A 144,179-nucleotide genomic window follows, 5' to 3' on the forward strand; every position below is an offset into this window, starting at 1 on the left:
CAGTGCTCGTTGTGGACACAGTGCATCCTCATCAGCACGTGGCCGTGGGACACGCTTGGCCTTTTTTTCGGCAGCTGGCCGCATTGAGCCGCAACATGCGGAAGACTTGGTCGAGTGGATGACCAAGCCGTCCTCATCCTCCTCATCCTCTCTCACCCAGGCTCAGGGTACTTTGTCTGGCAAAGCAGCTGCCAACGCAGCCTCTTCCCTCGGCTCAATGGCATCAGTCACTCCTTCCCTAGCCCCACCATGTCCTTCTGAGCAGTCCCGCGAACTGTTTGACCACAGTGTTGGGTACATGCTCCAGGAGGATGCCCAGCGTTTTGAAGGCTCCGATGATGGTACTCAGCTAGAGGAAGGCAATAACGTGAGCCCAGACAGAGGGGGTGCCCAAGAAGGACAGCAATCTGGCAGTCATGTTCCCCCTGCTGCAGCATACTGCCAGGTTTGCTCCAGTGATGAGGAGGGAGGGGATGATGAGGTCACTGACTCCACGTGGGCGCCTGATAGGAGAGAGGAGGAGGGGAGGAGGAGGAGGAGGCATATCACCAACGAGGCAGGATGCCCTCCAGGGGCCAGCTTAAGGGCAGCACACTGACTGCATCAAACCGCAGAGCTCTGCATGTGCAGGGCGCTGCTGTCTCTGTGCGTTATTCCAAAGGTTCTTTGGTGTGGGCCTTTTTTGAGATGAGTGCATCAGATAGCACCGCTGCTATTTGCAACATATGTCTCAAGTGTATCTCGCGTGGCCAAAACATCTCCTGCTTGGGCACCACATGCTTGACCAGACATATGTTGACCTGCCATGCAGTTCGTTGGCAAGCGTACCTAAAAGACCCACACCAAAGAACAAAGAGGACCTCTCCTTGCTCCTCATCAGCTGGGATCTCCAACCCCACTATACCTTCAGTCCTCTCTGAGACCTGCACTGAGAGGAATGAAGGTGTAGAATTAGGTGTGTCACAGCCAAGTACTTGCAGGCAATCTGCTATCGGTACACCAACATCATATTGTACCAGGCAAATTTTCCTGCCGCAGCTGCTGCACCGCAGAAAGAAGTTCGCTCCCAGCCATCCACATGCCCAGCTGTTGAATGCTAGCTTGGCAAAAGTGCTAGCACTTCAACTGCTACCTTTTCAGTTGGTAGACTCTACCCCCTTCCGTGAGTTTTTGAAATGTGCGGTTCCTCAGTGGCAGGTTCCCAAACGCCACTTTTTCTCACGGAAGGCAATTTCGGCTCTCTACCGGCATGTGGAAGGCAATGACTTGGCCTCGCTGGACAGGGCGGTCAGTGGTAAGGTGCATATTACCGCTGACTCATGGTCCAGCGGGCATGGACAGGGACGTTACCTAAGTTTCACGGCACATTGTGTGCCTCTGCTGGCAGCTGGGAACGATGCAGGACAAGGTGCAGTAGTGTTGGAGATTGTTCCGCCACCACGCCTCCAAAACGCCACTACTAATGATTCTGACACACCTCTCTCCTCCACCCCCTCCTCTTCTTCTTCCTCCATGGCCTCTTCCTGTGCTTTGTCCTCTGAACCAGCGGTGCTCCGTAGGCGTTCAAGGGGCTACGCAAGTACGCATGCCAAAAGATGCAATGCGGTGCTTGAGCTGGTGTGGTGCGGAGCTTGAGCTCAATGTTGGCCATGCTGCAGCGGCTGCACACGCAACAGAGGGCCATCAATGAGTACCTGTGCGACTATGGCACCAGGACAGGGTCAGGGGAGCTTGGTTTTTTTCCCCACGCCAGTGGGCCATGATCAGGGATGCATGCACTGTCCTATCATCATTTGAAGAGGCCACGAGGATGGTGAGCAGTGACAGTGCATGCCTCAGTGACACTGTCCCCCTTGTCCACCTGTTGGAGCACACACTGCATGGAATAATGGACAGGGCACTTGAGGCAGAACAGAGGCAGGAAGAGGAGGACTTCCTTAGCTCTCAAGGCCCCCTTTATCCAGACAGTGTTCCTGCGTGCCCGCCTATCACACAGGAAGAGGAGGAGGAGAAGGAGGAGGATTGTGTCAGCATGGAGGTGCAGCCTGGCACTCAGCATCAGCAGCAGTCTTTAAGGGATCATTTACAGTCCCAAGAAACCCATGGACTTGTACGTGGCTGGGAGGAGGTGGCTGCGGATCATGGTGTCCTTAATGACCCAGAGGACTCCGGACCAAATGCCTCAGCAAACCTACGCTGCATGGCCTCCCTGATCCTGCAAAGCCTGCAGAAGGATCCTCGTATTCATGGTATCAAGGAGAGGGATCGTTACTGGCTGGTAACCCTCCTTGATCCACGTTACAAGGGTAAGGTTGCGGACCTTATCTTGCCGTCGCAGAGTGAGCAGAGGATAAAACATCTCCGGGAGGCCTTGCATAAAGGTCTGTGCAACGCGTTCCCGGAGACTGGGAGGTTACAAACTCCTGTTCCTGGACAACGTGTTGCTGAGGCTTCGGTCAAAGAAGGAGCAGTGGAGAAGGTGGCTGTCTGACCGATGCGTTCAGACAATTTTTTAGTCCGCAGCCCCAAGGTATGATCGGTTCCAGCATCCATCGCCAGCGTCTGATTCACATGGTGCAGGAATACCTAGGGGCAAGATCTGACCTGGACTCCTTTCCCACTGAAAATCCTCTGGGTTACTGGGTCTTGAGGATGGATCACTGGCCAGAGCTTGCACAGTATGCAATTGAGCTACTGGCCTGTCCTGCATCCAGCGTTCTTTCGGAACATACATTCAGTGCTGCTGGAGGCTTTGTAACCGATCACAGGGTGCGCCTGTCCACCGACTCAGTCGATCGACTGACCTTCATAAAAATGAATCATTCTTGGATCACCACCAGATACCAAGCACCTGATGCTGATGTAACCGAATTATGTTTTTTGAAATGTCAGATTCCTTTAAGACTCCCTATGCTGATGCTGAGTGACTATCCTGTTATGCTGAGTGACTATCCTCTTCCTCCTCAATGATCATGCTGATAGCTTGTAAGAATATTTTTGGTTCTGGGCGCCGTCACCAGTGGCTAAGGCCCAATTTTTCAGCCCCTGTTTAACAATTTTTGATGCAATACTTTGCAGCAGGGCTCATTCCTGCACTTCAACTAGAGTATCTGTGAGTGGTTGCAGTGTTCTGGCACCAGCACCAGTGCCTAAGGCCCAATTTTTCAACCCCTGTTTAACTGGGGCGTGTAATTACAATTTTTGATGCAATACTTTGCAGCAGGGCTCATTCCTGCGCTCCAACTAGAGTATCTGTGAGGGGTTGCAGTGTTGTGGCACCAGCACCAGTGCCTAAGGCCCAATTTTTCAGCACCTGTTCAACAGGTACATGTAATTACAATTATTGATCTAATATTTCACAGCAGGACCCGTTCCAGCGCCCACCAAGAGTAACTGTGAGGACCTACAGTGTTGTGACACCAGCACCACCATCACCAAAGGCCCAATTTTTCTGACCCTGTTCAACAGGGGCGTGTAATTACAATTCTTGATCTAATATTTCACAGCAGGGCCCTGTGAGGACTTACAGTGTTGTGGCAACACCAACACTTAAGGCCCCAATTTCTGCAGAGTATATAGGGCAGGCCCCTACTTTCAAACATCCAACTTACAAACGACTCCTACTTGCAAATGGAAGGAAACAACAGGAAATCTACCCCTAGGAAGGGAAATTCTCTCCTGTAAGAGTTAATATGGGAAAAACGTTTCTCCTTTCCACTGATGCTATCACCATCACTAAAAACCCCAAATTTTCAAAAAACATTTGTCATTGGGACAGAAAGTGAGGTGAAATCTTCTGAAGAGGAGCACAGACAGCAAAACAAATGTCACAGGGGTGATAACCCTTCCCTATGTTTTCCAAAAAGCTTAAAAAAGATTTTTTGGCTGGAGCTAAACACTTTAAAAATGTACAAGTTCAAAATTACAAAAAGATTCTACTTAACAACAAACCTACAGTCCCTGTCTTGTTTGAACCCCCTGTATACTGCTGTTCAGAGGGCCTGGGGCCCCACGCCCTCCCTTTTTTAATTGGGTGGGGGGGTTCCCCTTAATATCCATACAAGACCCAAAGGGCCTGGTAATGGACTGGGGGGGGGTACCCATGCCGTTTGTCTCACTGATTTTAATCCATATTACCGGGACCTGGCATTATATTAAAGCCGTAAGCAGTTTTAAATGACTTTTATTCCTTTAACCACTTCACTACCCGCCTATAGTCATATGACGTCCTGGGATGGGATCTCCCATTCTGGGTGGACGTCATATGACGTCCTGGGATTCCCGGCCGTCTAGGGGGCGCGCGCGTGCCCGCCGCGCTGCTCGGGACCCGGTGCGTGTGCACGGCGGCCGCGATGTCCGCCGGGCACCCGCGATTGCCCGTTAACCGGGCCGGACCGTGGATCTGTGTGTGTAAACACACAGATCCACAGCCTGTCAGCTCTGAGGAGAGCGATCTGTGTTCCCAGAACGGAGGAACACTGATCGGTATCCTCCCCTTGAGCGTCCCCTCCCCCTTCAGTTAGAATCATTCCCTAGGAAACATATTAACCCCTCCCCGCCCCCTAGTGGTTAACCCCTTCACTGCCTGTCACATTTACACAGTAATCAATGCAATTTTATAGCATTGATCGCTGTATAAATGTGAATGGTCCCAAAAATGTGTCAAAAGTGTCCGATGTGTCCGCCATAATGTCGCAGTCATGAAAAAAAATCGCAGGTTCTGGTGGGTGTTCGGCTCATCCCTACTAATAACCAGTGAATTGAAGACATTTCATACAATTGGGAATACTATGCGATTGGCAACATTGCTCTTTTAGAGGACTTTTTGTTGATATGAATTTTTCAAAGGACACTTTTGACATCTTTTGTGTGGCCAAATTTTAATGCATTTATGTTCAAACATCGTGATGTACATGGTTATATTATAGATCCATGAAATTTAGTGTTTTATATTATTAGATTGGGAGTAATTATATCCCCCATTTGATATGGACATTTAATATATGTGGATATATGCTACCACATTATTATAGTCTCATGCTGTGCAGCTTTTGCACGGTCTGTGCGGCTGCAGCACGGTCGGCTAGTTCTGGGTGGACGTCCATGGAGGTCATCCCAGAATCCTGCTCTCGCGCGCCCCCTGGGGCGCGCACCCGAGAACTTCCGTGACCGGATCACGGTAAACGGCCGCTGATCGCGGCCGTTTACCATGTGATCGCTTCGTCAAGTGACGGAGCGATCACATGTAAACAAACCGGCGTCATGTCATGTTCCTCCCTCCCCTCTGTGTACCGATCGGTACAGTGCGAGGGGAGGGGGGAGGGATCGGATGGCAGCACCGCTGTGGGCTGCATGTGTAGTGCCCACAGCGGTGCTCAGTGACAATTACAGTCACATCCATCCATCCCTCCATGCTCAGCCATCCCTGCAATACTCTGCATTATACCCAGCAATACTCTGCATTATACCCAGTAATACTCTGCATTATACCCTGCAATACTCTGCATTATACCCAGCAATACTCTGCATTATACCCAGCAATACTCTGCATTATACCCAGCAATACTCTGCATTATACCCAGCAATACTCTGCATTATACCCTGCAATACTCTGCATTATACCCTGCAATACTCTGCAATATACCCTGCAAAACTCTGCAATATACCCTGCAATACTCTGCAATATACCCGGCACTACTCTGCAATATACCCGGCACTACTCTGCAATATACCCAGCAATACACTGCAATACTCTGCAATATACTCGGCAATACTCTGCAATATACCCGGCAATACTCTGCAATATACCCGGCAATACTCTGCAATATACCCGGCAATACTCTGCAATATACCCGGCAATACTTTGCAATATACCCGGCAATACTTTGCAATATACCCGGCAATACTCTGCAATATACCCAGCAATACTCTGCAATATACCCTGCAATATACCCAGCAATACTCTGCAATATACCCTGCAATACTCTGCAATATACCCAGCAATACTCTGCAATATACCCAGCAATACTCTGCAATATACCCAGCAATACTCCGCAATACTCTGCAATACCCCGCAATACTCTGCAATACTCCGCAATTTTTAACCAGTTCCCGCCCACCGTCATATGACGTCCTTGACTTTGAGCGGGGATATCTGAATGATGCCTGCAGCTACAGGTATCATTCAGATATCAGTTTTTTCAGCCGGCGATTCCCTACACCATAAGAATGATCATAGCGGCTGTTCCACTGCTTGATCATGCTTATGGGAGGCGAGAGGGGATGCCCTCCCTTCCCGCCACCCTCCGGTGCTTCTACCGACTCACCGCTACGATTGAAGCCAGGATCGTTTCTTTTTTTTTTTTTTTATTTCAGGCTTCCCAGCCTAGAGGTGAGATGTGGGGTCTTATTGACCCCCATATCTCACTGTAAAGAGGACCTATCATGCCATATTCCTATTACAAGGATGTTTACATTCCTTGTAATAGAAATAAAAGTGATCAAAAATTTTTTGGGGGGGGGGGAAAGTGTCAAACTAAAATAAATAAAGTAAAATGAACAATAAAAAAAAAAAAAAAAATTTTTTTAAGCGCCCCTGTCCGTGTGCTCACATGCAGAAGCGAACACATACGTAAGTCCCGCCCACATATGAAAACGGTGTTCAAACCACACATGTGAGGTATCACTGCGAATGTTGGAGCGAGAGCAATAATTTTGGCCCTAGACCTCCTCTGTAACTCAAAACATGTAACCAGTAAAAAATTTTAAAGCGTCACCTATGGAGACTTTTAAGTAGCGAAGTTTGGCACCATTCCACGAGCGTGTGCAATTCTGAAGGGTGACATGTTAGGTATCTATTTACTCGGCGTAACTTTATCTTTCACATTATGCAAAAACATTGGGCTAACTTTACTGTTTTGTTTTTTTTTAAAGCACAAAACTGTTTTTTTTCCCAAAAAAACGCGTTCGAAAAATTGCTGCGCAAATACCGTGCAAGATAAAAAGTTGCAACAACCACCATTGTATTCTCTAGGGTCTTTGCTAAAAAATATATATATATATATATATATATATATATATATATATATATAATGTTTTGGGGTTCTATGTAATTTTCTAGCAAATAAATTATTATTTTTACATGTAGGAGAGAAATATAAGAATTGGCCTGGGTGCTCCAGAACTCCTGGAGGTGCTCCCTGCATGTTGGGCCTCTGTATGTGGCCACGCTGTGTAAAAGTCTCACACATGTGGTATCGCCATACTCTGGAGTAATAGCAGAATGTGTTTTGGGGTGTAATTTGTTGTATGTATTTGCTGTGTGTGAGAAATAACCTTCTAATATGACAATTTTGTGGGAAAAAAAAAAAAAAATCTTGATTTTGCAAGGAATTGTGGGAAAAGATGACAATTTCAAAAAAACTCACCATGCATCTTTTCAAATACCTTGGAATGTCTTCTTTTCAAAAAGGGGTCATTTGGGGGGTATTTGTACTTTTCCGGCATGTTAGGGTCTCAAGAAATTAGATAGGCCGTCAGTACTTCAGGTGTGATCAATTTTCAGATATTGGCACCATAGCTTTTGGGCTCTCTAACATTCACAAAGACCAAATAATATACACCAAGTTGTACTTATTTTTACCAAAGATATGTAGCAGTATAAATTTTGGCCAAAATTTACGAAGAAAAATTACTAATTTGCTAAATTTTATAACAGAAACAAAGAAAAATTCATTTTTTTACAAAATTTTCAGTCTTTTTTCTTTTATAGCGCAAAAAATAAAAAACCCAACGGTGATTAAATACCACCAAAAGAAAGCTCTATTTGTGTGAAAAAAAAAAGGACAAAAATTTCATATGTGTACAGTGTTGTATGACTGAGTAATTGTCATTCAAAGTGTGAGAGCACCGAAAGCTGAAAATTGGTTTGGTTAGGAAGGGGGTTTAAGTGCCCAGTGGTCAAGTGGTTAAACAAAGCTTTAAAATTTGCACCACCAAAGAAATTAAATCAATTTCAAACATACATGGACATTCATAAGTACGTTTGCAAGATTAATATCAAAAGACATTTTGCGAGCGTTCCAGCTAAACCAGGAGGATCAGTCCAACAAGAATATCAGCATTCTGGATTGGCAAATGCCTCTACATTTAATCCCCCCCGGGGTTCTGGCACCCTCGTTGAAGGTGTTTAGAGATGTAGTCCTTAGGGACTTGGAATCTATCAAAATCACTAATCATAAGATGGAGAAAAATCTGGAAGAGGGACTTGATTCACTTTGTAACAATAAAGGAATATTTATCTACCCAGCGGACAAGGGTGGGGAAATTGTTGTCCTGGATAGGAAGGATTATTTGCAAGAAATGTATAAAATCGTAGGAGATCGGGACACATACATTCCCCTACCTGGTAACCCTGTCATCAAATATAAAGAATCCTTAGAAACATTAGTACAGAAAGGATTATAGTCAGGTATACTCAATGAGAAAGAAAAAAATATTTCTGGTCCCTAAGGCCCCAAGGGTCTCAGTGATGTACTGTCTACCAAAAATTCATAAGAGTCTCACTTGCCCCCCGGGATGTCCAATAGTGAGTGGCATTGACTCTGTCATGTCCCGGGTATGCAAGTATATAGACCATTTTCTTCAGCCTCTTGTGCAGCAAATGCCTTCATATTTGAAGGATACGAGATATGTGATTAATTTGCTGTCCCAATTAAAACCTAATGATCACACGTGGTTGGTGACAGCTGATGTCACATCACTGTACACCAATATTCCACATAACTTGGGGCTGTCAGCTGTCAAGTATTACCTGGACGTTTTTTCAAAAATACCCCAACAACAACAGGAATATATTATGGATTTGCTTGAATTTGTTGCAAACCATAATTATTTCTGGTTTGACCACAATTACTATCGGCAACAACGTGGTATAGCAATGGGACCTAAGTATGCCCCAAGCTTGGCCAACCTTTTTATGGCCAAGTGGGAGGAGGACGTCATCTGTAGTGACCGTAACCCACATCTTATGTTTTGGGCAAGGTACATTGATGACGTCCTCCTCCTATGGGACAGAACTATCTCCCAGCATGACAAATTTTTCTCCTCCATCAATGAGAATGATAGAGGGATCAGGTTTGTTTATGAAGCAAGCCAAGAAAGAATCAACTTCTTGGACCTCACTATAATAAAAGGTGAGGGTTGCTTTAAGACAATTTGGTATTTCAAACAAACTGATCGTAACACCTTCATACCTTTTGGACAGCTGCCAAAATGACTCTTGGCTGAAGTCGATACCAAGGAGCCAATTCGTCAGGATGAGACAGAACTGCTCTGAAATGGAGGACTATAAATTTCAAGCTGACATCTTGAAAAACAGACTACATGAAAAAGGTTATGATTTGGACCCCCTAGAGGCCACCATAGAGGAAGTTGCAAAACTTGATAGATCAACTCTGTTGGATGTAGGCCCTAAGAAAAAGAAAGAGGGACCTATCATATTCGACTCAACATTATTTGATTAAGAAAATCATTCGTAAGCACTGGCATTTGTTGGGTAATGACAGGATTATTAATACTTTCCTACCAGCTAACCCACAGGTAATCTTTAAAGGAGTTCCCTCCCTTAGGGACAGGATTGCCCCTAACGTTGTGGATCCACCTACAAAAAGGTTGTTTTTCCAGAATCTTTCTGGGTATCATCAGTGTCGCAGGTGTCAAGTTTGCACGCTGAATAAAAGTAAGATAAGAAGAACTGAATCTTTCATTTCAACAAGTACCTCTAAGGAATATAAAATTGAACCATTTGTTACTTGTAGCTCTACAGGGGTTGTTTATTTACTCCACTGCCCATGTGGGCTCCAATACATTGGCAGGACCAAACGATTGATGCAGGTCCGCTTAGGAGAGCACATTGCTAACATTAAAATCTGTTTCAAATGTCATTCGGTCTCCAAACATTATGACATGTTCCATAACCGTAACCCAGCCAATACACTCTTCCTGGCGATTGATAAATATAATGCCCATTGGAGGCGAGGCTCCCTGGTAAGAGAAATGTCAAGGTTAGAGATGGCTTGGATCCACAGGGTACGATGTTACACTCCATATGGCCTTAACATAGACACGGATGTCAACGCTTTTATAGATAATGGATAAGCATTTAATAATGTGAACCGGGCCTAAGCTCCCAGATGACCCCTGGTTTTAGGGTGAAAACACCCCTTTACTAAATTTAGAGGTAACAGCAGATATTAGGAATATACTGTAGGGACACACGGGAACTTATAATCTAAAAAGAGGAAAGGACCATCCAGCTAGACCATAAAAGTTGCCACATCCCTGAAATAAGGAAATAAGAATACCCCCGAAGATCAGTGGGACTTTGTGGCAACTTTAAAATGTAACAAATTTATTGATATAAACAAAAATATACAAAAAAGCAACAATATATATAGAAGACAGAAACAACTGTGCAAAATGTTACAACATTAAAAGCAAGGATGTGAAGTAGAAATGATGCTTGTACAGTCTTCAGCACAGCTGAAGTTGTTTCTGTCTTCTATATATATATTGTTGCTTTTTTTGTATATTTTTGTTTATATCAATAAATTTGTTAAATTTTAACGTTGCTGTTAAAGTCCCACTGATCTTCGGGGGTATTCTTATTTCCACTGGAACTTATAGGCCTCCACTATAGGTTTAATAATTTTGGGAGATAGATTATCAATTCACTTTTTTAGTTGGAGAGGCTCCCTCATCTTTTTATCTCAAATAAAAATTCATCAAATAAATATACTTTTTTTTTTTTTTTATTCTTTTTATTAATTTTAAAGACAAACATACAGTCAGACATACTTCGATTGGCAACATACCAATCAAACCAACCTCGCAGGGCCGATAAGAACCAACTAACCAGACTTAAACTCTCCCCCCTCCCCCTACCCCTCCCCCCACCCACTTCCACCCGTACAACAGCCATATAGTAGCAGATAAAAAACTGTGCATCATGAATTTCAGTTTATTCAAAACATCCTCTCTTATCTCCCCATGTATATTATTATTATGCATTATAAAACAGAACACACTAGATAGTTTTTATATATACTAACGACCAACAATCAGCATGGAACGTTATTTAGATCACTTCTTACCTCCTAAACAATGCATACCCCTCTAACTCACTGTAGCAGTAGAATCCAGCCACGCCTGCCATACCTTCGAGAATTTCTTAGGACAACCTCTGGCGTGGTAGGTTGCCCTGTATAAAGGGATAACTGAATTTATCAATTTTTTCCAAAATAATAAAGTAGGGGCATTGGTTTTTTCCAGTTCAGTAATATAGCTTTTCTACCATAAAATAACCCAATATTAAGTAAGGTGCGATGCGCACGGGAAGGGACCACCTCCTCTACCAGTCCTATCAAACATACTCTAGGTGTTAATGGAATCGGTATACTCAATACCTCTGCCAGACACTCTATTATTTCTGACCAGTATCTTTGAATGTGTGCACAGCTCCAGAAGACATGTTCTGCATCTGCTGGGGCATATGGGCATCGCCAGCATTGACTACTCACTGTTGGATAAATACGGGACAACTTAGCCGGGGTGAGGTATATCCTGTGCAGGAACTTGAAGTGAATTAAGCGATCCCTGGCTGAAACTAGGTGTTTGAATGGATGGTCCCACATGTCATCCCAGTCTTCCCCCTGAATATCTGCAATCTCTCCTTCCCATCTCTCCCTACATTTAGTAATTCCCGGGGGAGTTTTTTTAAAAAGGGATTTGTACACTGAGGATAACGGTTTGGCCAGGTCCTCCTCTGTTAACATGGATTCCAGTGTTGAAGGTAGATATTCTACCCTTTGTTCTCTAGTTTGCTCCCTAAAAGCATGCCTCAGTTGTAAATAACGAAAAAAGAAGGAGTTCGGAAGATCATGCCTGGCCTTTAACTGATCGAAAGTGCAAAGTTCCCCCTCACTGGTAATGTCCTTCAAAATCTTAATGCCTTTGCATGCCCAAATCATAGGGTCAGGAAGGGAGAAAAAGTGTGGAAGCCTCGGGTTCATCCATAGGGGAGCTGAGGCTGTAATTCCTGTGTAACTGGGAGACATTAAAGTAGTGGCTACTTCCCAGGCCTTAATTGTCATTTTCATAGATTCTGTCAGGGGAAGACAGGATTTCGGGCCTCTATATAAAGCCAGCTTTAAACTTTCATACGACCCCAGATGTGCAGCTTCCACTACTGTAGCAGAATCACCAGAGTCCGCCGTCAACCATCTCCTAGCAAAAACCATCTGTCCGGCAAGAAAATATTTTTGCCAATCAGGCAGAGCCAGCCCCCCCTGACCCCATGGTTCCTGTAATACTTTGATATTTATATGTGGAGAGTTTGGGGACCATATAAATGATCCAATGATACTATTTAATGTTTTAAAATATCCCTTGGGAATCCACACCGGGGAGTGCCGTAGAAAATATAGGATCACTGACAGAAATTTCATTTTTATTAGGCTGACCCGCCCAATCAAGGAAAGAGGAAGGGTCTTCCATGCCGCCGTTTTTTGTTTAAGTCTATTAATCAAGGGTAGGAGATTCAGAGACAGATAATCGTGGACATTGGCTGTGACTTTAACCCCTAAGTACGTGATTGAGGAGACCCACTGTAACGGCAGTGAATCGTCAGCCAATTTTTTCGCCTCTTTTCCCAATGGTAATATAGATGACTTACTCCAATTTACACGTAACCCCGAGAAATTGGTGAATCTATCCAAAATCTGCAACGCGGCTCTGAGAGACGGACCTGGGTCTCTAAGAAACAGAAGCAGATCATCGGCATATAATGCAATACATTCGCTTATGGATCCCACCTGAATTGCCTGCACCCCCTCCGAACGCCGGAGGGCCCTAGCCAAGGGCTCCATCATTAGGGCGAAAAGGAATGGGGAGAGCGGGCAACCCTGCCTAGTGCCCCTACCTATATAAAAGAAGTCAGAAACCATGGAACCCAGCCTCACCGCCGTCCTCGGCGTACTGTAAAGTAAACCGACCCAGAGACGAAAGCCAGGACCAAACCCCATGCCCTCCAAAACCTAGTGCATGTATTGCCAGTCCACAGAATCGAAGGATTTTTCGATATCTATGGAGACGACCACTTTTGCCGGGTACTCAGCATTATCTATTTGAGTATGTGTAAATAGCCTTCTTAAGTTTGTATCTGTAGACATACCAGGTATAAAACCTGTTTGATCAATGTCAACCAGGGTCGAAATGACCGTGGCCAGCCTTGTGGCTAAAATCTTAGCAAGAATTTTTAAATCCGAGTTAAGTAAAGCTATTGGGCGATAAGACGAGCACAACTGCGGGTCCTTGCCTGGCTTCAGGAGGAGTATCATATAGGCCTCCATCATTGAAGCCGGCAAGGAACCATTTTCCCAACAGTACTTGAACAGTAAAGTTAATCTTGAGGCCAATTGTGACATGTGTACCCTGTAAAAGTCTGCGGGAAAGCCATCTGGGCCCGGGGCTTTATTTGGGGGGAAAGAAAGTATGGCTGCCTCAACTTCCAGTACAGAGATATCTGCCTCTAACTGAGTGGCATCAGTATCAGTTAATTTAGGCATGGAAAGGCTCTGAATAAGATCTTCCAGCTCTGCCACATCATATGACTGTATTGGGGAGTATAGGGCCTTGTAGAATCTCACAAATTCCTCCAAAATTTCCCCCGGGTCCGACAACAAAGTCCCTGCACTATTTTTTATTACCGGTATGCTAACAGGAATCTTTTGGTCCGCCACCAGATTAGCCAGCAACTTGCCATTTTTGTCCCCCTCAGCAAAAATATTTTCGGCCCTTCTTTTTGCCTCCGTATGAGCCAGTTCTGTGAAATGAACTTCTATTGCTCTTCTACTATGCAGCAAGGAGGCATAATTAGCCGCCGAAGGGGAGTTCGTCTGAAGCTGTGCACAATCCCTCTCCCTAGCCATAAGTGTTTCCTTTTCCTGATTATGTTCAATCCTTGCTGCTTTAATTGCTGATATAAATTCACCCCTTGAGACCGCTTTCAAAGCATCCCATACAATAGGCGGGTCAGCCGTATCCACATTTGTCACCCAAAAGGTTTCCATGGCAGCCTGAACAGGCGTAGTTACTTGCTCCTCCTGCAACCAATCCAGTGCCAATCTCCAACCCCCCTTATGACCTCTGGTGGGATAAGTCAATGTGACCAACAGGGGATTATGGTCCGAGGTCCCTCCAGCTAAGTAATCAGATGCACATATACCATTCAAAAGTTGGGCATTCCCAAATGCTAAGTCTATTCAAGCTGATGATTTGTGAGTGGTAGACAAATGTGAATATGACATGATCCCCGGGTTTTTCCACCTCCAGACCTCCGTCAAACCCGCTACCGAGGCCCACGTGCAGAGATCTGCTGAGGCTGTCCTAGCAACATTAGAGGTATCTAGTGTAGAATCCATTATACTATTAAAGTCACCCATAAATAACATAGGTAGATGTAGATACGGAGCTAGCATAGTTAACAAATCATATAACAACTGTACTTTAAATGGAGGAGGTATGTAAACATTCACAAGTAGTATTTTTTGATATGCCAGATCTAACACCAATGCCACATATCGCCCTCCCGGATCAGTAAACACCTGATGGATGTTGCGTGCAAACGCTTTACTGATCAAAATGGATGTGCCTCTAGCGTATGTTGAGTATGAGGAGTGAAAGGACCTCTGTATCCAGGGTCTGCGCAGTGCAAGCGATTTATTTCCATCCAGATGTGTCTCCTGGAGGAGAACGACATGCGGCTTCACTTGTTTAAGATATTGAAACACAGCCGCTCTTTTAAATTTGTTGTTCAGACCCCTAACATTCCATGAGATGATTTTTATCCTACTCTCCATCATTATTAAAAAACGTATCCAAAGTACCACAGTTCCCCCATGATAACACAGTGAAAGCTAAGCAAAATACGTCTGGGAGTGTAATTAAGTAAGGAACCACTGATGCAATCGTTATACTACTTATATGACTGTTGTTTAACCTTCCCCCCCTGCTGTTATACCAGAAACTAGTAACCTTAGAACAAAACAAAAACTAAAAAAAACAAAAAAAGTCCGGTATGCAGCTTTTTCCCTGTAACAAACAGCTCCAAAAGAGCTCAACCAAAAGTGTCGATAGTTCAGCATAAAAAAGAATAAAAAAAACCTTTTTGTCTGCTTCTGGAGACTCCTTGTTAGTGCCATGTAGAAGTACAGCCGATTAAATCTGACTTCTCTGTAGATGGTGCGAAACTGATGAAAATCATTGTGGTGTTACACAAACATCTCCAGGTAGGCCACTCAGCTCCAACTAGTGAATACCGTGTAGCGAATGAGACCTCACGGAATGAAAGTATTACAACAGGTGGATGACCCCCCGAAGCATCTGCAAGCCTGTGTTACCATTCTCTCCTCTCCACCCTCCAGGGGACCTCCTTCCTCAAAAGACCAGGGCAAGCAGATGGAAAGTCCTGCTGTATAACAGACGGCAACGAAGGGAAAAAAGAAAAGAAAAATGGAGCAGGCCAGAGCATAGAACCAGGAATTATATGCTGAAGGAAAACAAAATTAACAAAAAGAAAGACTTCAGTGTAAAACATTCCAGCAAATGACTGTGTCATCACAAATTTTGATCCAACCAATCGTTAGCATCTTGCGGGGTTTCAAAAAATTTCACAGTACCTTTATGTTGTACCCGGAGACGACTGGGGTAAAGCATGCTGTATTTTAACTCTCTCCCCCTTAATCGCCTCTTGACATCCGTAAATGAGCGACGTCTTTTCTGGGTTTCTGCCGAGAAGTCTGGGAATAGCATAATACGGGCATTCTCAAATTTTAGCTCTTTGTGCTTCCTGGCCTCCGCCAGCAGCATGTCGCGGTCCCTATAATTAAGGAACCGTACCAGAAATGGCCTGGGTGGAGCACCTGAAGGTCTGGCTCCCGTGGGGACTCTGTGAGCCCTTTCAGCCACATAAGTGGGGGGGAGATCACCCAGAGACAGCAACATTTTAAAGAATCGCTCAGCGAACGCTGTCGTGTCTGTGCCCTCAGCTCCTTCCGGTAGGCCCACCACCCGTACATTATTTCGTCGCTGACGGTCCTCAGAATCATCTGCATGGCGTTGTAGGGCCCCCACCATCTCCTTTAGTTCCCGCAATTGCGACCCATGACTGTGAGAGGTATCCTCCACTTCAGAAATACGGTCCTCCGCGGTGGTTAGTCTGCCCCTAATCTTATCTAAATCATGGCGGATAAGATTACATTCCGAGGCCAGTAGATCAATGCGCCCCATTAGCTCAGATTTAGAGGCCGCTATAGCCTTTATGATCGGACCAGTTATGGCTGCCGCGTCCAGCTCAATCTCTGCCGATGCGAGAGGATTATCCTCAGATTGCGGTGCAGAGGACACATCTCGCTGCGCCATCTTTACCTTGTCGTGGCGCGCTGTGTTGATTTCACAGGAGCTGCATCGGAGGAGGAGTGGGCGGGGCTAGTCGCCATGCTGCCCTGAGAGCGGAGATTTTGCTGTGCTTTCGGCGGCTGAGAACGGGACGTTCTCTGATGTTTTGATGCCGAGGACGGCATAATAAGTCACCCAGAGGTCTCCGCTCACCTTGGGGCACCATCAGCAGGGTTACAGTCCACAAAATCGGCTGCAATCAGGATAAAATACCAGAGATATGCAGGAGCTCAGAGCACACACGTCCTGCCTCGATCACATCCCGGCCACGCCCCCCAAATAAATATACTTTTTAATTATCACATTCATAAATTTTTTTCTTTTCCTTTTTTCTCTTTCTGTACTGACAATGGAATTTAATTTCTTCCATTGTTCGCAATTTTTTCTTTTTTAGATTTAGTTATATTATTTTATATTTTTTAGTGACAACCAATCATTGTATTATGGCCTAAAATTGTTAAGTTATGTGTTGATGGACCACTAATTAGGAACGATCTCAGTATAGTACAATGATTGCTAGAACTTCCTTAGTTGTATGGTATATCTCAGGATATATGGAATGTGATACTATCCCCACATTGTTCGGTTTTTTAGCATAACTTCTCATGAGGATTTTAAATAACCAATCTTTTCAGTTTCCCCTGAGGTAAGGGCAGTAGCCCTATTCCAAGATGGTGGTTTGTATGACGGGGACGCTCGGAGCTCGGGTCTGAGCGTCTCCCTTCTGATGTAGAGTTCAAAAGGTGGTGAGTCAGCACGCCACCCGTGCCCTTGGACGACGTCATCTGTGACAAAATGGAGTAGGGAGGAGCGGCGTGCTGACGTCACCAAAACAACGAAAAGTCCCGGAAGCAACGGCGACTATCAAGAGCAGGCCGGCTCTAATTAATTTTAAAACGCTTTTTACTCTGGAAAATCTTGTAAGTGCAATCTTGTTTTTTATGATTACTAAATGTTTATAGAATTACACTATGGAAGCTCTTCTTTTTAACATGGGGAGCTGCTGATCATAAGTCACTTAGAGGCAATTCTAGCAGAAAGAGACATGACATCTGGTCGACAATTATAGATACCCTGGCTGGCATATAAGCCATAAGCGATGGGGTATAAGCCAAAAAGAGATCAACGCAGCTGGTAAGCGGCAGTTATTTCCCAGGTGGAGGAATCTTTCTATCCCAAATCACTACTTCTGCTGTGTTTTCTGTTCTAAGTCACTACTAACCAATGAATTAAAGACATTTCATACAATTGGGAATATTATGCGATTGGCAACATTGCTCTTTTAGAGGACTTTCTGTTGATATGAATTTTTCAAAGGACACTTTTGACATCTATTGTGTGGCCAAATTGTAATGCATTTATGTTCAAACATCGTGATGCAGATGGTTATATTATAGATCCATGAAATTTAGTGTTTTATATTATTAGATTGGGAGTAATTATATCCCCCATTTGATATGGACATTAAATATATGTGGATATATGCTACCACATTTTTATAGTCTCATGCTGCTCAGCTTTTCCTTTTGAAATGTCAACAGAGAAGGTTATACAGCAATACTGCTGCTAGGTGACCAGCTGGGGCCTCAGCTCTCTACAACCAATAGTGCCAGCTTTTCCCTGCATGTACCCATAATGTCACCAGCACTAGGTCCTAATAGACTGCAGCCGCTGCCAAGGAGACAGATGCCAGACCAGTGCTGTCAATAGCAGGGGCAGGACAGCAAGAGGAGGTTGGGGAACCCCACAGTGGCAGAACACCAGGGCCCAGTCACAAGTGCAACCTTTGCAACCCTGGTAGTTCTTCCACTTTTTTGGACCCTTATATTTCCCTGGTGTGCTGGTGACATACCTCTTGTTTTCTGCCACCCTGGAAGGCCCCAATACAGTAGGAAGTGGGCTCACTGCACTCCTGTTGCGGGATCGTAATAAAGAGCCTCGCAACAGAAGTAAAGGGCCCCAGGATATACTGTATATTTATAATTGCACTTTATAGTTAGCCCCCCTACTTTTGTCCCTGTTCCCCCATGTGCCTCCCCTAAATATGAAAGCTGGAGATGACACTGCTCCCAATGACACCAAAATGGGGCACTATTTTTCCCAATGACACAAACGATGGGGCACTATTCCTCCCAAAGAAATCAATGATGGGGCACTATTCCTCCCAATGGTAACCAACAATGGGGCACTATTCCTCCCAATGGAATCACAATGGGGCACTATTCCTCTCAATAACACCAATGATGGGGAACTATTCCTTCCAAAGACACCAACAATTGGGCACTATTCCTCCCAATGACACCAATGATGGGGCACTAGTCTTCCCAATGACACCAAAGATAAGGCATTATTACTCCAATACCAATAACAGAGCACTATTCCCACCCCTACTGACTTCAGGTGCTATGTCTTTTTTATTTACTCCCACTGAATACCAAGTCAGAGACATTGTTTATTCCCACTGAAGCTGGGGCATTTTCTACTTCTAGGGGACCACAGTTTATCCCCCCTAATGTCTGAAGGACAATAAACTGGCCCTTTGTTTAGAAAGTTTGGAGACCCCTGTTTTAGGCTATGAAAAAAGTAATATTTGCCCCATCCAGATAATTTCTGAGAAAGATATATTAAATTTGTCTTATTTGCCATGTTGGAGAGGCTTATCCCACATAAGGAGGTCTATGAGGACTAGGAGTGATATGAAAGTTGGGCCTGTTGGCAGTTGTCTTGCTTGCATGGGCTATACCAATATTTCTTCTATTAAGCTGGCCATAAAATAGTCAAAATGTATCTGGTTCAGCAGGAACCATCCAAATTTTGATCCATCTATGGGTAGGCTAGTTGTACTGAAGTTGATCTATCAATCAACTTTAGTACAACCAGCCTGTCAAGTTTTTTTTGTTTGATCACTGGCGGTTAAAGGAAAGAAAATTGCATAATGAATAGCCTGCCTAGTTTTTTTAAAAGGGGGCAAGGGGGGTATAGTTTCAAAAATGTTTGAGACAGAAGAGGTTAACCTGACCTCCATACAGTAAAGCTCTGTGCACACGGGCCAAATGTCAGGAAATGCCAAATAAAAAATGGCCGACATTCGGCCTGTGTGTTTGCCATCCTGTCTGACAAAAGCCAGCCGATGGGTTGAATGAAAAAAAAACTCATAGTGTGTACCAGGCTTAAAGCGGAGTTCCACCCAAAAAAGGAACTTCCGCTTTAAGTGCAGGTGACCCCCTGACATGCCACATTTGGCATGTCATTTTTTGAGGGGGGGAGCGGATACCCTCTTTTTAGAGGCATCCCCAGCTCCCACTTCCTCCCGGGGCTCTACGGCACCAGAAGGAAGATCACCTCTCCCCCCTCCCTCCCTGCAATCTTCTGGGACACGTTACAGGTCCCAGAAGATTGCCCGGCCATTCACAGCGCACAGTGAGGCTCGCGCATGCGGAGAGGAGGGGGAGGAGCAGGGCTTCGTACACCCTCATCGCTGGACCATGGGACAGGTGAGTGTCTGATTATTAAAAGTCAGCAGCTACACTTTTTGCAGCTGCTGAATTTTTTTTTTTTCGGCGGACACTGCTTTAAGTCCTAAACAAGTGTGTTTTGAATGGCCCTTTTCAAAGTTTGGCTAAACTTTGTTTGTGATAATGTTCTATAAGGGCATACGTATTATGTTATTCCTTTAGATTGTAGAATCAAATTATTATTTTAAATACAAATACAAGCTCATTTCTATTTTTATTCTGATATACCTTTCTATCTGTCGACATCCGTTATATATAATTTTGAACTCTACTTCTGTAGCTGGGTATACATATATTTTACAATGTACTAAAATGCCCCGTACACACGGTCGGACATTGATCAGACATTCCGACGGATGTTGGCTCAAACTTGTTTTGCGTACACACGTTCGCACAAAGTTGTCGGAATTTCTGATCCAAGAACGCGGTCACGTACACCACGTATGACGAGACTATAAAAGGCCATTTCAGAACCAAGCGCGGCACCCTTTGGGCTCCTTTTGCTAATCTCGTGTTAGTAAAAGTTTGGTGAAAGACGATTCGCGCTTTTTCAGACTTGTGGTTTTCAGATCGTTTTCTGCTGTTTAGTTTGTGCTTGTGGGTTTGTATCTGCTCTTCAGTGCGTGCAGTGAGTTCGTATTTGATTATTCATTGCGTTCTTGTCCGCTCGTTGCTGTTTTTCAGGTCATTCTTCACAGGCCTTGCTGTTCTTCAGTGCATTCTGTTACTTCGTTCTGATCAGCCGACCATCTTCTAGCCATGTTGCGTATACGTACTCCTCGTAGAGTTCGTACTGTGCGGGGGCTTGGTGTTGGGGTCCTGACCTTGACACAAGTCCAGTCCATGAACAGGGTGGGGAGGAGTTCATGGACCAAGAATTGGTTGCTTCAGCGTGACCAGTTCTGTCATATGCCTTTGCTCCGTGAGATCCGTGAGAATAATCCTGATGATTTCAGGAACTTTCTCCGGATGACGGATTCCGTATTTCACCGTTTGTTGGCTTTGCTGACCCCCTATATCAGCAGGCAGGATACCTGCATGAGGCAAGCCATCACTCCGGAGCAGAGGCTCGTCGCCACCCTGAGGTACTTGGCGACGGGGAGAAGTCTGCAGGACTTGAAGTTCTCGACAGGCATCTCCCCCCAGGCTCTGGGGATCATTATCCCAGAGACCTGTTCTGCCATCATCCAGGTCCTGCAGAAGGAGTATATGAAGGTAAGATTTTTATCCTTTTAATATCACATTTTAGTGTATTTAATGTTTGCTAAAGTATTGTATTTCTTTCCTCATTCTCTAATTACCATGATTGTAGTATGCTGTGAATGTGCCCTTTGTCCTCATGCATGCTGGATTTTTATGTAATTATTTTTTTTGTCCTTCATACATATTTGCCTTCACTTACCTCCCCAGCATGCTCTCCTGCCCCTATATTCACCTCATGTATTCACTTAACAATGTATTTTATCAGCTCCATAGTAGTGCTTTAAACACCCCCTAAAATGTTTAGAAATGTGATTTGTGCTTTAAATTCAGGCAGAGTGCCAGAGGCTTTTTTTGGGTGTCCCCAAATCATTTGGAACCCTCCCTCCCCCCAACTGCTAAGTCAGCTGATACCAATTCTCTATCTATCCTCAATCGTCTATTTGCTGACTTTGCCAAACCCATACACACTATACTCACCTCTTTTGTGCTCAGATTTATGGAGGAATTCCCCAAAGCATGTAGTGCAAGGGCCTGCGTGTATACTTTCAAATGGTACTGTTTAAAGTTTTTGTATACTACTATTATCTTGATAGGTAATAGCAGAATGTCCAAATGTGCTAAAATGTGTACAGTGTGTATTTATATCTTTGTATTATGACACTTCTTACCTGTCCAGTGGGCTGCCAATAGTGTAACTAAGGAGGGGCTGTTCAAAGTAATACCCATTATTTAGGCATTTATTTAGGCATTCATATCTCAATGAAGTGGAGAGGGTTACCTGTCCCAGGGTTCCCCCCCTATAATGTTAGAAATGGCCCAGGATAGGGGCGGGGGATCTGATAGGTGTACCTTATACTTTGGTCTTAAAAAACGTTAGCTTGATGTTGGGCAAGAATGTTTGTGTCTAATCTGCTTTCCATGTTTATGTGCAAAATGACTAATTTTTGATTTTGTTTTTACTCCACAGTTTCCTTCCACGCCACAGGAATGGCAGACTGTGGCCTCCCACTTTGCCCAGCGGTGGGACTTTCCTAACTGCAGAGGGGCAATTGATGGGAAACACGTCCACATCGTCCCACCACCCAACTCGGGGTCGTACTATTACAACTACAAGGGGTTCAATAGTATTGTGATGTTGGTGGTGGTGTCGGCTAATTATGAGTTCCTGTATGTGGACGTGGGGAAGAATGGCCGGATGTCCGATGGTGGAGTCATCGCCCAGACAGAGTTTTACAGGCGTCTCCAGAATGGCAGCTTGAACTTGCCACCTCCAGAAGACAATGTGGAAGGACTCCCATTCGTCTTTGTTGCAGATGAAGCATTTGCGCTGGGGGACCATCTTATGCGACCATTCCCGATGAGGACCCTCACCCCGGACCAGAGGCTTTTTATTTACCGGCTGGCCAGAAGAGTGGTGGAGAACACGTTTGGAATCATGGCCAGCCGGTTCCGCCTATTTCTTACACCCATACATATGGCGGAGTACAAACTGAATCACATTATCCTGGCGTGCTGTGTTCTACACAACTTTTTACGGAAACATTCTGCCAACTATGCTGGCTCAGTTGGGCCTGAGGCCGGAATTCCTAATGAACCAACCCTGACGGCGCTTGAAAGTGGCCGTCCTGGCTTGCCCCCCCTGAGTGCCCGTGATGTCCGGCTAAGATACCTTGAATTCTTTGCGGGTAGGGGGGCCATCAATATGCCAGACAATGTCTAAAACATTTTTTAAATAAATAAAAAAAAAAACAAGGTTTGGTGACATTTCCTGCTTGTGTTTGTTTTAACTGACCCTGATAGAAATGTGGTGAGTCCTGAAATTTGCGTGATTGTGTAACCTAACCTTACAAAGCACTGTTGGGTGTTATTTCCTAAAGGCAAAGACACTTTGCACTACAAGTGCACTTGAAACTGCACTGAAACTGCACTTGTAGTGCAAAGTGGATTTCCCCTCAGGAAATAACACCCATTGTCACCGAAAACACCCATTACAGCAAAACAAAAATTTTGTAGCATTGAGACAATAATCCACACAATCTTGATTAACAATCTTTTTAATACCAGCACAATCACATGTGCATTTAGAAAAGGTTTTTAAAACAAAACAACATGTTTGTTGTATAACAATTTTTGGGGTCACATTAGAAAAATTAGAAATGTCCATTTTAGATCAAACAGGCATGTTTAAAACCAACAAGAAAGACACAAATCTTGAACTTACAAAGTTCACATTTGGTAGAACTTCAAGGCAATATCAGACATGAGTATTTACAAACTGAGTTTGATATTGCGTTCAGATGGGGTGAAGTCACCCCAGGAAAAGGCAAATTTTGAAGATGCACACAAATTTAAGAATGTCAACATGTGCTACCTGCCATCATGGGGGATCAAGGGACGTGGTTTGGGGGTGCAACCCCTTCCTCACAGCTACTTTATTATTGAGGAAGGGGTTGCACCCCCAAAACAGGTCCATTGATCTCCCGTGATGGCAGATAGCACATGTTGACACACTGTGTGCATCTTCAAAATTTGGCTTTTCTAATATTTGTAAAAAAATGGTCAAAAATTGTAGCACACCAAAAAACAAAGGGATTTGGAGGGATTTTAAACTCACCCTAAAACATCAATGATGTTCTTTTTTTTTTTTGAAGAACATCAATGATGTTTTTCTTGATGTTTTCCAGTGCAACATTACATCCCATGATCTCCCCGATCAGGATCTGTGCACTTTCAGAGGTGAAAGAATCAGGATCCACAACATCACGATCACTTAAAAAGAGAGAAAACAAAAAACCACCCATGTATTATAAATCTGCCGGCATCCATCTCTTACCTGAGCCTGTGGTCGCAGACACTCACCTGTTGTGGTGACAATTTCCACCACGTCTTCCTCCTCCTGCTCTGTGTTGCTTGGGTGGATTTCCCCTTCTTCCAGAGGTGGGGGGTCTCTGGTCTCCTCGGATGAGGGGTGTCCTCCGAGTCTTTTATCCCCTATGTACAAAAAAATAGGTATACTTAGCACACAGATATTTGATGTCTGAACTATAAATATGAAGCATTGCTTGGAAGTGGGGTACAATTGTCTGTTTTGGCAGAGTTCCAAGATGTAGCATTTTTATTGTCCTTTGTCAAGCTTCAATACTTTACCTGTCTTGTACAAGCTTCACAGATGGAGACCCCCCTATAGTATACACTGGAGCACCTGTGTGGGCCCCCTAATAAAAAGGGTGTTCTTGTGTCCCACACTAGTGCTCCAGCGTCCAGATGTGTAAACTGCTGAGTAGGGATGAGCCGAACACCCCCCGGTTCGGTTCGCACCAGAACCTGCGAACGGACCGAAAGTTCGCACGAACGTTAGAACCCCATTGACGTCTATGGGACTCGAACGTTCGAAATCAAAAGTGCTCATTTTAAAGGCTAATTTGCATGGTATTGTCCTAAAAAGGTTTTGGGGACCCGGGTCCTAACCCAGGGGACATGTATCAATGCAAAAAAAACTTTTAAAAACGGCCGTTTTTTCGGGAGCAGTGATTTTAATGATGCTTAAAGTAAAAAAAAAAAAAAGTGAAATATTCCTTTAAATATCGTACCTGGGGTGTGTCTATAGTAGGCCTGTAAAGTGGCTCGTGTTTCCCGTGTTTAGAACAGTCCCTGCACCAAATGTCATTTTTAAAGCAAAAAATCTCATTTAAAACTGCTTGCGGGTTTAATGTCATGTCGGGTCATGGCAATATGGATGAAAATCAGTGAGACAAACGGCATGGGTACCCCCCAGTCCATTACCAGGCCCTTTGGGTTTTGTATGGATATTAAGGGGAACCCCGCACCCAAATTAAAATAAGGAAAGGCCCTATATACTCTGAACAGCAGTATACAGGCGGTGCAAACAAGACAGGGACTGTAGGTTTGTTGTTAAGTAGAATCTCTTTGTAATTTTGAACGGGTAAATTTTTAAAGCGTTTAGCTCCAGCCAAAAAATCTTTTTTAAGCTTTTTGGAAAACATAGGGAAGGGTTATCACCCCTGTGACATTTGTTTTGCTGTCTTTCCTCCTCTTCAGAAGATTTCACCTCACTTTTTGTCCCAATGAAAAATGTTTTTTGAAAATGTGGGTTTTTTGTGGAACAAGGATTGGAAAGCATCAGTGGAAAGGAGAAATTGTTTTCCCATATTAACTCTTACAGGAGAGAATTTCCCTTCCTAGGGGTAGATTTCATCTCACTTCCTGTTGTCTCCTTCCGTTTGCAAGTAGGAGTCGTTTGTAAGTTAGATGTTTGAAAGTAGGGTCCTGCCCTATATACTCAGCAGAAATTTGGGCCTTAGGTGTTGCTGTGGCCACAACACTGTAAGCCCTCACAGGGCCCTGCTGTGAAATATTAGATCAAGAATTGTAATTACATGCCCCTGTTGAACAGGAGCTGAAAAATTAGGCCTTAGGCACTGGTGCTGGTGCCACAACACTGCAACCCCTTACAGACACTCTAGTTGGAACGCAGGAACGAGCCCTGCTGCAAAGTATTGCATCAAAAATTGTAATTACACGCCCCTGTTAGACAGGGGCAGAAAAATTGGGCCTTAGGCACTGGTGCTGGTGCCACAACACTGCAACCCCTCACAGACACTCTAGTTGGAACGCAGGAACGAGCCCTGCTGCAAAGTATTGCATCAAAAATTGTAATTACATGCCCCTGTTAGACAGGGGCAGAAAAATTGGGCCTTAGGCACTGGTGCCACAACACTGCAACCCCTCACAGGCACTCTAGTTGGAACGCAGGAACGAGCCCTGCTGCAAAGTATTGCATCAAAAATTGTAATTACACGCCCTTGTTAGACAGGGGCAGAAAAATTGGGCCTTAGGCACTGGTGCTGGTGCCACAACACTGCAACCCCTCACAGACACTCTAGTTGGAATGCAGGAACGAGCCCTGCTGCAAAGTATTACATCAAAAATTGTAATTAACACGCCCCTGTTAAACAGGGGCTGAAAAATTGTGCCTTAGGCACTGGTGGTGGCGCCCAGAACCAAAAATGTTCTTACAAGCTATCAGCGTGATGATTGAGGAGGAAGAGGATAATTACTCAGGGATAGTCACTCAGCATCAGCATAGGCAGTCTTTGAAGGGATCTGAGATTTCAAAAAAAATTATTCGGTTACATCAGCATCAGGTGCTTGGTAGCTGGTGGTGATCCAAGACTCATTCATTTTTATGAAGGTCAGCCGATCGACCGAGTCGGTGGACAGACGCACCCTGTGATCGGTTACCACGCCTCCAGCAGCACTGAATGTGCGTTCCGAAAGAACGCTGGATGCAGGACAGGCCAGTAGCTCAATTGCATACTGTGCAAGCTCTGGCCAGTGATCCATCCTCAAGACCCAGTAACCCAGAGGATTTTCGGTGGGAAAGGTGTCCAAGTCTGATCTTGCCCCTAGGTATTCCTGCACCATGTAAAACAGACGCTGGCGATGGTTGCTGGAACCGATCATACCTTGGGGCTGCGGACCAAAAAATTGTCTGAACGCATCGGTCAGACGGCCACCTTCTCCACCGCTCCTTCTTTGACTGACCGAAGCCTCAGCAACACGTTGTCCAGAAACAGGAGTTTGTAACCTCCCAGTCTCTGGGAACGCATTGCACAGACCTTTCTGCAAGGCCTCCCGAAGATGTTTCATCCTCTGCTCCCTCTGCGATGGCAAGATAAGGTCCGCAACCTTACCCTTGTAACGTGGATCAAGGAGGGTTGCCAGCCAGTATTGGTCCTTCTCCTTGATACCACGAATACGAGGATCCTTACGCAGGCTTTGCAGGATCAGGGAGGCCATGCAGCGTAGGTTTGCTGAGGCATTCAGTCCGGAGTCCTCTGGGTCACTAAGGATGACAACGTCCGCAGCCACCTCCTCCCAGCCACGTACAAGTCCATGTGTTTCTTGGGACTGATCCCTTAAAGACTGCTGCTGATGCTGAGTGCCAGGCTCCACCTCCATACTGACACAATCTTCCTCCTCCTCCTCCTCCTCCTCGTCCTCTTCCTGTGTGATCGGCGGGCACGCAGGAACACTGTCTGGATAAAGGGGGCCTTGAGAGCTAAGGAAGTCCTCCTCTTCCTGCCTCTGTTCTGCCTCAAGTGCCCTGTCCATTATTCCACGCAGCGTGTGCTCCAACAGGTGGACAAGGGGGACAGTGTCACTGATGCATGCACTGTCACTGCTCACCATCCTCGTGGCCTCCTCGAATGGTGACAGGACAGTGCATGCATCCCTGATCATGGCCCACTGGCGTGGGGAAAAAAAACCAAGCTCCCCTGACCCTGTCCTGGTGCCATAGTCGCACAGGTACTCATTGATGGCCCTCTGCTGCGTGTGCAGCCGCTGCAGCATGGCCAACGTTGAGTTCCACCTGGTGGGCATGTCACAGATTAGGCGGTTCTTGGGCAGGTTAAACTCCTTTTGGAGGTCCGTCAGCCGAGCACTGGCATTATATGACCGGCGGAAATGCACACAGACTTTCCTGGCTTGCCTCAGGACATCCTGTAAGCCCGGGTACCTGCCCAAGAACCGCTGCACCACCAAGTTAAGGACGTGAGCCAAACAGGGCACATGGGTCATTTGTCCCTGTCGGAGGGCAGAGAGGAGGTTGGTGCCATTGTCGCAAACCACCATTCCTGCCTTAAGTTGGCGTGGCGTCAACCACCTCTGAACCTGCCCCTGCAGAGCTGACAGAACCTCTGCCCCAGTGTGGCTCCTGTCCCCCAAGCACACCAGCTCAAGCACCGCATGGCATCTTTTGGCCTGCGTACTTGCGTAGCCCCTTGAACGACTACGGAGCACCGCTGGTTCCGAGGAAGAGGCCATGGAGGAAGAAGAAGAGGAGGGGGTGGAGGAGAGAGGTGTGTCACAATCAGCATTTTGGAGGCGTGGTGGCGGAACAACCTCCAACACTACTGCACCTTGTCCTGCATCCTTCCCAGCTGCCAGCAGAGGCACACAATGTGCCGTGAAACTTAGGTAACGTCCCTGTCCATGCCTGCTGGACCATGAGTCAGCGGTAATATGCACCTTACCGCTGACCGCCCTGTCCAGCGAGGCATGGACATTGCCTTCCACATGCCGGTAGAGAGCCGGAATCGCCTTCCGTGAGAAAGAGTGGCGTTTGGGTACCTGCCACTGAGGAACCGCACATTCCACAAACTCACGGAAGGGGGCAGAGTCTACCAACTGAAAAGGCAGCAGTTGAAGTGCTAGCAATTTTGCCAAGCTAGCATTCAACCGCTGGGCATGTGGATGGCTGGGAGCAAACTTCTTTCGGCGGTGCAGCAGCTGGGGCAGGGAAATTTGCCTGGTACAATCTGACGTCGGTGTACCAAAAGCAGATTGCCCACAAGTACTTGGCTGTGACACACCTAAGTCTACACCTTCATTCCTCTCACTGCAGGTCTCAGAGAGGACTGGAGGTCTAGTGGGGTTGGAAATCTCAGCTGATGAGGAGCAAGGAGAGATCCTCTTTGTTCTTTGGTGTGGGTCTTTTAGATACGCTTGCCAACGAACTGCATGGCAGGTCAACATATGTCTGGTCAAGCATGTGGTACCCAAGCGGGAGATGTTTTGGCCACGTGAGATACGCTTGAGACATATGTTGCAAATAGCAGCGGTGCGATCTGATGCACTCGTCTCAAAAAAGGCCCACACCAAAGAACTTTTTGAATAACGCGCAGAGACTGCAGCGCCCTGCACATGTGGAGCTTTAGGGTGTGATGCAGTCAATGTGCTGCCCTTAGGCTGGCCCCTGGAGGGCATCCTGCCTCGTTGGTGATGTGCCGCCTCCTCCTCCTCCTCCTCCTCCTCTCTCCTATCAGGCACCCACGTTGAGTCAGTGACCTCATCATCCCCTCCCTCCTCATCACTGGAGCAAACCTGGCAGTATGCTGCAGCAGGGGGAGCATGACTGCCAGATTGCTGTCCTTCTTGGGCACCCCCTCTGTCCGTGCTCATGTTACTGCCTTCATCGAGCTCAGTATCATCATCAGAGCCTTCCAAACGCTGGGCATCCTCCTGGAGCATGTACCCAACACTGTGGTCAAACAGTTCGAGGGAATCCTCATGAGGACATGGTGGAGCTAGGGAAGGAGTCACTGATGACATTGAGCTGAGGGAAGAGGCCGCTGCTTTGCCAGACAAAGCACCCTGGGCATGGGTGAGAGAGGATGAGGAGGATGAGGACGGCTTGGTCATCCACTCGACCAAGTCTTCCGCATGTTGCGGCTCAACACGGCCAGCTGCCGAAAAAAAGGCCCAGCGTGTCCCATGGCCACGTGCTGATGAGGATGCACCGTCTCCACGACCAGCACTAGACACAGAGCCTGCTTGCCCTCTCTTATTGGCTTCTGACTGTCTGCCTCTCCTTCTTGGCCTTCCAGACATACTAATGGCCTGTAGCTGCACTAAGCTGGGATAGAACACCAGTAATTTTCTTCAGGTAGCTTTATATACTGTAACCAGACAAGCCTGCCTGTCAGTAGGAAGATAACAGGAACGGATCTAGCTGAACACTGTGAGCAGGACGCACTGTACTAAATGTAAATAGTCTAGCTGCCTGACCGTGGTACTAATAGGATCAAATAGAACACCAGTAATTTTCTTCAGGTAGCTTTATATACTGTAACCAGACAAGCCTGCCTGTCAGTAGGAAGATAACAGGAACGGATCTAGCTGAACACTGTGAGCAGGACGCACTGTACTAAATGTAAATAGTCTAGCTGCCTGACCGTGGTACTAATAGGATCAAATAGAACACCAGTAATTTTCTTCAGGTAGCTTTATATACTGTAACCAGACAAGCCTGCCTGTCAGTAGGAAGATAACAGGAACGGATCTAGCTGAACACTGTGAGCAGGACGCACTGTACTAAATGTAAATAGTTTAGCTGCCTGACCGTGGTACTAATAGGATCAAATAGAACACCAGTAATTTTCTTCAGGTAGCTTTATATACTGTAACCAGACAAGCCTGCCTGTCAGTAGGAAGATAACAGGAACGGATCTAGCTGAACACTGTGAGCAGGACGCACTGTACTAAATGTAAATAGTCTAGCTGCCTGACCGTGGTACTAATAGGATCAAATAGAACACCAGTAATTTTCTTCAGGTAGCTTTATATACTGTAACCAGACAAGCCTGCCTGTCAGTAGGAAGATAACAGGAACGGATCTAGCTGAACACTGTGAGCAGGACGCACTGTACTAAATGTAAATAGTCTAGCTGCCTGACCGTGGTACTAATAGGATCAAATAGAACACCAGTAATTTTCTTCAGGTAGCTTTATATACTGTAACCAGACAAGCCTGCCTGTCAGTAGGAAGATAACAGGAACGGATCTAGCTGAACACTGTGAGCAGGACGCACTGCACTAAATGTAAATAGTCTAGAAGATAACAGGAACGGATCTAGCTAAACTGAATACAGTGTATATATATATGCAACACCTGGGATGCATATATATACACAATACACTGTAAGTGCAGCTAACTGACTGACTGTTCTGCCTAATCTATCTAACTCAAATCAAATGACACTGTCTGTCTCTCTCTCTCTCTCAATGAACGCCGGAACACACACTACACAGGGCTGCCGTGCAGGCGGCCTTATATAGTGTGGGGCGTGTACTAAATCCCCTGAGCCATAATTGGCCAAAGCCTCCTTGGCTTTGGCCAATTATGGCTCTTTGTTCAGGCGGCGCAATTCGGCGAACGGGCGAACAGCCGCTGTTCGAGTCGAACATGGGTTCGACTCGAACACGAAGCTCATCCCTACTGCTGAGTGTCCTCTCCTTACACAGAATCTAGTTGGCATTTCATTCTAGTTACAAACACATCTGCACAACCCAATTCTTTTCACACAAGTAGGCCCCAAAAAATGATGGCAATTGCATATGGCCAAACGAACTATGTTTGATACGAACGCATAATGTGCCCATGAACATGAAAGTTGCCATTTTAAACTGGATAACAGTTAAGAAAAGCACATGGAGCAGCACGAACGTAATGAACATAAAGAGTATGAACACAGCACAACTACTTACTTTTTTGCAGCATTCTCCGGATCTTTCTGTACTGTTCTCTTAATTTGAGGTCCGACCACCGCTTCCTGAGCTGATCTTTCGATCGTCGTACCCCGAAATTCCGGTGCAGACTCTTGACTACTTTCGCCATTATCTTGGCCTTTCTGACATTGGGGTTGGGGTAAGGTCCATACTTCCCGTCATAGTCGGCCCTCTTCATTATGTCGACCATCTCCAACATCTCCCCAAAGGACATATTTGATGCCTTATATCGTCTCCTTCTGGATCGGGGCGTTTCAGGCTCCGGGCTTTCCTCCCCCTCCTCCTCGTTGGTGTAATTATCAGACACCTGCTCTGACTCCGCCATGTGCTCTTCCCCACTGCGATGAACGAGAAGGGGCGGGGAATAGACTAGAAAGAACGTCAGGGGCGGGCGGAGCTTTACGTATGCGCAGTGTCTATAAAGCGTAACACGCGTGCGTGGTACGTACGATCTGTGAGCGGAGGAAGGAGTAACAGAGGAGCTGATCGTGATTGCGAAGGTAACATTTTACATTAGGCCTATACTGCTCTAGATTGAGGCCTGTATTTGCACAAGTTTAGTAGACTTTAGGCTGACATTAGGGTTTGTCTTGTGTTGTGTCTTGCAGATAATAAAATGGATGGCTTCAATGACCACAACTTCCTCCCCCTGTTCATAGACAAGTACAGGGAGCTGCCCTGTCTGTGGCAGGTGAGACATCCACATTACAACAATAAACAAAAGAGGCAGGCAGCGCTGGAGAAACTTCTGGAGTTGGTGACGCCGGTGGTCCCCACGGCAACCATCCCCTATTTAAAAAACAAAATTGGTGGCCTGAGGAGCACATATCTTAGGGAACGCAAGAAGGCCACGGATTCCCAGAGGTCCGAAGCTGCAGCAGATGACATTTATGTCCCCAGGCTGTGGTACTATGAGAGACTGCGATTTCTGTCAGACCACACTGAAGTCAGGGAAACCCTCTCCACTCTTTCTTCCACTCTTCCTTCCACCCCAGCTGAGGCTTCCGATGTCCAACCTGGGACTTCCAGCCAGGAAGAAGTGGAGGAGCCCAGATGGAGTCAGGTATAGCATTGTTCTACAGATTTCTACAGTTTTACATATCAATAGACAGTAGTGGGCAAAAAGATTTTGGACAAGACTGAAAAATGGTGGGCTCAGAAGGATAGTCTGCTATATTTGTTAACATTCAATTTGCAACAGTCATGAGATGAAAATTGTGTGTAATTGATGAATAAAAAACTAAAACGATGTCCTTTTTTCATACACAGGAAGACCTCAGCCAGGAGGAGGTTGTGGAATGTGGCACACAGGAGGAGGCTGTGGAATGTCGCAGCCAGGAGGAGGCGGGGGTTAGTGGCAGCCAGGAGGAGGTGGGGCTAAGTGGCAGCCAGGAGAAGCCTGGGACCAGTCGCAGCCTGACCGAATCGCAGGTCCCTCCCCTCCGCCTTCCATACAAAAGAGCAAGGAAGGCGACTCACATGCAGGTTTCTGCACTCAGGCTCATTCAGGAGGGTTCTGCGTCCCTCAGAGCCTTACCCACTCCTGAAGAGGCCTTTGCCTGCATGGCTGCCACCAAACTGCAGGGCATGCAGGAGGGTCAACGCAAGCTATGTGAGGACCTGCTTTATAAAGTCCTAAGTAAGGGGGTGAGTGGTGAACTAACACCCAATACCCACCTGAGTGAGTTGGCCCCTCCTCCTCTTCCTCCTCCTGCTGCCACAACTCCACCACCACAGCCACAGCGTGGAAGGAAGACCAGAGAGTGATGGCCCTGGGTTCAGTCTGGTCTGGCCAAAGATGCAGGCTCTTGTATGACCACAGCCTGGGAACACAGATGTCATCTGCTGCTTTCCGGATCTCTGGGACTTATGGACCAGACTGCACTCCCTTAGATATGGAATCCTCAGGCCACCAATTTTGTTTCTCCAGAGTTGCCTCCCTCTTTGTTTGGTTGTGAGCCCTTAATAAAGGAATTTTTTTTACAATTATACTCGCCTATGTGTGTTTTCCTTTTAAAAGGACAGTTTGTTTGTGAGGAGGCAGGTACATTTCAAAAATACAATGTGAAATTAACAAGAGACACCAACACCAAACAATCTCCTTGAGATTCAATAATACAAGATATCAATGGTGTTTTGGTAACTTCACACAAAACACATACAAAAATATTATGGAGTAAAACACACACACACACACAAAAAAAAACAAAACATCAGACTTTTTAAAAATACAAACCACCAAACAAATACAAAAACAGCCTTGAAAAAAAAAAAGAAAAAATATTTAAAAACAACCCAAAAAATATTTGGTCAGATGTGACAAATCTAAATATATTGAGGGAATCCCAATAAATAATAAAGAAATAAGTTTGTGAGAAGTCTGTGTGAATATGAGCAGCAAAACTACTTAATTCTTCTCACATTATAAAGAAGAAGAGTGCGCTGCATTAAACTATTTTTGACATTGCAGCGTGACGAAAGTGCTGTATCCATTCCGAACGCTAATTTTACCAGACCGAGCTGTTCCGTCTCGGAATTTCTTCTGAGCATGCGTGGCACTTTGTGCGTCGGAAATGGCCACACACGGTCGGAATTGACGCGATCGGATTTTGTTGTCGGAAAATTTTATAGCCTGCGCTCAAACTTTGTGTGTTGGAAAATCCGATAGAAAATGTCCGATGGAGCCCACACACGGTTGGAATGTCCGACAACACGCTCCGATCGGACATTTTCCATCGGAAAATCCGACCGTGTGTACGGGGCAATAGAGTCCCCCAAATGTCTGGAATAAAACTGTGCCTTCAGGACAGTGTGATGTTATCATGACACCATGTTGGCGTCTCCTGCCAGGAGAAATCAAAGGGATCTCATTTATTTGATAACGATTTATCACATGATTTGATCAGCATTTCAGAGGGAGAATACAGTCAGGGCCGTCTTTAATATTGATTGGACCCTGGGCAAACATTTTCTTGGTGCCCCCATGCAATTTCGCTCCCCACCTGCTCTGAGACATGCAATAAATACCAGCTAGACTCAAAATCAGTTTACTGAATCAGATCAGACAGCAATTGCGATTGGTTGCCAGAGGTTACAGCATGTCATTACTGCTTACTGACATGTTGTTAGAGGCTACAGCATATCATTACCACTTACTGACTGGTTGCTAGGGGTTACAGTACCCATTATGGCTCACTGATTAGTTGCTAGAGGTTACAACACATGATTTCTGCTTGCTGATTGGTTGCTAGAGGTTACTGCACATCATTACTGCTCACTGATTGGTTTCTAGAGGTTACAGCACATCATCTCCTCACTGCCTGCACACCATGGACTGGGGAGGTGGCCGGATCCCTCAAAATAGACAGAAAACTCCTAGGGATCCTAGAACTCCTGGGATCAGTGGCAGTGCTAGGTGGAGATGAGGGTGTGATCAATGGCAAAGCTGATTTTGTTTTACCGACTATCAATATAAAGAGGAGTTTCAACACTGGCCACCAATAAATTGGGGTTTACACTGACCACTAATGTAATAGAAGCATTAACAGTAACCACCAATGTAAGGAGGGCATTACACTGACCACCAATGTACGGGGGGCCTTCACGCTGGCCACTAGTGTGAATGAAAGGATTTTACACCAAGCCCCAATGTAATGAGAAGATTTACAGAGACCACCAGTGTACCTGAGACATTTAGCCTGCATTCAAATGTGTGTGTGTGTCGGGAATGCATACAAAATCGCTTTCCTGACACCACAGAAATGTGCTGCCCTTTAGCAGATACACAGCAGTGCCATTAATTGTTGCCCTGCAGTGCCATTAATTGAGATTTTGAAAAATAGGGACTTTTTTCAGCATATCTAGCACATAGAGCAGCCCCTTGAAATGAATAGGCTGCCCTACACGTAACCTACATCTTTATCCACCCTGTCAGTACACCTTTGCATCCTAAAACCCCTGCTAATCTATGCACCCCAAACCTTCACCATCCTCTCCACTCCAACCCTCCCCTCCTTTAACTCTACCTGCCTCCTCTGCTTATCTTTGCACCAAGGTTTCTTACCTCTATACATCCCCCTCCTTGCTCACCTGTACACCCCAAACTGTAATTCCTTCTCTGCCTACCTCTGCACACCCCACAGGTGCAATTCTAATTAAACCTGCCATGACCAACTAACCATCCCCTGAATACTATTACAAGGGTGTTGCCTACATTGGTCAACTTGTGTCCATAGACATTTACTGGCATGTCCCATGCTAGCTGGATTTAGTGATGAACTCTTTTGTCTATGGGGTTCTACAGACACCATGATTGGCTATTGGATGTGTCTGAGGTGTACTTTCCCCACCACTCTCCATAGGATACCCAGTGCTTTATTGTGGTTAGAAAAACTCTGGTCATCATAAATGTATGAACATGGTTATATCACACCTTCAGATTCAACATCCCTCTACTGTGTATGATCAACTGTAAACTACCCATAGATTTATTGATAAAATAAAATCCCCAGAAGAGATGCTTCTAAGAGCTGCTATATAAGGGGGCTTAACTTAAAACAGTTGTAAACCCTACTTTATTATTTTTACCTACAGGCTTACCTGTAGGTAAAATGACTTTCTCCTAAACGTGCACCGTTTAGGAGATGTTCACCCTGCATGCAGCGGCTGACGTCAGCAGAGCATGCACTCTGAAGGCCTGGCATGCCGTGCCGGATCTTCAGAGCTTTTTTGCTGGAACCGAGGGCTCCCGTGTGCATGTGCGGGAGTGATGTCATTGTGGCTTTGGCCATTCACAGCGCCGGAGCCCCCCAACCTGGAAGAAAGGCCGGGGGACCATGTCATCCCTCTCAGCGGTGACCGGGCACTGCTGGGAGGGCTTCGTTCTAAGGTAAGTATTTCATAATGTGCTAGTATGCAGTGCATGCTAGCACATTATGCCATTGTCATGCAGGTTTTTTTTTCAGCAGTTTACTACAACTTTAATCAAGAGAGTTGTGTGTATCTCCCAGGCTTAGGTTTTCTATTGATAAGTACAAATTTTTTCTTTACATTTTAGACCAGGGTGCTACAAGATTTTGCATACTTTTAAAGGGTGCCACAACTGAAAAGAGGTTGTGAGACAACGTCATAAGACATTAAATCAAATACTCAAGAGCTTACTTTGTTCCCTTTATCCCGGTCACAAGAACCAAGACTCCCAATATCCCGTTTTATTATATTTTAATAACTGCAATTTATCTGGTTCAACTTAATATGGATAACTGAGTAAGGAAAACAGTGGTGTTGAGTGGTTGAATAGTAGGGTAGTGATTTGGTACATGGAGATAATACCAAGCACCTTGTGGTTCTGTTATTAGATAGCATTTTCATTGTGGCTGAATGTTCACTTTAAGATGGCTGTACATAAGTCTCATTATTTCTAAATACTCAGATTTTCTGTAATGTCTTTTAGCTAAATATATAAATGTCATCAGCAGAGCATTAAAGGTGAGTATCCCATGACTTCTTATAGACTGTATAGTGCTGAACTGAAAATCCACAAAAATTCTGTAGATCAGTGCCGGCTGGTGCTCCAGCCGGGGGGGCGGTAAACAAACCACCCGATCAATGCGACCCCCCCGCCGCGGGTGGTACTCATGTGGTCGAGCTCTCAATCGGCGCCGATGGAGAGCACTGAGAGATCGCTCTGGGCAGACATCTCCCGTGGCCCAGATCTTCCTGCACATCCTCCCCCCTGGCTGGCCAATACGATCGCTTCTCCTCTCAGCCAATTGCGCTCCTCTCGCTACCTGATTGGCCAGGAGGAGAAGCAGGAAGACAATAGCGAATAGAAGCCTGGATTCCTCCTACTACATGGAGGAACAGTATTTATATGTTTTCCCTTTTTCCTTTTTTTCACTTTGTATTTTTACATTTTTTATTTTTTGGTACACTCGTTATTTTCTTCCATTTCTTCAGGAGTCTTTTTCCCTCTTCTGTTGTTTTTTTCCCTCGTGCTGACCTTTGGGATCCATAGGACCTTTGTATGGCACCACTGAAATCCACAGACACACAGTTTCTTCTTACTATAAATACACCTGCTATTTTAGTTGATACATTGGTATGGTTACTGGTACTATGATGTTTGCCAATTGCTTTTTGTTTTTACATTTTTTGTGGTTTTGGATATTATCCTATATGTAACTTCTTTCTAGATATCCTTCTCTATTGGACATCATTATCCCTTGAAGAAGACAATTTGTTGAAACACGTTGGGGTCTTTTTGTCCCTCAGTTCAGCTGTATTTTACATGCATGGGGCTCACCCCTTTGTATTTATCATATTGAAATTACTGTGTGACTTTTTATTTTAACGGTGTTGTTAAAATCGGTATGACAAAAAATGTGTAGGATATCCTGCACTACCTTGTAGGTATTGATATATGGCTTGTCTTGTGATGGGTGGCTGCATACAACCTAATTGTGTTCCCACATTGTGAATCAAATAATGAGAGTATGTTGTTGGGCTTAGTGCCCTTAGTAGTGTCAATAAAAAAATATGTTTAATTATAAAGTGCAAACCTTCCTCTTTAGTGTCATTGGTAAATAATATTAGTGATTATACAAATATAAGTGAAAATGTGAAACAAAATGTGTACTTTGAAAAAAATCACAACAAAATGGCAAAATCACATTCTCACAATAAAATCGTATAAAATTGAAAAAGTCCCTAAAAGTGAAACATGTGTATACAATTCATGAGTGAGTCAATATTATTACTAAGTGTAAGTGCAAACAAAGTCTGAAACCTTTCTCCTTAGTGTCCTTAGTGAATAGTATTGGTGGATCATATATATATATATATATATATATATATCAATTGCATAAAATCAAACACTGGTTCCTAGATATACTCATAACAGTGCAAATAAATGTGAAACACAATGTGTAATGTGAAAAAAAATATAGCAACAAAATGGCATAATCGCAAAAACACAATATCGCAGCATAAATCACATAAACTGAAAACTCCTTAAAAGTGCATCATGTATAAGCAGTACATAAGTGAGTCCATATGAATAATAATCCGTAATCAAAAAGTGCTGATGATTCGGTGATCCCCGCCACCTCTCAACCAATGCGCTCACCCCTCGCACTAGGTCAAATTTCGCCTTCCCCTATATGCTGGGGTATGCACGGTGGGCTCTTCTGACTTCCATCTCCTGCTCGTTTATTGCGCTGTATGTCCAGATACCCTTACTTTAGTGGGGTGTGTGGCCCTTTAAAAAACACCATTTTTACTCCATATAAAGAGTCATGCAAAAAAGAGGGGTCCTCATGGTGTAGTAATTTCAAAAAGGGGTATTTATTTAAAAATAGTAACATACAATTAAGTTTAAAACAAACCGCTCCTGTGATGGGCAGCTGTATACAAAGGTTCCCACCTCACTTCCTGTGTGCAGCAGTGTCACCTGACTCTACCCTACGCGTGTCATCACGGTCACGTGACTTCATCAGGGGTTAAAATGTCTGTCCTCTTTTGAGGTTTTTATACAATGATATAATACATTTTGTAATTTTTTATCTTTTCATTACTTTCATTCTCAGTATTATTTCCTGGGTATCGTATAGTCCTAATTCCCTTCCATACTCCACTGCGGGGTTCCTTTTGCATTTTATTACAGGGATAGATACCCTCTTCCCTAATTTTTTCCTAGCCTAGGAACCTAGCTACATTCACTGCAAAAATATTTAATTACCCTGTGCTTGTGTGGGTTTCCTCCGGGAACTCCAGTTTCTTTCCAAACTCCAAAGACATACTGCTGGATTCTTCTCTGTTCACATCACATGGGGCACTGTACAACCTACCTAACACCCCCCCCCATAACCCCGAGAAAATATCACATGATACAATACACTAAAATCCTTCTTAGTCGACACAAATACAACAAACTTCCCACTAAAGCGCTGTGTTTGAATGAGGTTTTGGGGCTCATTCACAAGGGTGCTGTGGCCTGTACTGTATGAATCAGTGGTTTTTTTAAGTGTCTGGAGCTGCATGGAGCTGTGTGCAGGCAGCCTATGTTACTCTAACACAATAGCTCAGCGGGAGAAATCGCTGTACTAACATTGCATAGTTAGTACAGCTGCTTCTCTTAAGCCCTTCTGTTTTTTTTCAATCAGCCCATTGGGTTGAACGAGTATGCATTGCATACTAGCACATTTTGAAAGACTTGTCTTCAAATGAAGCACTCCAGTGATGTGTTGTCACCACTGACAGGGCTTCCATCTTCACCCAGTCATCGCTCGGGTTCCTGGGCTCTGGTCGTTAGACTGGAAAGAATAGCATGAATACACTGTCCCGTAAGAGCGCATGCTTTGGTGACGTCACAGGCTGCAGAAACAGTAAATATCTCCTAAACGGTGCACATTTAGGAGATATTCTTTGTACCCACTGGTAAGCGTTATTATAAGCTTACCTGTAGGTACAAGTGTCCAAGTAGTGTTTACTACTGCTTTAGTGCCAATAAAGACTGCCCCTTTTTTATCAGCCCATCAGCAATTTATTGGGACAGCCTTAAAGGGACAGCATCATGGCACAGGACATCGGGGCACATCAGGGCACTGGGCACATCAGGGCACAAGGCACATCAGGTCACGGGGAACATCAAGGGCACAGGACATCAGGGCACAGTACATCAGGGCACGGGGCACATCAGGGCATAGGACATCGGGGCACATCAGGGCACGGGGCATATCAGACCACATGGCACATCAGGGCAAGGGGCACATGGCACATCGAGGCACATCAGGGCTCAGGGCACATCAGGGCACATCAGGGCACATGGCACATTATAGGGGAACATCAGGGCACATTATGGGGCACATTGGGGCACATAGCACATCAGGGCATGGGCACATCAGGCCACATGGCACATCAGGGCACATGGCACATCAGGACACAGGGCACATGGCACATCAGGGCATGGGGCACAGAGCACATCGGGGCACATGGCACATAGCACATCAGGGCACGGGGCACATCGGGGCACATCAGGGCTCGAGGCACATCAGGGCATTTGGCACATGGCACATCGGGGCTCGGGGCACATCAGGGCACGGGGCACATGGCACATCAGGGCACATCAGGGCACATGACACATCAGGGCACATGGCACATTATGGCGCACATTAGTGCACATTATGGGGCACATAGCACATCAGGGCACATTAGGGGGCACATTATAGGGCACATCAGGGGGCACATCATGGGATCTTACTAGCCAGCATGCAGAGTAGCGCAGTAGCGCAAGAAGCGTCTGTCTGTAGTAAGTTCTTTACCACATATGTTTTTCCCATGTTTCACTATGATTACAAGTGTTTATGTAGCATGCAGAGTAGGGTCTGTCTGTAGTAAGTTCTCTCTCATGTCGCGCAGCGCTGCTCGCTCCCCAGCGGCCCCTCCTCTCTTCTCGTCTATCCCAGATGATGTCACAAGCCAATGGGGATAGACGAGAAGAGAGTAGGGACCACCGGACAGCAAGCAGCGCTGAGTGACATGAGAGAGAACTTATTACAGACAGACCCTACTCTGCATGCTGGCTAAATCTCGATCTACCCATCAGGCGCCAGCTGTCGGCGGTTGATGGGTAGATCGCCGAGCACTGCAGATGCGGCTGAAACCGGCCCACTCTGAGCCATCGACCCACCGGGAATCCTCCAGTAGTCCCGATAGCCAGTCCATCCCTGGAGGCTGCTAGTACTGTGAACCATATACCTCCTAAGTGGATAACAGTTATTTTGTGATAAATACAATGATGTGCTGCGCTCCCATTATATACATAAACACTTGTAATCATACAAACATGTGAAAAACATATGTGGTAAATAACTTTTTTTTCAATTTGAAACCAAAATCAAGAACACGGCGACATGACCTCAAACTAACTTTTAGAAAGAATTATTTTCCTGAAAGGGTAGTTAATGCTTGGAATAAACTTCCAGCAGAGGTAGTAAGACACTGAACAGTAAATGGCTTCAAACATGCTTGGGACAAACATAGATCTATACTCAGAAAAAATGATAAAAAAACCAAAACAAAACAAAAAAAAAAATGATCAGACTCAATGGCAGTGGCGGACGCTGATATGGGGCGCAGGGGCTCTGCCCCCATAATCCTTGTGCCCGGCCCCTAATCTACATGCAGGGTAATGGACGCATGGATTTCAATGTTTTTTTTGTTAAGCACCTGATTAGAGCTTGAGGCATTAATTGGCTTCAAAAAGGGTGGAGAGCATTGCGCCCCGAGTCCACCCAGTTGTGTGACAATAGCAAATTAATATTCGCTAATGTCTTCCTGTTTCTCCTCCCGGCCAATCGGGAAGTGAGTCCTAAGATCCGACTGGCCTCGAGTCCTAAGTCCTGATTGGCTGGGAGGAGAAGCGACCGCCGGGATTTGAGAAGAGACGCAGAGGGGGAAGCTGCCACAGCCGTGACCTGGATGGGGTAAGTGCGGGGCTGGCAGGGGGCCTGGCAGGTGATTGAGCGAGATACAGGGGGGTGGAAAGCGGTGATCGATCGAGCGCCGGGAGTGGGGGGTGGTTAGCTGGCTGGGGGGGTGGTTGGCTGGCTGGGGGGGTTGTTGGCTGGCTGGGGGGGCGACTGGCTGGGTGGGGGCCATGGGCCGCCCCCCTCCCTGCAAGAAAATTGAGCACCAACCGCCAATGCTCGATGGACTTTTCAGTCTTTTTCTGCTGTCATTTTTCTATGTTTCTATGAATTCAAAGTCCATCCAGCGTGTCCTTTATACGTACATATGCTTTATACACAGGTGACCTCAGCAGCTACAATGCCCTCTCTCGCAGACTCTAAGCTTATCTGCTCAGCAGTGAGTACTATGCGCATGTGCAGGGCATGGATGAAGGACAGTGCTCACTCCTGTACTGCTAGGGGGTGCTTGTCCTAATGGCTGGTCCATCCTAGAGAAGAGGACAGGATGAATCTGTGAAAACTATCAGTAGCGTTTGGGGCAGGCTTCACTTCATTCACAAATGGCCTACAGGTATGGGAGGAGTATAAATGCATATTTTTCAAATCCAATTAGTTTACCCCAACATCTCCAGTATTCTATACGATAATGTACATTATAAAGCAAACTTATTCGTGGATGACACACTTCTGACTTTAACCAGCCCCTTAACCATGGTGCCCAACCTGCAGCACCTTCTCTCACGTTTCTCTGATCTTTCGGCCTTCAGGTTAATCCCCATAAAATGACCACAGTCAATAATTCTCTACCTCCCTCTACTGTGCCACATCCCAAAGCATACTTTCCATACCGATCGAGCCACCTCCTCTCTGGACTATCTGGGAGTCAGATTGACCCCCTCGCACTCCACTCTTTTTGCAACCAGTTACTATTCACTTCTAAGAACCATTACCTCACTCATTCACACCTTGCTTCATGCTACTACGGATGTCCCCTTTTGGGTACTCTTGGAGCTCCCCAATTGTGTGCTGATCCCCATGGTGGACCTGCTGTGGCTACCCCACAGGCTCTGCCCTCCCTCCCTCAGTCCCATAATGCTTCTTTGTTTAAGAGTCTGGGACTTGGTCCATTACTCAGGCAATCTTGTGTCCCCCTTCTTACCCCTTCTCCCACTTTTCAACAGCCTTTTCTTCCCTCCAGGCTTGGAACAACCAGGAGCATTTTTTTGGTGGTCGTCTTACGGATTTACGCAAGTTTGTTACTTTCTCACATCTCGCATTTTTCCTTCATGGTCCTCCATCCACGAGACTCATGAGGCATCGCCTGTGGAGTTTTTACACTTTGCTTAACTCCACCATTGGATGACCTCCCTGAGACGCAATTACACCCATCCTTTTCAAACAACGGCCTTCAAACATACCCGTTAATACTCTCCTGGTGCCTCAGGCTTCATCTCCTTGATCTACTCTTCCCTGAATGCTATTGACCCTCCTTCTACCTCCTACAAGTCCAGTTAGGATTAAGATCTGGGAACCTCTATCGATCCTGAGGAATGGAGTAAGGCCTGGTCCTCCATAGAAAATGTTCCTTCAACACAACTATGCTGGAAGCAGCATACAAAGTCCTTTTGATGTGATACTGGGCCCTGGCCTGTATTTCAGGTTTGAACCCATCACAGTGATGTAGTGCATATCTGGTGGTCCTGCCCGCATTTAACAGGCTTTGGTCCAGGGTTTGTGGGCTCCTATACACCCTATTTCATGTGCATATCCGTAAAGATGCTAAACACGCTCTATTACTTTGATTGATTCAGGGCCTATTCTCGTACCAGCAGAAGCTTGCAACTTACCTGTTTATTGCCACCAAATGCGCTATTGCTATTGCCTGAAAGACACCTTCTGTATCATTTGTGGTGGTGAAGAGCAATCTAACCACCCTAATGATAAATGAAAAAACGTCCAGCATTCTACATGATTCCCATGCTATTTGGACTGCGAAATTGTGGCGGACAGATCGGTCACTTTTGACACTTTTTTGGGACCACTGACATTTATGCAGCGATTAGAGCTATAAATAGCCTTTGATTATTGTATAAATGCCACTGGCAGGGAAGGGGTTAACACAAGGGGGCGATCAAGGGGTTAAATGTGTTCCCTCAGTGTGTTCTAACTGTGGGGGAATAGGACTGCCAAGGGGAGGAGACTGATCGGAGTTCCTATATACTAGGAACACACGATCTCGATCTGTCTCCGCTCCCCTGACAGAACGGCGAATTGTGTGTTTACACACACAGATCGTCATTCTGGCTCTGTCAGGAGCGATTGTGTGTGCCCGGCGGACATCACAGCTGCCCGGCCCGCGCATCGGCTCCTCAGTACTCCGGCGGGCGCGCGTGCCCCCTATACCCCTTAAAGCGACCGCCGTACAGCTACGGCGATTCGCACAGGGGAGACATTCTGCATTTTGACGGCGGGCGGTCGGTAAGCGGTTAACAAATTCTGAAAGCTGTAAGTGAAAAATGAAAACCTCTAGATTTTTAGAGAAATTTGGATATTTACATTTTTGCGTATGTTCGATTTTCACCATTTTGCAAAAAGGCGCAATCTTAAAATGTACAAATATTGGTTATTTTTTAACGCAATACAAGTTAGCTTTTATATTTAGTAGGAATTTTGTAAAATGTGCTGTGCTTTTATCTGCTAATAATGATTGTTGTGTATTTTTAACAAAAATAATGATTTAATAAACATTTGAGCAAATATCATTGTGCCCTAAAAATCAGTAGCACCTTATTTGTATTTACTGGTCATGTGTTTCAGAAAATATATGGTTTGCGGGGGTTTGATACAAACTCTGAAAGCTGTAAGGGAAATATAAAAAAGCAATAAAAAATCAAAAATTGGTCCGGCCAGCTAAGTTTAAAAAGGTTAAAGCATTCTGAGTTTGTTTTAGATAGTAAGTAAGGTTTAGAATGTCTGTCAGGTGTTCATTTCCATCTGTTTCCCCAGTTAGTGGATGTGCCTTTACTTCTCGCTACGGCAGAAAGTGAGGCAAACTCAGACTACTACTCTGCCTCTACAGACATATACAAAACACATTTGGGAGAATTCATAAAGGCTGTCATAGACACCTTTTTAAAATTCCATCAGGGCGCAGCACTGAAAGTGATGGTGCTTGCGCCAGACTCATGTACCTGTCACAGACTGCGGTCCCCTGAAGATGTGCGTGCACATGCAACGTGTTTGGAGGAGCCTGACACATTGACGTCACGTCACCGCATCTGAGTCTCAGAGCAGCAGCCATTTTGGTATGTTCAGCCGTATAGATGTGTGTTTTATCCACGTGGAAGTTTTATATTCTGTATGATTTTAGTCTTAATAAACATACTACACTATCATATGATTTTGGGGCTCCGTGTGGTGAGCTATTCCCTATCTAGGAGGAGCTGCCACTGGCAAGCATTAGGAAGGATACCTCTTGTGATTGTTAGAGGCAGGCTTTCTGGTTAATACTATACATGCTACTGTGTAACCTATTTTGTCACTGTCCTGGGTGCAAATAGTGGTTTCACCTGTGGGTGACACTGTAAAGTTTAAATGTAAGATGATTAGTTATTTGTAAAATAATGATTATTTAAAACACAAAAAGATGGTCATTATCAAATACTAAAAGGATAACTCCACGTTTTGTGGAAAAAATGTGGTAAATTAAAAAAATAATAATATCGCATATACAATTGCTACACTTGCCATGTTATGTTTAAATGTTATTAAAAGTTACCTTTCTTTTTTAATCTGCAGTACTGTATTTTTCTGTAAATTCAACGCAACATGGCAACCTGAAGGCGTTCTATACACTATTGGTGTAGAAAAGGCCCACAGAAATGTATTTTTTTGACATTTCATTCTAAAAGTAAAATTTTAGGCACCTCCTACAATAGGAATTTTAACTTCTAAAGGGATGCAGACCTTGCAGCTCAGATGTGCAGTTTCCCGGTGAGGTTGTGTAGAGGGGGGTTGTCCTTTCCCCCCACCCAGGTGTCAGATTACATTCAGCTCTGTGCTGTGCAGTGTGTGACATCATATCACCGCCCCCTGCCTATTGTAAGCCGAGACGTACAATCTGCTCTGTGTATCATGGGGGGCTCTGTAGGAGGTCCAGGTTATGTGGAGGACTTGCTTCATGATTGTTTATCATCTGAGGCTGGTCATTTCAGTGGGCTTATGTATAGGTTTATTACCACTTCAAGGGCTTGTTTACATTTGTTTCCACCTTAAAAACGATCCACAATGAATTTTAGAGGGCATTTTACTGGTTGTTAGAGAGTGACATGTTGCCCCCTCACTACTTGTTTTAACCCTGTAAATTCCCATGCACCACTGTGCTGCAATCGACACAGGGTATCATTCTTGCAAAGCATCACGGCCTTGGCATGTGTACATATGTATCCCCGGCAGTAACTCCAGCACTTACAGGAGACCGCCATCCATAGGAGACAAAGTAGTCAACAGTGAGTACAAAGCCTGTAGAGGCGATCCGTGTAAAACATTGGGGACATATATGTGTGGGGGATGCCATTATTGCCAGTATATGGACAGACGAAAAATATAATTCTGCCCAATGGCCAGCTGTTCACTCCCAGGCATTATGTTAACTGCAAAACCTCAGCAATAGTATATTTGTTAACCTGCGAATGCGGGTGCTACTATGTTGGCAAGACCATAAATGAGTTCTGGAAACGCATTTACCAACATCTTGGCACCAAACGCAAACGCGATCCAGATTGGTCATCACATGGCAATGGCTCATCCTTTATCGATCCCCAAAATATACTTTTTAGCCCTTTACCGCATCCACTTCAATCCGAGAGGAGGCGATTTTAACAAGCGCCTTCTCCAGTGCGAACTTAGATGGATACACAACTTACGGGCAAACCATCCACCTGGTCTTAATGGGGCCTTCAACTTCAAACCGTTCCTTCCCGGTTTTTCATCAGGGGTTTGTGAATTGGATCTGTAGGGACTTCCAAATATGGTTCGCTGTCTGTTGTCGTCTCCTAATCTAATATCAATTTTATTTATTTAATTTTTGTTTTTCTTTTCATTATCTGCCATTCACTATCACATGTACATCTATATCAGACATTTCAAGATAGATACAGGAATGGATATGGGCCACCATGTCCATATACATCTAGACTGCCTAAGACCAAAAATTATTGCCACACTATCATGTGTTTGTATATCGTATGCATTCAAGTTTTTTGCGTTTTGTACTATCATTTGCTTTAAACTGATTATTCAAGTATTCTGCTTTTCTTACCAGTATTTGTATAAAATTGATTGGTTCCCAACAATCTTTTATATGTAATCAGAGGTCAGTTGCATATCATGCTCTTCTCCCCCATTTTTTGTTTTACTCATTTATGTACAGCAGGCTGTTTTTTTGTCCACTTTCTATTCTATCCACAAGATGGCGCATGTTCTCGGATGCGGAGCACGTGCGCGCACACGGACACCCGGCAGGTAAGCTCCACACATGCATGGCCATGGGGCAGCACTTGCTTGCGTGTCCCCTGGGCCTTTTGCATGTGGACGAGCTCTTGGACGGTTCCCCATGCTGGCCTCTCCGCTCACATCGAGACCGTATACCCGCCGGTGGCGTTGAGACGCGTGACGTCGCGCGCCTCGGCGTCAGGGGGAAACCTGATCTCCACACTGCTGCTGGTCATGCAGCTGATATCATGGAGTGGACACTGATTGGCTGATGTCCAATCAGCTGTCCTACATGAGACGCAGACACCTGTCAGTTTTGAACTGCTGCCTGGAGGTCTGTGTCTCAGGAGATTAATGAATAACCACAAGGTAATTTGAAAATACTCTGTCTTATACACTTGAACACTGAAAAACTTTACTCCAAACGTTTTTCTAATATGGCTGAATGACTGTTAAGTCTTCCAGCGAAACATCGGCTCAATTATATGCCCTGTATACTCATGATATCATACTTTAAATACACAGATCTCTATCGGCCATCCCTTGTGAAAGTGTTGCAGCGCCTTGCATTGCATCCCTGGCCGCCCTTCTTGTGCTCTGTGGATCATTCAAACCAGCCTGCTCCTATTTCCGCTGTTTAACCTCCATTTTTATTATTTCCCGTTTGTTTTTATGAATCAGATTGATGTAAGTATGACTAGTTTTCTTAGACTGCCTGGAAACTTTTTTGTACCTTTTTCTATAATCACAAAATCGCATATATCGCAAAATTGCAGTTGCATATAATTTATGACTACATACATACACTTTTACCATTTTACTTTTTTTGAAATTTACATTACAGATAGAGACTTGAGCACCCAATTGTAAATCCCTTGATGAAGGAGTAATACATACCTATTTCCGAAACATGTCGGGTTACGTGCTATATACTTCATCTGCTTGACCCTCTACTTATAGGCTGCGGGCTGTAGGCACACGGGTGTCACATCTTCTGTATGCAATTGGATGTATATATAGTGTTTGTATTTGAACTTTGCATATTTGTATTTTCTCTATTGTTACCTTTTATATACAGATATTTTCTACATGTTCAATAAAGATGGCACTGTAGTGCACTTTTATATAAAATAATTCATGAGATTATATATTTATTCTTGGCCAGTACAAAAAAACCTTTAAGGGCGACCTTGATGCACTTATAGTGCATAGTTCTTCTTTCAGTAAAATTTCATAGGATATTGGCCCTTCTGTACATACTTTGCTCTCACCCCCTTTTTTATCTATCCCCGGCAGTAAAGAGGACAGCAGAAGGCATTAAAATTGCGCTTAATGGCTTGTTTTAACCACCCTCCCCAGCTGCAGGTATAAGCTAGACCTTAACAATAAACCCCTTGGTTTTTGAATCTTTACTTGTATGTTAGTAATATTGTTACTTTGTCTGCAATTACCTTCAGATTAGATCCCTTTTGAATAACACACATCACTTAAACAAGAAAAATACATTTATTAGAAAAGTAATTGCCAGCTGCCAAGTATATGAACAATGTAAACAAATTAACAAACAAAAAGCTCAAAATATACATTTCATCTTTTCATACTGGACATTTTCTTATGAACAGCTTACAAGCATAGTATGAATATTTAAGAATTCCAAAAATACGTTTATTCTCATTGCTTGGTTCCATCCTTGAGACCTGTCCTTAATCCTCGCCAATAAAACCCATGGCTGTAGTGTCACCTCCCTTACCAGAACCCTCTTCTCCTTGGTCCTGACCAGTTATTTCCACTTTATCTCCAGAACCCTCTTGCCCTTGGTCCCTTCCAGTAAGTCCAGTTTTATCTCCAGAACCTTCTTGCCCTTGGTCCTTTCCAATAACTCCAATATTATCTCCAGAATCTTCTTGTCCTTGGTCCTTCCCAAAATAACTCCAATATTATCTCCAGAACCTTTTTGCCATCATCCTTTCCAATAATTTCAATATTATCTCCAGAACCTGTTCCAGTAAGTGAAACTTTAGGTCCAGTACCTTGATTTGAAAAAAAGAGAAGAGTAGTTATTTTGGGAGGCAATTTTTGGCTTGTAGTCTATTAGTAGTTAGGAAAACTGCTTACTTAAACACAAAGTTAGAATGGCTAACAGGAAAAGAAGGAAGCCATTTCCATTGTGAAAGAAATGCTCCAGCATTGCTACATTGCATTTAAATTATTTTGTGTATTGTTTTAAATTATGTTTGAGACTAAGACCAAACATATTATATATTGCAGCTCACCAGTCTATATATGCAATTAGCTTTACTTTTTTCAGGCTTTTTGTCCTTTGTTTTCACATGTGGATCCTTCCAGTAATTGTTATAGAGTAAAAACGCTCACTCAAAATACTGTGTCTCTGAAGGAGTAGGGTTGTCACTGTAAGATAGGAAAGGATGTTATAACTACCGAACACCTCCCCCATCTCCATGCCTATAACATAATGGGGAGATGTTCTGTTGTCCACAGAAGTGAGTTGGGCAGGGCTGATGATCTCAAGCTCAGAAAGGTACAAGCTAACTGGATTTCTGGATTTTCATTTTTGCATTTGTTGAAAAGATAAAATAAAATTCTTTCAATGGCAAATTTAAAGTAGAACTAAAGTCATTTTTTTTTTAATGTTGAATAGTGCAAGGGGTGGTTATAAATCCGTCAGTTTTTTTTTTTCCCCATTGACGAGATTTCCCTTTACACTTTGTCCCAGACCCAAAACAGGAAGTGAGAGGAAATCCCTACAAAGTGAGGAGATGCCTACTTGTCATCCAAACTAGTTTTCCTATTGGAAGATTTCTGCTCTGGCTGGTGTCATAACTGACCACATGTACAGCACCATGGCAACTGCAGATCAAACAGAGGCTAAGATGGCCATTTTCTGGACTATAAAGGATAGGAGGGTTTAGTTCTGCTTTAAGTTTGGTGAAAAGCAAATAGGTAACAGACTGGAGATGTGTACAGGGCTGGCATAGAACAATAGATCTACTTTCACCATACCTACTGGACTGAATTTGAAACATTTGAACCCAACACCCATGGAATACAATTACTTTCCCAACAATAAACGTGTAAGTAAATTCCAAAACTGAATTTAGCCTATTTGCTCCTTTTGGGTCTGTTATGCATACTTGTTCTCCTCCTGTGCTGCACTGTTATCAGTTACATTGTTCCCAGCTTTCTCAATGTAGCTCATCCATAGTTACAGTAGGGTGAGTGAGCGTTGTCTAGTTTGAACAGAAAGTGTGATTCAGCAGATGAAATTAAAGGAAAATTAAACCTGGAAAAAGGAAACTAATACACCGACTTCATATAAGGACTGGTTAGCTGAAATATATTATAATGTTCTTCCTGGTATTAGACATGCTTTATTACTAGACATACTTCTGTGTAACTTACCTGTATTCACTAAGTCACAGTCATCGGTGCAAATGGGAATGCTACTCGTAGGTGACACTGTAAGGTAAAAATGTAAGATAATTAGTTATGTGTTGTGTTAAACCATGAATTATTTTTATTATCATAATATATATGTCAACCTTTTAAAACAACCCATTCAGGTTAAAATATAAAAAGGCAAAACATTTGTGTATACATATAGAAAAAACACATTATAAATACTTAAATATATAAAGACAACAGGATATTTTTTGATACAAGTACATGGTATGAAAGGCACATATCAGGAGCATAAAATGTTGGGTTTAATGTATTCTTTGATACTGGTAACCAGCTTTCCCTTTGTAAGCGTCTCTAAAATTAAACTGTTGCTAGGGGCGACACATTGTTAAATATGATTTATTTTGGTATCTCAAAATACATAGGAATGAAAAGTATGTTTAATAACAAAATAGCACATTACTGGATACATTTTATAATATAGAATATAAAATATTGTAAAAAATATAGTTATGCTATTGAGATAAACTTTCTTTGTTTAAAGTGTAACGAAAGGCAAAACTTTTTTAAAAAGGTTTTAGATAGCGTAAAGAAGGGTTACAACCTCTGTCAGGTTTTTTTGCCATCTGTGCCCCTTAAAGCGGAAGTCCACCCATATAAAAGTCAGCAGCTACAAAAAGTGTAACTGCTGACTTTTATTAATCAGACACTCACCTGTCCCATGGTCCAGCGATATGGGCGAACGAAGCCCCTCTCCTCTCCAGCATTGTCACTGTGGGCTTCACAGCTGTAGCTTCACAGCTGGGCACACACTGAGCATGCGCGAGCCGCGCTGCGCACTGTGACTGGCCTGGAAATCATCTGGGACCTGTGACATGTCCCAGATGATTGCCGAGAGGAAGGAGGGAGAGGTGAACTTCTTTCCAGCGTTGGGGTGCCCCGGAAGTGGGAGCTGGATCCCTCTAAAAAGAGGGTATCCGCTCCCCCACCCCAAAAAAATGACATGCCAAATGTGGCGTGTCAGGGGGTCACCTGCACTTAACGCGGAAGTTCCGTTTTTGTGTTGAACTCCGCTTTAAGGGAGATTTCCCTTCTCTTCCTGTCCTATGGTCAAAACAGGAAGTGAGAGGAAATCACAGGAAATGAGAGGTTCACAGCCAGCAATAATACCTCCACTCTATCCAAAACAAAAAAAAAAAAACTTTTCCCCATCTGTCCTGTAAACTCCCAATCTCTTTGCAAAATAAAGAAAGCATTAAAAAAAAAAAAAGTTTTGCTCTGCTATTTTCGTGTAAGGGTTCGGGTCTCCATGTATGAGCTGCAATTGTAAGCAAAAGCCCCCCGGCTACATGCCCCCTCCTTCCCATGGTGTAATTAGAATGGGGCTGGCTTGCCTACAAGTTTAACTTAAGCTGACCATACAGTAGTAGAATTGTGTTTTACATTTTGATTTTAAGAACATTTGTTTGACTTTTTAACCATCAGTGGGGTCAAAATGACATTCGTTTTTGACTGCAGTGACAAGAAAATTCAAAGGAGCAGGATGGCAAAAATTCTCAAATGAACACATTTTTAAAAGTAAAAAGTAGTTCATTCTGGAAAGTCCATTCACTCCCAAGTCAAATGTCAAAAGCAAACTTTTTTGAAGCACTTTCGAATAACATTTGTCTGGTCATTAAAATGTGCTGAAAATAGTAGCCAGCTATAGTAGTTTTAAGACAGTAGAACTGTGCCTCTGAGAAAGTCTTGAGTGTATTAGTTCCACACAATTTCTGAATCTCCCAGTACGAGAGGGAGATGGGGGACAAAAATTCTCCTCCCTTTGATGAATTGGAATGTAACTAGAAGCTTAAGATATAACTGAAGACCAAACATTTTTTTTGCTTTGGATAAAATGGAGAGGGATTGGAACACCTGTCAGGTTTGTATTGCTGTCTGTATCCCCATTACCGAGATTCACCCTATTTGTCCTGGTGACCATTATTAAAGAAAATGAAAGTGAAAGAAAATGTTTAGTCATTATTAGACCAGAAATGGAGGGGAAGTCTTCCAATTAAGACACTATTTCTGGTGACCCTTGTGAGTACCAGGGAATCCCTCACTGTGCAAGGATTTCCTCTTACTTCCTGTTGTGACTCTGGGACAGGAAGTGAAGAGAAATCTCCCCAATAGGACACAGGTAACCCTACCTTTAAAAAATGAACAAAAAAAAAAAAAAAAAAAAAAAAAAAAAAAAAAAAAGCTTTGCCTTCAGTACTGCCTCCCTCCCTCACTCACTCTGACCCACATAATTAGGAATGGGTGTTACCACAACTAATATATATCATACCTAAAGCCTTGATGGTAGTATTAAACTATTTATATATATATTAGACATAACCAAAATCATAGATCATAAAAACGTCTGCTTGTATATATTCCCAAACTGAGCTGAAAAAAATCAGAATCCATTATTGCAGGAGGCAGTAGTCAATGGGCTCTAATAGGCTGCAGTTTTCTGATAGTGTTTGCTACATAAATATTCAAATTTAAAGGAATTTTTTTATATAGAAATACAGGGGATGCCATGGATTACCTCCTTCTAAAATTGCTAGTTCCCTGGTGGTAATGCTTACCCTCAGTTTTCAGGGCTCCTGAGACACTGTCAAACAAATATAAAGGGATTTCCAAGCTCAAACTTACCAACCAGCCAGTGACCAACCGAATTGACTTGTCTAACAATATGGGGAGACACTGGCCTGGAACAAGTTAGCACACCAGGATTTCAGACTGCTCTTATTGCACGTTTGTTCCAGGTTAGTAGATCAGAAAGCATTGAAGCCACAGCCAACCAACCAGCCAACTAGCATTTTCAGAGAAAATACCCATTAATCCTACAAGAAATGCAGTGTCCTTGTCACTTCCAGTGAACTGAAGTAAAGCACAAATAATGGCATCTTTGTTCTGTAAACTACTTATTTCCCCATCCAGCTTGCGTTGGAGATGAAAGTTTTGGGTGACAACCATAGCTCCTCCTTACAGATATGTGAGTGAATGTAGCCACCCCAGACAGGAAGGGGATGATTTACCAAAACTGAAGAGTGAAATCTGGTGCAGCTCTGCATAGAAACCAATCAGCTTCCAAGTTTTGTTATGTCAAAGCTTAATTGAACAAGCTGAAGTTAGAAGCTGATTATATAGGGAAGACCACCTCTACATTGTCTGGGTGAGATTACAGTAAACAATGCAAATTCCTCTTATCTGCATTCATGCTATGCTAATACAATTAGAGAGGTCATAGAGGTGCTCATTACAACAAGCCAAATCTCATTACAACAAGCCAAAATAAAGATCTATTTTCATGCATAATTATAGTGATAGCTGCCATGTAAGTGTAAACTCTGCACAGTACAACACACCCAATACGAAGTGACATTCCTGGTCAATATTCTACCTTGTCTGGATCTGGATGGACAAAAGAAATAACTATTAATCTTTTTGCTACACTGTAAAGGCAAAAACTTTTTAAAAGAAACGTGCCATGAGAGAATTATTATTATACCAGCCAGTTAGCATGTATTTTAGAGAAATGAGGAGGTCAGCAATGGCAGCACCACCATATTTCTCTCAATACAAATATACACAATGGAAATCAACGTTATGTGAAACTAAAGTAAAGTGCAAGTATAAAATATTTTTATTGCTCTTTTTGTCTTCTTCATAGTGCTGGGGTCCCACAATTGAGAGTTGTCCCAGCAAAATACAGTGATGCATTAGCTGCATGGCAGCACAGTATACAGCCCACTTCCGTGCTGCCACATATATACATTCAGCTGGTGAGAAGGGGTTAAAATGGGTTACTGAATAATCAATATTCTGGTCCAGATGTGTTGCATCATTGGCCATTTGCCAACATTGTCTAAAACATGTCAGTGGGAAAATTTTTGTAAGTTGGATGACAATAAAAAGTATCTAGAGAGATCTTTGTAGTTAGCCTCAACTAAGGTCTCATAAGGTATTCCCCATATATTCTTTTTTGCCGCCTGATCCAGTCTTTTGCTTCTATATTCATTTTTAGGTCTAGTTGCCATGCAGTCATACAAAGCAATATGATAGTTGGTGAGGTAAATTATGAGTATGGGGAAGATATATTTCCGCAGCGTCTTGGATATTGTATACATCAATTTTCAATAAGAAAACATTTTTATTTTAACTGTTATATATAGAAATTGCCTATGTGCACAACAACAAAGGGCAAAATGTAAGAAACGACATACAAAGGACAAATGTTCATTAAACAGCAAAATTTCCAGTCAAAATTCACAGGAACGAGGACACTCAGCATTAATGAATAAGAATTTAAACCAAGAACATGTAGGCCAAAGCTTGTTGACATGAAGTAATATTCAACATGCTAGCAGGGTGCATGGCAGCATACATCAATTTTTAAATACTGCCCTAATAGCAATTTGTTCTTTTTCTTTTTTTAGACTATGAAAAAAAGTGATATTTGCCACATCCAGACAATTTTTGATAAAGATATATTGAATTTGTCTTCACCATATTGGAGAGGCTATATCCCACATTCATATATGAAATGTGCTATTCTTTAAGGTTCCTGATTTATTCACCAAAATTGTTGTTTATCAGGCTGAAATTCTGGGTTGTTGAATAATAGGGCTAATAACCTATATTTGGACTGAAGTGGAGTTATTTTCCCCCAAAAATCCCACAGATTCAATGACAATGATAAAGTGTGGCAATAAATAGGCATTTTTATGTTTATCCCACGTAAGGAGGTCTAATCCTAAGGAGTGATATAAAAGTTGGGCTTGTTGGCAGTTGCCAACTGTTGCCAGTATATTATGTGTGTACAGAGTCCTTGCATGGGCTATGCCGATATAACTTTGTCAAATTCCGCAGGAACTGGCCAAATTTTGAATTGACCCATCTATGGGTAGGCTGGTTGTACTAAAGTTGATCGACAACCATCCTGTGAAGTTATTTTTGTTTGATCACTGCCGGTGGCTAGGAAACCTCCTGATGTCAGAATACAATAGTGACGGGAGGGATTCCTCCATCGACACTGGCTTTAATGGGGGAATCAAGCAAAAGCAATTTTCTTTCCATCAAAAATTGCATAATATATAGCCTGCATTTGTTTTTTGGAAGGTGGGGGGGTTATAGTTGAAAAAATTTTTGAGACAGAAGAGGTTAACCAGACAGTAATACCTAAACAAGTCTGTTTTAACTTACCTTTTTCAAAACTTTTTTGGATGATAATGTTCTATAAGGGCGTATGTATCATGGTATTCCTTTAGATTGTAGAGTCAAGTTATTTTAAATACAAATACAAGCTCAACTACATTTTTATCAGCAACATTTCTATTCTAATATAAATTTTTATCTGTCTACAGCCATTATATATAATCTTGAATTCTGCTTCTGTAGCTGGGTATATATGTGTTTTACAACATACTAATAGAGTCACCCAAATGTCTGTAATAAAACTGTGCCTTCAGGACAGTGTGATCTTATCAGGACACCATGTTGGCATCCCCTGCCAGGAGACATCAAAGGGATCTCATTTATTTGATGTTTTATCACATGAACTGATCAGCATTTCAGAGGGAGAATACAGTACAGTTCGGCTTACTTTAAATAAAAGTGTAAATCGGCCTATTTACCATGTACAAAGACAGCAACCTTGATTTCACAAATTTAAAGGTGGCTCCAGGTATAAGGCTCCATTCACACTAGCGTGTTTTTTGATGCATTTTGCAGAAATGCACAGGAATTTTTTAACATGGATTCCTATGGAACATGTTCACATCAATGCCTTTTTGTTTCTCTGCATTTTTGGAAAGGGTCAGGGACTTTTTTTCATGCAAAATGCAGCGTTTTGCATGTAATAGAATTCAATGGACAAGCATCAAAAACGCAAGTGCACCGTTTTTGATGCGTTTTTTTAAAAAAATTAAAAAAATTTTTTTTTTTAGACTGTAAAAAAAACAAAAAAAAAAAAAAAAACGCAAAACGCGGCAAAAACGCGGCAAAAACGCTGCTCAAAAACGTGGCAAGCATGAAAAAAAAACCTCCAAAAACGCTCAAAAGCAACATGCATAGGTGTGAATCGAGCCTTAGATGGCAGACATAATCCAAACTCCTGACAATAGATATTTGTACTGATACAAACTCCTGATAATAGATATATATACCTTCAGGTGATAAAAGTGTGCACATCGCGCTTATCCTGTGAAACAATTGCAATTCTAATTAAACCTGCCATGGCCAATTAACCATCTCCTGAATACTATTACAAGGGTGTTGCCTACATTGGTCAACTTGTGTCCATAGACATTGACTGGCATGTCCCATGCTAGCTGGATTTAGTGATGAACTCTTATGTCTATGGGGTTCTACAGACACCCTGATTGGCTATTGGATATGCATTGAGGTCAGGGCTGGACTGGGACAAAAATTTGGCCCTGGACTTCACCCAGACTGGCCCACTTTGACAGGTCTCTCCCATGCCGGCTTGCCACCCAAGCCCCCCCCCCACTAGCTATTAGCCGTTCTACATTATTTCTCTTATAGGCAGTATCAGTGGGGAAGCTAGACATTATTTCACCTGGGGCAAAGAATCAGTTTGGCGCCCCCCCCCCCCAATGGAACAAGATTAGGCAGGAAAGTGAGGCCGCCCTCCTTCCAGATCGTATGATGAGCTTCTAAGTGTTGACTCCTGAGCATCATGTCTGTATTCAGGCGCGCTGCATAACTAGCCAGGGAGAGGAGGTGAGCACTGCGGGGGGGGGGGGACAGAGGACTGGAGGGAGGCAGCGGTCCACTGTCACTGAAATCGGCCCACTGAGCCATCGGCCCACCGGGAAACTCCCTGTAGTCCCAATGGCCAGTACATGCCTGATTGAGGTGCACTTTCCCCACCACTCTCCATAGCCTTATATACAAAGAGACACCCAGTGCTTTATTGCGGTTAGAAAAACTCTGGTCATCATAAATGTATGAACATGGTTATATCACACCTTCAGATTCAACATCCCTCTACAGTGTATGATCAACTGTAAACTACACATAGATTAATAAAATAAAATCCCCAGAAGAGACGCTTCTAAGATCTGCTTTATATAACTTAAAGCGGTTGTAAATCCTGCTTTGTTATTTTTACCTACAGGCTTACCCGTAGGTAAAATGAATATCTCCTAAATGTGCACCTTTTAGGAGATATTCATCCTGCATGCAGCGGCTGACGTCAGCAGAGAATGCACTCTGAAGGCCTGTAAGTATTAAATAAGTAGGAATACCGCGCTCAGACTATATCTCCTAAGAACCAAAGCCGCAACAATAAACCGTCTAATATCTAATGGTAGTAATCAAAATAATAAATGAAAAAGTTGCGCTAAATTAATAATATGCAAAAATGACTAGCATATATAATCTTAAATTGATAAAAGTGAACACCTATACATGAACTCAGAAATCAAAAATGACAAAAAAAGTGAATACAAGTGACTTAAAATCAATAAAAAATGAAACCTCAATGAAATTCAAAATGTCTGTAAAGTGAATGAGAAGAGCTAATGTATAGAAATATATGTGTAATAAAGTCCACAACAACAAGGTCTTGATGGTGAACTCTGTGCTTCAGTGTCATTGTTGACACTGAAGCACAGTCATTTTTGAATATTACTAATTTAGCGCAACTTTTTTATTTGTTACTCTGAAGGCCTGGCATGCTGTGCTGGATCTTCAGAGCTTCTTTGCCGGAACCGAGGGCTCCCGTGTGCATGTGCGGGAGTGATGTAATCACATCTTTGGCCACTCACAGCGCTGGAGCCCCCCAACCTGAAAGAAAGGCCAGGGGAACATGTCATCCCTCTCAGCGGTGACTGGGTGCTGTTGGGAGGGCTTGGTTCTAATTTAAGTATTTCATAATGTGCTAGTATGCAGTGCATACTAGCACATTATGCCATTGTCATGCAGTTTTTTTTTCAGCAGTTTACTACTACTTTAATCAAGAGAGTTGTGTGTATCTCCCAGGCTTAGGTTTTCTATAGATATGTACAATTTTTTTCTTTACATTTTAGACCGGGGTGCCACAAGATTTTGTATACTTTTAAAGGGTGTACAACTGAAAAGAGGTTAAAGCGGGGGTCCACCTATCTATGGTTTTTTTTTTTTTGGAGTTCATTCACAAACTTTTCTTCTCATGATTATCTACTCACATGTTCTGTGTAATAAGTCTGCCTGTGTCAGATTTCGTTGTAAAGAATAACTTATAAAATTCACTGAAGGCGGTTTCCATCTTCATTGTGGGCATTTGAAGCCCACAAGCATGTATTTCCTGGATGCTGTGCTCCCAGCATTCACCGAGATGTTGTGATGACGCTGTTGCACAATGCATGCTGGGAAGCCTGAGACTAGCTCCCAGGGGACTGTGGGAGGTCTGGGAGAGGCTAGAAACACGCCTACTCCCATGGGAGGAAAACCAGGAAGTGCTAAGAAGATTAGAAAAATAAAAAAAGGTAATTACGGCGATTTAAATTTTTTTTTACACAGCATGTCAGCATCTAGGCAAGGAAGAGAATGCATAAAGATAATGTTCAAAATTTGGGTGGAACCCCACTTTAAGAGACAACATCATAAGACATTAAATCAAATATTCAAGTGCTTACCAAGACTCCCAATATCCCGGTTTTATTATATTTTAAAAACTGCAATTTATCTGGTTCAACTTAATATGGATAACTGAGTAAAGAAAACAGTGGTGATGAGTGGTTGAATTGTAGGGTGGTGATTTGGTACATGGAGATAACACCAGGCACCTTGTGATTCTGTTATTAGATAGCACTTTCATTGTGGCTGAATGTTCACTTTAAGATGGCTGTACATAGGAAAGTCTCATTATTTATAAATACTCAGATTTTCTGTAATGACTTTTAGCTAAATATATAAATGTCATCAGCAGAGCATTAAAGGTGAGTTTCCCATGACTTCTTATAGACTGTAGACTCATGTGGTCGGGCTCTCATGGAGAGCACTGAGAGATCGCTCTGGGCGGACATGTCCCGTGGCCTGGATCTTCCTGTACATTCTCCCTCCTGCCCGGCCAATACGAATCACTTCTCTCAGCCAATCGTGCTCCTCCCGCTTCCTGATTGGCCGGGAGGAGAAGCAGGCAGGCCAGTGTTTCTCAACTCCAGTCCTCAAGGCGCACCAACAGGTCATGTTTTCAGGATTTCCCTCAGATGAAAAGGCTGTGGTAATTACTAAGGCAGTGAAACTGATCAAATCACCTGTGCAAAATAGTGGAAATCCTGAAAACATGACCTGTTGGTGCGCATTGAGGACTGGAGTTGAGAAACAGTGAGGCAGGCAATAGCGAATAGAAGCCTGGATTCCTCCTACTGCATGGAGGTACAGTATTTAAATGTTTTCCCTTTTTCCTTTTTTTCACTTTGTATTTTTAAATTTTTTATTTTTGGTACACCTGTTATTTTTCTTCCATTTCTTCAGGAGTCTTTTTCCCTCTTCTGTTTTTTTCCCTTGTGCTGACATATGGGATCCATGGGACCTTTGTATGGCACCGCTGTAATCCACAGACACACAGGGGGTCATTTACTAAGATGAATGCACTGCGCTAGTTTCGACCTCAATTGGTGCGCTGGATAGATCCTTAATCCAGTGTGTGAACCAGCGCACAAACAGGAGTACCTGCACACGAGAATGTTTCCAGCGCGATAGGACCGTGCTGGTTCTCGGCATGGTACATCTCGCGCTCGCTGCAATAGGAAAAAGACATCTTTCTATTAAGGCAGCGTGAGAAAAACCTGCATGGGTTCCCCCTTCGGATGCATGCCAGGCCTTTCGGTCTAGTATGGATATTAAGGGGAACCCCCATGCCGAAAAAACGGCGTGGGGGTTCCCCCCAAATCCACACGAGACCCTTTTCCGAGCACGCAGCCCGGCCAGTCAGCATTCCAGCCGGAGGGAGCGTTGTGTCAACATCGGAAGAAGAGAAGAGGGAAGAAGGCAGAAGGCGGCAGACCGGGCTCCTCTGCTAGCAAAAGAGCGGCAAAAGAGCAGAAGATAGCGGAGGAGCCCGGCAGAAGACCCGGAGAGCGCGGAGAACAGGTCGAACAGTGGGAGAAAAGGCCGGAGACAGCGGAGAAGAACCAGAGAGACCCCCGGAGCTGGAAGAAGGCCCCCCCGGAGCTGGAAGAAGGCCCCCCCAGAGCTGTCTAATAAATTACTTTAAAAACCTGTGCAGCGTTTTTTTTATTGACACTTTTTCCCTAGGTGAATGGGTAGGGGTATCATGTACCCCATACTCATTCACATAGGGTGGGGGGCCGGCATCCGGGGGCCCCCTTATTAAAGGGGGCTCCCAGATTCTGATAAGCCCCCCTCCCGCAGACCCCGACAACCAATGGCCAGGGTTGTTGGGAAGAGGCCCTTGTCCTCATCAACATGGGGACAAGGTGCTTTGGGGGGGGGCCGAAGCACGCCCCCCTTCCTCAAAGTACCCATCCCCCATGTTGAGGGCATGCGGCCTGGTACGGTTTGGGGGGGGCGCTCGCTCGTCCCCACCCCCTTTCCTGACTTGCCGGGCTGCGTGCTCGGATAAGGGTCTGGTATGGATTTTGGGGGAGACCCCACGCTGATTTTTCGGCGTAGGGGGTTCCCCTTAAAATCCATACCAGACCGAAGGGCCTGGTATGCCCCCCCATGCCATAGGTTGTTAACCACTTCAATATCAGACACTTTTGCCTCTTCCCGCCCAGGACAATTTTCAGCTTTCAGCGCTCTCACACTTTGAATGACAATTGCGCGGTCATGCTACATTTTGGAAAAAAAAGGTTTTCTTCGTTTCAGTTATAAAATGTAGTTTTCTCCTTCACTGTCACTGGCACTGATGAGGTGGCACTGATATGTAGAATTGATGGGCACTAATATGCGGCAATGATAATGAGCACTGACTGGCGGCTGTAATGAGCACTGACTGGCGGCTGTAATGAGCACTGACTGGCGGCTGTAATGAGCACTGACTGGCGGCTGTAATGAGCACTGACTGGCGGCTGTAATGAGCACTGACTGGCGGCTGTAATGAGCACTGACTGGCGGCTGTAATGAGCACTGACTGGCGGCTGTAATGAGCACTGACTGGCGGCTGTAATGAGCACTGACTGGCGGCTGTAATGAGCACTGACTGGCGGCTGTAATGAGCACTGACTGGCGGCTGTAATGAGCACTGACTGGCGGCTGTAATGAGCACTGACTGGCGGCTGTAATGAGCACTGACTGGCGGCTGTAATGAGCACTGACTGGCGGCTGTAATGAGCACTGACTGGCGGCTGTAATGAGCACTGACTGGCGGCTGTAATGAGCACTGACTGGCGGCTGTAATGAGCACTGACTGGCGGCTGTAATGAGCACTGACTGGCGGCTGTAATGAGCACATAAGCGGTACTGATTGCCACTGACCGGTTTTACTGCTGGGCACTGAGATGGGCACTTTGATGGGCACTGTGAGCTGTCTTTTAATTGGGGAACTGACTGACAGCTGAGGGGTCACATCTGAGGTGTTGTGGCACATCTGAGGGGGCTGTGCTGATTATCAGCACAGACCCCCCCTCTGACAGGGAGAGCCACGATCGGCTCTCCCTGTCAGTGCGAACCAAGGAATGCCATTTACCGGCACTTCCTGGTTATCGCAATGATCAGCTGTGATTGGTCACAGCTGATCACGTGGTAAGAAGCCTCTGACAGAGGCTTCTTATCACGATCGGAGATGCGGGGTGTCAGACCGACACGCCGCGATCGCCACGATGCGCGCCCCTGCAGGCGCGTGCCGGCATGTTATCCTGCTGGACTTCATATGACGCCCAGTCAGGATAACAGAGCCACTTCCCGGATGTCATTCTGCATACAGCGGGGCGGGAAGTGGTTAAGGATGCGGCTGCCGGCTTCCCGGCCCCCTTCTTAGCAACCAGCTATATACAGCATAAAAAAAAAGAAATTAAAAAAACGCAAAACGCGGTACTTGCGTTTTGGATGCAGGTCCAGTGAAATCTATTACAAGCAAAACGCTGCATTTTGCGGGAAAAAAGTCCCTGACCCTTTCCAAAAACGCAGAGGAACAAAATGCTTTGATGTGAACATGTTCCATAGGAACCCATGTTAAAAAATTCCCATGCATTTCTGCAAAATGCATCAAAAAACGCATTAGTGTGAATAGAGCCTAAGGCCCTTTTACACTGGGGCGGTGGGGGCGTCTGCGGTAAAGCGGCACTATTTTTAGCGCCGCTTTACTGTTGTTTTAGCGGCATTATTCGGCTGCTAGCGGGGCGGTTTTAACCCCCCACGGGGCGGTTTTAACCCCTCTGCTAGCAGACAAAAAGGGGTTAAATCCGCCCGCAAAACGCCGCTGGATCGGCATTTTGCAGGCGGTATCACAGCGCTGCCTCATTGATTTTAATAGGGAGGAGCAGTGAGTTCAATGCTCCAAAAAAACTGCTGGCAGGACTTTGTGACGCCCTGCCAGCACACCACTCCAGTGTGAAAGCCCTCACTGCAGTGAATGGAGCTGCTTCTTTAGGGCGTTTTTCAGGCGCTATTTTTAGTGCCGTAGCACCTAAAAACGCCCCAGTGTGAAAGGGGCCTAAAAAAAGTCCCACTAGCAGTATCTTTGGAGCGGTGTATAAACCACTCCTGCTCATTGAAATCAATGGGACAGTGCGGCTATACCGCCGGCAAATCGCTGCTGCAGTGGTGTTTTGCGTGTGGATTTAACCCCTTTTCGGCCACTAGCGGGGGTTAAAACTGCTAGCGGCCGAATACCGCCGGTAAAGCAGCGTGAAAAATAGTGCAGTTTTAGCACTGCTGCCCGCACCGCCCCAGTGTGAAAGGGGCCTAAGGCCCCCCTCACACGTACGGACCTTTCAGGTCCGCCTCGGACCTGAACGGACACTCCATAGACCTCTATGGAGGGTCGGATGTCAGTGGTGACATGTCCGCTGACATCCAACCCACTCCAATCCTAAAAAGTGTAACGGAGGAAAAACCTATTTTTCCATCTATCTGCGGATCGGGTGACGACGGACTCTACGGTCCATCGTCATCCGATCCCCCATAGAGGAGAGCGGCACTCTGACAGGTCTGTCCCTGCACAGTGTGCAGAGACAGACCTGTCATCTGCCTGCCCAGCGGGGATCGACGGAGCGATCCCCCGCTGAGCAGAGCGGGCTCCGTACACGGGGTACAAAGTCCCATCGTGTGTATGAGGCTTAAACACCAGAAATTCAAGTTTTCATATCTTTAAAGGTCACCATACACTGGCCAATCAGTTAGATCTTCCATAAATTAGATTCAGTGCAAGAGCCTGTTTGATTTTCTACAATTAGAAGTAATTCTTACAGTGCATCTTCCTATTACCACTTTAGCCTAATGCTCTCTTTCCACTATTTCAACCCCAAAGTTGCGTGATTTACAATGTGCTTTTTCGGCTTGTTTTCCACTATTGCAACTTGTCATGCCACTAGGGACTGAAAAGTTACATCACAAGTTCTACCCCATGATTTACAATGAGTACCATTCAGATGTCTGCGACTTCAAGTCGCAGCAACTTCAAAGTAGTCCCTGCACTATTTTGGTCCCACTTTGATGCGACTTGAGGTCCATAGACCTCAAAAATACACAGGCATTGCTTCAAGTTTTGGCAAAAAGTTGGGGGAAACTCACGGCAAAAAGCATGCAACTTTGGGCTTTCAATAGTGGAAACCGAGCCTTAATGCCACGCGACTAATTCAAAACATCTGAGAAAAAGTCACACTGAAGTTGGAACAAAGTAGTGCAAGAACTTTTTTTGGAGTTGCACCAATTAGAACGGGGGAACATTGAAATACATGTGTTTTGACTTGTCCTGCGACTTCACATGTGTCAAGTCGCACAACAACTCGCAGTAGTGGAAAGAGAGCTTAAGGCCACTTGGGACTGAAAAGTTGCATCACAAGTTGTACCCCATGATTTACAATAAGTACCGTTCATATGTGTGCGACTTGCTTACGCACATGCCGTATACACAGCGGGTACACATCTTTATTACAGAAATCCATAGTTGGCATGGAAATTAACCACTTGCTTACTGGGCACTTAAACCCCCCTGCTGTCCTGACCAATTTTCAGTGCTGATCCATTTTGAATGACAATTGCGCGATCATACTTAGCCAAATTTTTTTTTTTTTTTTTTAAGTTCCCACAAATAGAGCATTCTTTGGGTGGTATTTGATCACCTGTGTGGTTTTTTTCTTTTGTTCAAACAAAAGAAAAGACAGATTTTTAAAAATAATTTGGTATATTTTTGGATATTTTGATTTAAATTTTGCAAACAGGTAATTTTTCTCCTTCATGGATGTACGCTGATGAGGCGGCACTGATTGGTTACACTGATAGTCAGCACTGCTTGGGATCACTGGTGGGCATTGATAGGTGGCACTGGAAGGGGGTACTGGTGGGCACAGATGAGGCAAGAATCGCCTCTTTGGGACCAATGTCCCTTGCACCTAAGCCGATGATCAGCTTTTATTATTATCCTCATGCTGTCAGCGTGAGTAAAAAAAATAAACAGATCGGCCCTTACTTCGATCTGTGATCACCAGAGTCTCAGTGACTACGTCCTATGACAGCCTCCCAGAAATTCAGGTCCACGCTGTGGCCGTCGTTTGGCTATAGCACAGACACCAAGTGGTTAATAGAAAAACAGATGCAGATTTCTAGGACTGGCCAAAAATAATGTTTAGAGAGTCAAAGGCAACTGATGACTTTCTATTAAAGGTCTAAATGGGCCATTAACATGCATCACAATTGAACTTAGGAATGTGTCTTTGCAAAGTTAAACTCATTAAAATCCTTTCTTATTTTTGCTTGGGGATAGACGGCAGAGGGATTATAAGCATAGGCGTGCGCACGGGGTGTGCTGGGTGTGCCTGGGCACACCCTAATCACCCCCTGCTGTGTCCAGAGATTTGCCCCAAAATGCTGCATCCAAGAGAGTGTGTGGCCCGCGCTGCCTGTGAAACAGTTTCACAGGCAGCAGATCGTGAGAATTGCCAGAGCTGTTCAGTGTATGAAAGTGTCAGATAATGACACTGCATGCAGGGAGAGACACCAGCTGTCAAAATGTCGGGGTGATGTCGGGGGTGGGCGGGACAGAACGGCCATCAAACACCAGCCAATGGGATGGGGTCTGGGCGGGCCGCTACATTTATGTGGCCCCGCTCCCTCTCTGAAGCAGCTCAAACATTGGCTGGTGTTTATAGCGCTTGGTCCCGCCCACTCCCGACATCGCGGCTGAGTTGTAAGTCATCACAACTCAGCCGCGATGTCAGGGGTGGGCGGGATCAAGCGCCAACACCAGCCAATGATTGGGCTGCTTCAGAGAGGGGGCGGAGCCAGAGAAATGTAGCGGCCCGCCCAGACCCATCCTATTGGCTGGTGTTTGGTAACTGTTCAGTCCCGCCCACCACCAACATCACCGCTGACTTTTAACAGCTGGTGTCTCTCCCTACATGCAGTGTCATTATCTGACACTTTCATACACTGAACAGCTCTGGCAATTCTCACGATCTCCCGAATGTGAAACTCCCCCTCTCTCCTATCTGTGCCACCCAATGCTGCCTACCATTGCAAACCAGTGCTGCCTATCCGTGCCAGTGCTGCTTATCAGTGCCAACCATTGCAAACCAGTGCTGCCTATCAGTGCCAACCAGTGCTGCCTATCAGTGCCAACCAGTGCTGCCTATCAGTGCCAACCAGTGCTGCCTATCAGTGCCAACCAGTGCTGCCTATCAGTGCCAACCAGTGCTGCCTATCAGTGTCAACCAGTGCTGCCTATCAGTGCCAACCAGTGCTGCCTATCAGTGCCAACCAGTGCTGCCTATCAGTGCCAACCAGTGCTGCCTATCAGTGCTGCATATCAGTGCCAATCAGTGCCCATAAGTGCTGCCCATCAGTGATGCCAATCAGTGCATATTAGTGCTGCATATCAGTGCCCATCAGTGCTGCCCAGTGCCAATCAGTGCTGACAATTAGTGCCCATCAGTGCTGTCTATCAGTGTCACCTACCAGTGCCCATCAGTGCTGCCAGTCAGTGCCCATCAGTGCTGCCTATCAGTGCAGCCTATCAGTGCCAATCAGTGTCCATCAGTGCTGCCAATCAGTGCTGCCAATCAGAGCCTATCAGTGCCCATAAGTGCTACCAATAAGAGCCCATCAGTGATGCATATCAGTGCCCATCAGTGCCACCTATCAGTGCCAAACAGTGCTGCCTATCAGTGCCACCTATCAGTGCACATCAGTGCTACCAATTAGTGCCCATCAACGCTGCCAATCAGTGCTGCCTATCAGTGCCCATCAGTGCTGCCTTAGCAGGGATGGTGGAAACCCCTCTACAGATAATTGCAATACAAATTACCTTTGAGTGCAACAACTTTTTAGTTGGGAGGTTCACACCATTATAGCACTTTGGATTTTTTATTTTTTTTAGAGTGTTACACTTAATTGTATATGTTTTAGTTACAGTTATAATGTGAATTATTGCACTTGAAGTTAATTTCCCACCACCCTTGCTAAGTCCATCTCTTTATGGACCTTGCTTTGTGCACTGGTGAGCAGTCATGCTGGAAGGGGTCATCCCCAAACTGTTCCCTCAAAGTTGAGAGCATGAAATTGTCCAAAATGTCTTGGTATGCTGACGCCTTACGAGTTCCCTTTACTGGAACTAAGGGGCCAAGCCCAACCCCTGAAAAACAACCCCCCACCATAATCCCCCCTCCATCAAATGATTTGGACCAGTGCACAAAGCAAGGTCCATAAAGACATGGATGAGCGAGTTTGGGGTGGAGGAACTTGACTGACCTGCAAAGAGTCCTGACCTTAACCCGATAGAACCCCTTTGGGATGAATTCGAGTGGAGACTGCGAGCCAGGCCTTCTCGTCCAACATCAGCGCCTGACCTCACAAATGCCCTTCTGGAAGAATGGTCAAACATTCCCATAGACACACTCCTAAACCTTGTGGACAGCCTTCCTAGAAGAGTTGAAACTTTTATAGCTGCAAAGGGAGGAGCCAACTCAATATTGAACCCTATGGACTAAAACGGCATTAAAGTTCATGTGCGTGTAAAGGCAGGCGTCCCAATACTTTTGAATATATATATATATATATATATATATATATATATATATATATATATATATATATACATATATACATATATACATACACACACACACACACACACACACACACACACACATACACATACTTGAGCTTTCGGGTGCACACCCTAATGCAATAGGCTGCGCACGCCTATGATTATAAGTTTTGGGAGATGTCTACACCCCTGATAGGGTGAAGACACCTACCAAATTTTGCCATTTTCGCATTCAAAATTATTCACTTCCTGTCACATAGCCAAACAGGAAGTGAGGGTAAAACCCTACCAATGTATGTCCTTGGGGACACACAGCTCAATCTAAATAGTTTCCCCATTCTGGAAATTGCACTCTAGCATTTTGCCATGTACATCCCAAATTATTATGTATCTTGGGGTTTATTTACTAAAAGGTAAATCCACATTGCACCACAAGTGCACTTAGAAGTTCAGTTGCTGGAGAGCTGAGGGGGACATGCAAGGAAAAGAAAAAACAGCATCTTTGCCTCTACATGATTGGATGATAAAATCACCAGTGCTACCCTTCTGATTTTCATCAACTACACTTGTATTGCAGAAAGGATTTGCCTTTAATAAACACCAAAATACCTAATAATTTGGGGTGTACACAACAAAGTGCTAGCGTGCAATTTGCATAATAGGGGCACTAGTTAGATTGACCTATGTGTCCCCAAGGGAAAGATTAGGGTTTTACTCTCACTTCCTGTTTGGCTATGACAGGAAGTGAAGCCAATTTTAAGAAAAAGGACAAAACCCAACCTTTAAAAAAAAAAAAAAATTACAGTATATATCTTGATTTCCCTCAAATGTCCACAATTGGAAAAGGATTGGCTTCAGCTTGATTTTAGTTCAGTGCTCTAAATCAGTGCTTCTCAACCCTGTCCTCAAGTACCCCCCAACAGGCCATGTTTGCAGGTTTTCCTTCATCTTGCACAGGTGCTTTAAATCAAAGTCAATGGCTTTGTATTTTGGACAGCTATTTTAGAGAAGATAAAATTTCCTAAACATGTCCTGTCAGGGGGGTACTTGAGGACTGAGGCTCAAAACCACTGCTCAAAAAGAAAATTAAATACTTACCACTCTGAAATGTTACTTTCCTGGTCACTAGTTAAAAGGAGTGCACCCACAAATGGACATCTATAAAGGATTAAAACATTAGGCACATCTTGAGAAAGAATTTTAAAAATAAGGCAGCACAGACAGTTAAATCAAAGTGAACAACGTAAAAAACAACAAAAATTGCCAACATAAAAAAGATTTCATGGTAAAATAACCACCACCCAAAAAAAAAAAAAAAAACACACAGCAAACCAAAGTAACAAATAAATTGCATAAAAACGCATCTGTTTTGCAACAACATAACAAACAAATAGAAAATACATGTGTTAGAAACTCAATAAGGACACCCAAATGTACTCTCTTGCCAGCCCCCCCCCCAATCTTGGCACTTTTCAGGGGCAAAGTAAAGATTGCTATCTGCAAGCTTTATATAACATAGGTTTGTCTGCTAATGAGGCAATTGCAAACACATGGACAGTCCATTAAACACACAGAATGCAAGTTCACCCAATGTAGAGAGAACTTCAAAGTGGGTACACCTGTTAAGGATGTCCTTAAATTACTAACCCAAAAAACACACTCTGAGCATGCCCAGAAACATCAAAGTGCTGTTCACACACAAAAAGCACCACCAAAAAAAAACAGTCCCTGAGCATGCTCAGAACAACCCAAATGCAGCTAGCACAAAATAAGCCACCCCACTGTCCAAAATTAAGCACATCATCCAGCATGCACCAAAATTACAGATGGGACAAAACACCCCCCAGTCCAGGGGGGCAACTATAGAGCCTAACATGTGCAAAAGTTATACAACAAATACAATTGCAGTCTAAGACCCCTTTCACACAGAGGGCATTATGCAGGCGCTATAGCGTTAAAAATAGCAACTGCAATCCGCCCTCAAACAGCTGCAGCATTGTCTCCAGTGTGAAAGCCCAAGGGCTTTCACACCGGAGCGCTGCACTGGCAGGACGGGAGAGTCCTACCAGCAGCTTCTTTGGAGCGGTGAAGGAGCGGTGTGTTTACCGCTCCTCCACCGCTGCTCCATATTGAAATCAATGGGGCAGCCCTGGGATACCGCCGGCAAAACGCCGCTATTGCAGCGCATTGCGGGCGGTTTTAACCCTTTCTCTGCCGCTAGCGGGGGGTAAAAGCGCCCTGCTAGCGGCCAAAATGCGCCGCTAATCCAACGGTAAACCGCCGCTAAAAATAGCGGTGTTTTACCGCCGACGCTATGGGCGGCCCGGTGTGGAAGGGCTCTTGGGGAACTGACTTGCCAATTTTACTAGTCCCCACTTGGCTGGCTTATCTTCTAGTTATTGGCCTTAAAATGAGTATGGGGCCCAGGTCCCACTCTAAGGGACATATATCAATGTCACCAATTGGACAACCCCAAAAATGAAACAAGGAGAAATGCCTTTAAGTATGCCAAATTGCTTAAGGGCCAGTTCACACCAATGCAGTCCAGTGCATATTTTATGCATCAAAAATGCATGGAAATTCGGTTATATGGTGTGCAATGGTATAGTTCACACCAGTGCTTGCCGTTCCAGTGCGTTCCAGAAAAAAAAGTAGAACATGCTGCATTTTTTCTGCACTGGACTGTATTGAAAAGCTGTAAAACGCATCAAAAACACAATGGAACGCACTTGTCCTAATTTAAGGTTAAGAAAAAAGAGGGGTGAAAAAAAAACACTGGAACGCATCAAAAACATGCATGCAGAAAAGCACCTGGAACGCGTCCGGACTGCTTTTCTATGGTGTACAACTGGCCCTAAGGGCCCTAAGGGCAAGATCACACCATAGGAACGCAGTCCGGACGCGTTCCAGGTGCTTTTCTGCATGCACATTTTTGATGCGTTCCAGTGCGTTTTTGGTGCATTTTTGATGCAGTCCAGTGCTTTCCCCCCCTCTTTTTTCTTAACCTTAAGGCCTGATTCACACCTATGCATTTTTAGTGCTTTTTGCATTTTGCAGATCTGCACTACAGTCCATTTAACATGGTTTCCTATGGAACACGTTCTGTAGTGCAAATCTTCAAAATGCAAAAAGCACTAAAAATGCATAGGTGTGAATCAGGCCTAAATAAGGACAAGTGTATTGTAGTGCGTTTTTGGTGCATTTAGGTGCATTCCAGTAAGTTTTTGATGCATTTTACAGCGTTCCAGTACAGTCCAGTGCATAAAAAATGCAGCATGTTCGACTTTTTTTTTGGGAACTGGAAACGCACTGGAACTGCAAGCACTGGTGTGAACTATGCCATTGAAAACCATATAACCTACTTTCCGTGCGTTTTTGATGCAGAAAAAAAACGCACTGGACTGCATGTGGTGTGAACTGGCCCTAAAGGAATAAAAGTTATTTAAAACTACTTGTGGCTATAATGAAATGTCGGTCCGGTAATTAGGGATGAGCCGAACACCCCCCTGTTCGGTTTTCACCAGAACCTGCGAACAGGCAAAAAATGTGTTTGAACACACGAACACCGTTAAAGTCTATGGGACAAGAACATGAATAATCAAAAGTGCTAATTTTAAAGGCTTATATGTAGGGATGAGATTCGAGTTCGAGTGGAAATCATGTTCAAATCGAACATCGGCTGTTCGCAAGTTCGCCCAACAGCAAACAATTTGGGATGTTCGCGGCAAATTCGAATGCCGAGGAACACCCTTTAAAAGTCTATGGGAGAAATCAAAAGTGCTAATTTTAAAGGCTTATATGCATTGTATTGTCATAAAAAGTGTTTGGGGACCTGGGTCCTGCCCCAGGGGACATGTATCAATGCAAAAAAAAGTTTTAAAAACTGCTGTTTTTTCGGGAGCAGTGATTTTAATAATGCTTAAAGTGAAACAATAAAAGTGTAATATCCCTTTAAATTTTGTACCTGGGGGGTGTCTATAGTATGCCTGTAAAGGGGCGCATGTTTCCCGTGTTTAGAACAGTCTGACAGCAAAATGACTTTTCAAAGGAAAAAAAGTCATTTAATACTACTCGCCGCTTTTAATGAATTGCCGGTCCAACAATACACATAAAAGTTCATTGATAAAAACGGCATGGGAATTCCCCACAGGGGAACCCCGAACCAAAATAAAAAAAAAATGACGTGGGGGGTCCCCCTAAATTCCATACCAGGCCCTTCAGGTCTGGTATGGATATTAAGGGGAACCCCGGCCAAAATTAAAAAAAAACGGCGTGGGGGTCCCCCCAAAAATCCATACCAGACCCTTATCTGAGCACGCAACCTGGCAGGCTGCAGGAAAAGAGGGGGGGACGAGAGAGCGCCCCCCCTCCTGAACCGTACCAGGCCACATGCCCTCAACATTTGGAGGGGGCATTGGGGTAGCCCCCAAAACACCTTGTCCCCATGTTGATGAGGACAAGGGCCTCATCCCCACAACCCTGGCCGGTGGTTGTGGGGGTCTGCGGGCGGGGGGCTTATCAGAATCTGGAAGCCCCATTTAACAAGGGGACCCCCAGATCCCGGCCCTCCCCCCATGTGAAATGGTAAGGGCCATTTCACTAAAAAACTGTCAAAAATGTTAAAAATGACAAGAGACAGTTTTTGACAATTCCTTTATTTAAATGCTTCTTCTTTCTTCTTCTTCTGGTTCTTCTGGTTCTTCCTTCGGTGTTCTCGTCCAGCATCTCCTCCGCGGCGTCTTCTTCCCTTCTTCTCCTCAGGCCGCTCCGCATCCATGGCATGGAGGGAGGCTCCCGCTCTTCTCTTCATCTTCTTCTCTTCTTCTTCTTCTTCTCTTCTTCATCTTCTTCTCGGGGCCACTCCGCATCCATAGTGGCATGGAGGGAGGCTCCCGCTGTGTGACGCTTCTCCTCTTCTGTTGGTTCTTAAATAACGGGGGCAGGCGGGGCCACCCGGTGACCCCGCCCCCCTCTGACGCACGGGGACATGACGGGACTTCCCTGTGGCATTCCCCGTGACGCCACAGGGAAGTCCCGTCAAGTCACCGGGTGGCCCCGCCCCCCGTTATTTAAGAACCGTCAGAAGAGGAGAAGCGTCACACAGCGGGAGCCTCCCTCCATGCCATGGATGCGGAGCGGCCCGGAGATGAAAATGAAGAAGAGAAGAAGATGAAGAAGAGAAGAAGATGAAGAGAAGAGCGGGAGCCTCCCTCCATGCCATGGATGCGGAGTGGCCCGAGGAGAAGAAGGGAAGAAGACGCCGCGGGGGAGATGCTGGACGAGCACACCGGAGGAAGAACCAGAAGAAGAAGATGGAGGAAGAGACCGAAGGAAGATAGAAGAAAGAAGATAGAAAATAGAAGAAATAAAGGAATTGTCAAAAACTGTCTCTTGTCATTTTTACCATTTTTGACAGTTTTTTGTGAAATGGTAGGCCCTTACCACTTCACACAGGTGGGAGGGCCGGGATCTGGGGGTCCCCTTGTTAAAGGGGGCTTCCAGATTCCGATAAGCCCCCCGCCCGCAGACTCTCACAATCACGGCCAGGGTTGTGGAGATGAAGCCCTTGTCCTCATCAACATGGGGACAAGGTGCTTTGGGGGGCTACCCCAAAGCACCCTCCCAATGTTGAGGGCATGTGGCCTGGTACGGTTCAGGAGATGGGGGCGCTCTCTCGTCCCCCCCTCTTTTCCTGCGGCCTGCCAGGTTGCGTGCTCAGATAAGGGTCTGGTGTGGATTTTTGGCTTGGGGTTCCCCTTAAAATCCATACCAAACCTGACGGGGCTGGTATGGATTTTTGGGGGGACCCCACATAATTTTTTTTTTTTTTGGCGTGGGGTTCCCCTTAATACCCATACCAGACCTGAAGGGCCTGATATTGAATTTCGGGGGAACCCTACGCATTTTTTTTTTCTGAATTGTGTTTGTTTTCTTAATGCTGTTTTTATCAATGAACTTGTATGTGTTTTGCCGGACCGACATTTCATTAGAGCCGCACGAAGTGAACCAGCGTTAAAAAAAGTCTAGAAAAAAAAGTCTAGAGGTGCGCCCGTTCAACCTATGTAAATGTTTTTACGTTGCCTGACATTTACTAATATTTTGCCGGTGCACTGAACGAAAGTATTTGAACAAGCGCAAATGCCGTTTGAGCATGCGCAGTGTATAAATTCACCTCCCGCAGTTTAAATGCATTTGCCGGCGCTGCCGGCTTGTTCCGAGAAAGTCACTTTCTCGTTCTATATTGGCCATATTTGTGACTTGGGCAGTTAGTACAACACTTCCCCACATCACCCCACATCACCCCCATATTATTGGCACTTCCAGCTTGTTTAAATTTGAAGTTAAACATGCCGTGCACCAAGTCTATAGTGGCGTACAGATCACCTCTTCCCGTGCGCCGGGAAGAGAATAGTAAATGGGGGGATCGCACTGCGTTACCAGTGCAGATGCTTTGTAAATACGAAAATGTAATTTGCGCATCGGCGTGCACTGCAAGTCATGGCGCAAATGCTTCGTAAATCAGCCCCACAGTTTCTTCTTTCTATAAATACACTTGCTATTTTAGTTGATACATTGTGAGTATGGTTACTGGTACTATGATATTTGCCAATATCTGTTTGTTTTTACATTTTCTGTAGTTTGGGATATTATCCTATATGTCAGGGGTGTCCAAACTTTTTTCAAAGAGGGCCAGATTTCATGAAGTGAACATGCGTCAGGGCCGACCATTTTACCTGACATTTTTTGAACCATTAAAATTAAATACAAATTAAATATTGTATGCAAAGTTTATTGCAAACGGCATTCTATTCATATCATAACATTGATGACAATATATGATGAGGTCCATGATGAGCTCTCTCTCTCTCTCTCTCTCTCTCTCTCTCTCTCTCTCTCTCTCTCTCTCTCTCTCTCTCTGGCCCCCAAAGCTCGACCATGTTGTGTTTTTTATGCTGTTAATATATCCATCTTCTTTAGCCTGACAAATCCAGAGTGCCACGCTCATTCTTAGTATAAGCCGGGGCGTGTGGCTGGGCGTGTTCACAAGTCTATATGCCTGCAAGGAAGCTGACAGCGCGCAGCACCACCGCCAATCACAGGCACTGTGACATTTCCCCAGTCCGCAGATGCAGAGATCAGGAATAGTCACAGTGCCAGTGATTGGCTCTTCACGCTGTCAGCTTCATAGCGGCTCGGGCACATAGACTTGTGAACACGATCAGCCACACACCCCGGCTCATACTAAGAATGAGGGCGATGCTCGGGATTTGTCAGGCTAAAGAAGATAGATATATTAACAGCATAAAAAACATAACACACTCAAGCTTTAGGTGCCACAGATGTATATATATGCAAATTCCAAGTGGGGGCCACATCAAACTGGAACGCGGGCCGCAAATGGCCCGCTGGCCGGACTTTGGACATGCCTGCTATATGTAATTTCTTTCTAGATATCCTTCTCTCTTGGACATCATTATGCCCTGAAGAAGACAATTTGTTGAAACACGTTGGGGTCATTTTGTCTCTCAGTTTAGCTGTATTTTACATGCATGGGGCTCACCCCTTTGTATTTATCATATTGAAATTACTGTGTGACTTATTTTAACGGTGTTGTTAAAATCGGTATGACAAAAAATATGTAGGATATCCCGCACTACCTTTTAGGTATTGATATATGGCCTGTCTTGTGATGGGTGGCTGCATACAACCTAATTGTGTTCCCACATTGTACTTCAAATAATGAGAGTATGTTGTTGTGCCTAGTGCCCTTAGTAGTGTCAATAAAAAATTGTGTTTAATTATAAAGTGCAAACCTTCCTCTTTAGTGTCCTTGGTAAATAATATTAGTGAATATACAAATATAAGTGAAAATGTGAAACAAAATGTGTACAAACAAAATGGCAAAATCACAATCTCACAATAAAATCGTATAAAACTGAAAACGTCCCTAAGCCCGGGTTCACACTATACCAGGCTGCGGATCGCACAGGAGCGCTGTGCGTCCCTGTTCCCCATTTCAGGGATGAATCAGGGCCGATTCTATGCCTGAATTCGGCCCTGAAATGGAGCCAAAGACGCACAGCGTTTTTGTGCAATGCACTCCTCAGCCGCCCTGGAGATATGTGAACCAGCTCCATAGGGAGCCAGTCACGTTCTCCTACTATGCGAATTAGATGCGGGGAAGCGCACATCTAATTCGCATAGGTGTGAACCCGGGCTTAAAGTGCAACATGTGTATGCAATTCATAAGTTAGTCCATAATATTACCAAGTGTGAGTGCAAACAAAGTCTGAAACCTTTCTCCTTAGTGTCCTTAAATAGTAAATAGTATTGACGGATCATATATATATATATATATATATATATATATATATATATATATATATATATATCTATCTATCTATCTATCTATCTATATATATATATATATATATATATATATATATATATATATATATATATATATATATCAATTGCATAAAATCAAACACTGGTTCCTAGATATACTCTAATAACAGTGCAAATAAATGTGAAGCACAAGGTGTAATGTGAAAGAAATAGCAACAAAATGGCATAATCACAAAAACACAATATCGCAGCATAAATCACATAAACTGAATACTCCTTAAAAGTGCATCATGTATAAGCAGTTCATAAGTGAGTCCATATGAATAGTAATCCGTTATCAAAAAGTGCTGATGATTCAGTGATCCCCACCATCTCTCATCTAATGCGCTCACTAGGTCAAATTTCGCCTTCCCCTATATGCTGGGGTATGAACGGTGGGCTCTTCTGACTTCCTTCTCTCCTGCTCGTTTATTGCACTGTATGTCCAGATAACCTTTCTTTAGTGGGGTGTGTGGCCCTTGAAAAAACACAATTTTTCCTCCATATAAAGAGTAATGCAAAAAAGAGGGGTCCTCATGTTGTAGTAATTTCAAAATAGGTATTTATTTAAAAATAGTAACTTACATTTAAGTTTAAAACAAACAGCTCCTGTGATGGGCAGCTGTATACAAAGGTTCCCACCTCACTTCCTGTGTGCAGCAGTGTCACCTGACTCTACCCTACGCGTGTCATCACAGTCACGTGACTTTATCAGGGGTTAAAATGTCTTTCCTCTTTTGAGGTTTTCATATATTTATATAATACATTTTGTAATATTTTATCTTTTCATTACTTTCATTCTCAATATTATTTCCTGGGTATCGTATAGTCCTAATTCCCTTCAATACCCCATTGCGGGGAAGGAAATGCTGAGGTGCAACACGGATGGAGTGAGCATGTGTGAGTGAGCGCTCAGCCCCCCTCGTGTTCCCGGGCCAACGCCACAATCAGCTGAGCCCAGCTGAGCCGCTGACAATCGGAGACATGACGACTCGCAGACAAGCTGGAAGGGGCCGAAGCTCGATGGACGGCATCCGAGCTTACATGTCTCCCCGTGCCTCTGACTGTGGAGATGGACGACAGGCAGGGAGACACGATACAAAGAAATACAGCAGCTCCATTACCATTGGCGGCATAGAGAATATAGAGCGTGGGATCCCGGGCAAGAAGCTGGACATCCCGGCAGCAGGAGATGGCCTCACATTACACGGTAGGATATCCCCGGCTGCAGGAAGGGGGAGGAAAGCCATGGAGGAAAGTTTCCCGGGCAGTGGAGGGAGCCCCAGGAACATGAGAGAGGAAGCGGGGGCCAGGGAACAGGGTCATATAAGTCCCAGAGCAGGAACCCCATTGGCAGATACAGAGGAACAGGACTTATTTACACAAAATAAAGATGTACTGGACTATGTGGAGGCTAATGGGGGGACACTAGAGGCCATACAGTGCACAGAGACTATATCCAAGGGAAGAGGAGAAGACCCGGCTCCTAACATAGGTTCAGCTGAGTTACAGAGTTCCCAAGCATTGGTGGAAGTAGAGCCTGGTCAGCATCTGCCTGAGTACAAGCAGACATTAATGTTTAATCAGCGGAACCCCCAACAGGGGGAAAAAAGGTCTCAGGGATTGAATGAACAGGATGGAAACCTGGAAAAGGACATTTGGGAATTATTGAGGGCCCTCCCCACAAAAAATGACATGCAGCAACTAATCAGTACGGTGGAACAGTCATGTTTACAAGCAATGGAAAGTTTGAAGGAAGACATCAGGGCCCTGGGGCATAGAATGGAAAAAGTGGAAAGTGAACAAGAGGCCATAATACATGCTGTGGCGGAGGTTCAAGATACTATTAAAAAGCATGAAGAGGAATTAAATGCGTACAGGGACTAGTTGGACGATTATGAGAAAGGGACAGAAGACAGAATATCCGTATAAAAGGACTGCCTGAATCAATCCCAATGTCTGAATTGGTTTCTACAACAATAACAATATTTAGACAGATTTTGGGGGACCAGGCACTGGAAACTATAGAAATAGATCGGGCCCATCGGGTCTCATCCTCGAGTAACAAAGCTGACATAACAAGAGACGTTATCTGCAGAGTGCAGAAATATACAGTAAAGGACAACATAATGAGGATGGCCCGTAGTAAACCAACAATTCTGTTTGATGGGTCAAATATAGCATTATACCCAGATATATCACGGCGGACTGTATCAGCGTTGATCAGTTCGACCCCTGTTAGAAGCCCTACGTGCGGCAGAGATTAAATACCGTTGAGCATACCTATTCAGTTTGACAGCTTCCAGGAATGGGAAAACAGCAACACTGCGAACTAAAGATGATTTAGAATCTTCCGTGCAAAAATTGGACCTTCCTATGGTGGACTTTGTAGATTGGAGAATAAATTTTGAAGGATCTCCCCTACAGCGGCCCGAGCGGTGGCAAGAAGTCACGGCAAAGGCCAACAAGGGCATGGCCCGAAGAGGACATAGATAGTGGATAAAAGGACTGAGTAGTGGGAGACCCTTATAGAACCAAGGGAAATTAAATCGGATGTTTCTTTATTTTTCCTTTTTCTGTTTTTTTTTTTTTCCACCAGGGAAGGGAGTTGCAAACAACGCCCGGGAGGATGGGGGGGAATGATGAAGGGGCACGGTTGGGAATGGGGACTATTTTGTGGTCAGTAGGTCAATCCCGAGTGAGGAGATTAACTAACCTGCAAAAAGCAGGGAAGGGAGGTAACCTGTGCATATGGGGTGTATATCTGCACAGGCCCCCGCCCCGGTTAGTGAATGTACTCCAGGGGGGAGTTCTTTGGTGTGGAAGAGGAGTATGTAGGATTTTTGGTATGATACAAGTGGAGAGTTCTTTTTTATTTTGGGATTTAATGTTGGTGTTTTAGAGGTATGTGGGTAGGTAGGGTCAGCGATGAAGAAACCAGGGAGAGCAAGGTCATGGGGAAAGTACCAAGGGTCGGGTACCGGAAGCCTACAAGGGTAACCTAAAGAATGGCTGTCACGTTGAAAATTATTTCATACAACATAAGGGGGCTGAGTTCACCGAATAAGAGAGGGCACCTTTGGGTCGAATTGCAATATTATGGAGCGGACGTAGTCTTTTTACAAGAGACACACTTTAGGGGTAGCTCCATTCCTAGCCTACCCCAGAATATAATGAACCAATGGTACCATACAGTGTCTCCAATCGCAAGGGCTAGAGGGGTCACAATTGCTTTTAAGAAGTCATGCCCATGGAAAATGGAGACCTTGCAGAGTGACCCCAAACGGCGTTTTTTATTTGTGAAGGGCACACTGCATGGCGTACGATATACGTTCGCAACGATATATGCACCAAATGAAGGGTCAGCTAACTTTTTTGTCAAAACATTCAGGAGATTGGAACAATTTAGAGAGGGTATGCCTGATGGTGGGCGGGAATTTTAACCTGATGCTGGATCCAAATATGGATACATCAACAGGCAGAACCGCCATGTCATTCAGAACCCTAAAACAGGTTAAGCAACTTATACGCTCTCAACACCTTGTGGACTGTTGGCGGGTATCGCACGTAGGAATTAAGGATTTTAGTTACTATTCTAAAACACACGATATGTATTCGCGGCTGGACCTTTTCCTGATGGATCAATTTTATCTGGAAAATTTCCTCTCGAGCAACAATTGAACCCATAACCATGTCAGACCATGCCCCAACAACATTGATTTTTTGAAAAAAAGAAAAACTAACTAAATGGGACTTTGTATGAGGACATTTACAAAAATGTACCTCCATCCCCAAATTGCATGCAAAAAACAGAGAGATAGGGGTTTTTGGGACTTTAAATGAGACATGCAGCTGGGAAGGTGACACAACATAGTAATGATATAAATGTCTGATAATTGCACCATAAATGCGGCTGCATCGTATTGCATAGTAATAAATGCATAAACAGTAAATTAGAATAAATCACGGAAACTTTATTTCATAATAAGGTATATATTATTAAGACATCATAAAACAACATAATGGCATAGCAGCCTATTATGGTCATCATGGTACCAAAGTAAGAATTCATCAGACTAATATTTGCATATGACTGCATCATAATAATAATAATGTCTGGTGAATGGACCACATTAGTGACCAAATAGCTTGCATGTATACAGAGTAAAAGAGTATGACATATAAATGAATATTCCATGAGTATGAACCAAAATAACAAGGTGACCCATCAACATAGCAGCACGATGTGGAACGCAATGGTGAGATAAAAACGATTACATTTTAAAGTTGTGTGTCTTCACAGTAATATAATAACATAGCAATTGGTGGAATCCAAACGGCATAATCTAGTAGAAATGTAGAAGGGCTGTTAATGTGAATAGCATCTAAGAGCTCTACGCGTTTCATGGATCTTTCCAATCTTCAGGAGCAGATGCAATGTAATTGTCTATAAAAGATATTAAAGAAATTCTCAGGGGCTGATCACAGGGCAGGTAGAAAAAATTGTTGTAATATGATCTTAAGGTAGCAGTGATGGTTAAAAACCATAAAAGGTTACTTACGAAGAACCTATGTGGATGGGTGGAGGGCACCGAGGGTGTGAGCCTGTCAGGGATAAAGATCAAGCAACCCCGGGAGCTGAGGCGGCACCTAAAAGGCGACTTTGTGGGGAATTGTTGAGAGTGAAAATCACATCTTCATGTTCTAAAAGAATGAAAAAACTAAAAGTGACTATAAAAATAAATAAATATGAAGTAGAATATTAAACGTTGGGAAAGTGTGTGTGAATACCAGACTAAACCAAAAGGTATAGCGGTTGCAGTATTGAGAAAAAACAGAGGGAACAGTGAAAATTGTACAAATAAGTGGTAATGTAATGACCGAACAAGAAGGAATATAGTCAGGAGAAATAGGGTTGCATGTATATGCCTGTGCCACAGGAAAAAGTGTAACAACAATAGTGGAGGCCAAAAAAAAAAAAAAAAAAAAAGGCCAAAGTATTACCTGAGGTTCCCTGAACACCAAAATGCCAACTAAGTGGCCACCGGTAGGAAGTGTTTAGCGGGGAATGTGTATCCAATTAGGGGGAATAGATATAGATTAGGGTGCCGCCAATAGGTAACCGCCAACGCCACGTAGGCGGCTAAAATACAGAAGGGTGACAGCTGTCGGAGCCGAACCAAGCCAGCCCGCAGCTGGCGCTTCTTATAGACGCTGAGATGGACGGCACACAGTGTCGACGTGATGGCGTCATAACGACGTCACACGCATGAAACTGGGAGCGTGGCGTCGATGCGTGATGGGAAGTCCGCCCCAACCCCCATGTGACAAGGGAGGGGGAGGGCTCCCAGCACGCATCGCAGCTCCCGGGATTGCGAACCGCGGCAAGGAGACCCACCCAAAGACCGACCACACCCTCCACACAGGGTATTGTCCGCAAGGAGGTATAAACGAGACAAGGTTTGAAATGGTAATATAGGTACTAAATAAATACCTGTCTCTGGGAAGAAGCCTCAAAAAGGAAGAGAGTTGTAGCCAAAAGTTTTAAATCATACAGGTACTAATGATGGAAGATACCAAAATAATAGACGTTATGATAAAACCTACAATCCTATCCACAATAAAATTAAAAATCTTACTCAAAAAGTATAAGCCTAAATAGCACTTACACTGAATGCCACCAATAAAAGTAATAAATATAGAAGGTAGCATGCATGTCTCCATCCCTGATATTTTGAAAAAAAGAAAAACTAACTAAATGGGACTTTGTATGAGGACATTTACAAAAATGTACCTCCATCCCCAAATTGCATGCAAAAAACAGAGAGATAGGGGTTTTTGGGACTTTAAATGAGACATGCAGCTGGGAAGGTGACACAACATAGTAATGATATAAATGTCTGATAATTGCACCATAAATGCGGCTGCATCGTATTGCATAGTAATAAATGCATAAACAGTAAATTAGAATAAATCACGGAAACTTTATTTCATAATAAGGTATATATTATTAAGACATCATAAAACAACATAATGGCATAGCAGCCTATTATGGTCATCATGGTACCAAAGTAAGAATTCATCAGACTAATATTTGCATACGACTGCATCATAATAATAATAATGTCTGGTGAATGGACCACATTAGTGACCAAATAGCTTGCATGTATACAGAGTAAAAGAGTATGACATATAAATGAATATTCCATGAGTATGAACCAAAATAACAAGGTGACCCATCAACATAGCAGCACGATGTGGAACGCAATGGTGAGATAAAAACGATTACATTTTAAAGTTGTGTGTCTTCACAGTAATATAATAACATAGCAATTGGTGGAATCCAAACGGCATAATCTAGTAGAAATGTAGAAGGGCTGTTAATGTGAATAGCATCTAAGAGCTCTACGCGTTTCATGGATCTTTCCAATCTTCAGGAGCAGATGCAATGTAATTGTCTATAAAAGATATTAAAGAAATTCTCAGGGGCTGATCACAGGGCAGGTAGAAAAAATTGTTGTAATATGATCTTAAGGTAGCAGTGATGGTTAAAAACCATAAAAGGTTACTTACGAAGAACCTATGTGGATGGGTGGAGGGCACCGAGGGTGTGAGCCTGTCAGGGATAAAGATCAAGCAACCCCGGGAGCTGAGGCGGCACCTAAAAGGCGACTTTGTGGGGAATTGTTGAGATTATTGTGGATAGGATTGTAGGTTTTATCATAACGTCTATTATTTTGGTATCTTCCATCATTAGTACCTGTATGATTTAAAACTTTTGGCTACAACTCTCTTCCTTTTTGAGGCTTCTTCCCAGAGACAGGTATTTATTTAGTACCTATATTACCATTTCAAACCTTGTCTCGTTTATACCTCCTTGCGGACAATACCCTGTGTGGAGGGTGTGGTCGGTCTTTGGGTGGGTCTCCTTGCCGGGGTTCGCAATCCCGGGAGCTGCGATGCGTGCTGGGAGCCCTCCCCCTCCCTTGTCACATGGGGGTTGGGGCGGACTTCCCATCACGCATCGACGCCACGCTCCCAGTTTCATGCGTGTGACGTCGTTATGACGCCATCACGTCGACACTGTGTGCCGTCCATCTCAGCGTCTATAAGAAGCGCCAGCTGCGGGCTGGCTTGGTTCGGCTCCGACAGCTGTCACCCTTCTGTATTTTAGCCGCCTACGTGGCGTTGGCGGTTACCTATTGGCGGCACCCTAATCTATATCTATTCCCCCTAATTGGATACACATTCCCCGCTAAACACTTCCTACCGGTGGCCACTTAGTTGGCATTTTGGTGTTCAGGGAACCTCAGGTAATACTTTGGCCTTTTTTTTTTTTTTTTTTTTTTTTTTTTTTTTTTTTTTGGCCTCCACTATTGTTGTTACACTTTTTCCTGTGGCACAGGCATATACATGCAACCCTATTTCTCCTGACTATATTCCTTCTTGTTCGGTCATTACATTACCACTTATTTGTACAATTTTCACTGTTCCCTCTGTTTTTTCTCAATACTGCAACCGCTATACCTTTTGGTTTAGTCTGGTATTCACACACACTTTCCCAACGTTTAATATTCTACTTCATATTTATTTATTTTTATAGTCACTTTTAGTTTTTTCATTCTTTTAGAACATGAAGATGTGATTTTCACTCTCAACAATTCCCCACAAAGTCGCCTTTTAGGTGCCGCCTCAGCTCCCGGGGTTGCTTGATCTTTATCCCTGACAGGCTCACACCCTCGGTGCCCTCCACCCATCCACATAGGTTCTTCGTAAGTAACCTTTTATGGTTTTTAACCATCACTGCTACCTTAAGATCATATTACAACAATTTTTTCTACCTGCCCTGTGATCAGCCCCTGAGAATTTCTTTAATATCTTTTATAGACAATTACATTGCATCTGCTCCTGAAGATTGGAAAGATCCATGAAACGCGTAGAGCTCTTAGATGCTATTCACATTAACAGCCCTTCTACATTTCTACTAGATTATGCCGTTTGGATTCCACCAATTGCTATGTTATTATATTACTGTGAAGACACACAACTTTAAAATGTAATCGTTTTTATCTCACCATTGCGTTCCACATCGTGCTGCTATGTTGATGGGTCACCTTGTTATTTTGGTTCATACTCATGGAATATTCATTTATATGTCATACTCTTTTACTCTGTATACATGCAAGCTATTTGGTCACTAATGTGGTCCATTCACCAGACATTATTATTATTATGATGCAGTCGTATGCAAATATTAGTCTGATGAATTCTTACTTTGGTACCATGATGACCATAATAGGCTGCTATGCCATTATGTTGTTTTATGATGTCTTAATAATATATATCTTATTATGAAATAAAGTTTCCGTGATTTATTCTAATTTACTGTTTATGCATTTATTACTATGCAATACGATGCAGCCGCATTTATGGTGCAATTATCAGACATTTATATCATTACTATGTTGTGTCACCTTCCCAGCTGCATGTCTCATTTAAAGTCCCAAAAACCCCTATCTCTCTGTTTTTTGCATGCAATTTGGGGATGGAGGTACATTTTTGTAAATGTCCTCATACAAAGTCCCATCTAGTTAGTTTTTCTTTTTTTCAAAATATCAGGGATGGAGACATGCATGCTACCTTCTATATTTATTACTTTTATTGGTGGCATTCAGTGTAAGTGCTATTTAGGCTTATACTTTTTGAGTAAGATTTTTAATTTTATTGTGGATAGGATTGTAGGTTTTATCATAACGTCTATTATTTTGGTATCTTCCATCATTAGTACCTGTATGATTTAAAACTTTTGGCTACAACTCTCTTCCTTTTTGAGGCTTCTTCCCAGAGACAGGTATTTATTTAGTACCTATATTACCATTTCAAACCTTGTCTCGTTTATACCTCCTTGCGGACAATACCCTGTGTGGAGGGTGTGGTCGGTCTTTGGGTGGGTCTCCTTGCCGGGGTTCGCAATCCCGGGAGCTGCGATGCGTGCTGGGAGCCCTCCCCCTCCCTTGTCACATGGGGGTTGGGGCGGACTTCCCATCACGCATCGACGCCACGCTCCCAGTTTCATGCGTGTGACGTCGTTATGACGCCATCACGTCGACACTGTGTGCCGTCCATCTCAGCGTCTATAAGAAGCGCCAGCTGCGGGCTGGCTTGGTTCGGCTCCGACAGCTGTCACCCTTCTGTATTTTAGCCGCCTACGTGGCGTTGGCGGTTACCTATTGGCGGCACCCTAATCTATATCTATTCCCCCTAATTGGATACACATTCCCCGCTAAACACTTCCTACCGGTGGCCACTTAGTTGGCATTTTGGTGTTCAGGGAACCTCAGGTAATACTTTGGCCCCTTTTTTTTTTTTTTTTTTTTTTTTTTTTTTTTGGCCTCCACTATTGTTGTTACACTTTTTCCTGTGGCACAGGCATATACATGCAACCCTATTTCTCCTGACTATATTCCTTCTTGTTCGGTCATTACATTACCACTTATTTGTACAATTTTCACTGTTCCCTCTGTTTTTTCTCAATACTGCAACCGCTATACCTTTTGGTTTAGTCTGGTATTCACACACACTTTCCCAACGTTTAATATTCTACTTCATATTTATTTATTTTTATAGTCACTTTTAGTTTTTTCATTCTTTTAGAACATGAAGATGTGATTTTCACTCTCAACAATTCCCCACAAAGTCGCCTTTTAGGTGCCGCCTCAGCTCCCGGGGTTGCTTGATCTTTATCCCTGACAGGCTCACACCCTCGGTGCCCTCCACCCATCCACATAGGTTCTTCGTAAGTAACCTTTTATGGTTTTTAACCATCACTGCTACCTTAAGATCATATTACAACAATTTTTTCTACCTGCCCTGTGATCAGCCCCTGAGAATTTCTTTAATATCTTTTATAGACAATTACATTGCATCTGCTCCTGAAGATTGGAAAGATCCATGAAACGCGTAGAGCTCTTAGATGCTATTCACATTAACAGCCCTTCTACATTTCTACTAGATTATGCCGTTTGGATTCCACCAATTGCTATGTTATTATATTACTGTGAAGACACACAACTTTAAAATGTAATCGTTTTTATCTCACCATTGCGTTCCACATCGTGCTGCTATGTTGATGGGTCACCTTGTTATTTTGGTTCATACTCATGGAATATTCATTTATATGTCATACTCTTTTACTCTGTATACATGCAAGCTATTTGGTCACTAATGTGGTCCATTCACCAGACATTATTATTATTATGATGCAGTCGTATGCAAATATTAGTCTGATGAATTCTTACTTTGGTACCATGATGACCATAATAGGCTGCTATGCCATTATGTTGTTTTATGATGTCTTAATAATATATACCTTATTATGAAATAAAGTTTCCGTGATTTATTCTAATTTACTGTTTATGCATTTATTACTATGCAATACGATGCAGCCGCATTTATGGTGCAATTATCAGACATTTATATCATTACTATGTTGTGTCACCTTCCCAGCTGCATGTCTCATTTAAAGTCCCAAAAACCCCTATCTCTCTGTTTTTTGCATGCAATTTGGGGATGGAGGTACATTTTTGTAAATGTCCTCATACAAAGTCCCATTTAGTTAGTTTTTCTTTTTTTCAAAATATCAGGGATGGAGACATGCATGCTACCTTCTATATTTATTACTTTTATTGGTGGCATTCAGTGTAAGTGCTATTTAGGCTTATACTTTTTGAGTAAGATTTTTAATTTTATTGTGGATAGGATTGTAGGTTTTATCATAACGTCTATTATTTTGGTATCTTCCATCATTAGTACCTGTATGATTTAAAACTTTTGGCTACAACTCTCTTCCTTTTTGAGGCTTCTTCCCAGAGACAGGTATTTATTTAGTACCTATATTACCATTTCAAACCTTGTCTCGTTTATACCTCCTTGCGGACAATACCCTGTGTGGAGGGTGTGGTCGGTCTTTGGGTGGGTCTCCTTGCCGGGGTTCGCAATCCCGGGAGCTGCGATGCGTGCTGGGAGCCCTCCCCCTCCCTTGTCACATGGGGGTTGGGGCGGACTTCCCATCACGCATCGACGCCACGCTCCCAGTTTCATGCGTGTGACGTCGTTATGACGCCATCACGTCGACACTGTGTGCCGTCCATCTCAGCGTCTATAAGAAGCGCCAGCTGCGGGCTGGCTTGGTTCGGCTCCGACAGCTGTCACCCTTCTGTATTTTAGCCGCCTACGTGGCGTTGGCGGTTACCTATTGGCGGCACCCTAATCTATATCTATTCCCCCTAATTGGATACACATTCCCCGCTAAACACTTCCTACCGGTGGCCACTTAGTTGGCATTTTGGTGTTCAGGGAACCTCAGGTAATACTTTGGCCTTTTTTTTTTTTTTTTTTTTTTTTTTTTTTTTTTGGCCTCCACTATTGTTGTTACACTTTTTCCTGTGACACAGGCATATACATGCAACCCTATTTCTCCTGACTATATTCCTTCTTGTTCGGTCATTACATTACCACTTATTTGTACAATTTTCACTGTTCCCTCTGTTTTTTCTCAATACTGCAACCGCTATACCTTTTGGTTTAGTCTGGTATTCACACACACTTTCCCAACGTTTAATATTCTACTTCATATTTATTTATTTTTATAGTCACTTTTAGTTTTTTCATTCTTTTAGAACATGAAGATGTGATTTTCACTCTCAACAATTCCCCACAAAGTCGCCTTTTAGGTGCCGCCTCAGCTCCCGGGGTTGCTTGATCTTTATCCCTGACAGGCTCACACCCTCGGTGCCCTCCACCCATCCACATAGGTTCTTCGTAAGTAACCTTTTATGGTTTTTAACCATCACTGCTACCTTAAGATCATATTACAACAATTTTTTCTACCTGCCCTGTGATCAGCCCCTGAGAATTTCTTTAATATCTTTTATAGACAATTACATTGCATCTGCTCCTGAAGATTGGAAAGATCCATGAAACGCGTAGAGCTCTTAGATGCTATTCACATTAACAGCCCTTCTACATTTCTACTAGATTATGCCGTTTGGATTCCACCAATTGCTATGTTATTATATTACTGTGAAGACACACAACTTTAAAATGTAATCGTTTTTATCTCACCATTGCGTTCCACATCGTGCTGCTATGTTGATGGGTCACCTTGTTATTTTGGTTCATACTCATGGAATATTCATTTATATGTCATACTCTTTTACTCTGTATACATGCAAGCTATTTGGTCACTAATGTGGTCCATTCACCAGACATTATTATTATTATGATGCAGTCGTATGCAAATATTAGTCTGATGAATTCTTACTTTGGTACCATGATGACCATAATAGGCTGCTATGCCATTATGTTGTTTTATGATGTCTTAATAATATATACCTTATTATGAAATAAAGTTTCCGTGATTTATTCTAATTTACTGTTTATGCATTTATTACTATGCAATACGATGCAGCCGCATTTATGGTGCAATTATCAGACATTTATATCATTACTATGTTGTGTCACCTTCCCAGCTGCATGTCTCATTTAAAGTCCCAAAAACCCCTATCTCTCTGTTTTTTAACATTGATTTTTTATTTAGTTCAGATGGGTCATTTAGAGCGAACATGACGCCTGAATGAGTCATTACTGGATAAGGAAGAAATAGTGGAGAAATTGGGTACAAAAATAAAAGAATATTTCGAAATAAATAAGACAGGGGAAGTGTCAGATCAAGTGGTGTGGGAGGCTCATAAAACAGTCATAAGAGGGGAATTGATAGCGTATGGTTCACATATGAAGAAAGAAGGAAAAAAAGAGATAAAAGAACTATTAGATACAATCAATGAACTAGAGGTGAAACATAAGGGGAAGCTTGACCCTACAGATAATAGGCGCTTGGAGGGTTTGCAAGCAAAACTCTCACAGTGCCTAGAACAAAAAGTTAAAAATAAAATTAGGTTTTTTGCAAATAGGGCGTACGAACAGGGGAATAAATGTGGGCGGTTGTTGGCTAAACAACTTAAAAAACAACAGGACTCCAGACATGTCCATAGTTTATTAGTTAAAGGTAAGAAGGTAGTGGGAATGAAAGCTATAGCCGCAGAATTTAGTAAATTTTACAAGGCGCTATACAACATTCCCAAAGCAGATACCCTGGTAGTAGGGGATAGTGAGAGTCATGTCAGAAAAGAGACATGGGATTACATTAATGAAGTATCAATGCCCAGGCTATCCAAAACAATTATAGATGAAATGGAGCGCCCAATTACGGTAGAGGAGCTGGGTAGGGTGATAGCAACACTACCACTAGGGAAGAGCCCAGGGCCGGATGGGTTGACTAATCTTTACTACAAAAAATTCCTTCCAGTAATAATAGAACCTCTTTGTAATTATTTCAACTCAATTAATGCATCTAATCCACTGCCATCAGAAGCCCTTTTGGTGTATATAACGGTATTGCCAAAAGGGGGGAAAGATCCCCAAAGCTGCGCAAACTACAGGCCTATCTCCCTACTTAACTCGGACACCAAATTATTAGCAAAAATCCTGGCCCTGAGGCTACAAGGGCATATTGGGGAATTGGTGCATTTGGATCAGACTGGGTTCATGGAAGGGCGTGAGGCTAGGGATAATACTATCCGGGCGCTTCATATTCTCCATTGGATGCAGTCAGGCCCAGATAGAGCCCCAAGGATCATACTGTCATTGGATGCGGAAAAGGCGTTTGACAGGGTGAATTGGGGCTTTATGAGAGAAGTACTGAGGGGGATATGCCTGGGCGAGCGGATGATGGGGTGGATAATGTCTATGTATGCAGATCCAAGAGCAAGAATTAAGGTAAATGGTACACTGTCAGATTGCTTCAATATACGAAATGGCACGAGACAAGGGTGTCCATTATCACCTTTAATATTTGCGATAACACTGGAGCCATTTTTACGTAAAATTAGAAATAACAGAGAGATAATTGAGACATGTATAGGACAGGTGGAACACAAGGCAGCAGCTTATGCAGACGACCTTCTCTTTTTCCTCTCTGATCCACAGACATCCTTAGCTGCACTTATGGTGGAGGTACAAAAATTTGGCATTTTATCTAATTTTAAAATTAATTTTGAGAAGTCGATTATCCTTCCTAGCCATGTCCCAATAGTACTGGAAAGGACGTTGCGACATACATATCCATTTGTCTGGGAGAGAGAGTCTCTGGTGTATTTGGGGGTACGCATTAGCGTAGATATGAAACTGTTATACGAACTTAATTATGGGGTATTGCTGACGGAGATAGCAGAAGACTTAAAATAATGGAAGGGCCAATATCTAACTTGGTTTGGGAGAATTAACACCATAAAAATGAGTATACTTCCTAGATTAATTTATACACTGTACACAGTACCAATAAAGGTACCGGAATCCTTTTTCAGACAGATGCGCAGGATGTTCGTGGCTTTTGTATGGAATGAGAAAAGACCTAGATTGGCCTATGACATCCTGCGAAGAAATAAGGCCGAGGGGGCCTGGGATTACCTGATGTAGCCTTATACTATAGGGCTATGGCCTTAGTCCGGATTCTGAACTGGTGCCACAACAACACTTAAAAAACTATGGGTTCAAGTAGAAAAGTCTATGGCAGGGAGGAATCTTGCAGGAGCACCTTGGATTCAAAGCCCGTCAAGAGGGCTGGCTCAGTGGACGTCACCACTAACCCAGAACACGCTGGAAGTGTGGGATAAGTTGAACAAGAGTGGTAAATATGCCCCTTGGATATCCCCTCTGGCTCCTCTGGAGGGATTCCTGTGGTTCCTGTGGGGAGGAGACGGGGTATCTGGGGGCATGGGGTCGGGGTGGGGACCCCACCTGTGGCAGGTTTGCCCCGGGTGGAGTCCTACTATCCCTGACGGAGGTGGTGTCCAGATTTGGGCCAGTACATATGGTGGAGTGGAAGTATAATCAAATAGTGAGCTTTCGCAATAAAAGTAAGTCGTCAATAAGATCTATGAACTCACTCACTAGGTTTGAAAAGCAGTGTGTGCAAAGGTCAGACCCCAGGCATGTATTGTCGCAAATGTATAGAATGATACTTAGCGGGCAGGAGGGGACAACCCCATACTTTGTAAGGGAATGGGAGAGGGAATTAGATCAGGTATTGACTAATAATCAAATTAAAAAGATGTTTGTATTAATGCACTCCACTTCTATAAATTCAAAGGTGCAAGAGATGGCATATAAGTTTTTATCAAGATGGTATAGGACCCCAGTTAAACTAGCACAAATGTTTCCAACTTTAAGTGATAGGTGCTGGAGAGGATGTGGCCAGAAGGGTACATTTCTTCATCTGTGGTGGACATGCCCAGTAATCAGATCATTCTGGGAGTTAGTATCCCCATGGATCTAGAAATTGACCATGGGGCCCCTGGAATTCAAACCATTACATTATCTATTCCATGGGACCCAACAAAAAGTACCGGGATAGTATAACACCGCACTTATTAAATGCAGCGAAAAAAAATCATACCGAAATTTTGGAAGCAAACCCAGGGTCCCACAATATCAGACTGGAGAAATGAAGTCAGTTTAATAATGGAAGCAGAAAGATGGGTTAATGTAGTAAAGGGACAACAAGGGAAATTTGAAAAGAACTGGGCAGGTTGGAAAAAATGTGTTGTTGAGATGGAGAAAGAGAGAGAGAACGATGAAAGAGAGAGAGAGGCGGTGGTACAGTCCTTGTGAACATGCATAATAAAAGGTATTGACCTGGGAACGAGTCTTGATGTCATTACGCTGACCCATTAAACAGGGGGTGTTTTTTTTTTGTCTCTCCTCTTTCTCTTTCCCCACCCTCCCCATGAAGTAAGTACAGAGTGGGAAGTCTTTGGCCCCTCACCTCCCCCTCGTAAAAAAAAAAAAAAAAAAAAAAAATTATTTTTTTTTCTTCTTCACAGTTTAAGTTGGGAGGAATCAGGCTATGGAATGGCGTATAGTACACGAAGGGTGATTGGTAATTACACTTTTTTATTTATTTATTTATTTTTTGAATAGTTTGACCAACAAGGGTTTTTTTCACACTAAATAATGTTATCTGACAAACACATGAACACCTCCCCCCCCCCCTTTTTTTGTTTTTTTCACAGTATCGGCGGGGAGAATATACTACTAATTTTTTTTTTTTTTTTTTTTTAGAATACACGGAAGGTAATTGGGAACAACACTTGCAAGGATAGTTTGGCCAATAAGGGCCTCTTACACTAAATAATAATTAACAGGTAAATACCAGCACACTCCCCCCCCCCCCCTTTTCCCTTTTTTTTTTTCTCACACAGTTTAAGTAGGGAGGAAACAGGCTATAGATTGATGTATAGTACACAATGGGTGATTGGTAATTACACCTTTTTGAATAGTTTGGCCCACAAGGGCCTTTTCACACTAATTAATGTTACCTGATAAACACATGAACACTTCCCCTTTCTTTTTTTTTTTGGGTGGGGAGTAACGGACAGACTACTAGGTGGTCTCGAAATGGGGGGGGAAGGGGGAATAGGGGAAGGGACAAGTGGGTGTGGGTTAGGTGAATGTGGTTGTGGAGGGATGTAATGTATTATGTTTTTTTTTCCTTTTGGGTTTGATGAAAAGGGGGGCTTTGTAATGATGTATGAATTGGTTGTTGTATTTATAAAATGGAAATAAAAATTTTGATTATAAAAAAAAAAAATACCCCATTGCGGGGTTCCTTTTGCATTGTATTACATGGATAGATACCCTCTTCCCTAATTTTTTCCGGACCTAGGAACCTAGCTACATTCACTGCAAAAATGTTTACTTACCCTGTGTTTGTGTGAGTTTCCCCCAGGAACACCGGTTTCTTTCAAAGCTCCAAAGACATACTGCTGGATTCTTCTCTGTTCACATCACATGGGGCACTGTACAACCTACCTAACAGCCCCCCTCCCATAACCCTGAGAAAATATCACATGATACAATACACTAAAATCGTTCTTAGTGGACTCAAATACAACAAACTTCCTGCTAAAGCATTGTGTGTGAATGAGGTTTTGGGGCTCATTCACAAGGGTGCTGTGGCCTGTACTGTATGAATAAGTGGTTTGTTTAAAGCGGGGGTCCACCTATCTATCGTTTTTTTTTTTTTGGAGTTCATTCACAAACTTTTCTTCTCATGATTATCTACTCACATGTTCTGTGTAATAAGTCCGCCTGTGTCCGATTTCGTTGTAAAGAATAACTTATAAAATTCACTGAAGGCGGTTTCCATCTTCATTGTGGGCATTTGAAGCCCACAAGCATGTATTTTCTGGATGCGGTGAATGCTGTGCTCCCAGCATTCACCGAGATGTTGTGATGACGCTGTTGCACAATGCATGCTGGGAAGCCTGAGACTAGCTCCCAGGGGACTGTGGGAGGTCTGGGAGTGGCTAGAAACACGCCTACTCCCATGGGAGGAAAACCAGGAAGTGCAAAGAAGATTAGAAAAAAAAAGGTAATTACGGCGATTTAAATTTTTTTACACAGCATGTCAGCATCTAGGCAAGGAAGAGAATGCATAGAGATAATGTTCAAAATTTGGGTGGAACCCCGCTTTAAGTGGCTGGAGCTGCATGAAGCTGTGTGCAGGCAGCCTATGTTACTCTAACACAATAGCTCAGCGGGAGAAATCGATGTACTAACATTGCATAGTTAGTACAGCGGCTCCTGTCGAGCCCTTCTGTTTTTTTTCAATTAGCCCATTGGGTTGAACGAGTATGTATTGCATACTTGCACATTTTAAAAGACTTGTCTTAAAATGAAGCCCTCCAGCAGTGCGCTGTCACCACTGACAGGTCTTCCATCTTCACCCAGTCTTCCTTCCGGGTTCCTGGGCTCTGGTCATTAGACTGGAAGGAGTAGCATGAATACACTGTCCCGTAAGATCGCATGCTTTGGTGACGTCACAGGCCGCAGAAACATTAAATATCTCCTAAACGGTGCTCATTTAGGAGATATTCTTTGTACCTACTGGTAAGCGTTATTATAAGCTTACCTGTAGGTACAAGTGTCCAAGCAGTGTTTACTACTGCTTTAGTGCCAATAAAGACTTCCGCTTACTTATCAGCCCATCAGTCTTTTAATGCAGATAGCCTTAAAGGGACAGCATCACCTGCACCACCTGACAGATGTGCCCCAACGATAGCTGGCTTAGTACTGCTATATAGGTGCCAGGTACTTATAGCCATCTCCAGGGGTACCCCTTGTCAGGAACGCATACACCCACCCACTATTAGGGCTGTAAGTGTAAAGTACATTTGAGGACATTTCTTTGGGTTAGTTAATGTCTTTATATTGCCCACTGTTTATACCAGCTGAAATTTGGATTAACTTTATTGCAGTTAGTTAATTGCCATATTACAGGCCAGTATTCACCTTAACCAGTATGGTAACCTTAAACATGTTCAATTGCTTGTTTATCGATTCATGCATTCTAACTTGCCCTGCCACAATATATCTAATTAATCTACTACCAAGCTGCTTGTGGCCTATTTTCTGTGTATTATTATACATTGGGAATATACTATTGTTTAGGTTGCACAAGTGTGTCAGTGGGGTCCGAGTAACTTAAAGAGTAGTGGCAGAACAGAGAACCTATCATATCCAGTGGCTCCTGCAGGGGTAAGCGCTACATAAAGAAGAGTTTTATGCTGTGAGTGCCCTGGACTTTGTTTACTTGGATTGCTGTATTTGGTTACTTACTAGGAACACTGTGATTTCACAGAGGTCAGAAGTGTGGGATCACCAAGAGCAATCTTTGCACTATGCAGTATTCTGAGCTCATTCCAGGGTTACTAACATCTTCTTTACTTGTATCATTAATGCAGAGGGGATCTTAATGCACATATGCAGAAGCTGAAGAACCCAAAATAAAAAAAAATAATAATGTGACAGGGTTATAAGTTGAGTACTAGCCAGCATATGTAATTCCATATGGTGGTGCTTGGGATGCAGATTTTCCTGTTTTTGCATGTCTTCATACACATAATTTATTATTGGGAACGGGTACTGCAGGGGGTAATACAATCTAGATGGGTTCCAACTGCTCAGTATAGGAAAAAAAATACACATACCAGTGTAAATACTGCAAATGTTAAAAGTTACTAACTAGTTGTGTTACTAAACCCAGGACCCTGCATTCACTATATCTGGTCTCCCACGGTACACAGAACATGGAAATGCAATTATTTAAGTAATATAAACTGCTAAATACCTTTGAATTCTATCAGTGTCTGGTAAAAGCTTGTAGGAGGAGTTTTCATTCTTCCATTATTGTCCTATGAGGATGCAAGACCCCTGACCCTCTGTCTGGACAGTGCTGATTGTCCCTGTGCTGATCATATGCACTCTCCCAAGAAAACTCGCTAGCAATACACACAAAACTGAGCGGCTTGTCCCTAGCCTCTGTACTATCAGGAGATATATTGGAGACTCTGGAAGAAGATGACGATCAGAGGAGATAGGATCAAACAGCCTTTTTACACAATGCACAGGATTACCCTTTAGGTTCCACAGTGAGTATAACAAACATGCTTTACTGCATAAACAGACTGATTTTATTGTTGTGGGTTTGGAAACACTTTAAGTTTTTTTTTCCACCATTAACAAATGAACACAAATGAAAGTTGAAAAAGTTGTTCCTACTCCTTGGAGGCTGCTAGTACTGTGAACCATATACCTCCTCATCTAAGTGGATAACAGTTATTTTGTGATAAATACAATAATGTGCTGCGCTCCCATTTTATACATAAACACCATGTTCTTGTAATCATAGTGAAACATGTGAAAAACATATGTGATAAATAACTTGTTTTTTCAATATGCAACCAAAATCAAGAACATGAAGACATGACCTCAAACTAACTGGAGGAAAGTTCAAAACAAATTTTAGAAATTATTATTTTACTGAAAGGGTAATTAATATTTGAAATAAACTTCCAGCAGAGGTAATGAGGCACTGAACAGTAAATGGCTTCAAACATGCTTGAGACAAACATAGATCTTTACTCAAAACAAAACAAATAAAAAAAAAACAAAACAAAACAAAACAAAAAAAAATGAGCAGACTCAATGACAGTGGCGGACGCTCATATGGGGCGCAGGGGCGGCGCCCCCCTAATCCATGTGCTCGGCCCCTAATCTACATGCAGGGTGACGGACGCATGGATTTCAATTTTTTTTTTCTCTTAAGTACATAATTAGAGCTTGAGGCTCTAATTGGCTTCAAAAAGGGTGGGCACAGGGCGCAGAGCATTGTGCCCCGAGTCCACCCAGTTGTGCGACAATAGTGAATTAATATTCGCTAATGTCTTCCTGTTTCTCCTCCCAGCCAATCAGGAAGTGAGTCCTAAGACCCGATTGGCCGCGAGTCCTAAGTCCTGATTGGCCGGGAGGAGAAGCGACTCCTGGGATTTGGGAGGAGGCGCAGGGGGGAGAAGCTGCTGCAGCTGTGACCTGGATGGGGTAAGTGCGGGGCTGGCAGGGGGCCTGGCAGGTGATTGAGCGAGCGTCAGGGGGTGGAAAGTGGTGATCGATCGAGCGCCGGGGTGGGGGGTGGTTAGCTGGTTGGGGGGTGGTTGGCTGGCTGGGGGGGTGACTGGCTGGGTGGGGGCTGCGTGCTGCTCCCCCCAAGAAAATTGAGCATCAGCCACCACTGCTCGATGGACTTTTTCTGCTGTCAATTTTCTATGTTTCTATGAATTCAAAGGCCATCCAGCGTGTCCTTTATACTTACATATGCTTTATACACAGGTGACCTCAGCAGCTACAATGCCCTCTCTTGCAGTCTCTGAGCTTATCTGCTCAGTAGGGATGAGCTTCGTGTTCGAGTCGAACCCATGTTCGAATCGAACATCAGCTGTTCGATCGTTCGCCGAATTGCGAACGATATGGGCCGTTCGCGCCAAATTCGTGTGGCATGTCACGGCCCATAATTCACTGCGGCATCGCAGTGCATTGCTGGCTGATGATTGGCCAAGCATGCACTATGACCCGCATGCTTGGCCAATCACAGCGCCGTCAGTAGAGAGAGCTGTAATTGGCCAAAACCAGGGTGGCTTTGGCCAATTATGGCTCAGGGGGTTTAGAACACGCCCCACACTATATAAGGCCGCCTGCACGGCGGCCCTGTGTAGTGTGTTCCGGCGTGCTGAGAGATAGACAGAGAGACAGTGTCATTTCATTTGAGTTAGCTAGATTAGGCAGGACAGTCAGTGAGTTAGCTGCACTTATAGTGTATTGTGTATATATATGCATCCCAGGTGTTGCATATATATATATACACTGTATTCAGTTTAGTTAGATCCGTTCCTGTTATCTTCCTACTGACAGGCAGGCTTGTCTTGTTACAGTATTTACAGCTACCTGAAGAAAATTGCTGGTGTTCTTTTGATCCTATTAGTACCACAGTCAGGCAGATAGACTATTTACAGTTAGTGTATTGCATCCTCCTCACAGTGTTCAGTTAAAGCTACAAGTTAGTTTAGTGTGACCTCTGCACAGTGTTCAGCTAAAACTACAAGTTAATGTAGTGCACAGTGTTCAGCTAAAGCTACAAGTTTGGGTAGTGCGTCCTCCTCACAGTGTTCAGCTAAAGCTACAAGTTAGTTTAGTGTGACCTCTGCACAGTGTTCAGCTAAAGCTACAAGTTAGGGTAGTGCGTCCTCCTCACAGTGTTTAGCTAAAACTACAAGTTAGTGTAGTGCGACCTCTGCACAGTGTTCCGCTAAAGCTACAAGTTAGTGTAGTGAGACCTCTGCACAGAGTTCAGCTAAAGCTACAAGTTAGTGTAGTGCATCCTCCTCACAGTGTTCAGCTAAAACTACAAGTTAGTGTAGTGAGACCTCTGCACAGTGTTCAGCTAAAGCTACAAGTTAGTGTAGTGCGTCCTCTTCACAGTGTTCAGCTAAAACTACAAGTTAGTGTAGTGAGACCTCTGCACAGTGTTCAGCTAAAGCTACAAGTTAGTGTAGTGCGTCCTGCTCACAGTGTTCAGCTAAAACTACAAGTTAGTGTAGTGTGACCTCTGCACAGTGTTCACCTAAAGCTATCTGTAGAAGGTTGGTGGTGTTTTCCTGATCCTATCACTACCTCGGGCAGCTAAATAAGCTACAAGTTATTTTTTGGCGAGCTCTGCACAGTGTTTACCTAAAGCTACCTGTAGAAGGTTGGTGGTGTTTTCCTGATCCTATCACTACCGCAGGCAGCTAAATAAGCTACAGGTTAGTTTTTAGCGAGCTCTGCACAGTGTTCAGCTAAAGCTACCTGTAGAAGGTTGGTGGTGTTCTCATACTACAGGCAGGCAGTTGATTTTGCTAGCTGCAGTATCAGTATATATATATATATATATATATATATATATATATATATATCCCAGCTTAGTGCAGCTACAGGCCATTAGTATGTCTGGAAGGCCAAGAAGGAAAGGCAGACAGTCACAAGCCAATAAGAGAGGGCAAGCAGGCTCTGTGTCTAGTGCTGGTCGTGGAGACGGTGCATCCTCATCAGCACGTGGCCATGGGACACGCTTGGTCTTTTTTCGGCAGCTGGCCGTGTTGAGCCGCAACATGCGGAAGACTTGGTCGAGTGGATGACCAAGCCGTCCTCATCCTCCTCATCCTCTCTCACCCATGCCCAGGGTACTTTGTCTGGCAAAGCAGCGGCCTCTTCCCTCGGCATTTGAGTTAGCTAGATTAGGCAGGACAGTCAGTGAGTTAGCTGCACTTATAGTGTATTGTGTATATATATATGCATCCCAGGTGTTGCATATATATATATATATATACACTGTATTCAGTTTAGTTAGATCCGTTCCTGTTATCTTCCTACTGACAGGCAGGCTTGTCTTGTTACAGTATTTACAGCTACCTGAAGAAAATTGCTGGTGTTCTTTTGATCCTATTAGTACCACAGTCAGGCAGATAGACTATTTATAAAGCTACAAGTTAGTTTAGTGTGACCTCTGCACAGTGTTCAGCTAAAGCTACAAGTTAGGGTAGTGCGTCCTCCTCACAGTGTTTAGCTAAAACTACAAGTTAGTGTAGTGCGACCTCTGCACAGTGTTCCGCTAAAGCTACAAGTTAGTGTAGTGTGTCCTGCTCACAGTGTTCAGCTAAAACTACAAGTTAGTGTAGTGAGACCTCTGCACAGTGTTCAGCTAAAGCTACAAGTTAGTGTAGTGCATCCTGCTTACAGTGTTCAGCTAAAACTACAAGTTAGTGTAGTGCGACCTCTGCACAGTGTTCAGCTAAAGCTACAAGTTAGTGTAGTGAGACCTCTGCACAGAGTTCAGCTAAAGCTACAAGTTAGTGTAGTGCGTCCTCCTCACAGTGTTCAGCTAAAACTACAAGTTAGTGTAGTGCGACCTCTGCACAGTGTTCAGCTAAAGCTACAAGTTAGTGTAGTGAGACCTCTGCACAGAGTTCAGCTAAAGCTACAAGTTAGTGTAGTGCGTCCTCCTCACAGTGTTCAGCTAAAACTACAAGTTAGTGTAGTGCGACCTCTGCACAGTGTTCAGCTAAAGCTACAAGTTAGTGTAGTGAGACCTCTGCACAGAGTTCAGCTAAAGCTACAAGTTAGTGTAGTGCGTCCTCCTCACAGTGTTCAGCTAAAACTACAAGTTAGTGTAGTGCGACCTCTGCACAGTGTTCAGCTAAAGCTACAAGTTAGTGTAGTGAGACCTCTGCACAGAGTTCAGCTAAAGCTACAAGTTAGTGTAGTGCATCCTCCTCACAGTGTTCAGCTAAAACTACAAGTTAGTGTAGTGAGACCTCTGCACAGTGTTCAGCTAAAGCTACAAGTTAATGTAGTGCGTCCTGCTCTCAGTGTTCAGCTAAAACTACAAGTTAGTGTAGTGAGACCTCTGCACAGTGTTCAGCTAAAGCTACAAGTTAGTGTAGTGCGTCCTCTTCACAGTGTTCAGCTAAAACTACAAGTTAGTGTAGTGCGACCTCTGCACAGTGTTCCGCTAAAGCTACAAGTTAGTGTAGTGTGTCCTGCTCACAGTGTTCAGCTAAAACTACAAGTTAGTGTAGTGAGACCTCTGCACAGTGTTCAGCTAAAGCTACAAGTTAGTGTAGTGCATCCTGCTCACAGTGTTCAGCTAAAACTATAAGTTAGTGTAGTGCGACCTCTGCACAGTGTTCAGCTAAAGCTACAAGTTAGTGTAGTGAGACCTCTGCACAGAGTTCAGCTAAAGCTACAAGTTAGTGTAGTGCGTCCTCCTCACAGTGTTCAGCTAAAACTACAAGTTAGTGTAGTGCGACCTCTGCACAGTGTTCAGCTAAAGCTACAAGTTAGTGTAGTGAGACCTCTGCACAGAGTTCAGCTAAAGCTACAAGTTAGTGTAGTGCGTCCTCCTCACAGTGTTCAGCTAAAACTACAAGTTAGTGTAGTGCGACCTCTGCACAGTGTTCAGCTAAAGCTACAAGTTAGTGTAGTGAGACCTCTGCACAGAGTTCAGCTAAAGCTACAAGTTAGTGTAGTGCGTCCTCCTCACAGTGTTCAGCTAAAACTACAAGTTAGTGTAGTGCGACCTCTGCACAGTGTTCAGCTAAAGCTACAAGTTAGTGTAGTGAGACCTCTGCACAGAGTTCAGCTAAAGCTACAAGTTAGTGTAGTGCATCCTCCTCACAGTGTTCAGCTAAAACTACAAGTTAGTGTAGTGAGACCTCTGCACAGTGTTCAGCTAAAGCTACAAGTTAGTGTAGTGCGTCCTGCTCACAGTGTTCAGCTAAAACTACAAGTTAGTGTAGTGAGACCTCTGCACAGTGTTCAGCTAAAGCTACAAGTTAGTGTAGTGCGTCCTCTTCACAGTGTTCAGCTAAAACTACAAGTTAGTGTAGTGAGACCTCTGCACAGTGTTCAGCTAAAGCTACAAGTTAGTGTAGTGCGTCCTGCTCACAGTGTTCAGCTAAAACTACAAGTTAGTGTAGTGTGACCTCTGCACAGTGTTCACCTAAAGCTATCTGTAGAAGGTTGGTGGTGTTTTCCTGATCCTATCACTACCTCAGGCAGCTAAATAAGCTACAAGTTATTTTTTGGCGAGCTCTGCACAGTGTTTACCTAAAGCTACCTGTAGAAGGTTGGTGGTGTTTTCCTGATCCTATCACTACCGCAGGCAGCTAAATAAGCTACAGGTTAGTTTTTTGCGAGCTCTGCACAGTGTTCAGCTAAAGCTACCTATATCCCAGCTTAGTGCAGCTACAGGCCATTAGTATGTCTGGAAGGCCAACAAGGAGAGGCAGACAGTCACAAGCCAATAAAAGAGGGCAAGCAGGCTCTGTGTCTAGAGGCAACAGTGCTGGTCGTTGAGACGGTGCATCCTCATCAGCACGTGGCCGTGGGACACGCTTGGCCTTTTTTTCGGCAGCTGGCCGTGTTGAGCCGCAACATGTGGAAGACTTGGTCGAGTGGATGAACAAGCCATCCTCATCCTCCTCATCCTCTCTCACCCATGCTCAGGGTACTTTGTCTGGCAAAGCAGCGGCCTCTTCCCTCGGCTCAATGTCATCAGTGACTCCTTCCCTAGCCCCACCATGTCCTCCTGAGGAGTCTCTCGAACTGTTTGACCACAGTGTTGGGTACATGCTCCAGGAGGATGCCCAGCGTTTGGAAGGCTCTGATGATGATACTGAGCTAGATGAAGGCAGTAACGTGAGCACGGACAGAGGGGGTGCCCAAGAAGGACAGCAATCTGGCAGTCATGCTTCCCCTGCTGCAGCATACTGCCAGGTTTGCTCCAGTGATGAGGAGGGAGGGGATGATGAGGTCACTGATTCAACGTGGGTGCCTAATAGGAGAGAGGAGGAGGAGGCGGCACATCACCAACGAGGCAGGATGCCCTCCAGGGGCCAGCCTAAGGGCAGCACACTGACTGCATCACACCCTAAGATGCGTACTTGCTTACGCTGTTTCGCCGTTTCGCCATGTCACGGCCTGCTGCCTCGCACGTCTATGTGTGCCGTTGCGCCGTGACGTGGTCCGCTGAATCGCGTACCCGCATGCGCCGATTCGCCATTCTGCCACGCAGGCATACAGGGAAATGCCGGCATTGGCAAACAAAGTTTCTGTTATTCCTCTGACAGTGCCCCCCCCCCGAGGGGCAGCCTCCGGATGCCCAACCTGGCTAATATCCCTGGGTGTCGCCTGTGAAAATTCTGAACCAAATGAGGTGCATGTATATTACTGGCAGGTTCCCAGGAGTTATCTTCTGGTGGGTACCCTTTCCATTTCACCAGATACTGAGTCTGCCTACCCCTCTTTCTACAGTCCATAATTGCTTCCACCTCAAATTCTTCTTCACCCTCTATCTCCACTGGTGGAGGTTCCTCCCTTCCTGAGAAAGAGTTGGGAACTACTGGTTTTAGTAGGGATGCATGGAACACCGGATGGATTCTGAGAGTACTGGGTAAGGTTAGTTCGAAGGCCACAGGATTAATTACCCTTTTTACTTCGAAAGGACCAATGAATTTTGGGCCAAGTTTGCGTGAGGGACAAGGTAATCTAAGATTGACAGCAGATAACCAAACCTTATCCCCAATCTTAAATTCCAGATTGTTTTTTCTCCCTTTGTTGTAATATTCCTTATAGCTGTCTTGAGCTTCCTTCATGGCTTTTTGGATCTGTAAAAAATTAGATTGGATGAGGTTTACTCGATCTTGAACTGCGGGGGTTGTGACTTCTGGAATGGAGTTTGGCAGAAAAGACGGGTGGAACCCATAGTTGGCCCAAAAAGGCATCTGATTGGTGGCAGAATGTGTGGCATTATTATAGGCGAACTCCGCACAGGGGAGGAGGGTTGACCAATTATTCTGAGAGCTAGAGCAGAAACAACGGAGATATTGCTTCAAGGTCTGATTCGTCCTTTCTGTTTGGCCGTTGCTTTGGGGGTGGTATGCTGAAGAAAAGGAGGTTTTGATTCCCAGGGATTTACAAAGGTCTTTCCAGAATCTTGAGGTAAATTGAATTCCTCTATCAGAGGTGATGTTGTGGGGAACACCATGGAGTCTTATTATTTCTTTAATAAAAACATTTGCTGTAGCCAAAGCAGGAGTACCAATCATGGGCAGAAAGTGTGCCATCTTTGAGAAGCGATCAACCACTACTAAGATGGTGGAAACATTTTCAGAGGGAGGTAGATCAACAATGAAGTCCTAAGAAACCTCACTCCAAGGTCTTTCAGGGATAGATAGGGGTCTAAGGAGGCCCCAAGCTTTAGTGTTTGACCCTTTGCTGCGTTGGCAGGTAATGCAGGATTGAACGTACTTTTTACAGTCTTGCCTCCAACCCGGCCACCAGAAAGAGCGGTGAACTAATTCAGAAGTCTTATGTACTCCGAAATGTCCTGCCATTTTGTGGTCATGGAAAGTCTATAAAATTAAAAACCTTGTCCTGGGCCCAGAGCAAACCATCTCTTTTTTCTAAGGAGGATATCTCGGATTCCGTGCATTGACTAGAGGCCTGTTCAATAGCAGATTGAAGGTTAGGTTGAATGAGATGAAGAAAATTGTGAGAGGATAGGATGGTTTCAGGTTCTGTTGACTCATTGGCCTCTGGAAACATACGGAAAAGTGCGTCCGCCTTCCCATTTTTTGAACCAGGTCGATAGGAGTTATGGAAATTGAACCTGAAGAAGAATAATGCCCATCGGGCTTGTCCGGGTCTAAGACGTTTGGCTGTTCGGAGATACTCCAGGTTCTTGCGGTCCGTGAAGATCATGATGGGCTGGGACGCACCCTCCAGTAAGTATCTCCATTCCTCAAGGGCAGTCTTTATGGCTAATAATTCCCGATCACCAACATTATAATTTTTCTCTGGAGGACTTAGTTTGCGGGAGGCAAAGGCTACTGGATGGAGAAGTGCTTTAATACCGCTTCTCTGAGACAAGATGGCTCCTGTGGCGGATTCCGAGGCATCAACTTCAAGTACATAAGGTAGAGTGGGATCCGGATGCTGAAGTATGGGAGCTGACGTGAATAGATTCTTTAGTTTGTCAAAGGCATCTTGAGCTTCCTGGGACCATCGGAATTTGATTTGTTGGTGGGTTAATTGAGTGATGGGAGAGATAATTGAGGAGAACCCCCTAATAAACCTGCGATAAAAATTGGCAAAGCCAATAAATCGCTGGACTCCTTTTTTGTCTGAGGGGGCCGGCCACTCCTGGATGGCTTTAAATTTTTGTGGATCCATGGCTACCCCTTCAGTAGTGATGATGAAGCCAAGGAACTGGATAGTAGTCTTTTCAAATTCACACTTCTCTCCCTTTAAGAACAGGCCGTGCTTTCTGAGAACTGAGAGGATTTTCTTGACATGGTCTCGATGTAATTCTATAGTGGTAGAGAAAATTAAAGTATCATCAAGATAGACAATGACAAAGTTATCTAAGAATTCACGGAAAATATCATTGACTAGATGCTGGAATGTAGCTGGGGCATTACAGAGCCCAAAAGGCATCACCAGATACTCAAAGTGACCGAATCTGGACCTGAAAGCTGTCTTCCATTCGTCCCCAGCACGTATCCGAACAAGATTGTATGCCCCTCGTAAATCCAATTTGGTAAATATTTGGGCAGATCGAAACCGCTGAAACAGTTCAGGAATGAGGGGAAGTGGGTATCGATTTTTAATGGTGATTTTATTAAGCTCTTTATAGTCTATGCATGGCCTAAGAGATCCATCCTTCTTCTCAATAAAAAAGATACCAGCCCCGGCTGGGGAGGAAGAAGGACGAATGAATCCTTTTTCAAGGTTTTCATCAATGTAGAGGCGGAGAGCTTCCAACTCGGTCTCCAACAAGGGGAAAATTCGGCCAAACGGGATCTCGGAGCCGGGCAACAGATCAATGGGGCAATCATAATGTCGATGAGGTGGTAAACTATCGGCCTTCTTTTTGTCAAAAACGTCCAGGAATTCGTGATATGCTGCAGGGACATGTGTAAGTGTATCTGGCACTGGTTGTATGGTCAAACAGGGGACAGTCTTATTGGAGGTTGGCACAAAACAATGCTGGGAGCAGTATGCTGAAGAGAAGAGAATTTCTTTTTTACTCCAAAGGATCTGAGGATCGTGTGCCATTAGCCACGGGAACCCCATAATAATGGGAAACATGGGTGAGTTGATGATGTTGAAGCAAAGAAATTCCTGATGACCAGAGTCTGTGGAGACAAGAATGGGCTTGGTTTCTTGAGAGTTAGGTCCTGAGTTGGGTAGGGACCCGTCTGCCAGGTAAATCTGAAGGAGAGTTTCTCATCTTGAAGAGGGATGTGCAGACTTTGGGCAAGGGATGCATCCAGGAAACAGCTGCATGCTCCGGAGTCAACGATAGCCAGCAGCCGAATTTCCTCTTCCGCCACCTGTAATGAGACCGGTCCCAGTTGCATGGGCTCACTGTCAGTAGAAGCTGAGGGACCCGCGATAGGCACAGGAACCGGAGGAACCCGGGGTAACATCCAGGTAGGCCGGGAAGACTGGAAGCGTTCAGAGCGATGCTCCCGCAGTCGTCTGTCGAGCTTAGTGGCGAGTTGGATCAGATCTTCCAGAGAGTCAGGGGTATCCACTCGTGCCAATTCGTCTTTAAGTGTTTCGGAGAGACCCTGACGGTACTGGTATTTAAGGGCGGCCTCATTCCAGGAGGTGTCTCCAGACCATTTATGAAATTCCACGGTGTAATCCTCTACTGGTCTTTTTCCTTGGGTAAGGGTGTGCAGAATAGATTCAGCAGTAGCTGTGCGTTGCAGGTCATCATATAACTGTTCTATAGCGGTAAAGAAAGTTTCAACAGAGACTAATAAAGAACTCTTCTGTTCAAGAAGATTATGAGCCCAAGATTGTGGTTCTTCAGATAACAGAGAAATAACTAATCCCACTTTTACGGATTCTGAATGGAAAGTCCTGGGTTGAAGAGCTAGATACAATAGGCAAGCATTTTTGAAAGCTCTAAATTTCTTCCGGTTTCCAGAAAATCGTTCCGGAGTGGGGACTCTGGGTTCAGGGAGAGTCATTACAACTGAAGGTGCTGGGTTGACTTGACCTTGGGGAGAGGCCACCCCGCTGGCTGAGGCAGCTTCCAAAGGAGCTGGAGCAGACATCAGGTGCTGGAGACGGCCCTCAATTTGGAAGTAGCCATCTTGGAGTCTTTGGACAGCCTGAGTAAGAGCTGTCACCTGCTGGCAGAGTGCCTCAAGGGGAGAACCAGCTCTGTCGGCCTCTGACATGGCTGGTTTGTACTATCAGGGTACTCACCAGGGCCGAGATTCTGAGAGCGGCTCCCCTTGCAGCTGAGTGCGCTATACCCCTGGAGGTGGCACAGAGGGTATCGGGCACAGAGAGACACGGGTCGCCAGGCACTAGTAGGAGCTCGCGTGTTGAACTTCCGTCTGGTAGTAAGTCTGTGCAGGGTACACCCGGACTTAAAGAGTCCTTAACCACTTGACAACTGGGCACTTAAACCCCCTTCCTAACCAGACCAATTTTCAGCTATTGGTGCTCTCATTTTGAATGACAATTACTCAGTCATGCAACACTGTATCTATATGAAATTTTTGTCCTTTTTTTCACACAAATAGAGCTTTCTTTTGGTGGTATTTAATCACCGCTGGGTTCTTTATTTTTTGCGCTATAAAAGAAAAAAGACCGAAAAATCTGTAAAAAAATACATTTTTCTTCATTTCTGTTATAATATTTTGCAAATTAGTAATTTTTCTTCATATATTTTGGCCAAAATTTATACCGCTACATATCTTTGGTAAAAATAACCCAAATCAGTGGATATTATTTGGTCTTTGTGAAAGTTATAGAGTCCAAAAGCTATGGTGCGAATATCTGAAAATTGATCACACCTGAAGTACTGACGGCCTATCTAATTTCTTGAGACCCTAACATGCAAGAAAAGTACAAATACCCCCCAAATGACCCCTTTTTGGAAAGAAGACATTCCAAGGTATTTAGAAAGATGCATGGTGAGTTTTTTGAAGTTGTCATTTTTTCCCACAATTCTTTACAAAATCAAGTTTTTTTTTTTACTTTTTTTTTTTTTCCACAAAATTGTCATATTAGCAGGTTATTTCTCACACACCGCATATGCATACCACAAATTACACCCCAAAACACATTCTGCTATTACTCCCGAGTACGGCGATACCACATGTGTGAGACTTTTACACAGCGTGACCACATACAGAGGCCCAACATGCAGGGGAGCACCTTCAGGCGTTCTGGAGTGCCCAGGCCAATTCTGACATTTCTCTCCTACATGTAAAAATCATCATTTGTTAGCTAGAAAATTACATAGAACCCCAAAACATTATATATGTTTTTTTTAGCAAAGACCCTAGAGAATACAATGGCGGTCGTTGCAACTTTTTATCTCGCACGGTATTTGCGCAGCAATTTTTTTAAAGCTTTTTTTTGGAAAAAAAACTGTTTTGTGCTTTACAAAAACCAAAACAGTAAAGTTAGCCCAATGTTTTTGCATAATGTGAAAGATGAAGTTACGCCGAGTAAATAAATACCCAACATGTCACCTTTCAAAATTGCATGCGCTTGTGGAATGGCGCCAAACTTTGCTACTCAAAAATCCCCATAGGCGACGCTTTAAAATGTTTTACTGGTTACATGTTTTGAGTTACAGAGGAGGTCTAGGGCCAAAATTATTGCTCTCACTCTACCGATCGCAGCGATACCTCACATGTGTGGTTTGAACACCGTTTTCATATGTGGGCGGGACTTACGTATGCGTTCGCTTCTGCATGCGAGCACACAGGGACAGGGGCGCTTTAAAAATTTTTTTTTTTATTGTTCATTTTACTTTATTTATTTTAGTTTGATGCTTTTTTCCAAAAAAAAAAATTTTTGACCACTTTTATGTGTAATAATGTAAACATCCCTTTTAATGTAAACATCCCTTGTAATAGGAATATGGCATGACAGGTCCTCTTTACAGTGAGATGTGGGGTCAATAAGAGCCCACATCTCACCTCTAGGCTGGGAAGCCTGAAATTTAAAAAAAAAAAAAAAAAACGACCCTGGCTTCGATCGTAGCGGTGAGTCGGTAGAAGCGCGGGAGGGGGGGACATCCCCTCTCGCCTCCCATAAGAATGATCAAGCAGTGGAACAGCCGCTATGATCATTCTTATGGTGTAGGGAATCGCCGGCTGAAAAAGCTGATATCTGAATGATGCCTGTAGCTGCAGGCATCATTCAGATATCCCCGCACAAAGTCAAGGACGTTGTATGACGGCCGGCGGGCGGGAAGTGGTTAAAACGCATTTTTTTTTTTAACACAAAGTTGTCCATTTATACAATATTTCTACCACATAACATGTACATACCAAAAATGACACCCCAAAATAGATTCTCCTACTCCTCCTGAGTACGGCAATACCACCTGTGTGAGACTTCCACAGCCTGGCCACATACAGAGGCCGAGTACAGCTGAGTATGGCTCAGCATGGCAGGGTATGGCTAGGTATGGCGGGGTATTGCAGAGTATGGTGGGTTATTGCGAAGTATGGCGGGGTATTGCGGAGTATAGCGAGGTATTGCGGAGTATGGCGGGGTATTGCGGAGTATGGCAGGGTATTGCGGACTATGGCGGGGTATTGCGGACTATGGCGGGGTATTGTGGAGTATGGCGGGGTATGGCGGGGTATGGCGGGGTATGGCGGGGTATGGCGGGGTATTGCGGAGTACGGCGTGGTACGGCAGAGTATGGCGGGGTATGGCGGAGTATGGCGGGGTATGGCGGAGTATGGCGGGGTATGGCGGAGTATGGCGGGGTACTGAGGGGTATTGCGGGGTACTGCGGGGTATTGCGGGGTACTGCGGGGTATTGCGGGGTAATGCGGGGTATTGCAGGGTAATGTGGGGCATTGCAGAGTATTGCACAGCATTGCAGAGTAGTGGGGATGGCTGAGCATGGATGGATGGATGGCTGGATGTCACTGTGCAGCGCTGTGGGCACTACACATACAGCCCACAGCGCTGCAGCCATCCATCCATCCCCCTCTCCGCTCACAGTGTACCGATCGGTACACAGCAGTGGAGGAGAGGAACCGGCGTCATCAGATGACGCCGGTCCGTTTACATGTGATCGCACCGTCATTTGACGGCGCGATCACATGGTAAACGGCCGCGATCTGCGGCCATTTACTGGGATCCATGATGCGCCGGGTCCGGAGGTGTTCGTGTGGGCGCCCCAGGGGGCGCGCGAGAGGGGAATTCTGGGAGGACGTCATAGTACGCCCTCCCAGAATTAAGCAACCGCCCTGCAGCCGTCATTCGGCTATGGGCCGGTTGTTAAGTGGTTAAAGAGAAGCCGGGGGTCAAACACTGGAGCAGGCAGAAGAGAAATTCGTAAAGCAAGCCGAGGTCAAGGTGCAGGAGAAGTTCAAGGGTGGTCAAGGCAATCCGGGTCACGACAGGCAGGAGTCAATAGCAGAACAAAGGAACAGGAACACAGAAGCTGAAATGACAAACCAGCAATAAGCCAGAGAGCTGGGCTGCCTTTTATAGGGCTGCCAGGGGAACTCACGTGTGCGGCTAAGATGCGTACGTGCTTACGCTGTTTCGCTGTTTCGCCGTGTCGTGGCCCGCTGACTCGCACGTCTATGTGTGCCGTTGCGCCGTGACGCAGTCTGCTGAATTGCATACCCGCATGCGCCGATTCGCCATTCTGCCACGCATGCCCACCAGGTGGAACTCAACGTTGGCCATGCTGCAGCAGCTGCACACGCAGCAGAGGGCCATCAATGAGTACCTGTGCGACTATGGCACCAGGACAGGGTCAGGGGAGCTTGGTTTTTTTTTCCCCACGCCAGTGGACCATGATCAGGGATGCATGCACTGTCCTGTCACCATTTGAGGAGGCCACGAGGATAGTGAGCAGTGGCAGAGCATGCATCAGTGACACTGTCCCTCTTGTCCACCTGTTGGAGCACACGCTGCGTGGAATAATGGACAGGGCACTTGAGGCAGAACAGAGGCAGGAAGAGGAGGACTTCCTTAGCTCTCAAGGCCCCCTTTATCCAGACAGTGTTCCTGCGTGCCCACCGATCACACAGGAAGAGGACGAGGAGGAGGAGGAGGATTGTGTCAGTATGGAGGTGGAGCCTGCCACTCAGCATCAGCAGCAGTCTTTAAGGGATCAGTCCCAAGAAACAGATGGACTTGTACGTGGCTGGGAGGAGGTGGCTGCGGACCATGTCGTCCTTAGTGACCCAGAGGACTCCGGACCGAATGCCTCAGCAAACCTACGCTGCATGGCCTCCCTGATCCTGCAAAGCCTGCGTAAGGATCCTCGTATTCGTGGTATCAAGGAGAAGGACCAATACTGGCTGGCAACCCTCCTTGATCCATGTTACAAGGTAAGGTTGCGGACCTTCTCTTGCCATCGCAGAGGGAGCAGAGGATGCAACATCTTCGGGAGGCCTTGCAGAAAGGTCTGTGCAACGCGTTCCAAGAGACTGGGAGGTTACAAACACCTGTTTCTGGACAACGTGTTGCTGAGGCTTCGGTCAGTCAAAGAAGGAGCAGTGGAGAAGGTGGCCGTCTGACCGATGCATTCAGACAATTTTTTGGTCCGCAGCCCCAAGGTATGATCGGCTCCAGCAACCATCGCCAGCGTCTGTTTTACATGGTGCAGGAATACCTAGGGGCAAGATCTGACTTGGACACCTTTCCCACCGAAAATCCTCTGGGTTACTGGGTCTTGAGGATGGATCACTGGCCAGAGCTTGCACAGTATGCAATTGAGCTACTGGCCTGTCCTGCATCCAGCGCTCTTTCGGAATGCACATTCAGTGCTGCTGGAGGCTTTGTAACCGATCACAGGGTGCGTCTGTCCACCGACTCGGTTGATCGACTGACCTTCATAAAAATGAATCAGTCTTGGATCACCACCAGCTACCAAGCACCTGATGCTGATGTAACCAAATAATTTTTTTTTAAATCTCAGATCCCTTCAAAGACTGCCTATGCTGATGCTGAGTGACTATCCTGAGTAATTATCCTCTTCATCCTCAATGATCGCGCTGATAGCTTGTAAGAACATTTTTGGTTCTGGGCACCAGCGCCAGTGCCTAAGGCCCAATTTTTCAGCCCCTCTTTAACAGGGGAGTGTAATTACAATTTTTGATGCAATACTTTGCAGCAGGGCTCGTTTCTGCGTTCCAACTAGAGTATCTGTGAGGGGTTGCAGTGTTGTGGCACCAGCACCAGTGCCTAAGGCCCAATTTTTCAGCCCCTGTTCAACAGGGGCATGTAATTACAATTCTTGATCTAATATTTCACAGCAGGGCCCGTTTCTGTGCCCACCAAGAGCGGGTGAGGACTTACAGTGTTGTGGCACTAGCACCACCACCACCAAAGGCCCAACTTTTCTGCCCCTGTTCAACAGGGGCATGTAATTACAGTTCTTGATCTAATATTTCACAGCAGGGCCCTGTGAGGGCTTACAGTGTTGTGGCCACAACAACACCTAAAGCCCAAATTTCTGCTGAGTATATAGGGCAGGCCCCTACTTTCAAGCATCCAACTTACAAACGACTCCTACTTGCAAACGGAAGGAGACAACAGGAAGTGAGATGAAATCTACCCTTAGGAAGGGAAATTCTGTAAGAGTTAATATGGGAAAAACGTTTCTCCTTTCCACTGGTGCTTTATCACCAATGCTTGTTTCATAAAAAAACCCAAATTTTCAAAAAACATTTGTCATTGGGACAAAAAATGAGGTGAAATCTTCTGAAGAGGAGCACAGACAGCAAAACAAATGTCACAGGGGTGATAACCCTTCCCTATGTTTTCCAAAAAGCTTAAAATAGATTTTTTGGCTGGAGCTAAACACGTTAAAAATTTACCAGTTCAAAATTACAAACAGATTCTACTTAACAACAAACCTACAGTCCCTGTCTTGTTTGCACCGCCTGTATACTGCTGTTCAGAGTATAAAGGGCCTTTCCTTTTTTAATTTTGGCTCGGGGTTCCCCTTAATATCCATACAGGACCCAAAGGGCCTGGTAATGGACTGGAGGGTACCCATGCCGTTTGTCTCACTGATTTTCATCCATTGCCAGGACCCGACATTACATTAAAGCGACAAGCAGTTTTAAATGACTTTTTTTCCCTTTAAAAATGTCATTTTGTGCAGGGACTGTTCTAAGCATGGGAAACACGCACCCCTTTACAGGCATACTATAGACACCACCCAGGTACAATATTTAAAGGAATATTTCACTCTTTCTTTTTACTTTAAGCATCATTAAAATCACTGCTCCCAAAAAAAGTCCGTTTTCAAAAGTTTTTTTTGCATTGATACATGTCCCCTGGGGCAGGACCCGGGTCCCCAAACCCTTTTTAGGACAATACCATGCAAATTAGCCTTTAAAATGAGCACTTTTGATTTTGAACGTTCGAGTCCCATAGACGTCAATGGGGTTCTAACGTTCGTGCGAATTTTCGGTCCGTTCGCAGGTTCTGGTGCGAATCGAACCGGGGGGTGTTCGGCTCATCCCTACTGCTCAGCAGTGAGTACTATGCGCATGTGCAGGGCATGGAAGAAGGACAGGGCTCACTCCTGTACTGCTAGAGGGCGCTTGTCCTAATGGTTGGTCCATCCTAGAGAAGAGGACAGGATGAATCTGTGAAAACTCTCAGTAGGGTTTGGGGCAGGCTTCACTTCATTCACAAATGGCCTACAGGTATGGGAGGAGTATAAATGCATATTTTTCAAATCCGATTAGTTTACCCCAACATCTCCAGTATTCTATACGCGAATGTACCTTATAAAGCAAACTTATTCATTGATGACACACTTCTAACTTTAAGAAGCCCCTTAACCATGCCACCCAATCTGCAGCACCTTCTCTCACGTTTCTCTGATTTTTCGGGCCTTCAGGTTAATCCCCATAAAACGACCGCAGTCAACATTACTCTACCTCCCTCTACCGCGCCACATCCCAAAGCATAATTTCCATATCGATCGGGCCACCTCCTCTCTGGACTGTCTGGGAGTCAGATTGACCCCCTCGCACTCCACTCTTTTTGCAACCAGTTACCATTCACTTCTAAGAACCATTACCTCACTCATGCAGTTTTCCTCTTTGTCATGGATCGGCCACATTCATGCATGCAGTTGAAATGACCATTCTCCTCAAAATCTTATATTACTTCAGAACCCTGCCCATCCGTGTATCTTCCTTTTACTTACATCTATTACAAAATAAAAGTCCTTTCCTTTATTTGGGCCTACAAGCCCCAGAGTATCTTGCTTTACCCTGTATACCCACAGACTATGAGGACTTGGAGTTCCCAACGTGATGAAATATTACACGCCTTGCTTCATGCTACTACGCATGTCCCCTTTTGGGTACTCTTGGAGCTTCCCAATTGTGTGCCGATTCCCATGGTGGATCTGCTGTGGCTCCCCCACAAGCTCTGACCTCCTTCCCTCAGTCCCATAATGCTTATTAGTTTAAGAGTCAGGGACTTGGTCCATTACTCAGGCAATCTTGTGTCCCCTTTCTTACCCCTTCTCCCACTTTTCAACAACCTTTTCTTCCCTCCAGGCTTTTAACAACCAGGAGCATTTTCTTGGTGGTCATCTCACGGATTTACACAGGTCTGTTACTTTCTCACATCTCGCATTTTTCCTTCATTGTCCTCCATCCACGAGACTCATGAGGCACCACCTGTGTAGTTTTTCCACTTTGCTTAACTCCACCATTGGATGACGTCCCTGTGATGCAATTACACCCATCCTTTTCAAACAAAGGCCTTTGAACATACCTGTCAATACTCTCCTGGTGCCTCGGGCTTTATCTCCTTGATCTACTCTTCCCTGAATTCATGGACTGCATAGGGTATTTTTTTTTCTAATTTTTTAAAACAAAAATATGTGTAGCGCTAAACAAACTAAAAGTTCAACAAAAGGACAATATAGTCCAACTGATGGTGAAAAACATCTAAGAGAAACTTAGAAGAAAGTCCTCAATGTTTATATGACTCAAAGTCATATAAACATTGAGGACTTTCTTCTAAGTTTCTCTAATGCCCCGTACACACGGTCGGATTTTCCAATGGAAAATGTCCGATCGAAGCGTGTTGTCGGAAATTCCGACTGTGTGTGGGCTCCATCGGACATTTTCCATCGGATTTTCCAACACACAAAGTTTGAGAGCAGGATATAAAATTTTCCGACAACAAAATCCGATCGCGTCAATTCCGACCGTGTGTGGCCTGTTCCAACGCACAAAGTGCCACGCATGCTCAGAAGAAATTCCGACACGGAACAGCTCGGTCTGGTAAAATTAGCGTTCGCAATGGATACAGCACTTTTGTCACGCTGCAATGTTAAAAATGGTTTAATACAGCGCAGTCTCTTCTTCTTTATAATGTGACAAGAATTAAGTAGTTTTGCTGCTCATATTCACACACACTTCTCACAAACTTATTTCTTTACTATTTATCGGGATTCCCTCAATATATTTTGATTTGTCACATCTGACATCATTATTTTGGTGTTGTTTTTTTTTTTTGTTTTTAAGGCCGAATAATTTTTTTTTGATTTGTATTTTTTGTTTTTGGAATTTTTATTAGTACTCCAGAAAATTTTTGTGTGTGTTTTTTCTGTCAAGTTACCACAACACCATTGATATGTTGTTCTATTTAATCTGTAAGAGATTGTTTGGTGTTGTTGTCCCTTGTTAATTTCACATTTTATGTTAGAAATGGACCTGAATCATCACCAACAAACTGTCCTTTTTGGATGAAAACACACATAGGAGAGTATAATTTCCCAAAAATAAAACTTTTATTAAAGGCTCACAACTAAACAAAGAGGGAGGCAACGCTGGTGAAACTGCAGAAATTGGCGAAGCCTTGGACCCCCAGGGCAGACATTAATAATTTTCAATCAAAATTGGTGGCCTGAGGAGTCCATATCTAAGGTAGTGCAGTCTGGTCCATCAGTCCCAGAGATCCGGAAAGCAGCAGATGACATCTGTGTCCCCAGGCTGTGGTCATACAAGAGACTGCAGCTTTTGTCAGACCAGACTGAACCCAGGGTCATCACTCTCTTGTCTTCCTTCCACGCTTCCTTCCACGCGGTGGCTCTGGTGGTGGAGTTGTGGCAGCAGGAGGAGGAGGAGGATGGTCCAACTCAAACACGTCGGTCTTGGGTGTTAGTTCCCCACTCACCCCCTTAGTTAGGACTTTATAAATAAGTTGCTCACACAGGAGGCGTTAACCCTCCTGCATGCCCTGCAGTTTTGTGGCAGCCATGCAGGCAAAGGCCTCTTCAGGAGGGGGTAAGGCTCGGAGGGACGCAGAAGCCTCCTGAATGAGCCTGAGCGCTGAATCCTGCATGGGAGTCGTCTTCCTCGCCCTTTTGTATGGAAGGCGGTGGGGAGGAACCTGTGATTCAGTCAGACTGCGACTTGTCCCAGGCTTCTCTTGGCTGACACTTAGCCCCGCCTCCTCCTGGCTGCCACTAACCCCCGCCTCCTCCTGACTGCCACATTCCACAACCTCCTCCTGGCTGAGGTCTTCCTGTGTATGAAAAAGGGACATAGTTGTAGTTTTTTCGTCATCAATCACACACAATTTTCACCTCCTGACTGTTGCAAATTGAATGTTAACAAATATGACAGACTATCATTCTGAGCCCAGCATTTTTCATTCTTGTCCCAATGATTTTTGCCCACTACTGTCTATTGATATGTAAAACACTTTTTTCAATCAGCAATTAGTGATCAATAATAACATCTAGTAAACATCATTTCTTTATTGTCCTGAAATCTGTAGAGGAATGCTATACCTGACTCCAGCTGGGCTCCTCCACTTCTTCCTGGCTGGAAGGCCCAGGTTGGACATCGGAAGCCTCAGCTGGGGTGGAAGGAAGAGTGGAAGGAAGAGTGGAGAGGGATTCCCTGACTTCAGTGTGGTCTGACAGAAATCGCAGTCTCTCATAGTACCACAGCCTGGGGACATAAACGTCATCTGCTGCAGCTCCGGACCTCTGGAAATCCATGACCTTCTTGCGCTCCCTAAGATAAGTGCTCCTCAGGCCACCAATTTTGTTTTTTAAATAGGGGATGGTTGCTGTGGGGATCACCGGCTTCACCAACTCCAGCAGTCTCTCCAGCGCTGCCTGCCTCTTTTGTTTATTATTGTAATGGGGGTGTCTCACCTGCCACAGACAGGGCAGCTCCCTGTATTTGTCTATGAACAGGGGGAGGAAGTTGTGGTCATTGAAGCCACCCATTTTCTCTGCAAGACACAACACTGACAAACCCTAACGTCAGGCCAAACTCTCCTAATCTTGTTACAATATAGGCTTCAATTTCGAAGCAGTATAGGCCCAAGTTTAGATCTTACCTTCATTATCACGATCGGCGCTTTCGATGCTCCTTCCTCCGCTCACAGATCGTACGTAATACGCACGCGTGTTACGCTTTATACACACTGCGCATGCGTGTAACTCCGCCCGCCCCTGACGTTCTTTCTGGTCTATTCCCCGTCCCTTTTCGTTCTGCGCAGTGGGGGAAGAGCACATGGCGGATACACAGCAGGATCGTGCTAATTATAGCAACGAGGAGGAGGAGGAGGAAAGCCCGGAGCCGGAAACATCACGATCCAGAAGGAGATTTAAGGCCTCAAATATGTCCTTTGGGGAGATGTTGGAGATGGTCGACATCCTGAAGAGGGCCGACTATGATGGAAAGTATGGACCTTACCCCAACCCCAATGTCAGAAAGGCCAAGATAATTGCGAAAGTGGTCAAAAGTCTGCACCGGAAATTCGGGGTACGACGATCGAAAGATCAGCTCAGGAAGCGGTGGTCGGACCTAAAATTAAGAGAACACGCGCAGTACAGAAAGATCCGGAGAGTGCTGCAAAAAAGTAAGTAGTTGTCCTGTGTTCCTATTCTTTTTATGTTTCTTACGTTAGTGCTGCTCCATGTGCTTTTCTTACAAGTGTACATTTGTAAATGGCAACTTTCATGTTCATGGGCACATTATTCGTTCGTATCAAACATTTTTCTTTCGGCCTATAAAACACCATTGTTTAGGCCATATGCATTTGGCCACAAATTTTACGCCCTACTTGTCAGAAACTATTTTGGTTGTGTAGATGGCTTTGTTACTAGAATGAAATGCAAACTAGATTCTGTGTAAGGAGAGGACACTCAGCAGCTGTTTTCACATCTGGACACTGGAGCACTCGTGTGGGACACAAGAACACCATTTTTATTAGGGGGCCACACAGGTGCTCCAGTGTATACTATAGGGGGGTCTCCATCTGTGAAGCTTGTACCAAACAGGTAAAGTATTGAAGCTTGACAAAGGACACTGAAAACGCTACATTTTTGAACTCTGCCAAAATAGACAATTGTACCCCACTTCCAAGCAATGTTTCCTATTTATAGTTCTGCCATAAAATCACTGTGTGCTAAGTATAGCATTTTTGTTTTACATAGGGGAGAAAAGACTCGGAGGACACCCCTCATCCGAAGAGACCAGGGACCCCCCACCTCTGGAGGAAGGGGAAATACCCCCAACCCAAGAAGTGCAGGAGGATGAAGAAGACGTGGTGGAACTAGTCACCACAACAGGTGAGTGTCTGCGACCACAGGCTCAGGTAAGAGATGGATGCCGGCATATTTTTGATACCTGTTTTTGTTTGGTTTATCTCTTTTTAGGTGATCGTGATGTTGTGGATCCAGATCCTTTCACATCAGAAAGTGCCCAGATCCTGATCGGGGAGATCATGGGGTGTAATTTACAATTGGAAAACCTCAAGAAAAACATCAATGATGTTATTCTAAAAAATAAAAACATCATTGATGTTTTGGGGTGAGTTTAAAACCCCTCCCAATCCCTTGGTTTTTTGGTGTGCTCCAATGTTCAAAATGTTTGAAAGATTTGTAGAAAAGCCTAATTTGTAGGATGCACACAGTGTGCCAACATGTGCTATCTGTCATCACGGTAGATCAATGGACGCGTTTTGGGGGTGCAACCCCTTCCTCAATAATAAAGTAGCTGAGAGGAAGGGGTTTCTCCCCCAAAACACGTCCCTTGATCCCCCGTGATGGCAGGTCGCACATGTTGACATTGGTAAATTTGTGTGCATCTTCCAAATTTGCCTTTTCCTGGGGTGACTTCACCCCATCTGAACGCAATATCAAACACAGTTCCTAAATACTCATGTCTGATATTGCCTTCAAGTTCTACCAAATGTGAACTTTGTAAGTTAAAGATTTGTGTCTTTCTTGTTGGTTTTACACATGCCTGTTTTATCTTAATAAATGGACATTTATCTGTTTTATAATGCTACCCCAAAAATGTTTATACAACAAACATGTGGGTTTGTTAGAAAAACCTTTTCGAAATGCACATGTGATTGTGCAGGTATTAAAGAGATTGTTAAGCAAGAATGTGTGGATTATTGTGTCAACGCTAAAACACTTTGTTGGTGATGTAATTGGTGTTTTCTGTGAAAATGGGGGTTATTTCCTAAGGGCAAATCCTCTTTGCACTACAAGTGCAGTTTCAGTGCAGTTGCAAGTGCACTTGTAGTGCAAAGTGTCTTTGCCTTTAGTAAATAACACCCAACAGTGCTTTGTATAAGGTTACACAATCACGCCATTTTCTGGACTCAACACATTTCTGTCAGGGTCAGCTAAAACAAACACAAGCAGTAAATGTCCACAAAGAATTTCTTTTTTTTGCTTTTTTATTTGATAAAGGCTTCACAAATTTGCTGGCATATTGATGGCCCCCCTACCCGCAAAGAACTCCAGGTATCGTAACCGGACATTACGGGCACTCAGGGAGGGCAAGCCAGGAAGGCCACTTTCAAGCGCCGTCAGTGTTGTTTCATGTATCATTCCGGCCTCAGGCCCAACTGAGCCAGCAGAGTTGGCCGAATGTTTCCGTAAAAAGTTATGGAGAATACAGCACGCCATGATTATATAATTAAGTTTATACTCTGCCATATGGATGGGTGTCAAAAATAGGTGGAACCGGCTGGCCAGGATTCCAAATGTGTTCTCCACCACTCTTCTGGCTCTGGCCAGATGGTAATTAAAAACCCTCTGTTCCGGGGTGAGGGTCCTCATAGGGAATGGCCGCATAAGATGGTCCCCCAGCGCAAATGCTTCATCAGCAACGAACACGAATGGGAGTCCTTCCACATTGTCCTCTGGAGCTTGCAAGTCCAAGCTGCCATTCTGGAGACGCCTGTAGAACTCCGTCTGGGCGATGACTCCACCATCGAACATCTGGCCATTCTTCCCCACATCCACATACAAGAAGTCGTAATTAGCCGACACCACCGCCAACATCACAATACTATTGAACCCCTTATAGTTGAAATAGTACGACCCCGAGTTGGGTGGTGGGACGATGTGGACGTGTTTCCCATCAATTGCCCCTCCGCAGTTAGGAAAGTCCCACCGCTGGGCAAAGTGGGAGGCCACAGTCTGCCATTCCTGTGGCATGGAAGGAAACTGTTGAGGAAAACAAAAATAAATTAATATTTTTGCACATAAACATGGCAAGCAGATTAGGCACAAACATTCTGGGGCAACCTCCAGATAGCATTTATTAAGAGGAATTTAACAACACCAAAGTATAAGGTACACCTATCATATTCCCCCCCCCCTCTCATGGGCCATTTCCAACATTATGGTGGGTGGGGAAATCTTGGACAGGTAACCCTCTTCACTTCATTGAGAGATGAATGCCTAAATACAGGGTATTACTTGGAACAGCCCCTCCTTAGTTACACTATTGGCAGCCCACTGGACAGGTAAGAAGTGTCATAATACAAAGATATAAATACACACTGTACACATTTGAGGCCATTTGGACATTCTGCTATTACCTGTCTCAAAATAATAATAGGATCTAAAAAGTTTAAACAGTAACATTTGAAAGTATACAGGCAGGCCCTTGCACTACATGCTTTGGGTAATTCATCCATACATCAGAGCACAAAAGAGATGGGTATAGTGTGTATGGGTTTGGCAAAGTCAGCAGATAGATGATTGAGGATAGATAGAGAATTGGGATCAGCTGACTTACGAGTTGGGGGGAGGGAGGGTTAATAAAAATGATTTGGGGACACCACAAAAAAAGTCTCTGGCACTCTGCCTGAATTTGAAGCACAAATCACATTTCAAAACATTTTAGGGGGTGTTTGGGGAAAAGCACTACTATGGAGCTGATAAAATACATTGTTAAGTGACTACATGAGGTGAATATAGGGCAGGAGAACATGCTGGGGAGGTTATTGAAGGACAATCTGTATGAAGGACTAAAAAATTAATTACATACAAATCCAGCATGCATGAGGACAAAGGGGACATTCACAGCATATTCCAACCATGGTAATTAGGGAATGAGGAAAGAAATACAATATCTTAGCAAACATTAAATACAAAAAAATGTGAGATTAAAGGATACCTTCATATACTCCTTCTGCAGGACCTGGATGATGGCAGAACAGGTCTCTGGGATAATGATCCCCAGAGCCTGGGGGGAGATGCCTGTCGAGAACTTCAAGTCCTGCAGACTTCTCCCTGTCGCCAAATACCGCAGGGTAGCGACGAGCCTCTGCTCCGGAGTGATGGCTTGCCTCATGCAGGTATCCTGCTTGCTAATATAAGGGGTTAGCGAAGCCAACAGACGGTGAAACACGGGGTCCGTCATCCTGAGAAAGTTCCTGAAATCATAAGGATTATTCTCAGGGATCTCACGGAGCAAAGGCATATGAGAGAACTGGTCACGCTGAAGCAACCAATTCTTGGTCCATGAACTCCTCCCCACCCTGTTCATGGACTGGACTTGTGTCAAGGTCAGGACCCCAACACCAAGCCCCCGCACAGCACGAACTCTACGAGGAGTACGTATATGCAACATGGCTAGAAAACGGTCGGCTGCTCATAACGAAGTAACAGAACGCACTGAAGAACAGCAAGGCCTGTGAAGAGCGACCTGAAAAACAGTAACGAACGAACAAGAACACAATGACTACTTAAAGTCACGCGGAACTTGCTTGCACGCACTGAAGAGCAGATACAAACCCACAAGCACAAACTGAACGGCAGAAAACGATCTGAAAGCCACGAGTCTGAAAAAGCGCGAATCGTCTCTCACCAAACTTTTACTAACACGAGATTAGCAAAAGGAGCCCAAAGGGTGCCGCGCTTGGTCCTGAACTGGCTTTTTCTAGTCTCGTCGTACGTGCTTGACGTCACCCCATTGTTGGCGATCGGAAATTCCGACAACTTTGTGCGACCGTGTGTACGCAAAACAAGTTTGAGCCAACATCCGTCGGAAAAAATCCTAGGATTTTGTTGTCGGAATGTCCGAACAAAGTCCGACCGTGTGTACGGGGCATTAGATGTTTTTCACCATTAGTTGGACTATATTGTCATTTTGTTGAACTTTTAGTTTGTTTAGCGCTGCACATATTTTTGTTTTACTGTTATATGCTTACATCCTATTGGCCGTGTTAGCTGCTTATCCGTCTTTTTGGGCAGCGCAGAATTATTTGTTATACTTTCTTCTCTGTAATTTCTAATTTTGCAGGCAAATTAGGACAACACCTACTTTAGATTTGTTACATGTCCCTTAGCATAACTTAAATTATATTTCAAAATTGTAGCTTACCTTTTTATAGATTGTTAAAAAAAAACCTTTCAGTCAGCCATGGCACCTACTCCTGAGAAACATCTAAGGTAAGAGATATTAAAAATATATATATTTTTAATTATCATGTGTGAATGAGGAACACATAACAAACATGAAGTGGACATTTTTCAAATTTGACTGCAAAAGTGGAAATATGATTTAAAAGCAAACTAATTCTTTAAAAAATGTTTGGTTACCAACAGCAGACCAACAGCACTGCTTCCAGCTGGCCAGGTCCATACGCCATATGGACCTCATTTCTCCTTCTCCTATAATCTCATGGTCAACTTAAAGCAGAATTATTCAGCAGACTCTGCTAAACAATCCTTTAAATCTGATCAGTGGATTACAATCCGCTGATTAGAATTATTCAGCTCAAACGTAACCCCCTCCATGGCGCCGCTTCCCTGTCCCCAGCCTCTCCACCTTCCACCACCCCCCTTCCTCTAAAACTGCTCCCCCCACTCTCCTTTCCTATCCCCTTCACCCCCTATCACTGGCTTCTGTTGAAGGGACGTCCCGAAGAGGAAGAGGCACAGCCGCCTGCCTGCCTGTGCCACCTGCCAGTGCCCACAGTGCCATCAGTCAGTGCCCACCAGTGAATATCAGTGCCACCAATCAGTGCCACCTATCAATGCCCAAGAGTGCCACCTATCAATGCCCACCAATGGTGGCAATCAGTGCCTCATCAGTGCCATCTAGCAGTGTTGCCTATCAGAGTCACCTACCAGTGCCCATTACTGTCACCCATCAGTGCCAGCTATCAGTGCCACCCATCAGTGCCCTTCAGTGCCACCTATCAATGCCCTTCAGTGCCACCCATCAGTGCCATCCATCCGTGCCACCCCTCAGTGCCCACCAGTGCCACCTCTCAGTGCCCACCAGTTCCGCCTCATCAGTGCCCACCAGTGCCGCCTCATCAGTGCCCACCAGTGCCACCTTATCTGTGCCCATCAGTGTTGCCTTATCAGTGCCCACTGGTGCCGCATGTTAGTGCCCATCAGTGCAGCCTCATTAGCGTACATCATTAAAGGAGAAAAATGACCTGTTTGCAAAATTTTATAACAAAATATAAAACCGTTTTGTTTTTTTTTCCAAATTTTAACAAAAAAATAAAAAACCCAGAGGTGATCAAATACCACCAAAAGAAAGCTCTATTGAAAATTGGTCTGGGCAGGAAGGGGGTTTAAGTGCCCAGTATGCAAGTGGTTAAATTTGACAAATATTTGTTATATATTAACTCAATACAGGTTAAGCTTTTATATTTAGTAGGAATTTAGCAGGAATTTTGTAAAATTTGCTGTGTTTGTATCTGCTAATAATTATTATAGTGTATTTTTAGCGAAAATATTGCTTTGGTAAACATTTGCGCAAATATCATGGGGTCTTAAAAATCAGTAGCACGTTCCTTTTATTTCACTGCTTTCAGAAATCATATGGTTTGGGGGGTCTTTTACAAACTCTGAAAGCTGTAAGGGAAACATGAAAAATGTCAGATTTTTAGAGAAATATGGTTATTTACATTTTTACGTATGTTCAATTTTCACCATTTTGCAAAAAGGCATAATTTAAAAATTACACATATTTGTTATTTATTACCTCAATACTGGTTAAGCTTTTATATTTATTAGGAATTTAGCAGGAATTTTGTAAAATTTGCTGTGTTTATATCTGCTAATAATGATTTTAGATAATTTTTTACGAATATATTGTTTTGATTAACATTTGCGCAAATATCGCAGGGCAGTAAAATCAGTAGCACCTTCGTTTTATTCTACAGGCCTTGTGCTTTCAGAAAATATATGGTTTGGGGGGGTCTTTAACCACTTCAGCCCCGGAAGGATTTACCCCCTTCCTGACCAGGCCGTTTTTTGCGATACGGCACTGCGTCTATTTAACTGAAAATTGCGTGGTGATGCGACACTGTATCCAAACAAAATTGATGTCCTTTTTCCCCACAAATGGAGCTTTCTTTTTTTTTTTTTGCGCTATAAACAAAAAAAGAGCATCAATTTTGAAAAAAACACAATATTTTTTACTTTTTGCTATAATAAATTTCCCCAAATTAAAAAATAAAATCAACATTTTTCCTCAGTTTAGGCCGATATGTAATCTTCTACATATTTTTGGTAAAAAAAAATCACAATAGGCGTATATTGATTGGTTTGCGCAAAAGTTATAGCGTCTACAAAATAGGGGATAGATTTGTGGCATTTTTATTTATTATTATTATAATTTTTTTTACTAGTAATGGCAGCGATCTGCGATTTTTATTTGGACTGTGAAATTGCGGCAGACAGATCGGACACTTTTGACACTTTTTTGGGACCACTGACATTTATGCAGTGATTAGAGCTATAAATAGCCACTGATTACTGTATAAATGTCACTGGAAGGGAAGGGGTTAACACAAGGGGCGATCAAGGGGTTAAATGTGTTCCCTCAGTGTGTACTAACTGTGGGGGGGGATGGTACTGCCAAGGGGAGGAGACTGATCAGTGTTCTTTTATACTAGGAACACACGATCTCGATCTGTCTCCACTCCCCTGACAGAACGTGAATTTGTGTGTTTACACACAGATCCTCATTCTGGCTCTGTCAGGAGCGATCGTGTGTGCCCGGTGGACATCGCGGCTGCCGGGCCCGCGCATCAGCTCCTCAGTACTGCGGCGGGTGCGCATGCCCCCTATACCCCTTAAAGCGGCCGCTGTACAGCGACGGTTTTTCACTCAAGGGAGACATTCTGCCGCCATCAAAGGACGGCGGGCGGTCGGCAAGCGGTTAATAAATTCTGAAAACTGTAAGTGAAAAATGAAAACCTCTAGATTTTTAGAGAAATTTGGATATTTACATTTTTGCGTATGTTCGTTTTTCACCATTTTGTAAAAAGGCTAAAATTTACAAATATTGGTTATTTATTAACTCAATAACTCAATAACTCAGGAATTTTGTAAAATGTGCTGTGCTTTTATCTGCTAATAATGATTTTTGTGTATTTTTAGCAAAAATATCGATTTAATAAACATTTGCGCAAATATCTTTGTGCCCTAAAAATCAGTAGCACCTTATTTGTATTCTACTGGTCATGTGCTTTCAGAAAATATATGGTTTGGGGGGGTCTGATACAAACTCTGAAAGTTGTAAGGGAAAAATAGAAAAGCAATAAAAAATTCCAAAATTGGTCCGGCCAGCTAAGTTTAACCTCCCTGGAGGTATGATTATTTCGGATTTTAGGTGCTGAAAGCGGTACCATTATTTTGCATGGAAATTTGGCGTTTTATATTGTAGGTCTGTAAATCTTAACAATAACACACTTAAATCTGTCCAAACCAGAGTCTAGTAGATATCCCGGGTATGATAAAGTTTGAAACACAAAAACATAAATTATAATATAATAAATAAAAATAAATAATTTAAAAAAATTAAAAAAAATAGTAATAAAATAAATTTCCCCACAATTCACTATCGCACAATTCTGCAAGTGTTCTAATTTACTATCGCTGTTTTCTAGCTGGTCTAAAGCCACTTTTGACGTAAAGGGACACTTTTTGGTTGCTATGGACAATCTCCATTTTCCAGGCAGAAAGAACAGTGTATATCATGTAAAACTGCATGCAGGGCATGGGCCAAAGCACTGGGGACAAAAGGGATGTGAAATTATTTCATACAGTACTGTAATCTGTAAGATTACAGTACTGTATGTGTTATGATTTTTACTTTTTTTTTAATTTGCCGCCAGGCTCCGCCCCCGTGCGTCGCGCCGCTCGCAGGGAACGGAGCCTGGCACGGAGAGGCTTCGGAGGAGGACGGAGCCCTCGGACGCTGCGGGTGGCAGGATCCCGGGGACAAGGTAAGTAACGCCGCCCCAGGATCCTGCAATGCGATTCCGAGTGTGGCTCGGGGTTACCGCTAATGGTACTGAATTTTAACCCCGAGCCACACTCGGGAAAACCGCCAGGGAGGCTACAAAGGTTAAAGCATTTTGAGATTGTTTTAGATAGTAAGTAAGGTTTAGAACAGGGGTCTTCAAACTGCGGCCCTCCAGGTGTTCAGGAACTACAATTCCCATCATGCCTAGTCATGTCTGTGAATGTCAGAGTTTTACAATGCCTCATGGGATGTGTAGTTCTGCAACAGCTGGAGGGCCATAGTTTGAGAACCCCTGGTTTAGAATGACCGTCAGGTGTTCATTTCCATCTGTTTCCCCAGTTAGTGGATGTGCCTTTACTTCTCGCCACGGCAGAAAGTGAGGCAAACTCAGACTACTACTCTGCCTCTACAGACATATACAAAACACATTTGGGAGAATTCATAAAGGCTGTCATAGACACCTTTTTAAAATTCCAATCGGGGCGCAGCACTGAAAGTGATGGTGCTTGTGCCAGACTCATGTACCTGACACAGACTGCGGTCCCCTGAAGACGTGCATGCACACGCAACACGTTGGGAGGAGACTGACACGCTGACGTCACGCCACCGCATCTGAGTCTCAAAGCAGCAGCCATTTTGGTATGTTCGGCCGTATAGATGTGTGTTTTATCCACGTGGAAGTTTTATATTCTGTATGATTTTAGTTTTAAACATACTACACTATCATATGATTTTGGGGCTCTGTGTGGTGAGCTATTCCCTATCTAGGAGGAGCTGCGGGAACATATCTGATCACTGCTGAGCAGCCACTGGCAAGGATCAGGAAGGATACCTCTTGTGATTGTTACAGGCAGGTCTTCTGGTTAATACTAGACATGCTACTGTGTAACCTATTTTGTCACTGTCCTGGGTGCAAATGGTGGGTTCACCTGTGGGTGACACTGTAAAGTTTAAATGTAAGATGATTAGTTATTTGTAAAATAATGATTATTTAAAACACAAAAAGATGGTCATTATCAAATACTAAAAGGATAACTCCACGTTTTGTGGAAAAAATGTGGTAAATTAAAAAAAAATAATATAGCATATACAATTGCTACACTTGCCATGTTATATTTAAATATTATTAAAAGTTACCTTTCCTTTTTAATCTGCAGTGTTGTATTTTTCTGTAAATTCAAAGCAACATGGCAACCTGAAGGCGTTCTATACATGTTGGTGTAGAGAAGGCCCACAGAAATGTAATTTTTTGACATTTCATTCTAAAAGTCAAATTTTAGGCACCTCCTGCAATAGGAATTTTAGTTTTAGTGTGATACTCCCCAAGGGTTAAATACTTCTAAAGGGATGCAGACCCTGCAGCTCAGATGTGCAGTTTCCCGGTGAGGTTGTGTAGAGGGGGGTTGTCCTTTCCCCCCACCCAGGTGTCAGATTACATTCATCTCTGTGCTGTGCAGTGTGTGACATCAGATCCCCGCCCCCTGCCTTTTGTAAGCTGAGACATACAATCTGCTCTGTGTATCATGGGGGGCTCTGTAGGAGGTCCAGGTTATGTGGAGGACTTGCTTCATGATTGTTTATCATCTGAGGCTAGTCATTTCAGTGGGCTTATGTATAGGTTTATTACCACTTCAAGGGCTTGTTTACATTTGTTTCCACCTTAAAAACGATCCAAAATGAATTTCAGAGGGCATTTTACTGGTTGTTAGAGAGTGACATGTTGCCCCCTCACTACTTGTTTTAACCCTGTAAATTCCCATGCACCACTGTGCTGCAACCGACACAGGGTATCATTCTTGCAAAGCATCACGGCCTTGGCATGTGTACATACGTATCTCCGCCAGTAAAGAGGGCAGCAGAAGGCATTAAAATTGCAGCTTAACGGCTTGTTTTAACCACCCTCCCCAGATGCAGGTATGAGCTAGACCTTAATAAATAATAAACCCCTTGCTTTTTGAATCTGTAGTTGTATGTTAGTAATATTGTTACTTTGTCTGCAATTACCTTCAGATTAGATCCCTTTTGAATAACACACATCAATTAACAAACAAGGAAAATACATTTATTAGAAAAGTAATTGCCAACTGCCAAGTATATGAACAATGTAAACAAATCAACAAACAAAAAGCTCAAAATATACATTTTATCTTTTCATTTTTTCATACTGGACATTTTCTTATGAATAGCTTACAAGCATAGTATGAATATTTAAGAATTCCAAAAATACGTTTATTCTCATTGTTTGGTTCCATCCCTGAGACCTGTCCTTCATCCTCGCCAATAAAACCCATGGCTGTAGTGTCACCTCCCTTACCAGAACCCTCTTCTCCTTGGTCCTGACCAGTTATTTCCACTTTATCTCCAGAACCCTCTTGCCCTTGGTCCCTTCCAGTAAGTCCAGTTTTATCTCCAGAACCTTCCTGCCCTTGGTCCTTTCCAATCACGCCAATATTATCTCCAGAACCTTCTTGTCCTTGGTCCTTTCCAATAATTCCAATATTATCACCAGAACCCTCTTGTCCATGGTCTGTTTCAGTAAGTGGAATTTTAGGTCCAGTACCTTGATTTGAAAAAAAGAGAAGAGTAGTTATATTGGGAGGCAATATTTGGCTTGTAGTCTATTAGTAGTTAGGAAAACTGCTTACTTAAACACAAAGTTAGAATAGCTAACAGGAAAAGAAGGAAGCCATTTCCATTGTGAAAGAAATGCTCCAACATTACTACATTGCCTTTAAATGATTTTGTGTATTGTTTTAAATTATGTTTGAGACTAAGACCAAACATATTATATATTGCAGCTCACCAGTCTATATATGCAATTAGCTTTACTTTTTTCAGGCTTTTTGTCCTTTGTTTTCACATGTGGATCCTTCCAGTAACTGTTATAGAGTAAAAACGCTCACTCAACATACTGTGTCTCTGAAGGAGCAGGGTTGTCACCCTAAGATAGGAAAGGATGTTAGAACTACCGAACACCTCCCCCATCTCCATACCTATAAAATAATGGGGAGATGTTCTGTTGTCCACAGAAGTGAGTTGGGCAGGGCTGATGATCTCAGCTCAGAAAGGTACAAGCTAACTGGATTTCAGGATTTTAATTTTTGCATTTGTTGAAAAGATAAAATAAAATTCTTTCAATGGCAAATTTAAAGTAGAACTAAAGTCATTTTTTATATGTTGAATAGTGCAAGGGGTGGTTATAAATCCCGTCAGGTTTTTTTCCATTGACGAGATTTCCCTTCACACTTTGTCCCAGAGCTAAAACAGGAAGTGAGAGGAAATCCCTACAAAGTGAGGAGATGCCTACTTGTCATCCAAACTAGTTTTCCTATTGAAAGATTTCTGCTCTGGCTGGTGTCATAACTGACCACATGTACAGCACCATGGCAACTGCAGATCAAACAGAGGCTAAGATGGCCACTTTCTGGACTATAAAGGATAGGAGGGTTTAGTTCTGCTTTAAGTTTGGTGAAAAGCAAATAGGTAACAGACTGGAGATGTGTACAGGGCTGGCATAGAACAATGGATCTACTTTCACCATACCTACTGGACTGAATTTGAAACATTTGAACCCAACACCCATGGAATACAATTACTTTCCCAACAATAAATGTGTAAGTAAATCCCAAAACTGAATTTAGCCTATTTGCTCCCTTTGGGTCTGTTATGCATACTTGTTCTCCTCCTGTGCTGCACTGTTATCAATTACATTGTTCCCAGCTTTCTCAATGTAGCTCATCCATAGTTACAGTAGGGTGAGTGAGCGTTGTCTAGTTTGAACAGAAAGTGTGATTCAGCAGATGAAATTAAAGGAAAATTAAACTTGGAAAAAGGAAACTAATACACCGACTTCATATAAGGACTGGTTAGCTGAAATATATTATAATGTTGTTTCTGGCATTAGACACGCTTTATTACTAGACATACTTCTGTGTAACTTACCTGTATTCACTAAGTCACAGTCATCGGTGCAAATGGGAATGCTACTCGTAGGTGACACTGTAAGGTAAAATTTAAGATAATTAGTTATGTGTTGTGTTAAACCATGAATTATTTTTATTATCATCATAATATATATGTCAACCTTTTAAAACAACCCATTCAGGTTAAAATATAAAAGGCAAAACATTTGTGTATACATATAGAAAAAAACAACAGAAATACTTAAATATATAAAGAAAACAGGATATTTTTTCATACAAGTACATGGTACAAAAGGCACATATCCGGAACATAAAATGTTGGGTTAATGTTTTCTTTAATACTGGTAACCAGCTTTCCCTTTGTAAGCGTCTCTAAAATTAAACTGTTGCTAGGGGCGACACATTGTTAAATATGATTTATTTCGGTATCTCAAAATACATAGGAATGAAAAGTGTGTTTGATAACAAAATAGCAAATTATTGGATACATTTATTATAGAATATAAAATATTGTAAAAAATATAGTTATGCTATTGAGATAAACTTTCTTCGTTTAAAGTGTAACGATAGGCAAAACTTTTTTTTAAATGTTTTGGATAGTGTAAAGAAGGGTTACAACCTCTGTCAGGTTTTTTTTGCCATCTGTGCCCCTTAAAGTGGAGTGCCACCCTTATAAAAGTCAGCAGCTACAAAAAATGTAGCTGCTGACTTTTATTAATCAGACACTCACCTGTCCCACGGTCCAGCGATGCGAAGATCCTCTCCCCCTCCTCTCTGTGGCGCCGGAATTGTCACTGTGGGCGCCCGGCTGTGGCTTCACAGCTGAGCACGCACTTTGCATGTGCGAGCCGTGCTGCGCACTGTGACTGGCCGGGCAATCATCTGGGACCTGTGACATGTCCCAGATGATTGTCAAGAGGGAGGGGGGAGAGGTGAACTTCCGTATGGCGCCGGGGTGCCCCGGGAGGAAGTGAGAGCTGGATCCTGCTAAAAAGAGGGTATTCACTCCCCGCCCCCAAAAAAAATGACATGCCAAATGTGGCATGTCAGGGGGTCACCTGCATATAAAGTGGAAGTTCCATTTTTGTGTGGAACTCCGCTTTAAGGGAGACTTCCCTTCTCTTCCTCTCCTATGGTCAAAACAGGAAGTAAGAGGAAATCACAGGAAATGAGAGGTTCACAGCCAGCAATAATACCTCCAATCTATCCAAAACAAAAAAAAAGTTTTTCCCATCTGTCCTGTAAACTCCCAATCTCTTTGCAAAATAAAGAAAGCATTAAAAAAAAAGTTTTGCTCTGCTATTTTCGTGTAAGGGTTCGGGTCTCCATGTATGAGCTGCAATTGTAAGCAAAAGCCCCCGACTACATGCCCCCTCCTTCCCATGGTGTAATTAGAATGGGGCTGGCTTGCCTACAAATTTAACTTAAGCTGACCATACAGTAGTAGAATTGTGTTTTACATTTTGATTTTAAGAACATTTGTTTGACTTTTTAACCATCAGTGGGGTCAAAATGACATTCATTTTTGACTGCAGTGATAAGAAAATTCAAAGGAGCAGGATGGCAAAAATTCTCAAATGAACACATTTTTAAAAGTAAAAAGTAGTTCATTCTGGAAAGTCCATTAACTCACAAGTCAAATGTCAAAAGCAAACTTTTTTGAAGCACTTTCGAATGACATTTGTCTTGTCATTAAATGTGCTGAAAATAATTTGTTTGTACGAAAATTTTTTGAAAAACTTCTAGTGTAGTAGCCAGCTATAGTAGTTTTAAGACAATAGAACTGTGCGTCTGAGAAAGTCTTGAGTGTAGTAGTTCCACACAATTTCTGAATCTTCCCGTACGAGAGGGGGATGGGGGGACAATAATTCTCCTCCCTTTGATGAATTGGAATGTAACTAGAATGTAACTAGAAGCTTAAGATATAACTGAAGACCAAACATTTTTTTTTTTGCTTTGGATAAAATGGAGAGGGATTGGAACACCTGTCAGGTTTTTATTGCTGTCTGTATCCCCATTACCGAGATATACCCTTTCTATTTGTCCTGGTGACCATTATTAAAGAAAATGAAAGTGTTGAGTCATTATTAGACCAGAAATGGAGGGGAAGTCTTCCAATTAAGACACTATTTCTGGTGACCCTCGTGAGTACCAGGGAATCCCTCACTGTGCAAGGATTTCCTCTCACTTCCTTTTGTGACTTTGGGACAGGAAGTGTAGAGAAATCTCCCCAATAGGACACAGGTAACCCTACTTAACCCTACCTTTAAAAAATGGAACTAAAAAAAAAAAGTTCTGCCTCCCTCACTCACTCACTCTGACACACATAATTAGGAATGGGAGTTGTTGCCACAACTAATATATATATCATACCTAAAGAAATGATGGTAGTATTAAACTATATATATATATATATATATAGATATATAGATATATATAGATATATAGAGAGATATCTCTCTCTCTCTCTCTCTCTCTCTCTCTCTCTCTCTCTCTCTCTCTCTCTCTCTCTATATATATATATATATATATATATATATATATATATATATATATATATATATATTAAACATAACTAAAAGCATAGATCATGAAAACGTCTGCTTGTATATATTCCCAAACTGAGCTGAAAAAAATCAGATAGTGTTTGCTACATAAATATTCAAATTCATTTAAAGGAAAATTTTCATATAGAAATACAGGGGATGCCATGGATTACCTCCTTCCAAAATTGCTAGCTCCCTGGCGGTAATGCTTACCCTCAGGTTTCAGGGCTCCTGAGACACTGTCAAACAAATATAAAGGGATTTCCAAGCTCAAATTTACCAACCAGCCTGCAACCAACCGAATTGTCCTGTGTAACAATATGCGGAGACACTGGCCTGGAACAAGTTAGCACACCAGGATTTCAGACTGCTCTTATTGCAAGTTTGTTCCAGGTTAGTAGATCAGAAAGTATTGAAGCCACAGCCAACCAGCCAGTCAGGCAACTAACATTTTCAGAGAAAGACCAGCAACTGAAGCCTCTATATTTTTCTACAGACAACTGAAGAACAAAAATATATTATGGTAGCTGCATTCATTTTCCTTTTTTCAGGCAAAGTACAGAAAACACCCATTAATCCTACAAGAAATGCAGTGTCCTTGTCACTTCCAGTGAACTGAAGTGAAAGCACAAATAATGGCATCTTTGTTCTGTAAGCTACTTATTTCCCCATCCAGCTTGCGTTGGAGATGAAAATGTTTTGGGTGACAACCATAGCTCCTCTTTACAGAGATGTGAGTGAATGTAGCCACCCCAGACAGAAAGGGGATGATTTACCAAAACTGGAGAGTGCGAAATCTGGTGCAGCTCTGTATAGAAACCAATCAGCTTCCAAGTTTTGTTTTGTCAAAGCTTAATTGAACAGGCTGAAGTTAGAAGCTGATTGGCTACCATGCACAGCTGCACCAGATTTTTCACTCTCCAGGTTTAGTAAATCAACCCCGAAGTGTCTTGCTTGTTGGATTATCAGGAGAAAATGAAGAGAATTAAGGTGCATCAATGAATTAAAAGTACCAAATTACACAATTTGATGTGGTTATATTGTGCCCCCACATGGAAATTGTCAAAAAAAATATAGGTGTAATAGAGGTAAACTCACCTGGTATAGCATAAATGTGATTAATGCAGAACAAAGCGAAGAGGAGAATGGCCTTCATGTTGATCGGAAGGTGTGACTACAGGTAAGAGGATAAGGAACAGAGGAGACGGGGCTCTTTATAAAGGGAAGACCACCTCTACATTGTCTGGGTGAGATTACAGTAAACAATACAAATTCCTCTTATCTGCATTCATGCTATGCTAATACAATTAGAGAGGTCATAGAGGTGCTCATTACAACAAGCCAAATCTCATTACAACAAGCCAAAAAAAAAGATCTATTTCTATGCATAATTATAGTGATAGCTGCCATGTAAGTGTAAACTCTGCACAGTACAACACACCCAATACGAAGTGACATTCCTGGTCAATATTCTACCTTGTCTGGATCTGGATGGACAAAAGAAATAACTTTATTCATCTTTTTGCTACACTGTTAAGGCAAAAACGTTTTAAAAGAAACGCGCCATGAGAGAATTATTATTATACCAGCCAGTTAGCGAGTATTTTAGAGAAATAAGGAGGTCAGCAATGGCAGCACCACCATATTTCTCTCATATACAAATATACACAATGGAAATCAACGTTATGTGAAAATAAAGTAAAGTGCAAGTATAAAATATTTTTATTGCTCTTTTTGTCTTCATAATGCTGGGGTCCCACAATTGAGAGTTGTCCCAGCAAAATACAGTGATGCATTAGCTGCATGGCAGCACAGTATACAGCCCACTTCCGTGCTGCCACATATATACATTCAGCTGGTGAGAAGGGGTTAAAATGGATTACTGAATAAAACAATATTCTGGTCCAGATGTGTTGCATCGTTGGCCATTTGCCAACATTGTCTAAAACATGTCAGTGGGAAAAATTTTGTAAGTTGGATGACAATAAATAGTATCTAGAGAGATCTTTGTAGCTAGCCTCCATTAAAATCTCATTAGGTATTCCCCATATATTCTTTTTTGCCGCCTGATCCAGTCTTTTGCTTCTATATTCATTTTTAGGTCTAGCTGCCATGCAGTCATACAAAGCAATATGATAGTTGGTGAGGTAAATTATGAGTATGGGGAAGATATATTTCCCCAGCGTCTTGGATATTGTATACATCAATTTTCAATAAGAAAACATTTTTATTTCAACTGTTATATATAGGAATTGCCTATGTGCACAACAACAAAGGGCAAAATGTAAGGAACGAGGACACTCAGCATTAATAAATAAGAATTTAAACCAAGAACATGTAGGCCAAAGCTTGTTGACATGAAGTAATATTCAACATGCTAGCAGGGTGCATGGCAGCATACATCAATTTTTAAATACTGCCATAATAGCAATTTTTTCTTTTTCTTTTTTTAGACTATAAAAAAGTAATATTTGCCACATCCAGACAATTTTTGATAAAGATATATTGAATTTGTCATATTGGAGAGGCTATATCCCACATTCATATATGAAATGTGCTATTCTATAAGGTTCCTGATTTATTCACCAAAATTGTTGTTTATCAGGCTGAAATTCTGGGTTAATAAATAATAGGACTAATAACCTATATTTGGACTGAAGTGGAGTTATTTTACCAAAAGAATCCCACAGATTCAATGACAATGATAAAGTGCAGCATTAAATAGGCATCTTTTTGTTTATCCCACGTAAGAGCGTAAGGAGGTCTAACCCTAGGGAGTGATATGAAAGTTGGGCTTGTTGGCAGTTGCCAAATGTTGCCAGTATATTATTATGTGTGTACAGAGTCCTTGCATGGGCTATGCCGATGTAAATTTGTCAAATTCCGCAGAAACTGGCCGAATTTTGAATTATTCCATCTATGGGTAGGCTGGTTGTACTAAAGTTGATCGACAACCATCCTGTGAAGTTATTTTTGTTCGATTACTGCCAGTGGCTCGGAAACCTCCTGATGTCTGAATACAATAGCGCAACGGGAGGGATTCCTCCATCAACATTGGCTGTGAAGCAAAAGCAATTTTCTTTCCATCAAAAATTGCATAACATATAGCCTGCATTTGTTTTTTTGGAAAGGGGGGGGGGGGTACAGTTGAAAAAATGTTTGAAACATAAGAGGTTAAACAGACAGTAGGTCCTAAACAAGTCTGTTTTAACTTACCCTTTTCAAAACTTTTTTGGTGATAATGTGCTATAAGGGCGTCTGTATCATGGTATTCCTTTGGATTGTAGAGTCTAAATACAAATACAAGCTCAACTACATTTTTATCAGCAGCATTTCTTTTTAATTCTGATATAAATTTTCTACAGCCATTATAAATAATCTTGAATTCTGCTTCTGTAGCTGGGTATACATGTGTATTACAACATACTAATAGAGTCACCCAAATGTCTGTAATAAAACTGTGCCTTCAGGACAGTGTGATCTTATCAGGACACCACTTGGGCGTCCCCTGCTAGGAGATATCAAAGGGATCTCATTTATTTGATGTTTTATCACATGAACTGATCAGCATTTCAGAGGGAGAATTCAGTACAGTTTTACTTACTTTAGATACAAATGTAAATTCGCTTATTTACCATGTACAAAGAGAGCAACCTTGATTTCACAAATTTAAAGGTGGCTCCAGGTATAAGATGGCAGACATAATCCAAACTCCTGACAATAGATATTTGCATAGCTATATATACCTTCAGGTGATAAAAGTGTGCACATCACTCATGCGTTAAGCAAATGCTTATCCTGTAAAACAATTGCAATTCTAATTAAACCTGCCATGGCCAATTAACCATCTCCTGAATACTATTACAAGGATGTTGCCTACATTGGTCAAATTGTGTCCATAGACATTGAAGGGCATGTGCCATGCTTGCTGGATTTTGTGATGAACTCTTATGTCTATGGGGTCCTACAGACACCATGATTGGCTACTGGATATGTCTGAGGTGCACTTTCCCCACCACTCTTCATAGGCTTATATACAAAGAGACACCCAGTGCTTTATTGTGGTTAGAAAAACTCTGGTCATTATAAATGTATGAACATGTTTATATCACACATTCAAATTCAACATCCCTCAGAAGATTGAAAAACAACTGTTGAACTTATTCATTCATTTCTTGTAATTTATTATTTATAGCGACACTTTTCACTGGGTGTTAAAGAAATTTCTTTTCATGATAAAAATAATATTTTTCATGACACTATTATTATTATTTTTATGTATAAGTAGAGGGTCATAGGCATTATGCTGCTCTGACCCATTATTTTACACAATTTATATTAGCACCGCTATCTCTATCTGTACACGTGTGAGAGGTATAGTTTTGGGATTCTGATCAGTTTATGTATTTATTTAAGTGGCAGCTTTTTTCACTGTACACTGTGTATGTACACACATTTTGTATTCATTTACACATTTTTTGCACTTTTCTTTGGCGCAGTGGAGTAAGAGAGATTCAGGGGCGGTTTATTTGTATATCTCTTGCTACAAACCATTGTCAAATGTATGAACATGTTTATATCACACATTCAAATTCAACATCCCTCAGTCTACGGTATATGATCAACTTTAAACTACCTATAGATTTAATGATAAAATAAAATAACCCGAAAATATGCTCCTAAGAGCTGCTATGTAAGAGGGGTTTAATTTAATCAAAAGGATTGTGTGTATCTCCCAGGCTCAGGTTTCCAATTGATAAGTACAGTTTTTTCTTTACATTTCAGACCAGGGTGCCTCGAGATTTTGCATACATTTAAAGGATGGCGCAACTGAAAAGAGGTTGATAGACACCATCATAAAACATTAAATCAAATACTCAAGTGTTTACTTTGTCCCTTTTATCTCTGTCACAAGAACCAAGAATCCCAATATTTTATATTTTAATTAACTGCAATTTATCTGGTTCAACTTGATATTGATAACTGAGTAGGTAAAACAGTGGTGATGAGGGGTTGAATAGTGGGCATATGCTTGGGTACATGGAGATAATACCAGGCACCTTGTGGTTCTTGTTATTAAACAGGACTTTCACTTTCATTGTGGCTGAATGTTCACTTTAGGATAGCTATACATAGGAAAATAGGAAAATCTCATTATTTCTAAATACTCAGACTTTCTGTAATGTGATTCAGCTAAATATATAAATGTCATCCGCAGAGCAGTTAACGGTAAAGTATCCCATGCCAAAAATTAAAAAAAAATAGTTTTCTCTACAATTTGTGGGTCCATTGAACCACTGTTATAATTTTTTAGATAGAAATAGAATTTTTTTACCTGTTTTGCCATTAACTTCATATTAGATCCCCTGTAAATAAAACATATCAATAACACCCCCCCCCCAAAAAAACACTTTTATTCACAAAAAAGTAAATGGTAAGTACATGCAGAATGCAAACACGTTATGCGTTTGTGCATTTTACCTCAACTGTATGCAAATACTAATTGTACAATGTAAAAAAAAGTTTGAAATGTTTGTTATCATTGCTTGGTTCCATCCCTGAGACCTGTCCTTCATCTTTTACAATGGTAGAACCCTCTATATCAGTGGTTCTCAACTCCTGTCCTCAGGACCCACTAACAGGCCAGATTTGCAAGATAACTGAAATACATCACAGGTGATATCATTTCTTTAGTGATTGCAGTATTGTAGTCTGCATCTCCCCAAGGTAATACTGGAGTTGAGAACCACTGCTCTATATGGTCATTGGCTATAGTGTTAGCTCTCTTATCATTATCCTCTTTAAGGATGAGCTTCGAGTTCTGGTCGAACTCATGTCGAACAGCGAACAATTTGGGGTGTTCGCGGCAAATTCGAATGCCGCGGAACACCCTTTAAAAGTCTATGGAAGAAATCAAAAGTGATAATTTTAAAGGCTTATATGCAAGTTATTATCATAAAAAGTGTTTGGGGACCTGGGTCCTGCCCCAGGGGACATGGATCAATGCAAAAAAAAGTTTTAAAAACGGCTGTTTTTTCAGGAGCTGTGATTTTAATAATGCTTAAAGTCAAACAATAAAAGTGTAATATCCCTTTAAATTTCGTAGCTGGGGGGTGTCTATAGTATGCCTGTAAAGGGGTGCATGTTTCCCGTGTTTAGAACAGTCTGACAGCAAAATTACATTTCAAAGGAAAAAAAGTCATTTAAAACTATGCGGCTATTGCATTGCCGGTCCGACAATACACATAAGAGTTCAGGTCTGGTATGGATATTAAGGGGAACCCCGGCCAAAATTAAAAAAAAAAAAATGACGTGGGGGCCCCCCTAAATTCCATACCAGACCCTTCAGGTCTGGTATGGATTTTAAGGGGAACCCCGCGCCAAAAAAAAAAACGGCGTGGGGTCCCCCGAAAAATCCATACCAGACCCTTATCCGAGCATGCAACCTGGCAGGCCACAGGACGAGAGAGCGCCCCACTCCTGAACCGTACCAGGCCACATGCCCTCAACATTGGGAGGGTGCTTTGGGGTAGCCCCCCAAATCACCTTGTCCCCATGTTGATGAGGACAAGGGCCTCATCCCCACAACCCTGGCCGGTGGTCGTGGGGGTCTGCGGGCGGGAGGGCTTATCTGAATCTGGAAGCCCCCTTTAACAAGGGGACCCTCAGATCCCGCCCCCCCCGTGTGAAATGGTAACCATTTCACTAAAAAACTGTCAAAAATGTTAAAAATGACAAGAGACAGTTTTTGACAATTCCTTTATTTAAATGCTTCTTCTTTCTTCTTTCATCTTCTTCTTCTTCTTCTTCTTCTTCTGGTTCTTCTGGCTCTTCTGGTTCTTCCTCCGGTGTTCTCGTCCAGCATCTCCTCCGCGGCGTCTTCTATCTTCTTCTCATCGGGCCGCTCCGCACCCATGGCATGGGGGGAGGCTCCCGCTCTTCTCTTCATCTTCTTCTCTTCTTCATCTTCTTCTCTTCTTCATCTTCTTCATCTTCTTCTCCGGGCCGCTCCGCACCCATGCTGACATGGAGGGAGGCTCCTGCTGTGTGACGCGTCTCCTCTTCTGACGGTTCTTAAATAATGGGGGGCAGGGCCACCCGGTGACTCCGCCCCCCTCTGACGCACGGGACATGACGGGACTTCCCTGTGGCATTCCCCGTGACGTCACAGGGAAGTCCCGTCAAGTCACTGTGCACACCCTCAAGCACCCTCCCAATGTTGAGGGCATGTGGCCTGGTACGGTTCAGGAGGGGGGGTGCTCTCTCGTCCCCCCTCTTTTCCTGCAGCCTGCCAGGCTGCGTGCTCGGATAAGGGTCTGGTATGGAATTTAGGGAGACCCCCACATCACTTTTTTTTTTTTAATTTTGGCCGGGGTTCCCCTTAATATCCATACCAGACCTGAAGGGCCTGGTATGGAATTTAGGGGGACCCCCACGTTATTTTTTTTTTGAAATTTTGGTTCGGGGTTCCCCTGTGGGGAATTCCCATGCCGTCTTTTTCAATGAACTTTTATGTGTATTGTCAGACCGGCAATGCAATAGCCGCGAGTCGTTTTAAATGACTTTTTTTCTTTGAAATGTCATTTTGCTGTCAGACTGTTCTAAACACGGGAAACATGCGCCCCTTTACAGGCATACTATAGACACCCCCCCAGCTACGAAATTTAAAGGGATATTACACTTTTATTGTTTGACTTTAAGCATTATTAAAATCACAGCTCCTGAAAAAACGGCCGTTTTTAAAACTTTTTTTTGCATTGATTCATGTCCCCTGGGGCAGGACCCAGGTCCCCAAACACTTTTTATGACAATAACTTGCATATAAGTCCTTAAAATTATCACTTTTGATTATTCATGTTCGTGTCCCATAGACTTTAACGGTGTTCGCGTGTTCGAACAAACTTTTTTCCTGTTCGCATGTTCTGGTGCGAACCGAACAGGGGGGTGTTCGGCTCATCCCTAATCCTCTTCTACTTGGTTCTTAGTAGATATTTCCACTTTATCTCCAGAACCCTCTTGACCTTGGTTCATTTCAGTAAGTCCAATTTTATTTCCAGAACCCTCTTGCCCTTGATCTCTTCCAGTAAGTCCAGTTGTATCTCCAGATACCTTTCGACATCGGTCCCTTCCAGTAAGTAAAAATTTATTTCCTGAACCGTCTTGCCCTTGGTCCCTTTTATTAAGTCTAATTATATATGAATCAAAAAGGTAGGCGCTGCCCTATGCATCCAAAAAAACAACACAATCCACAATTTAATTACATAGACAGTTATGGAAACGTAACATATATGAATATCAGATGTCCATATATATGATAAGTTGCCAAAAACTATAATGTGCGCAAATCTTCAATAAACAGTGCTTCACCGCGCGTGTACAAAAATGCACGCTCACCAAAACCATAAGGCCAACAGAGTGACCATCGAGCGGGTTAAAACTGAATCAATCTCCTAGGGGGTTAAGGCATAGTTTTCCCCCAGCACTCTCTTAATTTTCTTTATTCCATTTCCGGATCTACCCCTATGTCACTTCCGGGGCTGTGGAACGCACGCTGGCTGTGGGATAACAAGCCGTGGTGCGAGTTTGACAGATTCTGCAGCTGGGAAGCTGTACACGTTGGATGCTGTGTTACTTCATTTTTATGTGAGTGCATACTTTTATCTTGTTTGTATTAATGCTTGAATAAACATACTACACTATATACCCCCTTCTTGCAGTCCATTCTGGAGCACTTTATTTTAGTGATATAGAGTGGAATAGAGAAAATTAAAGTAGAACTATGGGCAAAACCTTTTTTTTTAAATTTTGGATAGAGCAGGGGGAGGGTTATAACCCCTGTCAAATTTGTTTTCGCCATCTGTGTTCCATTGCGGAGATTTCCCTTCACTTCCTGTCCCATAGCCAAACAGGAAGTGATAGGAAATCCCTGCAAATTAGGATAATTTCTTGGGGACCCCCAGGTCCCCAGAACTAGTGTCCCCATTGGAAGATTACTCCTCTATTACTTTTTTGGGGACAACCCAAAATGTGGGATTTTCTTTTACTTTCACTTTCAATGATAATGGTAAACAGGACAAACAGAGAGGGTGAATGTCCTTAACGGGGGCACAGACAGCAACAAAAACTTGACATGAGTTCTAATCCCTCTCCACTCCATCCAAAACTGGATGGAGTGGAGAGGGGAAAAAATTTTTTTTTTTTTCTTTTAGTTATACTTTAAGAGAGTACTGGGAAAAGATTATGCCTTAACCCCCTAGGAAGAAGATTCAGTTGTAACCCACTCGATGGTCACTTTGTTGGCCTAATGCCCTGTACACACGATCAGACATTGATAGGACATTCCGACAAAAAAATCCATGGATTTTTTCCGATGGATGTTGGCTCAAACTTGTCTTGCATGTACACGGTCGCACAAAGTTGTTGGAAAATCCGATCGTTCTGAACGCGGTGACGTAAAACACGTACGCAGGGACTATAAACGGGGCAGTAGCCAATAGCTTTCGTCTCTTAATTTATTCTGAGCATGCGTGGCACTTTGTGCGTCGGATTTGTGTACACACGATCGGAATTTAACCGGATTTTGTTGTCGGAAAATTTTATAGCCTGCTCTCAAACTTTGTGTGTCGGAAATTCCGACAGAAAAAGTCAGATGGAGCCCACACACGATCGGAATTTCCGACAACACAATCCGATCGCACATATTCCGTTGGAAAATCAGACCGTGTGTACAGGGCATTATGGTTTTGGTGAGCATGCATTTTTGTACACACATGGTGAAGCATTCTTTATTGAAGATTTCAGCACATTATAGTTTTTTAAGGATCACGGTGATTGGCAACTTATCATCATATATATGGACATTTCATATTCACATATGATACATTTTGATAACTATTTATTTAATTAACCTCTTGCCAACTGCTCTATGGCCAAATGGTGGCTACAGATTGGCAAGCTAGTTATGGGAGGCTGTCATATGATGGCCTGCTGTGCTCGAACTTCTCGCATGCCCCCTGGGGCACGCAGCTGGAAGCATCCATGATAGCTGGGTCCTCGGGACCCCGCACATTGTAATTGGGGTAAAGGACGAATCACAGAGGCCCTTTACCATGTGATCTCTCCGTCCAATGACCGACAAACCAGCGTCATGGCCAGTTCAGCTTGCGCTGCTGTGGGGTTTCTCTGCCCTCTCTTCACACACTATATCGGTGTGAGGAGAGGAGAGAGAAACACTGCAGCAGCGCGAACTGGCATGATCCACAGTGCCATCAGTGCCCAAACAGTGCTACATTAGTGCCCAAAAAGTGCTCATCAGTGTCCAAACAGTGCAATCAGTGCCCACACAGGGCTATATCAGTGTCCATACAGTGCCAACAGTGCTCATCAGTGCCCCTACAGTGCCATCAGTCCCCTACAGTGCCATCAGTGCCACATCCATGCCAACAGTACTCATCAGTGCCCCTACCGTGCCATCAGTGCCACATCAGTGCCAACAGTGCTCATCAGTGCCCATTTAGTGTCACTACAGTGCCATTTAGTGCCACTACAGTGCCCATCACGGCCACTACAGTGCTCATCAGTGACACTACAGTGTTCATCAGTTCCCCAAGGTGCCACTGAAGTGCTCATCAGTGTCCTATGGTGACACTACAGTCCTTATCACTGCCCTATGGTGCAACTACAGTGCTCATCTGTGCCCTACAGTCAGGGCCGATCCTAGGGTCACCGGCGCCTGGGTGCAGAAATATTTCTAGCGCCCGACGTGGGCGTAGTCATCTTACTGACTCCTCCCCTTTACAAATGTTTCTATGGCAAAGACTCAAACACAGAGATGTTCCCCTAAGAACTCTTTGTTACCCTGGGATCCTCCCATGATCTTTAAACAATAAAGAAAATACAGGAAGAGCGTACAATGGGACCTGGAGGGGAGTCTCTCTGATGCACACAGAGAGGGCTTCTGTTAGAGAATCTGTTAGAAAGAGCCCCCAGACATAGTACAGGAGATGGTCAGAGACTGCAATCATAGTACAGGAGATGGTCAGAGACTGCAGACATGTTAAAAGAGATGGTCAGAGACTGCAGACATACTACAGGAGATGGTCAGAGACTGCAGACATAGTACAGGAGATGGTCAGAGACTGGAGATGTAATACAGGAGATGGTCAGAGACTGCAGACATACTACAGGAGATGGTCAGAGACGGCAGACATACTACAGGAGATGGTCAGAGACTACAGACATAATACAAGAGATGATCAGAGACTGCAGACATGTTACAAGAGATGGTCAGAGACTGCAGACATGTTACAAGAGATGTAAGAGACTGCAGACATGTTACAAGAGATGTAAGAGACTGCAGACATGTTACAAGAGATGGTCAGAGACTGCGGACATGTTACAAGAGATGGTCAAAGACGGCGGCTGCAGTGGTGTCACTAGGGTTAGTGTCACTCGGTGCGGTAAAAGATGATATCACCTCCTCCACCAACTATAGTCGCCCCTCAGTATAGACCCCCTCCATCAGTGCAGACCCCCAACTTATAAACCCCTCCCTCAGTATAGACCCCCCAGGACAAAACACCCCCCTTTATCAGAATAGACCCCCCTCAGGACAAACCACCCCTCTCCATTAGCACAGGCCCCCCTCAGGACAAACAACCCCCTCCATTAGTACAGAACCACCCCCCCTCCATTAGTACAGAACCCCTCAGAACAAACCACCCCCCCCTCCATCAGTACAGACCTCCTAGAACAAACCACCCCCCCTCCATTAGTACAGACCCCCCCAGAACAAACCACCCTCTTCATTAG

This window comes from Aquarana catesbeiana, linkage group LG11 (genome assembly GCF_042186555.1).
Source record: "Aquarana catesbeiana isolate 2022-GZ linkage group LG11, ASM4218655v1, whole genome shotgun sequence".
In the NCBI taxonomy this organism is placed as follows: domain Eukaryota; kingdom Metazoa; phylum Chordata; class Amphibia; order Anura; family Ranidae; genus Aquarana; species Aquarana catesbeiana.